Source organism: Catharus ustulatus, chromosome 28 (genome assembly GCF_009819885.2).
Source record: "Catharus ustulatus isolate bCatUst1 chromosome 28, bCatUst1.pri.v2, whole genome shotgun sequence".
Lineage (NCBI taxonomy): Eukaryota > Metazoa > Chordata > Aves > Passeriformes > Turdidae > Catharus > Catharus ustulatus.
In genome coordinates, this window is record NC_046248.1 from 3,591,385 (window position 1) to 3,696,832 (window position 105,448).

The following is a 105,448-nucleotide window of genomic DNA, read 5'->3' on the forward strand; positions in this document are numbered from 1 at the left end:
GATCCCTGTGTACAAACACATATAAAAATATTTTTAATTACATCTAAGAATATAATACTCAATACGAACACAAACATAACGCATAAAATAAAGGAGGAAACGCACACATATTTAACGCTGCTGAAGCGTGCGAGCAGTACAACACAAAACAAAGTGTGGGTGTGGCTCTAGCGGGGCACAAAACGCTCCCGTGGGGTTTCCTGCAGGCACGGGGGGCTCTCCCACCGCCCCCTCCCCAATTTTGGCAGCTGCCGAAGGATTCGCCTCCGTGGCCGGCCCGTGGCTGTGCGGGGCAGAGCCCGAGCGCCGCAGAAGTCGCGCTCATTAAAGCCCGCCCGTCGCCGTTTCTATTCTTTTACAGCTTTTTCCTCATCTATTTACCATTTACCAGCTCATCCATATGGAAGGCATGGCTTGCACTTCCCTGAGAACTGTACTTTTAGGACTAATTGATTCGGGTAATTAATTTGTTCTACCTGCTGGATCAGATGGAAACGCTGTCCGTGTGCCCAAGGATTAGCACTTGTCTTTCTAACATCTTTCTTAATTATCTAATAGCATGGGTTGTGCGAATTCTGCCTCTATTAGAACACTTTTACTATTAACGGTAGTGATTGGAATTGTGATGACAACTCGATTTCAACAAATTAGAGCTTAAAATCAGGAGATGAAGGAGAAGCGCCTTCTTTTAATTTCCCTGAGTTTAACATCAATAATTAGAGCAATTTTCCGAGATGCGAACCGAAATTATCTCGGCTATGATGTGGTGTATCACCCTCATTTGAGCAAATTGACTCCGGGGAAATGAATGGTGCAGATTAGAGGGGTGAGGAAAGGGGAAAAAAAAAAAAAAAGACAAACAGAGGAAAGACCCAAAAAAAAAAGTGTTGGCGCAACAGAGAGCGGGGAAGGGATGGGAACAAAACCGCGGTGGGATGAGAGGTGAGAGGGAAGGGAGAAGCAGCGTGCGCGGGGAGCGGAGCGTGGGAAAGCACCGCTGCTTTATTTCTTTATTTCCCCCTAAGTTTTGCGTGTTTTATTATTTTTTAATATTATTATTTAAGGGAAAAAATAATTTAAAAAGGAGATTCGCCCAGTGTTTGGGAGGACGCCCCGGCGCGGGGCTGAGCGGGGCTGAGCGCGGTGTGCGGAGCTGAGCGCGGTGTGCGCAGCGCAGCGCGGGGGAGGCTCCTGAGCGGCTCCCGAGGGCTCCTCGCCCCCTCCTCGCCCCTGGGGTGCTTTGGGTGGCCCGGCAGGCCCGTCCCCCCCCCGCTCGCCATTGGCTCAGCGCGCATCCCCCTTCCCAGCGCGCCTCAAAGGCGCGCAGCGCCCCGCGCATCCCCGACCCGCCCGCCTCGCCTCCCCCGGCTCCGCCAGCTTCTACCTGGCTGGGGGATTAATTTTTATTTTTTTTAAATTATTATTGCTATTTATTTTAATCACGGATTTATTTTTTTTTAAATATATCTAATAAATAATTTATTTATTTCCGTCATTATTTTCGTTTCTCGCCTGCCGGCCCGGGGGGTGCAGGCGGCCGCCCCCTCTCTCTGCTCCCGCTGCCCGAGGGGGACAGAGCCATGAACCTCAACTTCACGGCTCCCGTGCACCCCGTCTCGACGGGCAGGCCCACCTCCTTCTTCATCGAGGACATCCTGCTGCACAAGCCCAAACCCCTGCGGGAGGTGCCCCCCGAGCACTTCCCGGGCTCCTTGGCCTCCCGCGTGCCCCTCTTGGACTATGGGTACCCCCTGATGCCCACCCCGACCCTGCTGGCGCCTCACCCGCACCCCGCCCTGCACAAGCCGGAGCATCACCACCACCACCCCTATTTCCTCAGCACCTCGGGTAAGTGCGGCGGCACCGCCGGGTTTGGGGGTGCAGGTGGGGGCTGGGGTGGGGGTCAGAGCCAAAGAGCCGCTCTGGGGCGCTCAGGAATCTTTTTGCATCACTCGGGGCAGGAGCCGCTCGCCCCGGGGCAGCCACTTCGTCAGCGGATGAGGGTTTCCCTCTCTTTTCCTTTATTATAACTATTTTTTATTTTGAGATCGATAACCTCGCTTTTCCCTCGCGTTGTCCAAGCGGGTTTGGCTTTTCCAGTGGCAGCGCTGGGGCTTTGCCGCTCCTCTCCCGCACCCTGCGGCTCTGCCGGGCCCGTTCCTTGCTCGGCGAGGACAAAACCTCCAAAGTTTCCCGAGCCGTGTGTCAGTGCGGGATCGCTTCCCCGTTCCCAGCCTTTTCTAGGGCTGCCCCGTTTCTCTCTGTGCGCATTTCGTTGTGATTTTCCAGGGCTGCCCCGTTTTTCCCCGTGCGCGTTTCGTTGTGGTTCTGTCGCCGGGAGGGTTCGGGTGTCCGCTCCATCCTCGAGTCCCCTCCGCTGCCTCGGCTCCCTTCACCTTCCCGCGTTCAGCGCAACAAAAACCCTAAACCCAAACCGATCAATCGACCACAAAAACGAAATAAACGAAAAAATAACAAAAAATTTAAAGAAACGGAGGGAGAGCGGAGTTCCCGGGGGTTTGCCCCGGTGCCGGCTTCCTGCCCGACCGCAGCGCGGGTCTCGGCCGTGTGTCCCCCCAGGAATGCCGGTGCCAGCGCTTTTCCAGCACCACGCTCACGCCGAGCTGCCCGGGAAGCATTGCCGCCGCCGCAAAGCCCGCACCGTGTTCTCCGACTCGCAGCTCTCCGGCCTGGAGAAGAGGTTTGAGATCCAGCGGTACCTGTCCACTCCCGAGCGGGTGGAGCTGGCCACGGCCCTCAGCCTCTCCGAGACGCAGGTACGGGGAGAGGGGACTGAGTCTGGCACCTGTGCCCACCCCACATCCCGTCCAGCATCTCCATATACCGGGGAGCATCCCCACATCCCATCCTTTCAGCATCCCGCGGATCCCTTCCAGCATCTCTGCATCCCTCCAGCATCCTCTGTATCACATCCCCTCTGAATCCCCACATCCCGAGGAGCTCCCCGACATCCCATCCTTCCGGCATCCCCTGGATCACTTCCAGCATCCTCACATCCCAGGAAGTATCCCCACATCCCATCCTTCCAGCATCCCGTGGATCACTTAGAGCATCCCCGCATCTCCTCCAGCATCTCTGCATCCCCCCAGCATCCTCTATATCACATCCCCCCTGCATTCCCACATCCCGAGGAGCTCCCCGATATCCCATCCTTTCAGCATCTCTGCATCCCTCCAGCATCCTCTGTATCACATCCTCTCTGAATCCCCACATCCCATCCACTCAGCATCCTCCGCATCACTTCCAGCATCCCCAGATCCCCTCCAGCATCTCTGCATCCCTCCAGCATCCTCTGTATCACATCCCCCCTGAATCCCCACATCCCATCCACTCAGCATCCCCCGGATCACTTCCAGCATCCCCACATCCATCACATCCACAATCCTTCTCCCTTCAATTTTTATCAATTTTTCCCCCCTCATTTTTTTTTTCAATCTTTCTCCCACTTTCCCTCCTCTCCCCAGGTGAAAACCTGGTTCCAGAACCGCCGCATGAAGCACAAAAAGCAGCTGCGGAAGACGCAGGACGACCCGAAGGCGGCGGGCGGGGAGGAGAGCCGCGAGCAGAGCTCCCCCGAGCCCGAGCTGCCCGAACCGGCGGGCACCGAGCCCCGCAAGGGCCCCCCCGGCCCCTTCCTCCTGCAGGAACCCGAGGACGAGGTGGACATCCTGGAGGAGGGGGACATCTGTCCCCACCGCCTGTAGGAGAGCCGGGGCTCTGCTGCCTCTCCTTGGCTCTGTCCGGCTCCCCTCGCCTCCCCAGCTCGGGAACACGGCTCGGGAAGGGGGTGTGGGTGCTGGGGGAGCCCCCTCCCCTCCTGGGGTGAAGGTGGTGATGTCCCCAAGGGGTCGGGACCCCGCGGTGCCCCCCAGCATCACCCCAAAGCTGGGCTGTGCTCGGGGGGGAGTAAAACCAGCCGGGTTTGCTTTAGGTTCCCCCTCCCCTCCGAAGCGTCGGACTTCTCCTCGTTCCCCGAACTTTCCTCGGGTGTAAAATAAATGTCTACTCGTGGCAGCATGTTGTGGTTCCTGGCAGCGGCAGGCAGGGCGAATTTCACCCTTTATTCCCCGAATCCCTAAATCCTCGCCGCTTTTTCCGCGCTCGCCGTCTCCATCCCCAGTGCGGGAGGTCGGGCAGAGCTTCCGAGACACGCAAAAATTAAAAAGAATTGTAAGAAAAGCCCTCCGAAGAAACAGGTAAGGCAAAAAATTCCGGTTTATCTCATTCCGCTCTGGGGAAGCGAAGGGGGAGCATCACCAATAACTCGATGCCACCACGGAGCAAACGGCGCTCCCAGCCAGAAAAAAAGAGATTTTCTACAGCTTGGAGAAGTGTCGGCAGCCCGATTCCTGCCCGCTGTGGATCCCGGATAATTCCCTTTTCCTCGGAAATAACCCCGGAGCTCTCCTGTCCCCCCGCCCGCATCTCCCCTGTCCCTGCGCTCAGCTGGAGCAGCCCCGGCTCCCCTCCCCGCCAGGGAAATGGGGCTCATTTCCAGGTAAATCCTAATTTTTATAATTTATTTCTTTTGGTGGGCTGAGCTGCTGGCTGGGAAATGCGGCGGAGTCTCAGCATCTCCCGGGAGGAGATGTCGGGATTGGGAATTTCCTCGGGAAAAGCCCGGAGCAGCAGCAACACGGCGGCGTGGCGATGTTTCCTTATGTTATTTAATTTATTTCCTGGTTTTTTTTTGTTTTTAATCGAGAATTTCAATTGGTTTTCTGGCGTTCTTAGCACTTTCAGGGCATTTTGGATGATGGGACATGTCGTTTTGTGAGGGGAAAACGTTCGATTTTCCTGTTTAATATATAAAATAGAGATGATTGAAATGTGTATGTTTGCTTCCTTTTCTGTGAGTCCGCCTTTCTTTTTTTTTACATATAAAATAAAGATCACACACTGTGTAGAGGAAAATCCCCAATCCACCTATCCAGGAAAAGCTGCTTGTCTTTAATAAATCCTTTCGGGACAATCATTTCCACCACCAAAATTCCTCTCATCTCCCTAAAAATTAGGATTCACTTTGCTCCTGAAATCTCGGCGCGATTTGAAGCAGAGCTGGATGGAAATCTCCCAGCTCCGGGGCTCTCCCATCCTGAAAAACTAAAAAAACCTGGAGATTTCTCACTTTTTCTGTGTCCCCTCACCGAATATTTTGCTCTGGGATTATTGTCAGCCTCCCCCAAGCACGCGTTTCATTGGGAATTATTAAAATTAATATCAGAGAAAAGCTCCACATGGCATTCTTGGGATAATATTTTTCTTTTTCGCTTCTGCCGCTGCTGTTCCCGGGGTCGGGGCTGGCCTGGGGTGCCAGATCTGCGAGAAAAGGTCAAAATAAGACTCAAAGAATCCTCAAATCTCTGCTGTTTTCTCCCCTGCCACTCCAGGAACTCCCCAGAAATATTTCTGCTGATCCATAAACCAAACCCCACCACCGCCCTCACCTCTGGGCAGTTTTAGTCACCTTGGCTGACAAATAAATCTCTAAATCAGATTAAAAACGGATCCCTCAGTGACAAACAGGGGCAGAGTGTGAATATTCCAGTCCAGGGATGTCCCCATCCCAGCTGGAGCCTTGCAGGGAACAGGAAATTTTATCCTACAAAGTTTGGTGGAAAAACCCCTAAAACTGAGACAGCTGAAGGAAACAATGACACAGAGAAATGCCGGGTGCCACCAACCCAGCTGGAGATGGAAAAATGAAATTTCCACTCTGGGCAAGGTTTTGGGAACAGATTATTGGAGAATGGAGATGGTCCTGGGGAAAAGGAAGGGCTGGGTAGGCGTTTTTATATTTTGTTGTTGTTTCTATCAGAGTTTTTCTCACTTGGAATAAATGAAATGAGATTTATTCGTGGATGCTGATTCCGACTTTTCCCTGCTCTTCCCAAGACGCTTGAGGAGTAGAGGAGATTTAGAGCTGTTCTCTCTTTAAAAAAAAAAATAAATAAAATTAATGTGTTCATTTGGGGAATGCTGGAGTGGAAGTGACTTGCAGGAAATAATTGCTGGGAACAGGAAATGTCGGTGGATTTCCTATTTTCCAAGAAGATTGATTTTCTCCAAGTCAAAATTCTTCAGTGAGTTTTTCTGCAATGAAATTGTGTTCTGGTAATTAATTTAAGACCCAAGTGGCTAATGTTATTTTTTTTTTGTTCGATTTCATTATAGAAAATCAAAAACCAATCTATAAAATCCTGCCATGAACCTTCGCTTTCTATTTTGAGTTTGAGCATTTTCCTGCGTGCTGCCTTAAACATTTTGAACTTTTATGGGTTTGGAAAGCAGTCCCAACCCCAATTCTTTCATTCTGCGCCCTGAGCTCCATAAAAGCAGATCAGATACAGGTTGTAAGGGCGGTTATAGAGCAAATAATTTTAATTTCTTGTTGTTTCACACACATGGAGGGTCAGCACTGTGGGGAAGGAGTAAATGACCCATGGCAAATAATGTAAAATTCTATCTGTGATTTAACGACTTTCAAAAGTTCTTTATATTTTCTTTATTTATCAAGTTTCTAGATTTCTTGGGGTTTGGATTTATTTATTTTCTAGATTTCTTGGATTTATCTAGCTTCAAGATTTCTTGTTGATTTGATTTATCTTGTTTCTAGATTTCTAATTTCTCGCATTTATCTAGTTTCAAGATTTCTTAGATTTATCAAGTTTCTAGATTTCTTGTTGATTTGATTTATCTTGTTTCTGGATTTCTTGTTTCTTGCATTTATCTAGTTTCAAGATTTATTTGATTTATCAAGTTTCTAGACTTTTTGTTTCTTGGGTTTATCTATTCTCTGGATTTCTTGGACTTACCTTGTTTCTAGAGCTGAGCCACTGGTGGCTGCACTGCAGGGGTGGGGAAGCTGCTCCCAGCGTTAACCCTGGGAAGGCAGGAGAGTGGAAATGGGTGATCCCAATTCCGATCCTGATTCTGATTCTGATCCTGATCCTGATCCAAATCCTGATCCTGATCCTGATCCCGATTCTGATCCTGATCCCCATCCTGGTCCAGATCCGGATCCCAATCCTGATCCCGGTCCTGATTCTGGTTCTGATTCTGATCCGGATCCCCATCGTGGTCCTGATCCCAGTCCTGATCCTGATCCCAATCCCTATCTCCATCCCAATTCTGATCTTGATCCCAATCCCTATCTCAATCCCGATTCTGATCCTGATCCCAATCCTGACCCTGATCCTGATCCTGATTATGATTCTGATCCCAATCCTGACCCCATCCTGATCCTGATCCGAATCCTGATTCTGATTCTGATTCTGATCCTGATCCCAATTCTGATCCCAATCCCAATCCCAATCCCGATCCTGACCTTGATCCTGATCCCAATCCTGATCCAGATTCTGATTCTGATCCTGATCCCGATCCTGATCCTGATCCCCATGATCCCGATCCTGATCCTGACCCTGATCTTAATCCTGATCCCAATCCTGACCCCAATTATGATCCCCATCCAGATCCTGATCCTGAACCCAATCCTGATTCTAATCCTGATCCCCATCCCCATCCTGATCTCCATCCCAATCCTGATCTTGATCCTGATCCTCATCCTGATGCTGATCCTAAACCTGATTCTGATCCTGATCTCTATCCTGATCCCCATCCCCATCCCGATCCCACAGGTGCCTTCTCTCCCTGCCAGGGAGCATTTTCTCACGGCAGAAGTTTTCTTGAGCCCGGTTTGTGTCAGCAGGAGGGAAGATGAGCTGCTCACGTTCCAGCTGTTCCTGAATCCCCTGCGGATGTCCCAGTCTGGCATTCTCTGCTCTTGGCTTTGCTGGGGTTGCAGGACAGCCCCAGGACACAGCCCCAGCTCTGAGCACCTCCTGCACTCCCCACTCTGCCCCTGGGACTGCCCAGAGCTCAGGATGCTCCTTTAGCTCCAGGATTTGGGTCAGCACCACTCCTGACCCTCCAGGATGTTCTGCTGCAGCTCCCTGCCCTCACCACCTCTGGGCTCTGTCTCACACCAGAGCTGCTCCTTTCTCCACATTCCTGCTTTTCCTCACGTGGAAAACACTCACAAGGAAAAGATTGGAGCCCAGGGGATAACAGTGAGCAGGTTTGTGACAGCAGAGCTCCTTCGTGGCTCTTTGAAGCATTCAGGGACTGCAGGAGTTGGGCAAAACCTCATCGAGGTTCAGTTCTCATCTTTTTCTTTAGAGCTGGAGTGATGGCTGTGAGGTTTTGCCTTATTTTTAATGTGTTTAACTGATAAAATTAATATTTTTGAGGGTGTCAGCAGCCTGGTTGTGCCTTCTGTGAGGTGCAGAGAAACCAGCTTTGGCTATTTTTGGAAGAAAAGCAATGGGGATGTTAAAACAACATTTTTTTTTAGGTAGAACTAACATCAAGTCTTTGTCCTAAAGGTGATCTCAGCTGCAACAGCTCCAGAACCTCAAATATTGAGAAGTGCTGGCACTGGGAAGGTGTTGCCAAGAAAATGTTGGGAATTTCCATGGGGTGGTGCACACAGCCATCTCTCTTTGCTCAGTGACACCCTGGGACCATGGCAGGTTCTCAACACTTAATTCAACATTCAAGGCTGATTTTTATTTAAATATTTTGCCTTCCTAATCTGAAATCCATTAAATTTTGGCCTTTGCCTTTAAGCTCATTGGTATCTGTGAAGTGCAGGGGAAATCTGAATTTGTATTGAGGTAGGTTGAAAGATTTTTCTTTCCATGTAAAAATGTCATTTGATGGGATTTAAAACACCCAAACCAGAAGGACAAACAGAATTTCTAAATGGTTTGTGAGATGATCATGGTCAATGTTTATACAAAAAAAAATTAAAAGTATGGTTATTAAAATGATAATAAAAAATGTGCTCCTCCAGATCCATCATAGCCAAGTTTCACCCAAGTTTAGTATTTAAGTATTTCCTAAAAATTCATAGTTTTATTAAAAAAAAAACAAAACATAAACAAATGAACACATTTCTCCCCTAATTTCTGGGAGGAGGATGCCAGTGAGGGAGGAAGGTGATCAATTAAGACATTAAGCATTTTGCACCACATGGACACATCTGCATGGCAGCCAAATAAAGCAGCCATCAGCTCATTTTCAGGGGGCTGTTGCCTACTTCAACTCAGCCCTCAGATCAAAGGGAAAATGTCTGCTTGCATTTTCTCATCAGAAAAGGGATGCTAATTTAGGTTCCTTAATGTGTGGTGATAAGAGACTTCTTCAATTAACTGAATTCTATAGGCCAGAAAAGCAAAAAAAAAGGGGGATACAAAGGGAGTCAGGCTGGAAAGGCAGAAGTTCTCATTAAATCAAAGGTCCAATATTCATTACCTCCAGCATCTGGGGCTAAACACTGAACATGGAGCTCATCAAAGGGGGTTTAATGGGTTAAATTGAGAATATAATCTAATTAAAATATTAGATACGAGTAAATAGCTCTTTGATATTCATCTGAAGGTTTCATTAAAACAGGCACTTGAGGTTTGGATTAAGGGGGGATTATCACTTTTAAGCAGGAACAACAAGTTGAGGTGCCCTGAGCAGAAATGCTTCAAAGTGGTGCAGTTGGGTTTAAAAATAAAAGTGGGAAAGCAGAGCAGGGAATCATTTCCCAGCCTGGCAGTGCCCAAAGGAGAGGGGAAAGAGGCTGAGGAAGAGGAAGAGGAAGGTTCTGTTCCAGAAGCTGGAATTGGATGCTGGAAGTGACAAAAATGAAACATTCCCCTGCAGCCTGAGCCATTTCCCTTGTTGGATAATGCTTCTTCCACCAAGGCTTCCCAAAAGATTCTCAGTATTTCTCAATATTCCCCAAATGTCCTGAAGTTCCAGCTGTGATTCCTGATTCAGCAGTGGGGGAGAGGTTGCTGCCCCTCAGGAGGGATCAAAGCAAGGCCAGCTCCCTTCTCCATGAGGAAGGGAAGAATGGGGATCACTTCTCCCAAAATTAAATTGGGAACATCCCATAAAAAGTGATTAATAAATGGAATAAAACAATTCCACATCAACATAAGGTGGTTGGGTGGAAGGGCAGAATTGGGATCACTTCTCCCAACATTAAATTGGGAGCCCCCCATAAAAAAGAGATCAAATCAATGGGATAAAGCAATTCCACATGATCACAGGGTGGGTTTTTGTTTGGGTTTTTTCCCCTTTTATCCAGCCTGCTTTCCAGGAGATTTGAGCCCAAATTCCCTTGCTGTGTGCTCTAATCACATTTCATATGGTGACTTAATTCATAATTTAGCAAGTTGAAGAAATGGAAGCATCCTAAGAAACCCATCTGTTTGTTGTTATTTTTACAGCCTTAATCTGTTAAAAGCTGTTTCCTCTCATCCATGCAGCTCTCAATTATCCTCAGTTACCCAATATATTTTCCAACTGCTCCTGGCTAATCCCAGATTGTCTGCATGCTCAGCCAGGACTTGTTTGGAATTTTCTTGTCCCAAATAAAGCTTCAAAATTTGGATTTTTTTTGTGGAAACTCTTCATGAAGGGATAACAGAGTACCAATTCAATAATTAGCATTGTGTCTTCACCAACTGCTGTGTTTGGAGCATATTTTTGTTCTCTTTTTCAGTAGCAATGGATTGTTTTTGCTTTTATTTCTGGCCAAAAAGTCTCTTCTGCACTTCAGGAAGAGAAATATTGCTGGTGTTAAATCATCAGAAGAATCAGAAGTCTATTTTTAATGTTTTGTAGATATGTCTGTCTGTTTATATGTTCAAAAATGATCCAGCTGTGACAAGCCAAGAGCTGATTGGTCTGAAAGATGCAATTTTCACATCACTCATTTCAAAGAAAAAGAACAGAGGACTCTATTTAAAGTGGCAGAAATGCAAACAGTCAATTTATTAACCAAAATAGGTACAAGCAGAACCAATTCTAACATTTCAAAACAGTTGAACTGAAACCAGTTTAAATTACAGTGGACTGGGAAATCAAGATGTGATGGTCACAGAAAAGAAAACAATTCAGGCATTTTAGCCTGGATCCCTGAAATCTCCCAAATATTTAGAAGATATGGAGGGATTTGAAAGCAGCCACAATTTCCTTCTCCCTCTCGTGCCTGCTCCACAGAGACTCCAGGGATGGGATTTGGGGTAAACTGGTTCCAGTCTGAGCCTGGGGCAGAACCTCTTTCACCTCCTGCTCTGAGGGCCTGGTGATGAAAGTCTTTGGTCTTGGAATCTTCTTGGCATATTCCAGAGCCTGAAAACAGAGAGAGAGCTCAGAGAGCTGAGTAACAGCAAACCTGGCCAATATTCCCAAGAATATTTAGGTGGGAATGTCTCTGAATTCCTGATCTTCATCCCAAATTCCTCAGTGGTGACAGCAACATAACCCAGCCCAAGATTTACATCCTGACACCACTGGAAGCCACCTTAGACACTGCAGAAATATTTTTATGTTTAAAAAAAGAAAGAGCAATATGAGTCTATTAATTTATAAATATTTTTTCCCCAGTTTCATTAAGCTTTTTCTCTCAGGCATGGAGTTTTGCAGGTTAACAGGACAAGCTCAGCTTCTCCTGCATGATGCATGAAAAAGCAAAATGATGCCTGGAACATGGGAGGATGTCTTGGAGAGGGAATGGGAAGAATATCTCAGAAATGCTGGAGCTGGCAGAGCCTGCCCTAAGCTGGGATGGGCTTTGGTGCCTGTTTGCTGCACAGATTTGGAAACTCCTCATGGTCCAGTGCAATTTGCATTATCTCATGCTGCTGGTGAAGTCTAAAAGAATGCAAACCCCTTTTGGACATCCAAACAATAAAGTTTTGTTTCTATTTGGGAATAAATGCAAGGAACTGAGGAATTCTGAGCTGCCCAGCTGTGTGCTGGAGCTGCAGTCTCACTTTTCCCCTGCACAAACCCCCTGGGGAGGGACCCAGCTCTTACCTTCTGCCTGGACACTGAAGACACCTGGGGCCTTGCAGGCAGCCTCTGAACCACAGTGATATTCTTCATGTTATATTCATTAATTTGCCTGGCATATTCCTTCTGCAGCTTTAGCTTTTCTTTCTGAGAGAAGCAGAAAAGGGGCTGGAATTGAATGGCTCAGGGGATCCATCAATGAAAAACCCTTTTCCCACCAATATTCCATTTCCACCTCTGCTGCTGCTCAACCTGGCCTGGCCATTGATCCCTGCTCAGCACACAACAGGGACCCCTGATAAATGGCACAGCTTTTTATTGTTGCTTTTCCCTTCTAAGAGCTTTTCTCTGGACTGAATAGAGGATGGAGCTCAGCAGAAATGTGCCAGGTCCATATTTATCCTGAATGTCCTGGACAATCTGTCTCCATTTCACCAGAGTGCAGCCAGGTATTTTCTTGTGTTTACACAACTTTTACTTCCCCTTTGAACATTTGGTGGATCTTTACACTGGGAATGACAACTCAGCCACTTGAGTGTGTCATTTCCTGATGTGCAATTAGCCCTCATTAATTCCTATTTCTGGATTAAAAAAAAAAAATACAGGGTTAAAATTATCCCCAGAACAGCTGTCTTTGCTTTTATTTGAATTTTCCTGTAGGATCTCCAGCTAGCCAAGATATAAAGTCCCAGATAATCACAAATTGTGATTTCTCTGCCACTCTCCCCTGCCTAAATTCACTTTTGGTTTATTCACCTTCTCTTTGATTGTTTCATAGTCAGGTCCAAGGCCTCCAAGCTTCATATTCACATTGATGTAGAATTTGGAGCCACACACCTGAAAACCAAACAACAAACAGATTTTCCTTGATATGATCACATAGGGAGAATAATTCCAGAAAGTCTTGTAGTGGAAACCTCAGGATTTAATTTGCAACCTCAGTCCTACCCCTGGCATGTCTCATTTTAAATAAGTGACCAACAGGACTGACTTAATGGCAAAAGCCAAATTACAGAATTTCCTTTGGATCCAGGTGGGAAATTGCAAATTATCCCAATCACAAAGTGATATTTTCTCAATCAAAAATGACCTTTATTTTGAAACAGCTTAAAGCCACTCATTTGGCTGTGGTTAGAATGAGACTCCACAGAATTTTTTGTAAATGAAGCAGAGAAAATTTACCTGACTATGGTGGTAAAAATGAGGCAAATGATGCTGGTGAGAATCACATTTCCTGCTTCTCAAAGCTGCACTGGAAAACTGTCCACAGGCAGCAGAAAAATTCATGGTTTGCTTTACAAAAAATGGCTTTACAAGCTCACAGTGAAGGTGGGCAATGCCATTCCAATTCTGCAGGACACCACACAAAGACTCCAATGCCTCCATAATATTTTTATTCTCTTTCAAGGCCACTAGATTATTTTTAGAAGGGAATTATGTTTGAAAAACTTGTCAGTGAAGCTCTATGGTAATTTCAACCACCAATTTCTATGTGCAAATAAAATGGGCATTTCTTCAAAACACAGGTTCAAGTTAACTGCAGAGAGATTAATTCTAAATTTCCCATTTGAGGTTTCTTTGTGTCAGCTATCCCTGTTCTTACATGCTGTAACTCACTGATTTTAAATCTGAGGTACAGTGAGGAGTTAATTTCCCACAAAATCAGGGTTTTCTCACTTCTAGCAATGAGCTTGAGTGCATTTGTTTATTAGGAAAAGCTGGATTTTCCTGGGAGACACTACCAGTCTGATCCTCTGTGCATTCCTCACATGTGAAGCGTGAGAAAGCTGCTGCAAGCACAGCACAAGGAACAATGGCTTGAACAGAGAGGGAAGAAATCATAATCCTAATTCTTCTTAGGGGCACTCAGGCAGCAACACCCAAACTGGATGAAATAATTATTCCAGCTTAGTTTGTCTGCCCTAAAATTGGAGCAAACTCCTCCAACACTGAATTGGTCATGGGCAGCTTTGTGCTGTCCTGCAGCTGTGCTGAGTGGTGGCACCAAGAAAAGTGTGCACACACAAAGAGATCCAAGTTTTAATAAGGTCCATCAGGAGGTTTGGGATGATGTTTATGCTGTCAGATTTATAAATCCTCCAAGTTTGGGGTTGGAATCCTTTGGAAAGCAGGAGATTTGAGCTGGACAATAAATGAGCAGGATAATGGACGGCTCAGATGTGAGGCTGCTCCACACCAACAGCCTGAGCCCAAATCATTTTATCTGGGGATAAATGACAGGACAAACACTGCTCTGTGTGTCCCAGAGCTCAACCAGGCTGATCCATTTTGTTCTTCAGTGGCTGTTTCTACATTTGTTCATGATTTTTAATGCTCTGTTGTGCTTTTACAACAATGAAATAGTTCTCACTCCTTATTTTTATATATATTTAAAAAAACCCTTTGGATTATTAAGATAAAATGTTAGAGAGGGAATAGAAATGTAAAACCACCCAACCCACATCTATTTTCCCACCTTCTTGCTGGCTTTGGGCTGCTTTTGCTTTTCCATTTGCAGGAGAGATCCTTCAGAGCTGCTTCTTTTCATTTTCCTTGGGTTTCCTTCAGCTCTTTCTGCATCTCCCTGGGAACCCCTGCGTGGGGCAGGAGGCAGGAAACCCCAGAACCACATGTCAGCAAAATCCTCTCCAAAATCAGAAAGTCTTGGCTGATGCTCCTTCTTTTCTTTAATATGGGAGGTTCTACAAGAAGCTGTTGGTGAACTGTGAAGAAAACATGGAAAAGGCCTTAAAAAGTGAGGGGGAAAGAGTAAAAATCTGAATTTACACAGAGCAGGGAGCTCAGTAAACAACCTGAACATGGGAGATGGGAAGATGAGGATCTCACTATAAATGACTTTGCTTGCACCCAAGTGTATGGAAAATAAATTAAAAAAAAAAAAAAAAGGGAAAGTTCAGCCTGATACAAAGGAGCTGAAGCCAATGAAAAGCTTTGGATCAGGCCTACTGAGTAGGATAGAATTGTTTGTTTATGTGAAATAAAACTTTCTTTTTTTATTAATTATTATTATTATTATTATTATCAAGACAGGTGAAGTTCTACATAATTGAGGATTTTCCTGCTCTCCCCTTTAAGGACAGGACTGACCCTGGATATCCACCCTGCAAAGCCAATTTTGCTCCAAACTCTTAATTTGTACACAGTGCCTTTTCCTATATTTTTTACATATTATAAAATAAATATCCTATATATATTATATAAAAAATATTTCTATATTTTAAAATTTCCATCCCAGCCTCCTAGAAGGAAGTTTTCAATTGTGGAAAATTCAATACCTGGAGGACAGAATTTTCCTTTTCCAATGCCATGTTTAAAAATCAATAGCTACAATGAATCTTCAATTAGTAATAAATTACAATGGCAATTTATAATTTGGACTTTATAGCATTTTTTAATCCATTTGTTTCTTTTTTGGCCATCACAGGGTTATGATAATATTATTTAACACTCAAATCCTTACCACAAGCTGTTCTGATACCTGTTATCCTCATGAATATGATTTCTGAAATCTTGAAGTGGTGCTTGATCCTTCACCCTTTCTTGAAAAATTGCATTAAAATCAGATGAAAAGTTCCCCAATTCTGGAAGTGCCTGGCCACTGCTGCTGTTATTGCTGGAAAAATTCTGCCCAGGGATGGAATTGGCTGAGTGTTGATGTGAAATTCCAGTTGGAGACTCATGCTGGTATTTTGTGTTCTCATTACTGGGATCCTCTAGATTTAAAACCTCTGCTGGAAACAAATTTGGGAATACTGGGAGGTATTGATAGGTTGGTGTGGTAAGGGCTGAATTTGGGAAATTATTGAAGCCACTTTGGGATTTTTCTGGGTCAGGGCCATTAGAAGAGCTTGGGTTCAGATATTCCTGAAATCCTGGGGTTTGCTGGGGACTCCTGTGCCAAGGCTTTGCTTCTGCTGCTCTTGCTGGGGGTTCCTGGCCAGCATTCCTTGGGAAAACTCTTCTACTGAAAGTCTGCTTGGATTCTGTTTTCTGTCTCTGGAAGAACTTGTGCTGCTCCTGAAATAAGTGACCAACAGCTGGGTGAATTCCATGCTGCAGATTTTCAATATTCATTTAGAAGTTTCATCACTCACATCAAAATCCCTCTGTGCTCATGGCTGGATTTAACCCAAAATTCAGATCTGGAGGAACCCCCAGTCCTGTTATTCAGGTGCTGAACAATGAATAATTCTGCACCAAAACTTTGCTTCATGGCCTGAGACAAATTCTGCAGCATTGGACAATAAAATCAGTTTCTTGCAGATGCAAAGCAGATGTAAATGTGGATTGAGGGAGTTTTATCTGCATGAGGTGCACAGATCTAACCCAGTCAACCACCTAGAAAGAAATGCTCCAAAAATCAAATAATTTCTTGTTTTTTATGTGCCAAATTTCAGGAGAAAATGGCTTTGTGCACACAATTAGACTGGCCCATGGTAGAACAGCCTGATGCCAATTATAGAAATAATCTTATTTCTAAACCAAGCACTTTTCCCTGCAAAACAGAATCCAGAATTGGAGAGTTCAAGCACTCCAGGACTGCTGCTCAGAGCCAAGCTGGCACACTCCAAACCCAAAATTCATTAAAATCCATCCCTTCCCAATTACAGCATCAGGTGTTGCCCTCTTGGAGGACAGGCTCGGATTTCCTTCCAGGGAATCCACAAATCCATTCTCAGCCCACTAAATCTCTGAAATCCTCCACCCCACCCTCCTGCCTCTCTGGGCTTCTTTTGTGAGCAACCCCTGCAGTCAGCACGTGGCAAATGCACTCAAAAATCTGATTAATGGAGGTGTGAAAAACACAATTCCAGGAGGTTTTGGGAAAAGCTTTAACCCTGGGAATCCTGACTGCTGGAGTTTCATCCTGGCACACTCTGGAATTATCTATTTTGGCCTGCTCCCAGTTTGCTGCTGCCAGAATTATTCTCTATTTTGGAGATGATTTGGTTGATAATTTAAAATTCTAAACTGGTACATGGTGGTGTTTGATGGTTTGGGAGGATTCTGGGTCAGAACTTCACCATTTCTGTCCCCTAAAATTAAGGTGGTGTTAATTAATTGCCATAAACAAGGAAATGTAACCAATTAATCTCCTAAATAAATTCTGGTTCAGAATCCTCCCAAACCCCTGGCACATTGTGGAATTATCTATTTTGGCCTGCTCCCAGTTTGGCTGCTGCCAGAATTATTCTGTATTTAGGAGATGATTGGGTTGATAATTTAAAATTCTAAACTGGTACATGGTGGTGTTTGATGGTTTGGGAGGATTCTGGGCCAGAACTTCACCATTTCTGTCCCCTAAAATTAAGAGAGCATTAATTAATTGCTATAAACAAGAAAATACAACCAAATATCTCAAATCAACTCCTAAATACAGAGTAATTCTGGCAGCAGCCAAATTGGGAGCAGGAAAATGTTTTCCTGTTGAAATAAATACATTGATACTGCATTCTGAAATTCCATGTGGAAAGCAAATCTCTCCCAATGAAAATCCTGTTTGTATTTTACAGCAGTGCAGCTCCCAACCTTTAAATTCCAGAATTTAAAGTTCCTGGAGCACTTCAAATATTTCTAGCACACAGAGACTGAGTTTGCCAATAATAATTCTTATTTTTTAATCAGTGATGATAATCTGGATCTATTATTGCTCCAAAAATTGAACATTGGTTTAAAGGCCAGCATAAATCAGATTTACAGATTTAGGAGTGGGGAGGAACTTATTTTGATTTATGGTGATTAATTAACTCCCCCTTAATTTTAGGGGACAAATCAGGCAGAAATGGTGAAGTTCTGGCTCAGAATTCTCCCAAACCATCAAACATCACCATGCATTAATTTGTGATTTTGGATTATCAACCCAATAATCTCCTGAATAGACAATACCAGATTGTGTGAGCTGAGAATTCCTTGGCATTTTGCTTTAAATTTATTTAGTACATAAAGCACACATACATTAAATGACAGTAGTTATCTATTGATTTGTATTTAAGGATTTCTTGTCAGTAATAATTAATTTAAAAGCAACGAGATGACAGCTTTAAACATTCCAATTCAGTGCTTTTATAGACATATTTTAACTATGAAATTCTATTGAATTTCAGTGATTAAATTCTCTCAACAAGGAACCTTGAGCTGTTGTCCTTTTGGGTTCCATTTGTCTTCAGGTTTCATTTTCCCAGTCTGGAATGCTGGGGCACTCTGGAGTGATTCTTCATCAACTGGTGTAGGATCTGTGACCTAAAAACCAGGAATGTTCATGGTCACAGCAAGCAGGTGAATGGATTTTTAAAATCTTGGGGGAATAATGAGAAATAATTTGTGGCCTATTAAAATTAAAATGAAAATGCTCGAGTTTGGCTTTATGGAATGGAGGCCAAGGAGAGAAATGGTTAAAGGAGAAAAAGGAAGCAAAACCCAATTAATGGGAAGGAAGATTCCTTCTACTTTTAAGAGGAATAAAAGAAAGGCAAAAATTGCAGGAAGTGTGCAGCACAGCAACTCTCAAATGGGGCTCCTCTATTTCCAGGAGAGCCACTGGATGCACCTAATAACAGAAAAACAGCCAGAAACCAGCCCTGGCCAGGCAATCACACACAGGAAAAGCTGGCAGAGCACAATAATGGGGGGTGAAAAGCACAGGAGGAGCTGCAGAAAGAAAGGGTGGAAAACACACAGCAAAACAAGCTCACAAACAAGGAGAGCTCCAACAAGCACAGCTGTGGGATAACCATGGCTGCAACAATAATTCAATTTTTTTCTTGAAATAAACTTTTTTTTTTAATCTGTAAAAGTGCAGGAAATACGTTTTTTAACATTTTTTAATTTCTATTTTTTGTCCTGCTGAGTATTTTAGTTGATGAAGTGTGTTGGGCACTGTCACTGTGACAGCAACCTCTGCTCCACAGGAGAACCAGCACTGGGAAGATATTTATGACCAATAAAATTATCAACTAAAAATCATCAGTGGGAAGAAAAGGTGAGAAGCTGAACCTCTCACTTTGGGGATAAGAGATTAGGGCAGCTAAGAAAAGGTTTATGGGTGATCTCATGGCTCTAAATTCAACATAAATCCCTGGAAAAAAAATTCACAAGAAAATGAAAAAAATACCAGAGAGTTTTCCCTGAGCTGTGGACAGGCACAGCTTTGCAGTGAATAAGATGTTTTTGGTGGAACCAAGTGACTGAGTGCATTGATGGAGTGCTGGGCAGGTAAAACATACTTCTACATTATCTCTTTGAAAGAGGAACAGGACACAACCTCTGCCAGCATTTTTTTTTTTTTTTTTTTGCGAACCATTCTATTAATACCAATCAAATTGAGAAAATGATCAAATGAAATTGCATTTTGAGAATCATAAGCTGTGTAATGCCTATTCTGTTAAATTGAGGCCCATAATTGCTTCTCCACTGAAAAGATACAACAAAGGCAGCAATCATGGCATGTCATTATCCCAGACTGGCAAACCAGCCTTTGCAGGGAGGACTTCAAAGCCTTGTGGTTCTCGAATTGCATTTGGCTGCTATTGTTGAAGCACAGGCAATCTTGATTAGGTGTTTACACCGAGGGAAGGCTCAGTGCACAGAGAGTCTGAGTGCCTTGCTCTAGAGCCATTAAAAAATTGTACATTATGTTCCTGGCTTTGAAGTGAGGGGCTTGGAGGTAGGAAAGCAACTCGGATTGAGCACAGCTGAGCTAGATTGGGCCACTGCTTCTCCTTCTGCCTCTCTCTCTCTCTCAAAGAAACTCATCATGGGCTTCTTTAAGAATCAGGCAACACTGCAAAGAACTTGATGTTGTATAAAATGCTATATGAATTAGTAAATATACACATCAGCACGGGTTTGTGGTGGGTTTTGGTACCTCCAGCAGAGAGAAAATCTGTAATCTGTACATCTAAATCTTGCAGAACGAGGCTGGAAAGATTTTAATTTGTGTTATAGCAGCAGTGCACAAACACTGTTTCATCAGATCAATAAAATCAGCTTCAGCCCCCTGCAAAGCTCACAATAATCAGTTTAGGGAAGCACAGTTTGGTGACATGGGGCTCATTTGTTTCTTCACACACTTGGTGGTTTTGCACTTTGCACAGAGTTTTTCCAGGTGAGGTGACCCAAGCTGGCTCCTGGACCACCACGATGCTCCCCCAGGAGTTTTTTCACCCCTTCCAACAAGACTGAGCCATGGATACCTTGATTAGGAGTCAGTAAATTAAGTGTAAATTAACAGGAATGAATCAGTAACTTCTGCCTGCCCTGCAGCAGACCCGGAGGTGGCTGACAGCACGGGTGATGCTGCTCATGGAATCACAGAATCATGGAATGTTTGGGTGGGAAGGGACATTAAAGTTCCTCTTTTCCACCGTCCCAGGTTGTTCCCAGGTTGTCCTGGAACACTTCCAGGGATGGGAAATCCACAACTCCCCTGGACAGCAATTGCAGCTGAATTAACTTGTCCAGGTTAGGAACACACTTCCCTGCACACCCTCTGCCTGCTGTGTCACCTCTCTGCTGTCCCCAGCAAGAGAATCTTATCTCATAACCCTGATTTTAACAGATTCCTTTGCCTATTCCATATTTTGGAACACTGTCTACACAGTGAAGCCCCAATCCCTGGCTCCAACACTTAGACAGGAAAGATTTCCAGAATTCCCTGAATAGCAAATATAATCATATCAACATAGCTCTAATCAGCATCCATCTACACTCATTATTTTTACCATCATCTAAATTAGAACTGAAAAAAACAAGTGCTCTTAATAGCTCTACTAGAAAAAAAAAATCCTGTCCATCATTCCTGCCACTGGAATGAAGTCAGCAAATTCCCTCTAATGTTGTGTCAACTCTTCATTAGCCTTGGCAGGGGTGTCACTTGAAGCACAATGTCCCAGGAGCTTTCCAAGGTAAGAATTTTCTGTGTGGAGTGATTCAGTGACTCCCCCCTTCCCATTATGCATAATAAGTAGCAAGGACAAGCAATAAACTCGTTTTAATGGTTCATTAGGAACTGTAATTACATTTCCACTCAAACCTTGCCACAAGTTGGCTGAGAGTGTGCAGTCAGGACTTCCAGACACGAATGCTGATGGCCAAAATCAGCTTTGGGCTGGGATCCTGACAGGCTTGGGACATCAGCCCATGGAAATCTGATGGAGTTCAAGGCCAAGAACAGCCCAGGGGAAACCACAGAGCTGCTCCTGGAGCCAGGCTGGAGAGCTGGGGAAGCTCACCTGGACAGGAGAAGCTCCAGGGACTAAAGGGGCTCCAGGAGAGCTGGACAGGGGACAAGGGAGGGAGGGACAGGACACAGGGAATGGCTTCACTGCCACAGGGTGGGGTTAGATGGGATTTTGGGCAGGAATTGTTCTCTGTGAGGTCCTGGCACAGCTGTGGCTGCCCCTGGATCCCTGGAAGTTCCAAGGCCAGGTTGGACAGGGCTTGGAGCACCCTGAACAGTGGAAATGTCCCTGCCATGGGCTTTAAGGTTCCTTCTAACCAGCTCTGCATTTGCTCCATTGAGAAAAATCTGGAATAAGGCATTAGCAGAGAGAATCATGATCAAACTCATGTTGGCCAAACAGAAAAAATGAGAGGCAGCATAAAAAGAGCCACTGATAAGGGGCAGTGCAGATGGCAGGAAAGAAAAGAGGATTTCCTTGGCAGTGTGAGATCTGAGACACTTTCCTGCAATGTGGCCACCACTGGGCTGGGACTAACTGGAGATTTGTCAAGGGTGGACAAGATTCTCCTTGGAAATCCAGAATTATCACTTGCATGATGGATTTCAAATCTGCTTCTCCCCTCTGCAAAGCTGAGAGTTTAACACCAGACAGATCTAATCTGTAGAAATTAGGGAATTTATAAATTTACCCACCTGCCCTTGAAGACCTTGCTTTCTATTGTGCAGCTCAAGATAGGAATTCATCTTCTGTAACCCTAAAGTCTGCTTATTTTTTTTCACAAAGTTTTTTTTTGCTCTCTGGGGGGGATCCTGTTGCTTCTGAGGAGGAAAAGCACGGCCAGGATTGTTTTTGGAATGAAATTCATCTGCAGGTTCCTTCCTTTTGGCTTGTGGTTCATTGCTGGCCACATTTGCTCCATTAAATTCTGGACCAAACTCTGGGAGTGAATCCTGGGTCTTTTCCTCTTGTTGATTATTTTCTGAGAAGTCATCAGAATGGAGATAAAATGAATCCACTGAAAGGTCCCCACTGCTTCCTCCAGAATTTCGGGATGATTTCTCTGCCTTGAAAAATGCTGCTCCCTTTTTGGTACTCTTCCAATCAGGATTGTACCTCAGGCTGGAATATTTGTCCACAGGCAGTATTTTCCTAATTAAAAAACAAACACCAAAATATTTCTGCATAAATTGTACAAACTCTGTATTATTTCAGTGTGCAAACATGTCCTGCTGTGGCCAAATTAATTATTTCAGTACATTGAGTATGGGGTCAGGATCAGAACAGTTCTAGCAAAGATTTTTTAGGAAAAAATTTAGGCAGGACTTCCTCTTTCCTTTTTAATTTTCATCATCAGTGAATGATAAATTGGTCCAACACTCAGATCACAGTGGGATACAATGATTATCCTAAATTTGGCACAGAAATTTTAAAATCCTAGTAGGGTTAAAAGGTGAAATGATAAATTGCAGTGTTCTGCTGTCTCCTTAAAAATTATATAGTCTACAAAAGGCAGTTTGTGTTGTTCCTTCTTCAAAGGCTCTGCTGAGTGAAATAAAAGTGAAATTGCTGCTAAAATCAGTTTTTCAAGTGTCCTTTTGAGACTGTCCAAGCAAGAGCAGCCTCCAGCTCTGTGTTCTTATTTTCTCTCCTCATTGCTGTGAAACATCATGATGCTTTGATTTAAAAACTCCTTCTAGAAAAGGTTTAAAATCACTTTTTATTAAAAGACCAGGCAGTGATTAGATAAGAGTAGAAAAACATAAATGGCAAGTCTGTGTGTTTGACAATTTTTTAACAAGTGGCCAAATGATTGCTCTGAGTTACATTAGTCAGAAAGCAAAGCCAGATGCTCTGCCTTAAAAAATCCACAAATTGATCCAATTTCTGATTTAAGATCTGATCCAATGGGAGGAAAACCAAGTGCAGGAGTCAAATCCATCCAAGCAGGCTTCCAGGAGATGTGCAGGAGGAAGGAATGGAGCAGAAACAAAAGCTTTTAACACCATTTCTATATCCCTGGCCCTGCCAGAGGGACATTTACAGGCACTGAAACCTGGTGGATTCTTCAGCTCCTGCTAAAGAAATCTGCTGGATTCCCCAAGCTGTGGCCTTGTTAATGATATTAACATCTCCACAAATCATTTCTTCATCCTTTCTCATGCCTCTGCCTGCATTTCAAGAACAAAATAATGTGTTTGTCTTTGCTTTCCAGGTGAGCAGGGGTGCTACCATTTCCCAGTTGGCAGGGGCTGCAGGTAAACAGCACGAGGTGAGGCTGTTTTGAAGTGAGTACAGAACTATGTGAGCTAATTGCAATGATTGAAATGGCAGAGGATAATGCTAAAGAGTCCCTTTGTGCTGAAATGTGTGCACAGAACCCAATTGTGGGACTCAGCCCAGGTCAGTGCACGGGGACAAAATGAGTGTGAAGAGCTCCTTCATCCCTAATCATCCCCCAGACAAAAAGGGCACCTTTTATTCCTGCCCCCAGCTCCATGGGGAGCTGGGATGGACTCTGTGCTCCTCAACAAAAGTGTGGTGAGCACACAACAGCTGCAGCATTTCCTCTTCAAATTCCGAGGTTGGTAATGGATGTAGAGAGGGGGTTTCATATGTATGTGCTGTGATATTTGCTTTGCTTAATGGACTGCACTGGAGTACTTACTGGGCTAAGTTCAAACAAAATAAAATCAAATTTCCATTTAATGAAGAGCCTCACATTCAGCACAGTATTCAGTCCAAAAAAATTACTAAAAATTAGAGCATGTTTCTAGTACAATTAACATCATTTGCACTCACAATAAAATATTCAATAACTGGCCATTTTGCTTGTTGAGGAGGTGAATAAAAGCATGCTATTAATCATTTAGCCTTCATTTGTTTGTCATTTTATTTTAAGTAGACTATTAAATTGAAACTGCACATTGTTATTACTTCGGGTTTAATGTAATCCCTTTAAACTCGAGAATTATTCCCAATTTATCCAGAGTTAAACCTTCCATGCATATGACAGGATATTCAATTTTATTTTATGCTTTCTGAACGATGTTTAAATGTGGTTTTGAGGAACATCAGGTTAAAAGTGTCACAATTATTCTACTCCACTGAAGTTTTTGCCTTACCTTCCACTGCCATAAACCTTTGGTTTTCCTTTGTTATTTGTGTCACACTCAGCTCCTTTCTCTTCAGAACTCATCTCCTCCAAGCTGTCCTCTTCCAAGCTGTCATCCTCCAGGGTGTCCCCAAGATCCTGCCCTACCATCTTTTGATTTTCCAGGATCCTCTGCTGCTGCTGCCTCTCCTTTTCCAGGCTCTCAGGGTCGGATTCCTGGGAATCCTCCAGGCTGGAGGCAGAGCTCCTCTTCCTTTCCCAGCTGGCAGGTTGGAAAACGGGAGGCACGAGGATTTTGGGAGGGACATGGATGTTATTCATGATGTAAGTGTGTGGGGAAGGGACTGAAAGGTAATTCATGTTTGGAGAATTCATCCCGTGTTTTGCACTGATGGTTCACACCAGCCCTGTATTTGGAGAACACAGAAAACATTGTCATAATATTTAAAAGCTGCATTTTGGATGCCACTATTTGCTTCAGCTCAGAATTTCACTTTCTGTTGTTCAAACAATTCTCTATTCTCCACTGATTTTCCTTTAAGCAACAATGTCAAAGTCTCTAAATATCAAACACAGGATTTACTGCTCTGAAACCTCTACTATTGGTGGCAATAAATAATGCAAAAACAGCTTGTGACAAAGGAAATGAAGCTGAGACAAAGCAACACGATGTTATCTGTTAACTTCTGAGAGTTAAAATGGATTTTGGTTGTTCTCAGGCAACTTTATGCCCTCTGGACATGTAAAATCAGGGAACACAGTGAGAACAGGAGCTCTTTCTAAATTAGCATGAGAGTTTCTTTACTCTGGGTTAAGTGTCCAGAAGTCCTTGCACTGCCAGATATTCCCAAGTTGAGGTGTTAGGGGGGCAAAGGAGTGTCCTGTGCTGAAATGTGTGTTGGTCACAGCACAGCCCCACAGCAGCACGGCTACAGGGGAACAGGCAGTGGCACTTGGGTACCTGGGGATAAATCATTTTGGGTATTTTAGCCCTGATGTCCCCTGTGTCCCCTGCAGTGTCCCCTTTAGCCCTGGGAGCAGGGGAGCCATGGCAGGGAGGGTGGGATCTCCTGGCCTGGAGCAGGACCATGACAGCCACTGTGTCCCCCGAGGCCACCCCTGTCCCCTCTCACCCCTATGTCCCTTCTTCCATGTCCCCTGTCCCCAGTGTCCTCACCAATCCCACATTCCCTGTCCCCTCTCCCTGTCCTTGATCTCCTGTCCTGGTCCCCCATCCCCTGGTGCCCTGTCCCGTGTCCTTGTCCCCTCTCCAGTGTCCCTGTTCTGTGTCCTTGTCCCTCTCACCCTGTCCCGTGTCCCATTCTCGTGTCCCATGTCCCATGTCCCCTGTCCCGTGTCCCGTGTCCCATTCCCATGTCCCTGTCCCATTCCCGTGTCCCTCTCACCCTATCCCTGTACCGTTCCCGTGTCCCATTCCCGTGTCTCTCTCACCCTGTCCCTGTCCCAGCCCGTTCCCCTGTCCCGTGTCCCGTGTCCCTGTCCCGTGTCCCGTGTCGCTCTCACCCTGTCCCTGTCCCTGTCCCATTCCCATTCCCATTCCCATTCCCGTGTCCCGTGTCGCTCTCACCCTGTCCCTGTCCCTGTCCCTGTCCCATTCCCATTCCCATTCCCGTGTCCCGTGTCCCGTGTCGCTCTCACCCTGTCCCTGTCCCTGTCCCTGTCCCTGTCCCTGTCCCATTCCCATTCCCATTCCCATTCCCATTCCCATTCCCGTGTCCCGTGTCTCTCTCACCCTGTCCCTGTCCCAGCCCGTTCCCCTGTCCCGTGTCCCTGTCCCTGTCCCGTGTCCCGTGTTGCTCTCACCCTGTCCCTGTCCCTGTCCCGTGTCCCGTGTCGCTCTCACCCTGTCCCTGTCCCGGCCCGTTCCCGTGTCCCGTGTCCCGTGTCCCGTGTCTCTCTCACCCTGTCCCTGTCCCTGTCCCTGTCCCATTCCCATTCCCGTGTCCCGTGTCGCTCTCACCCTGTCCCTGTCCCGGCCCGTTCCGGGCCCATTCCCGTTCCAGGCCCCGCTCCCGTTGCCACGGCAACCGCGGAGGACGCCGGCCGCACCCACCATGCGCGGGGCCGGGGGGGAGCGCGGATCCCCCCCTGCCGCGGGCACTGTGGTAGCGCCCGGGCGCAGCCGCTGTCCGCTGATAAATGGAATTATTCCCATTGAAATATGGAATTATTCCCATTGAAATATGGAATTGTTCCCATTGAAATATGGAATTATTCCCATTGAAATATGGAATTACTCCCATTGAAATATGGAATCGTTCCCATTGCAAAACGAAATACGCAGGGGCTTTTATCTCATTCGGTATTCAAACCCCGGGTTCTACCGTTTCTTCCTGCTTCTAGTGAGAAATAAGTCTCGAATGAGTTTGATTTACATTTATTCATGAGATTTACAGTGTCCAGTTCTGGCTTCTCGGTGCAGGAAAGACAGGGAGGGACTGGAGGGGAAGGATTTCAGGCTGGTTTGGGTTGTCCCTGTGTCCTTGCTCCAGGTGACCCTGCCCTTCCCACCCCAACCATCCCGTGAGTGCAAATGACAAAAATCCTTGTAATTCACATTTAATTTATTGTAGGGGTTCGTTTTTACCCTTCTGGAACAGCAAGGTTCCTGTACAGTCCTGGGGAACTCCCAGAATTTGGGCAGTCCCGTGTGCAACATCCCTTTCACATCTGGAGACTTCACACAATCATCAAATCACAGAATAATTTATATTTTTTTTTCCTTTAACCTTTTGGACATCAGGCTGCTTCCCAGCTTGGTTCATCCCAGCTCAAAGCCAGCTTTGGGGTCACAGGGAGAAAATAAAACCCACAGTTGGTTTTTGTAGCACCTGGGATTCCCTGCTGAGCCCCGTGGTCACAGAGGAGGTGACAAAAGCAATGACAAATCTCTTCATTTGTGCCCAGATTTGTGCTGCTGGGGGTTCAGTCCAGGGTTCCAGTCCCATCCCCCTGCCCTGCTGGGTGACAAAATCACCCCCAGGTGACTTTGGGACAACTTTGTCCCTTCTGCTCCTTGAAATCAAGATCCCAGAAAACTTTAATACAAACATCAGCAAGCTGCAGATTCCTGCACATTTATACATCTGTCTCCCTTCCACACTGAAATATTTTCTCACTTATTGCCATGATTTTGGCACCTGGATTCTTCTCTGGGGTTTCTGGATTCTTCTCTGGGGTTTCTGGATTCTTCTCTGGTGGTTCCACATGTTCTTCTGTTATATATTGCATGTTGGATTTGGGATTTACAGCTAAAACACAACACATATTTGTTATTTATTATTAATGGATGCCACCTCCTCTGGCCACCATCAGCAGCAATTAAATAAAACAAGAATTATTTCTGTTAATTAAAGCTTTTTACCTTGTCCATTCCTCTCGTGGCCTGGACTGTCTTCGTTAGATCTGGATTTATAACTCTCCAGTGTCTGCTCTGAAACATCATTTTCTATGGAAAAAAACCAAATTGAACAACCAGAATGAGACTTTTCCCCAATGATTCTTTCTCACCCTCTGCCTTGAGCATAAAAATCGTGAGAGAAGAGTTAGAAAATAGGGATTTCACCAGCCTGAGCAGCTCAGAGATGGGCTTGAGCCACAATTCCAAACCTCACCTCTCTTCCACACTCCGTGGGCTTTCTTCAGCTTCACCAAGAACAGCAGGACAATGATGAGCAGCACAAAAATCAGAGCAGCCACCAGCATGGGCAGCAGGAGATTCTTCTCCTTCTTCACAATGCCCTTGGATTCAGGATCTTGCTCTGGAACAGAGATTGGGGTTAAATTGAGTCTGGTAATGAACACAAGAATGATTTCATGGATGAGTGTGGTGGGAGGGCAGAATTCACACAATGAGTTGGGAAGAATTCACCTTGATGTGAATTATTCACTGAATCTGAATAATGTGAAGAATTCACTGAATCTGAATAATGTGAACAATATGAATAATGGGAAGAATTCACTGAATGTGAATAATGTGAATAATGTGAATAATATGAATAATGTGAAGAATTCACCTGCATGTGAATAATGAATTCATTTTGTGAATATTGGATTCACATTCATGAAGTTTTGCACTTAACTTCAGGATGTGAGCTCAAGTTTTTTATGGCATGAATAAGAACTGATTGAACTTGTGCTTTGGCAGAGCAAACAGTAAAATTCAGGATTTTAATTTGTTAAAATTTTTAATAAAAATGGTTGTGTTTCTGTGGCAGCCCCCAGGGTTAGAGGATTAACCTGCCAGATTTGAAGGGGATTTGTGCTCAGGGAGAACCAGAAAGCTCCTGGCAGGTTTGGGAACTCATGGAAGGGCTCATACCCAGGGTGAGGGGGGAAATCCCTGTGATGTTTTCATGTGGGGGTGGCACCTCTGTCCTGGGAGCTTCCTCCTCGGTGCCATTCCCACTGGGTGTCGTTTCTGTCCCTGCAGGAAGGCAAAGCAGAACAAAATGTCTCTGAAGGGATGTTCCAGGGATGCTCCTTGTCCCAGCAGCTCCAGGGCAGCAGGTACTGCTGCACTCACCTCCCTAACTCTGCAATTCATTTTATTATTTGCATTTGTATTTTATTATTTCAAATACTTGGTGTCTTATTTTATTTATTATTTAATTTTATTCTATTTATTAACACATTGTTAGAGAAACAGTTTACAGCCAAATTACAACCAAGCTGAGCTCGGTTATTTTGGAACTTTCCCTGCCCATAAATTTGCTCCTCTTGCCTGAAAAAACAGCAATGAGCAGAAATCATTTTGCTTAGAGCAAATATTTTGGTATTCATGACCTTGACTCCTCCTTCCCTGACAAGCTCTGTCCTTTGCCACCACCCCCAGTGTCTGGTGAGGAATTTCTTACCATTGAACCCCCCAGAACTCGAAGAACCTTCCAATTCTTCTGCTGTTGTTGTTTCTTGAGTCCCTGTGCAGACAGAGAGGTGAGCTCTGATTTCTTATGGACACAGACAATTAATCCCTAGGTATAATTATATATAAAATATATAAATATATATAACCATTAACTTTGCTGCAATACTGAAATGATGGTGTGTGCTGTGTGCACCAAAACTTTGCATTAATAATTTCCTTTTCCTTTTCACACTCAGTACAAGCCACAGAATTCCAGAGTGGTTTGGAAGGGACCTGAAAGCCTCTCTGGTTCCATCCCCTCTTAAAAGACTCAGGCTCCCTTTCCATGGATGCTGTGCTGACACGTGTCAGGATTTATCAGGGTGCATTTATCAGGATTTTGTGCTGTTTGCAATCACTGATAAATCAATAATTTGATTTATCAGTATTTTAAACCAATAGAAACCAACAGCTTGGGCGTTTCTAAAGCAGGTGTGAGGTTTTTGGTGATTTATTTGGGGCTGGGGAGCTTTGGATGGTGCTGAAAAACCAAGTGCAGAGTTTGTGAAGCAGAGGCTGGATGAAGAATTGTTGCACAGTGCCATCTAGTGCAGCCCACCCGGAGCATCCCAGCCTGGCTGTGTCCCTCTTCCTCCAAGGACTGAGATTTGGGCTGGGGACAGAGGGAAAGGAGCAGGAAATGCTGTGCTCTGTGTCCCACTCTCCTCTGTGCCGTGGCATTGTGCCCAGCATTTCTGTAGTTATAATTTGTATAAATTCAGGTGTGTTTGATAAATTCAGGTGGCTGAACTCACCACTGGATGTGACATCTGTGAGGTTTGGCTGGGCTGGTGTCGGTGCTGAGCTGGGAACTTGTGGATTCTCTGGGGATGAAGAAGGGATGGAAAATTCTGGATCATTTGGAGATGCAGAAGGGCTGGAAACTTCTGGATTCCCTGGGGATGCAGAAGGGCTGGAAACTTCTGGATCATTTGGAGATGCAGAGGGGCTGGGAACTTTTGCATCTTTTGGAGATGAAGAAGGGCTGGGAACTCCTGGATCTTTTGGGGATGCAGAAGGGATGGAAACTTCTGGATTCTTTGGGAATGAAAAGGTGCTTGAAACTTCTGGATCTTTTGGGGATGCAGAAGGGCTGGTACCTGCTGGATTCTCTGGGGATGCAGAAGGGATAGAAACTTCTGGATTCTCTGGGGATGAAGAAGGGCTGGAAACTCCTGGATTCCCTGGGGATGCAGAAGGGATGGTACCTGCTGGATTCTCTGAAGGGCTGGGACCTTCTGCACCCTCTGGAAGTCTGGCTGGTTGTTTGCAGCCTAAAGAAACCCCCCCAGAAATGACAAAAATCAGAAGAGGCTTTGGCACCAAAGAGATCCTTGAGAAACCACCCTGCCCTGCTCCATGCTCTGCATTGTTTGGGTTTTCTGTCTGATCAGGGGTTTCACTTTCACTCCCATCCTCCCACCCTCAGAATGTATTTGCTGCTCTGAAATGAGGAATAAAATGAAACACTTTGCTGTGAGGGGCTTGGGGCAGGCGCTGCTGCTCAGATTTACCACCAAGGAACAACCCCAAACCCTTTTTGCCCTCATTTAAAAGCAGATCCCACACACTCTGGGCTTCTGTGTGTGTCTGCATCATTTTCATCATTTTCACCAGCTCAGAGCAGTGGAACTGGAGGGGCAGAGCTGCAGTACCTGGGCTGGGGAGGTCCTGGAAGGGGAGAGATGCCACCAGCCTCTCTCCCCCGAGGGCAGGGTGCTGGAGGATGCAGCTGGCTGTCCCCTGGGGGGTGTAGCTGAGGATCCTCAGTGTGCTGCTTGTGCTCCATTTCTTGCCATCAGCTCCCAGCTGGTGCCTGGTGTCACCTGGCACCCATAGGGGAAATAAAAAAAGTTAAAAAAGAAAAAAAAGTGAGTGTTTCTAGTCCAGAGCAATAAATTAAAGCATTTCTACCACCCTGAAATCCTGTTCTCCATCGCTGCTACAGCACAGATTTGACTTTTCCCCTTTCCCAGCTGTTGGGAGTTAAACATGAGGATTCCTTGCCTTGCCACAAGGAGCTGGGGGGAGTCTGATGTGATTCCAGGTAAACTGGTGATCTGGAAAAATAAAATAATTGGTGTGGCCAGGGATGTGTTTGAACAGGGAGGTGTTGCAGATGTTTAACTGAAATATTTCTGTTTATAGTGCAGAGGTTCTGATGCTCCCCCTTGCTCTCTTACCCTTAAATGAAAAAAAAAAAATCTTTACAGATCAGCATTTCCCAACTCTCTTTTCCATCCCCAGGAGCTCCAAAAGGATTTCAGAGTGGTTTTGGAAGGAAATCATCTTTGTCAGCAGCAGCTCGGTAATTACAGCTGGTTTGTCCCTGCTGAGCCCTGGTGCAACCGAGGTGTTGCCAGTAATTAAGATTTATTAGCTATTTTCTGATTAGTGTAAATATTTGCAGGAAGTGATTAAGGCTGGGAATGGGAAGGGGAGGAAGGAGAGTTACTCCAAGCCTTCAAAAAAATGGAGAAAAGCACATGCAGAAAAGTGAGAAATAGTGGGTTAGGGCAGTGATTTTTTTTAATCTTTCAAACAATTAAATTTGTGTCTCCCACCTCTTCATGGCTCTGAAAGCCAGGCCCAGATAAACCAGCCCAGCTCAGGTATTTCCTCTGCTCCAAAGGGAGGAGGAGATAAAGATAAGGATAAAGATAAGGATAGAGATAAGGATAAAGATAAGGATAAAGATAAAGATAAGGAGAGGTTTTTGTTAAAATGTTGGTGAAATGCATTGCCAGTTTGAACTGTGTGTTGTGGTGACACAAAATTCGCTTTATCAGGGTCGTGGGGAACCCTCTGGTTTTAGAAAAACACTGAGAAACAGATAAAAAAATCAGGGGGGAAATATTGAGGATTTTATGATTCCCCAGAGCCTCACACACAGCCCAGCTCTTCCCAAACACAGGCAGGATTTAAAAACCTGCTTTTCCAGCATTAACACTCATGTATCTGCCAGCCTGATTTATTTTTATTATTAACTCTAATTTCTATCTACATTCAGGCCAGAAAACACAATTCTCTGCTGTTTTCTAGGGCTCTTATTTAAAAATAAACCATCTTGGGGCAGGGGAGGTTACAGCTTAGCTTTAAGTAAGTTTTTTGATGATGCAAAACACAAGTAAGAGCTTGTTGATGTGTGAAAGAAAAGACATTTGCATCTGTGAGTGTTGTTCTCACATTTTGATACAGATGTGCACTGGAGCTGCTCAGGCAGTGATTTTCAGAATAATTCTATTTATGGCACTGTTAGAATGGCAGTTATTTGTGTTAAAGGAGGTTAAAGGAGGAGAAAGGCTGGGGGGGCTTTGCTAATTGGGGCTCCAGGATTTTGGGGTTGTTTTATCTCAGTGGAATTTGGTGCTGAGGTTCCAGGATTATTTGGTTTATTTTATTCCATTGGAATTTGGTGCTGAAGTTCCAGAGGTTTGGGTTCATTTTATCCCAGTGGAATTTAGAGCTGAGATTCCAGGATTTGGGGTTCATTTTATCCCAGAGGAATTCAGTGCTAAGGTTCCAGGATTTGGGGTTTTTTTATTCCACTGAAATTCAGAGCTGAGGTTCCAGGGCTTTAGATTCATTTTTTTCCAGTGGAATTCAGTGCTGAAGTTCCAGAGGTTTGGGTTTATTTAATTCCACTGAAATTTAGGTTCCAGGGGTTTTGATTCATTTTATCCCAGTGGAATTTTGTCCTGAGGTTCCAGGATTTTGGGTTTATTTTATTCTACTGAAATTTAGAGCTGAGGTTGCAGGATTTTGGCTCTGTTTTATCCCACTGGAATTTTGTGCTGACAGTTCCCAGACCTGCAGCAAGCTGCAGACCCAGCTGGAATTTTACCCTCCAGTATCTTTAAACCACCCCAAACTGACAAACCCAAATTTCAGTGCTCCATCTTTGATCTCTTACCTGAGAGCTCTATCCCATTGTCCAACAGCCAGGAGATCTGGGGCTGGGGTTTGCTGCCCTGGGTGTAGCAGGAGAGTTTGATGCCTCTTCCTGCATCCTGGGACACTTCCAGCACTGGATGGGAAGGAGCAGCTGCAGCAGGAAGATTTGGGATCAGTTTAGGGACATTTTCTACTCATTTTAATGAGCATTGTTGGAGAGGAATAAGCTAAAAGCAAAATGATGTGTTGAGCACTATGGAAAAATGCAGGTCTGGATTTGAGGCTCTGTTCTGCTGCTCTGGAATAAAAACCAAACAAACTTATTGTCTTGGGTTACAATACAGGCTGTGATCAAAGGTGTCTGTTCTATCACCATCTGTTGAGGGTGGGGCAGTGATCCTGATCTCTGTGGGAGATATTCTGCTAATGGGCATCCATTGAAACCAGCTGGGGCAGTGTTCTTTATCTCATGGGATATCTCCTGTTCATGGCCATGGTTTATAAACCAGCTGGGGCAGTGTTCTTTATCTCGTGGGATATCTCCTGTTCATGGCCATGGTTTATAAACCAGGCAGGGCATTGTTCTTTATCTTTTCACAACCCATCCTTCCTCCAGCCAGTCATTTTCTGCTCATGGCCATTGAGTCCCACTGTGGGACTGATAAAATTACTGCATCCCATTGGGAGTTGCTCCAGCCAGGGGGAAGAGCCCAACATTTCTTACCAAGATAAAAACAGAGGATTTGGGACACTAAGGGAGCCCCTTTCTCCACTGGACTCCAGAGGAAAACCGGATTTCTCCACATCCCCACTGGAGCTCCGGAGGGAAACTGCACCTTGTACAGGAGCACTGCTCCAACTGAGCCACATCTGTCACTGCAGGAGGATGCAGCCACCATGGGATGGGACTGCTGCCAACACCCTGCCTGACGGGTGTCAGGTTGTACTCTGACTGTGTCAGGGTTTGGGGTTTGTTCTTTGTAGTGCTGTATTTCTATTTTAATTTCCCTAGTAAAGAACTGTTATTCCTAATTCCCATATCTTTGCCTGAGAGCTCCTTGATTTCAAAATGATAATAATTTGTTGGGAGGGGGTTTACATTCTCCATTTCAAAGAGAAGCTCCTACCTTTCTCAGCACACACCTGTCCTCCAAACTAGGACACTTACCCAAAATCTGAACGTTGTGCCTCTTGCTTTGGAAGTGGCTGCTGTAGTGGAAGCAGCTGTAAATTCCTCCATCCTGCACTGTCACGTTGGACAGTTGGATGGATAATTCACCCTTGGAGTAATGGAGGAGTTTGTACCTCTGGTCTCTTAAAACTGCAAGGAAAAGAAATCACGGGGTTGGTACAGAGAGGAAGTCAAAGCATGAGGAGAGTTTATTAAATGGCATTTTAAAAATTCATGTTTTTAATGAAAGCATCTCCTAGGGCACCTCTACTCTGCTTTCTCTCTCTTGACTTTCTTTAATTCTTCCCTCCTGCTGCATAATTTACAGGAATCCTCAGGGTCAGTCCATGAACTTTTCCCACAATTGCAGCACAGAAAATGCAACTTTCTGCCCTAAAATTGAACTGAAACTGGGGGTTTGTACAATCAGCAGGGGAAAAGAGACCTCAAAAACTCTCTTTTAATTTAATTTTTTTTTTAGCTGAGGTTTTGTCAAAATACTGAGCTGGAAGGAAATAAATCCCATCAAGTTATGGATTAAATAGTAAAGGATTTTGAGACCTTCATGGTGTAAGACTCGTGACTGGCCTGGCTTGTTTGTAGATAAAACTGGAGGGAACTGATTCCCAAAGTGGCTCATTGGAGAAGCAACGTGACAGAGCTCCCAGTGGTGACTCAGATGAAGAATGAAAACCTCTGTGTGCGCTGCCAGGTTTGGTTTCTCCCTAAACAAGGAGGAGAAACCTTCCTTTTGTATTGCAAAAGGAAAATATTCAGTGTGCCTGAAATTCTCCAGGATCCAAATGTTTGGGAACTCCAGTCCTTGCTCTAATGGACACCCAGATCCTTCCCTACCCTTAGAAAATACTGAGAACAAACAATCCTAAGAACAAGAAATCCGAAGAACATAAATACATGTCAAAATGGAGATAGTAACTGATGGAGAGTGATTTCCTGCAAGGTCTTGTTGGTAAATAATCAGATTATTTGACTGCAGCAGGAGAGAGGAACTCCTACCTCAGCCTGCTGGGGATTTTGGGAGCCTGGACGATCAAGCAGCACAGGCAGGGCTGCAACAACCACATTCCCATGGATCAACCCCATTGATCCCATTGATCAGCCCCGTTGATCCCCATGGATCAGCCCGATTGATCCCCCATGGATCAGTCACATTGATCCCCATGGATCAGCCCCATTCCCATGGATCAGCCCCATTGATCCCCCATTGATCAGCCCCATTGATCCCCCATCGATCACCCCGTTGATCCCCATGGATCAGCCCCATTGATCCCCATGGATCAACCCCATTGATCCCCCATGGATCAGTCACATTGATCCTCATGGATCAGCCCCATTCCCATGGATCAGCCCCATTCCCAAGGATCAGCCCCATTGATCCCCCATGGATCAGCCCCATTGATCCCCCATTGATCAGCCCCATTCCCATGGATCAGCCCCATTCCCATTGATCAGCCCCGTTGATCCCCCCCTGGATCAGCCCCATTCCTACACTGATCAGCCCCATTGATCCCCCATGGATCAGCCCCATTGATCCCCATTGATCAGCCCCATTGATCCTCCATTGATCAGCCCATTGATCCCACATGGATCAGCTCCACTGATCCCCCATGGATCAGCCCCATTGATCCCATTGATCAGCCCATTGATCCCACAAGGATCAGCCCCATTGATCCCCCATGGATCAGCCCCATTTCCCTGGCAATCAAGGACACCTCACTGCCTCAGCCCTGAGAGATGGAAACAAAAGTGATTGGGGGAGCAAACTTGGGGTCAGTGACTTCATTAGCTGGAGCTGGAATTGGAAGATGAACCCCCAATGTGCAAATGGCCCAAACTTATCAAAGTGTGCAAACCTGTGACCCATTGTCCATTTTGGGGGATTTGTCTGTCCTGAATGTACCTGAATAATTCAATAAACAGAACTGCTTTTATTCTCTGAATGTTGCCTGCCCTCTGTTTTTAGGTGAGCCCAACCCCATCAGTTTTTGGTGCCTATGAAGGGACAGGAGGATTCTCTGGACTGAGCCAGACCCAGCTGCAGCCCCCAGGGTCACCTGGCCAGGGTGGCAGCAGGGCCAGCTCAGTGTCCCCAGCCCTGGTGGGAAATGTCCCCACGCTGGGTTTCACACTTACCCTGCAGAGCGTTGAGGAAAATGGTGAAACCAGCGGGGTTTAACCACTGCAGGGTAGCATTGCTGCTGCTGAAGGTGCAGTGAAGTTTGAGGTTTTCTCCTTCCTTCAGAGTCACAGTGTCACCAGCAGCCCCTGGAAACCCCCCTGCCACACAAATGGGAATTGTGACACAAAGCAAAGAAGTGACGTTTTGCACAAAGTAATGTGTTAATTTTCCTTTTTTTAAAAATTATTTTTTTTTAATTATTTTTTTCAGTATTATTTTTTTCAGTATTTCTACCTCGCTGGTGTGGTTGTAGGGACATAAATAAATTATTGTCATTGGCACTGTGTGACAAAGGTTTGGGATCTTCACCTGCCAGCACAGCCAGATTTAATTATTAAACCAGTTTTAGTTATTAGCCAAGAAAGTATTTCATTATTAACCAACAAAGCACTGAAGCAGACCCATTTCATGCCTTCTCCTGCTGTATTTAAACACAAACATTCAATTTTCACTCATTCCATTACTGTAACTAAATAATATTTGAGGTCTCTTCCAACCCAAACCATTCTCTGATTTTCTGTCCCATTCTGGAGCTGTTGAGCCTGATTTGCTCAGTGTGTGACTGCTAAAAACGAGGCTTTTTTATTCAGAAATGAAACTTCTTGTGAAAAAAAACAAAAAAAAGCCCCTAAACTTGGCTTGGCAGAGGTTACTAAGATGAAATTTCACTCTCTCTTCTCCCAGCTCATTTCACAGGCGGGCAGTAAAATGTGATTTTTCTCTCCAGACATTCTAAGGCAGATAAAACACTTTGTGAAAATATTTGATGACCTGGAATAAATTGCCTTCTCCAGACAAAAACCCTGCCCTGGAGAATCCTCAGATTGGTGCCTGGGTTGGAGTTAAGCAAATAGGCAGCAGCAGAGTTTTGTTTTCATTCCTGTTTTGTGTGTTTTGATCTGATTTTCCAGGTAGCTGTTGGCCGCCAGTTCCCACTGCATTTTGGGGAAATGAATCTTTCTGGGCTTTGGGGAAGATTTGAACCTTCTTAACATTTTTAAATCGCTCAGAAATGAATTTTTTTTTTGTCTGGCATTTTGCTGGAGCTGATTTTTGCACCTCTAGAATCAGCCTGGTCTCCCTGTGAGACTCAGCTTCCCATGGGGACTGTGGCTGTGCCTGTCCTTGAGAGGAGCTGTGGCAGGAGGTGAGAGTTGTTTAGAGGCAGCTGGGGCTTGTCTGTGGTTTTCCACAGCCCCCTCGGGTATTTCTGTCCCCGTGATGGTTTCCTGTCCCCAGAGCAGCGTGGGGTCTGGCACATCACACCTTTGGGGGTGAGCAACAAGAGGTGCAGAAATGAAATTTCCATGGGAGACCACAACTGCATTTCCCCCCATTCAGGGTTCTGATGCTGACTCTGAAAACTCCGTTTGGAGCTGCACTGTGGTCAGTGAGAGTGTCCAGTTTCCATCCTGGTGTTGGGCTGTGAGCTCAGCATGAGGAGTTCCCTCTGTTTTTTAAATCTGGGTTCTGTAACAGCACGAGAGTGTGTCTTCCCTGTCTGCTTTAAGTTCCTGAGTGGTGGAAAGAGCACATCACACTTTTGGGGGTGAGCAACAAAAGGTGCAGAAATGTAATTTCCATGGGAGACCACTGGAAAATGGGTTTTATTCAGAGCATGACTCACAGGAAAACTCTCCCCTGCACAGGGGCTCTGCTCTGCAGCCACTGTGGTCACTGAATGTCCCCATGGCAGCTCCAGGGGTGGTGGCTTTTGTCCCTCCTGGAAAAGCCACTCTGCCACCAAGTGATGGATCTGCAGCAGCAATTTTGTGCTGGAAATTGCAGGAGGTGCTGAGCAGAGTGGTTCTACCCTGGCTGCTATTCTGGGAGCCCCCAGGAAGTGATGAGAGCTCCTTGCACTGAGACCTGCACTGAGAGCATCAGTGCAGAGTTTTCTGTGAGCTGTAACCCACAGAAACCCTGTTTAATAAATTAGTGTTGGCTCAGAGTTATCTGTGAGTATGTAACCCCAAAATCATCCCATTTAATGGGTTAGTGTTGGTGCAGTTATCTGTGAGTTTGTAACCCACAAACACCCTGTTTAATGGGTTAGTGTTGGTGCAGAGTTTTCTGTGAGTCTGTAACCCCAAAATCACCCCATTTAATGGGCTAGTTTTGGTTCAGAGATATCTATGACCCCATAACCCCCAAATCACTCCATTTAAAGGGTTAGTGTTGGTTCAGAGTTATCTGTGACCCTGTAACCCACAGACACCCAGTTTAATGGGCTAGTTTCAGAGTTATCTGTGAGTCTGTAACCCTAAAATCACCCCATTTAATGGGTTAGTGTTGGTGCAGTTATCTGTGAGTTTGTAACCCACAGTACCCCATTTAATGAATTAGTTTTAGTTCAGAGTTATCTGTGACCCTGTAACCCAAAAATCACCCCGTTTAATGGGTTAGTTTTGGTGCAGAGTTTTATTTGTGAGCTGTAACCCACAGCCACCCTGTTTAATGGGTTAGTTTTGGTGCAGTTATCCGTGAGTTTGTAACCCACACCCACCCCATTTCATGAGTTAGTGTTGGTGCAGTTATCTGTGAGCTGTAACCCAAAATCACCCCATTTAACAGGTTAGTTTTTGTTCTGAGTTATCTGTGAGCTGTAACCCACAGACACCCCATTTAATGAGTTAGTTTTGGTGCAGTTATCTATGACCCTGTAACCCACAGTACCCCATTTCATGATTTAGTTTTTGTTCTGGCTGCTGACCAGTGAATGGAGCTGAATTAATTCTGGAACCCAAAGCAGCAAAAGCTCCAAATTCACCCTGCAGGAGCCTGTGGCAAAATGGGGGAGAGGGGCTGTACTGAGAATTAGTGAATTGTCAGCAGCAGCCCTGCAGTGGGACAGGGAACGCTGCTCCAGCCCCTGGATCATGCACCCATTTCTCCTGCAAGGGTCAGCAGTGAAGCCTGCAGGGATGCTGGGTGTGGATTGCTGTTACATCCTTCTGTTAGATCCTCCTTAGATCCTCTGTTTGACACAGCCAAATATGAGCCTGGCACTCTCCTGTGTCTGAATACAGCAGATCTGAGAAGCTGCCTCCTCCAGCAGGGGTGAGGAGATTGAGCATCCAAAGTGCTTCTCTTTTTCAAAAACAACTTTGCAAGTTCTCCCTAAATTGCTCTGACTTCCACCAGCCTCTTTTCACACAGTGCACGAACAAAGGCACCCCTGGATTTCTGACCCCAGCAAAGCAAGCAGAGATCCTCTGTCCAGATTTAAGGCAGAATCTCCTGATACCCCCACGCTTTGTTGCCAGATTTGTTCTGATTGATCCCGGCTTTAGGAGCTTTGGGAATGGGGTGACAAATATTATTTTGTCACCAACAGCCCATCCTTGTGCTGCTGTGCTGGACCTCTGGGAGCAGAGTTCTCCCAGAGCTGGAACTAGCTAAGCCTGGCTTACCTTGCAGCAGGAGCAGGATGAGCAGCACCCCAGGCACGGTCATGCTGTGTGAGCTGGGTTTGGCTTCCTCCCTCTGCAGGGCTGAGCTGCCACAGCTCCTTTTGAGCACAGTGACCGTGACTTCATCCCCCGGGGTCTCTGCCCCCACCTCGTGTTTCCTCCGTGTCTGCTGAGAAATCTGTGACCTCACGGGTCCCTCTGAGGGAACTGGTGGGTGACAGCACTGGGGGATCTGGAGTTTCACCAGCCCAGCCCTGCCTGGCTCAGCTCAGGGGGGAAGCACGCAGGGGAGAATGTGAAAGAATAGAGAAATAGGGTTTGGGGTCACCCTGCTGCTGGGATGGTGAGAGAATAGAGAAATATGGGTTAGGGATCACCCTGCTGCTGGGATGGTGAGAGATTAGAGAGAAAGATGGGTTTGGGGTTGCCCTGATGTTGTGATGATAAAAGATTAGAGAAATATGGGTTTGGGGTCAGCCTGCTGCTGGGATGGTGAAAGATTAGAGAGAAATATGGGTTTGGGATCACTCTGCTGCTGGGATGGTGAGAGATTAGAGAGAAAGGTGAGTTTGGGGTCACCTTGCTGCTGGGATGGTAAGGAATTAGGGAAATAAGGGTGTGGGGTCACCCTGCTCTAAGGTGGTAAGGGATTAGGGAAATATGGGTTTGGGATCACTCTGCTGCTGGGATGGTGAGAGATTAGAGAGGAAGATGGGTTTGGGGTCGCCCTGATGTTGTGATGATAAAAGATTAGAGAAATATGGGTTTGGGGTCAGCCTGCTGCTGGGATGGTGAGAGATTAGAGAAATATGTGTTTGGGATTACCCTGCTCTGTGATGGTAAAAAATTAGAGAGAAAGATGCGTTTAGGGTCATCCTGCTGCTGGAATGGTAAGGGATTAGGGAAATATGGGTTTGGGGTCACCCTGCTCTGAGATGGTGAAAGAATAGAGAGAAAGATGGGTTTGGGATTACCCTGTTGCTGTGATGGTAAGAGATTAGAGAAATATGAGTTTGGGGTCACCCTGCTCTATGACGGTAAAAGAACAGAGAAATATGGATTTGGGGTCACCCTGCTGTGATAGTAAAAGAATAGAGAAATATGGGTTTGGGATCACCCTATTGTGATAGTAAAAGATTAGAGAGAAATATGGATTTGGGGTCACCCTGCTGCTGTGATGGTAAGGGATTACAGAAATATGGGTTTGGGATCACCCTGCTCTGAGATGGTAAAATATTACAGAAATATGGGTTTGGGGTCACCTTGCTGCTGTGATGCCACAGGATTTCACTCCCCAAGGTCAGGAGGTGCCCAGAAAAAGCAGCATTGTTTGGTGGATGTGGCAGAGCTGCTGGAAAACCCATTTTAAATCTCTCCATTAAGAAACTGTCACTCTTGTGCCACCGTGCTGTGCCCCAGGAGGTTCCTGGCTGGCTCTGCCTCTGGAGAAGGAGCAGTGGAAAAGGGAATTGCTGCCTGTGGTTTGGGGCTCTGCAGGGAGGAGGGATGGGGACACAATTCAGATTTCCCCTGTCCCCTTGCAGGTCTGATTATTCCAGCTTTGTGTCCTCCCAGGTGTGTGATAACCACTGATGTCACATTTGTCCAAGTCCATCTTATGGTTTGTGATTTCCAAAAAAGAATTTCTGATCCTGGCCCTCCTTTGCAACTGCTCAGAATTTGGTGTGGACAGCTATTGCTGCCAAAATAAACTGAATTTGATGAGATAATTATGGTTTAAAACCTGTGTGTCATTGAGTGGACAAAATAGTTAATTATACACTTTGTGTGTTTTATTCCTGATTTATTAGGACCTGTTTCCATGAAACTTTCAGGTGCAGGGAAATGCATCCCTCAGTGGATATTTGGTTGATAAAAGCTGTGGCTTTTGTGTTCATCATCATGAATCAATTTGACTGGAAAACAGAGCTGCAGGTCATGAATTTAAAGCAGCTGGGTTGAAAGATAAAACTCTCACTGGACTAAAAAAAATCCAGATTAAGAAAGGGGTGTTGGAAAAGTAAATTTGATTTGAAAGTTGTGCCTTCAGTTCCACACATCCAAATCTGAGAGTGAAATAACTCCAGGGAAAATCTGAATCCAAAGGGAAAACCTGAGCATGGAAAACCAGAGGTGAGAGAATTTTGTGCCATCTGCTGTCAAGTGAATGAATTTCAGCCTCAGGAAAAGAAAAAATGCAGCTCAAAATTCCAGCAGACTGCAGAGGAAATCTGAAATAGGAAGGGTGCTTGGCATCTTTATTCAATCACCTACGAGATATTTTTGTCTGACTTCTGAGAATTCCATTTAATGTGAGAAGCAAATTAAAATGCAGTGGTTGTTTTAACAGTTGTTAGCACTCGAAACTGAGATTAAAAACAACCACCCAACCCCCTGCCTGCCCCACCCCCAAAATAAAAAAATACAGATGTCACAGGTAATTACAGCTATTTTTGGCAATACAATTATTGGGTTTTTTTAAACAGCAAACATTTTTTTTTTCCTCAAATAAATACAATCTGCTGACACTAAATAAAAAACAAAAACCATAGTAAACAGAATGATGCAACAGGTTGAAAATGAAACAAAAAAAAAAAAAGAAAAAAAGGAGCTGTTGATAACATCGAGTCTGAAGAGATGGCATGGAGAGAAAGTTGAGAAAATCCATTTTAATGGGAAAGGAAAAAGGAATTGGAGTATTTTCTGTTGTGGGTATGAAGATTCCCTGGGGGATGAATTTGAGGAAGTGGGGAGCAGCAAGAAGTGATTTTGCAGCCACTATTAATTGCATTTATTTTGTTCATTGATCCCCATCCCAAGCATGTCTGCTCCCCCCTCCCTCCCATTTGTGATTTCAAAATCATTTCCTCTGGGCCTCTTTTCAAAGAAATAAACCCAAACCACGAACCAGAGCCATTATTTGGGGATAAAATCATCACTCTCATTAAATTCACTCGAATTTAATCCCAGCAGGAGGCTCCTGGCCTCAGCCAACTTCTGTCTGAAACTGCTCAGTGGCAGTGAAAAGGGAAATACCAATTTTTTACTGAAATTATCACGGTCTGGATCCTCATTTTGCATAAACAAGCAAAGCTCTGTTGATTTGAGTGTAATGTCAATTTAATTCTTGTGTTTTTCCAAGCCATACTTTGCAAATTCTGAAAATTCACCATTTATTCCTGGCAGGTTTGCAGCTTTTTTTTTCCCTTAATTGTGGAAAGAAGGAAAAATCTGGGAAGTGCTGTTGGAATAAAACTTGGGATGTGATGCAGCTCACAGTGAAGGAAAAGATTTTAGAAAGATCAAGTTGAATGTTCTGGGACAAAACACTGGAGTGACATTAAATCCACATTAATGAGCAGCAATGGGGGAAAAGTGAAGCAGCAATTCTTTTGCCTTCTTAACCTCTCAATTATAAATTTCAAAGGAACATTTTTTTCCTCTTTTTTTTCTCCCCAAAAAGCCTTTTCAACATGAGCCTAACACAAAACCCCCCAAGAAAACAAAATGCTGAAGAAAATAAAATTTTTCTCCCTGTGATTCTTGACACCTAATTCGAGACAAGACTACAATTGCCAAAATATTTCCCAAACATCCAAAAATATATATATATATTTAAAGAAGAGTATTTTAACATCTACCACCTCAACCAGAACACTTTTTTCTCTATTATTATATCAAAGAGCAGCTAACACCACTCCAATTGTGCATTCAGCTTTTGCTCCCTCTCTGTTTAAAAAAAACTCCTTTTAATGTCAACTCCAGCAGGATCTGAGCAGTCTCCACTCTTCTTACAGGCAATAGATTTATTTTTTATTTTAAAACATTAAAATAAATGTTATTTTAATGTTTTAAAATATAACAATATTTCTTGCCCCAATTTACACCTTGCTGGCATGAAACAAAAAAATCTGGAGAATTCACACGCCTCAGCAAACAAAATTTTTTTTTGGTGTGATTGTCAAATATTTAAACTTTTTTGCATGGAGGAAAACAAGCCAGAAATGCTCTTCAGAATGTCTGTACACAGCCAAAAATAGTTTTAATGACAATTAAAAATTAACCTGACAGCAATAAAACCACACAGGGGACAGGTTGTTTTTTTTTTTTCCTGCCCTGTCCTAAATTTTCTCCCTGACTTTTCAGTTCCATCCCTGCTATAATAAAGCACTTATGAGTGGCCTAAGGTGTGCTACACAGCCCTAAAGGTAAAAATAAAGGGAATATTCCTGTGGATTGTGGGGATCTCTGGGATATTGGCCAGGATGGGCTGGACATGGACAGGATGTGCTGGGCTGGACATGGAGAGCTCCAAACTGAGCTCAGCCCCTCGGGGTTTGCTCCATCTTGTGTTGGGTTCCAATACAGGCTGTGATCAAAGGTTTCTGCTCTGTCACCATCTGTTGAGGGTGGGGCAGTGATCCTGATCTCTGTGGGAGATATTCTGCTAATGGGCATCCATTGAAACCAGGCAGGGCATTGTTCTTTATCTCCATGGGATATCTCCTGTTCATGGCCATGGTTTATAAACCAGCTGGGGCAGTGTTCTTTATCTTTTCACAGCCCATCCTTCCTCCAGCCAGTCATTTTCTGCTCATGGCCATTGAGTCCCACTGTGGCACTGATAAAATTACTGCATCCCATTGGGAGTTGCTCCAGCCAGGGGGAAGAGCCCAACATTTCTTACCAAGATAAAAACAGAGGTTTTGGGACACTAAGGGAGCCCCTTTCTCCACTGGACTCCAGAGGAAAACCGGATTTCTCCACATCCCCACTGGAGCTCCGGAGGGAAACTGCACCTTGTACAGGAGCACTGCTCCAACTGAGCCACATCTGTCACTGCAGGAGGATGCAGCCACCATGGGATGGGACTGCTGCCAACACCCTGCCTGACGGGTGTCAGGTTGTACTCTGACTGTGTCAGGGTTTGGGGTTTGTTCTTTGTAGTGCTGTATTTCTATTTTAATTTCCCTAGTAAAGAACTGTTATTCCTAATTCCCATATCTTTGCCTGAGAGCCCCTTGATTTCAAAATGATAATAATTTGGAGGGAGGGGGTTTACATTCTCCATTTCAAAGAGAGGCTCCTGCCTTTCTCAGCACACACCTGTCCTCCAAACTAAGACACATCCCAAAGGTTTCTCCTGTTCTGGGAAGAGGGAATTGCAGTTTGGAACTCCTTGGTTGTTGTGGCAGCTTGGGGGAGGTGACACCAGCTCTGCCCAAGGGGAAAATCCCCTCAGAACAGCACCCAAAAGTTGATCTTTTCTATGATTAATAAACATCAAATGTGGCCAATGTTGTTGTCTGTGCCCTGGGCAAGGATGGCACAAAGTCTCTGCTGCAGCACCTCAGCCTGCCCTGGCTGCTGCTTTTTGATTTTTGTGGTTCTCATTTGCTGCCCAGAGCAGCTGCCCCATCCCTGCAAGTGTCCAAGGCCAAGCTGGTCTGTCCCTGCTCCTGGAACTGGATGAGCATTAGGGGCTTTTCCAACCCAAACCATTCTGGAGTGACTCTGATTCTGGGAATGCTCAGACCTGTGGCCCAAACCAAGAAAGGAGTGTGCCTAAATCCCTTTCACCCCACTTAATACCTGCTGACAGCACTGCTGAAGTGCCTGCAGCAACTTTTGACCCAAGGCTGATAATTTTAGGCAATTCTGATCCCAAAACCCCTGCTCTGATGCCACTTTTTGCTATAAATACCCACTGGGGTGTATTTTGGGATGCAGCTGCTTTTGGCATCCTGCAGGCTCTGGCACCAGGAGGATCCCCCTGTGATCCCAAAGATCTTGGTTAGAGATGGAAATCTTCCCCTTCCACTTTCCCCCAAATTCCAACCCTTCCCTCCCTGGATAAATAACATCAAATGTTGTTCCTAAACTGAAGTGTGCTGGGGTTTTTCAGCTGCTTTGTCTTTACGAGAGATGGCACTTGGGAATGGAGGGGAAGCAAACAAAGCACTCAGAATTCCAGCAGAATTCCAGCAGTTTTTTCATCCCATCATTCCTGGAGGAACCTGCTGGCTGCACAATCTCACCAGCACTGCCAGAGAGCCACAAAAATCCCAGCACAAAAGGGAAAACCCCATTTCCAAACCTTCTGAAGGGAATTTAAACAGCACAAACCTTTTAGGCTGTGTCTGGGCACACAGGTGGATTTCAACAACCAAAGTAAAGGACTAAGAACCCAAATCTGAACTTCCTAAACCCCTCAGGTTTGGCTGGAAAAGGTTTCTTTCATCTCCACTTCAAAGAAATTCCCTCCAGCTTTTGTTGTGGTGACTTTGGATGCTCAACCCTCACCTGTAAGTGATGTGAAATTTGGAATTTTCCTCAACATCAACCCATCTCTGCACAAAATCCAACACATTTTGAGCACTCCCATCCCTGTCTGCTCAGGCAGAGAAGAGGAATAACTGGTGCAGCCTGCAGAAGCAATTCTGGACTCATTTCCAGCCTGGGGGACACACTTTGGATTTTTATGGGAGGTGCTGAAGGTTTGGGGGCTGGGAGTGGAGCAAGCACGAGGTGCTGAACAAGCCTGCAGATGCTTTGCAAAAAAACAGCAGTGAGAAAACAGCACCAGCACCAAGAAACCAACCCCAGCATCAGAAAATGAGCCCAGCAACAGAAAATGAGCCCAGCATCAGAAACCAACCCCAGCATCAGAAACCAAGCCCAGCATCCTGCCTGCCAGGCTCACTGCTCCTCCCAGGCTGCAGGTGGCAGTGAAAGTGTCACCAGAGCTCCCTCAAGGTGAGGAAACCAACCCCGAGCTGACCCCGTGCTGTGCAAGAGCCTCAAGCTGTATTTTTATTTTTTCCCCCCTTCAAACAGCCCCTTTTGCTGTAAATTAGATTTTTTTTTTTTTTGAGACTTTTGGTGTGAGATATGCTTTGAGTGACCCGCTGCACAGATGATGAGGGTTTTTCCTGCTGTCAATAAAACATGAGGAAGAAAAGACATTCTCCAACGCTGGGAAAGGCCATGGCTGTCCTTGCTGGGCTTTGCCCTATTCCTGCAGGAGGGTTTCTCTCCAGTTAAAGCCTCCAGTTGGTCCATGAGTGAGAGGGAGGATGGGAGGGTCTGTGAGCTGCCAAACTCCAGTGTCCCCCAGTTCTTCACAGGAGCAAAACCCCAGGTAGGGAATCTGTCAGGAGAGAAATGGGAATTAAGGCAAAAAGCAAGGGCTGGGCAATCCCAAGGGATGAAGCCCTGCTGTGCTGCCCCAGGATTTCCCCCTTTTTTCTCTTTTTCCCCTTCCCAAAATCCATTTTCAGATGGTGACTGACAGACTGTGCACCACTGCCTGTGCAAAACACTGGGGGAAAGCAGATTATACCCTTGGAATGTGGGTTTCAAAATGTAATTTTAAATGGAATTGTAGCTTTAAATAGGGACCAGCTCAAACCCAAAACCAGCACAGCTTTGGGGGAAATAAGGATGTTCCTGCAGCTCAGGGGTCCCCAGATAAGCCCTGAATACCCCAGGGAACCTCTGCAAGGCTGGCAGAGGGCAGGAAAGAAGAGGAAATAAAAATTCATTTTAATTTCCAGCCTTTTGATGGTTAACATCTCTTTGGATGGGAAGGGGAAGTGCTGTAGGGCTGAAGTGCCAGCTCGCTGTGCTGGGGGAATTTGGGGCTCCCTGCACAGCCCCTGGCACCCACAAAGCACCAAAAAATCCCTGAAAACCTATTTCAGGGGGATCTCTGACCCCACAAAGCACCAAAAAATCCCTGCAAACCCATCTCAGGGGGTACCTGACCCCACAAAGAACAAAAGGATCCCTGCACACCCATCTCAGGGGGTACCTGACCTCACACCCTGTCCCAGCCTCTCAAACCCTTCTCCTTCACCCCCCTGACTCCTGAACTGAGTGGAACCCAGAGCACAGCCTGGCTCAAATTGGTTTTATCTCTGCAGAGCCTGGCCCAGCAGGCTCAGGTCGGGTTTATCTCAGCAGAGCCTGGCCCAGTGGGCTCAGGTTGGGTTTATCTCAGCAAAGCCTGGCCTAGCAGGCTCAGGTTGGTTCTGGCTCTATAGAGCCTGGCCCAACAGGCTCAGGTTGATTTTATCTCAGCAGAGCCTGGCCCAGCAGACCCAGGTTGGGTTTATTTCTATAAAGCCTGGCCCAGCAGGCCCAGGTCGGGTTTATCTCTATAAAGCCCAGCCCAGCAGGCTCAGGTCAGGTTTATCTCTATAAAGCCTGGCCCAGCAGGCTCAGGTTGGGTTTATCTCAGCAGAGCCTGGCCCAGTGGGCTCAGGTCAGGTTTATCTCTATAAAGCCTGGCCCAGCAGGCTCAGGTTGGTTCTGGCTTTGCAGAACCTGGCCCAGCAAGCTCAGGTCGGGTTTATCTCGGCAGAGCCTGGCCCAGCAGGCCCAGGTCAGGTTTATCTCTATAAAGCCTGGCCCAGCAGACTCAGGTCAGGTTTATCTCTATAAAACCTGGCCCAGCAGGCTCAGATCAGGTTTATCTCAGCAGAGCCTGGCCCAGCAAGCCCAGGTCGGGTTTATCTCAGCAGAGCCTGGCTCTGCTCCTCACTGCCATTCACCTTCCGGACCATCTGCACGAAATCCTTGGAGTTCTGGGGGGACAGCCCCTGGAGCTGGCAGGTGCAGGCCTCCAGGGAGGAGGCATGAGCCACGATCAGGATGTTATTTCCTGCAATAAAACCAGAAACAGGGGCTCAGGAGGGAGGCAAAGCCACATTTAGGGGCTGGTGCCTGAGATCAAGCAGCCATTTCAAGCACTTTATCAAACAACACCACATCAGACGGGGAATTGAGGGGAAAATGTGATTTGTGAGCACATTCAGAGCATTTCTCAATTGCAGGGTAATGGTTAACTCACTCCTACTTTGTTTAAAAATGCAGAAAACAAGAATTCCAGCGAGATTTCAGCTGTGTTGGAAGCAGATGCTTTTTGCCTACGCAAAAATTAATTCCTATTACAACAAACACTTTAATTTCACTTGCTGGCTTTCCACAGTGGCAGCTTTACATTTCCATTTCCAGATCCTTTCCAAGCAAAGCCTCACTTTTGAATTTTGTGTGCAAACCATTAAAATCAAAGCTTAGAATGCAGAGACAGGTCAGTGAGGTGAATCAGTGAAAACAGCAGAATTTAGGAATTCTCAGAATGTTGTGGATGAACACTAACAACTAGGGATTCTTTAAAAATTTCAACATTGTCTTTGGAGAAATGTTCTAAGATCTTTATGGGAATATAATCTGGGGAAGGAGCTCAGAGAGGGGAAGGAAAATGCCCCATTTAGTGCTGGGAATACTCAGCAGAAGGCAAATAATGAATTTATTCCTTTGGGAAACAGCTGCCATTGGGTTGAGATGCCTAAAATAATTCTGCTATTTAACTTTATGTATCTGAAATTTTGGTTCTGGTGCAGGACTTTCCAATGCTTCAGGTGTGGGAATTCATTCCCTAAGGTCAGGAATACTGGAATTCACATCCCAGCCTGCCTGGCCTGGTTCTCACCCCCTCTGCACTCACCTTTGCCTTTACATTCACTGATGATTTCCTTTGTTACTTGGTAGCTTCTGCTTATGTAGGAATCATAAGACTCAGAAACCACCAACTTGCTGACAGGAATATGAGGTCTGTGAGGAGGAAAACACATCCAGTAAATGGCAAAAATAAAGAATTCCAAGTGCAAGGTCTGTGAGCAGAAAAACCCATCCAGTAAATGGTAAAAGAAAAAATATTCTAAGTGCAAATTTTGATTCATCTGGAAGTGTCTGGTCTTAAACTCAGTCCCAGAACTGGGGGTCACTGTGGTGATCTTTAAACTTCCAGAGTGATTTATTTATCATTCCTGCATGGAGAAATTTGGGAAAATGAGAACAGCTTCCTCTGCTGGGGACCAGCCCGTGCAGCAGCCCCTGACACGCTGTGTGCTCGTGTTCCTTCTGCACTGGGGATGCTCCTCTGTGCTGAGCTGGGCTGGTTTGGGCAAAAATTCCCTCCTGTGGGGTGGGCAGGGCTGGCACAGGGTGCCCAGATTTGCTGTGGCTGCCCCTGGATCCCTTGAGCCTTGAGCCTGCTCCGAGTTTAATTTTATTATATATAAATATAAATATAAATATAAATATAAATATAAATATAAATATAAATATAAATATAAATATAAATATAAATATAAATATAAATATATAGATGTAGATACAGATATAGATAGATTTTTTTTTATATATATAATTTTCACATCCTGCTCAGCACAGCAGCCTCAAGCCTGCTCTGAGTTAATTTTGGGAGCCTCAGCAGCTCTTCCAATCAGTGCCTAAACTTCAAAACTAAGCAGAGTTGGGTGCTAAATGTTGAAATAATCAAGACAGGCCCTGCCAGCCCCCTTGGGTGCTACCTGTAGGTTGTATCAACGCTTAGAGTAGCTGCAGCTAAATCCACAGGGGGGATCCAGGCTGGCAGGGAGCTCCCAGACACCCACTTGGTCCACTCAAACAAGCCTGGCTCTATCCGGATCTTCAGGTTGTTCTCCTGCTGCATACCTGGAAAAGAGCGATGGGAAGGTAGAGAACAGCTGTAATAGCTCAGTTTGATTGGGAATGTCTTTATTTTATATGGAAATTCAGGGTTTAATGTACAGTAATTTCACAACTATAAGGTGCACCTCCGGGTGTCGGCAAATTCCTGAACTTTGTCCATATATAAGGTGCACTGGACTATAAGGCGCACTTTTATTTTTTTCAACGAGGATCCGTGTGCGACAAACTAACAAATTAGTAATGGAATCGTGCGATCGCTGGGTTTGCTGTCAAGTGCTCAATTTGCAAACATTTTTCACAGATTGGTGCAGCCTTTAAACGCAGCCCTAGGTGCCCTCTCTGTGCTGCGGGCCCTGGCACTCCCACACCCCTGGCGCCGGCTGGCGTGGCTCTCATGGCTCTCGCGGCTTTCGTTGCTGGTTTGACTCTCGTAGCTCTCACGACTCTCATGATTGGTCTGACTCTCATGGCTCTTGCGACTCTCGTGGCTGGTGTGACTCATGGCTCTCGTGGCTCTCGTGGCTCTCGTGGCTGGTGTGACTCTCATGGCTCTCGTGACTCTCGTGGCTCTTGTGGCTCTCGCGACTCTTGTGGCTGACGCGGCTCTCACGACGCGCGGCTGGCACAGCTGGCACAGCTGGCACAGCTCTCATGGTGCGCAGCTCTCATGGCGCATGGTTCTCGTGGCTGGCGCGACTCTCGCGGCTCTCACAGCTGGCGCAGCTCTTGTGGCTCTTGTGGCTCTCGCGACTCTTGTGGCTGTCACGACTCTCATGGCTGGCGTGACTCTCGTGGCTCTTGCGGTTCTCATGGCTGGCACGGCTCTCATGGCGCGCAGCCGGCGCAGCTGGCACAGCTCTCATGGCACACGGCTCTCGTGGCTGGCATGGCTCTCACGGCTCGGCTCACAACTGGCACAGTTCTCGTGGCTCTCACGGATCTTGCAGCTCGCCTCACAGCTCAGCTCGCACTTCTGCAAATTTCCCAACTTTGCCCATATATAAGGCACACCGGATTATAAGGCGCACATCCGGGTTCCGATCAAAATTTTAGTCAAAAGGGTGTGCCTTAGAGTCGTGAAATTACTGTAATTATTTAATGTATGCCAGGGGATGTCAAGCTCTGGTTGGCAGAGAAGGGTTCCTTATGGATTGTGCTAATATAAAATATATTCCTATGGAAATAATAATTACCATCCACTTAGGTCCATGCTTTTTACCTGCTGGTCAGTGTTTTATGGGGAAATTGAGGAGAATTCAGCCTGTGCCCTGGGGGTTCTTACCTTTGAGGATGTTGTGAGCTGTCTGGACACACCGCAGGGATGGGGAGCTGTAGATGTAGTCTACAATGGTGTTTGTTTCTAGCAGGGCTTCACCTGCAAGAAAAGTTTTGTTCTTTGTGAATAAATCCAGGTAAATGGCATTGCAAGGAGCTGCTGCTCGTGGGCCTGGCCAAAAAAGCAGCCAGAAAAATTGTCAAGGTCTTGGAGTTAATTTCATTTCATTTGTAAGCTGTAAATCAAATGATTCAACAGAACTGAAACCCAGCTTAATTCAATTGGCTGGATTCTCTGCTAGCATAAATCACCATTTCATTACACAGGTGGGAGATCACTGCAAATGAGATCAAAATCAACTCCAGGTCAGGGTTTTTAATATTCCTGCATCAGGGTTTTTAATATTCCTGCATCAGGGTTTTAATATTCCTGCAGTGCCTGAGGGAACCGAAGGAGAGCAGGGATCTGCTCAGGCTTGCAGGGAGCAGCAGCCACATTTTTGTTCTGTTGGAAGAGCAGGACACAGGAGTGGCAGCAAGGAGGGGACATTCACCTGACAGTGGCTGTCACCATGGCAGGCTGACCTAGAAATGTCATGGGAGAAATGGGGTCACTTAGGAGAGGGACATTTGCCAGCCCTTTGTCACAGGGAGCTGCTCACGGGCTTTGGTCATCACAGGAATGATGTGAAGGTCACACAGGGCCACCACAGCTAAGTGTGTCCTTGGACCTCTGAATGCCACAGCAAAAAGTGTCCTCAGACCCCTCAAATGCCACCAGCAAAGTGTCCTTGGAACCTTTTAATGCCACCAGAAAAGTGTTCTCAGACCTTTCTAATGCCACAGCAAAACGTGTCCTCAGACTCCTCAAATGCCACCAGCAAAGTGTCCTTGGATCCATTCATTGCCACCAGGAAAGTGTGTCCTCAAACCCCTTCAATTCCCCACAAAGTGCTTGGAGTTCTTTACTGCCACCAGCAAAGTGTCCTCAGATCCCCCAAATGCCACCAGCAAAATCTGTCTTTGGAACCTTTAAATATCACCATCAAAGTGTGTCCTCAGACCTCTTTAATGCCACATGCAAAGTGTCCTTGGAACCTTCTAATGTCACCAGCAAAGTGTCCTTGAACCCCTTTAATGCCACAAACTGTGTGTCCTTGGAACCTTTTACTGCCATTAGCAAAGTGTGTCCTTGTCCCCTGAATGCCACAACAAAGTGTCCTTGGACCCCCTCAATGCCACCCAAAGTGTGTCCTTGTCCCCTGAATGCCACAGCAAAGTGTGCTGTGCCACTCCCAGCCTCCCTTCTGTCCTGTGCAGATTGCAAACCCTGCTGCCATGTGGCCTGGTGTCTGAGCATCCTGCTGCTGCTGCTGCTGCACAGTGATTTATTTGTGTTCACAAGAGCCAGGATAATTTTAGCTGCCCTAGTTTGGATGTGACCAGCAAGGAGTGCTTGGAAGGATCTGAGTTGCAGGAAATGCTCAGGGCTGGAGCTCGTGTGTGTGAGGGGCTGCTCACAGCTCCCAGGATGGGCTCTGCCACTGGCAAAGGATTTTTTAGAAAGTCCTCAGAAGTCAGGGATGAGGATGGGGAAGGTGGGAGAACACTGGGAGTGATTTGGGCTGTGTTTGTGGCAATAGAAAGCCAGGCAGGCTGATAGAAGGACATTGGTGTGGCAAACTGCACAAAAAAAGCATCTTCTGCATGAGGGGACAGCCCCACTGCTGCTTTTCTCCCCAGTGTGGATAAAAACAAACTCTTCCCAGTGCACCCAGCCCTTGAAGCTCTGCTTTCACCCCATGCTCTACATTCCTGCTTTGCCTTTTCCTCAGCTGCAGCAGCTGAAGATGAGGTTTCCTTTGGAAGAGGGAAATTGCTGGGGAAGGTGAAGGGACTTTGCAAAGTTCCTTGAAAGATTTAAATCCCATTAGCTCAGGGCATCCAATCCCTTTTTTCCTTTCTCTGATGGGGGGTGTGCAGGAAGATAGTGAAGCTTCCTGGGCAAGCTTTCATGGAATGGTTTGGGCTGGAAAAAACCAAAATCCCCACGAGCAGCGACACCTTCCACCACCCCAGGCTGCTCCCAACCAAACCCAACCTGCGCTGGGATGGACAACCCCACACTCCCAATTCCCTCCCCAAATCCCACCCAGCCCCCTGAGCAGCACTCACCCACGAGCCTGGCCTGGGTGCAGCCCAGCACGGTGATGGGAGCATCCTTTTCATAATCCCTGAAGCCCCCACTCCTCTGGGGCAGGCTGGGAGGCATGTTCAGGTTGCTGCGCACGTACCTGCCTGCAGGGAGAGGTGCAAGCTGCAATCATTGCCCCTCACAGAGGCAGCAACAGCTCACCTGATTTTCTCCCCTCTCCCACCACCTTCAGCAGTTTTTTTCCCATGAAAACCCATCAGAAACCACGTAAAATTAAATTAAACATGTCTTACCAGCTCAAAATCAGCACAGAATATTGCTAAGGTTCTAAATTTATTTTTTTAGGACTGATTTTCCCAAGGGAAAGCCATTTCTCTCCCAAAACAAACATTACACTTTTCCAGGAGGCAGAAAGTCAGAGCTCTTCAGCCCTAGTTTAGAAAGAATGGATCAGGTGAAATCATCCTTTCACTACAAGTGTAGTGAACTACTATTGGTATTTTTGAATTTCAGGACAGATTTCTGATCAGCTCTAAGGCCAACAGAGCCTAAAGTCAGAATTTGTACACTATAATCTGAAACCTGAGCACAATATTGGGTTGAAAACTCCAATTTATGCCCCAAAACCCCCACTCTGAGCAGTGCTATTTTCATTTGGTGATGTACCTGCAGGGTATATTCACTCTTGCAGTATTTTCCCAAATATTGGCAAGTGGAGTATTTCCTCCATGGATGACTGCCTGCTGCTGACTGTACAAAAAGCAGCATTTTATTATTTATTTTATTATTATTTATCGTTTTTTGTTCAAACTAAAGCTTCCACCAGGCAGTGGCCACTTCTCCTTCCTCCATCAAATCCTGGGGTACCCCATACAAGAATAAAAGTGAAAACAATGGGCATAACACTTTGAAGTTCCAGCAGCAAAGGCTCCACTTTAATTGTATTGCACATTTTTTATCCAGTTTTCCAAGTGATTGTGTTTTATTCTAATTGGTTTTTAATTTCCTTGCCACTCAATTCATTGGTTAGAAGATGTTTGTGTGTGTGCATGCTAAAATTATCTCTTTACACAGCTGTTTACATTTTTCCCTTTGTGGATTCTCAGGGGAGAGATTTCTTATTTTCCACAAAATTTCTCATTTTTCTTGCCTTTTGGACAAGAATAGATTGTCATGTAAACTGATTCTCATAATGATTTTTTTTCATGGGAACATGTTAACTGAGCTGAAACAGCAAGGTTAATTTTATAAATTATTTATTTGATAAGGTTTAGTGATATGGACTCACCTTTGGCATCGAAGCACTGGGACAGCCAGTACTTGCCAAAAACCACATCCATCCTCTCTCCATGCCTGCACACAAACAGGCAGCGCTTCTGAGGGCCCTGGCTGCTCGTCCTCAGGGGCTGCAAGGGAAAGAAATTATTCTTTAATTTGGAATTTTTCCATTTTCTGTACTATTGAGCACGTAGGGTTAAAAATGTTTCTAAAATCATGGGAGTTGTGCACAATAGATTCAGAAAGGTCAGCCTGGGGAAAGGGAACCAGGTCAGGGAATGAATGTTGAGCTTTGTGTTTATTAGATCATGTCAAACTGCACCTGTGGAATCATCATGTGATAAATAATGTGATTGTCAAATGTAATAATTGTTTGGTAAATTGAATATATTATTGTTTAATCGTAATAAGAACCATGAGAAAGGATGTTTGGGAAGCTGATGGAAATCACAAGAATCCCTGCTTGGATAAGATCAATGTGTACAATATGAGTTTAATAATTATTCTATAGTTACATAATAAAAAGGGTATAAAAACATCTTGAATCCATGCTGGAGTCAGATTTGGGTTTGTACCCTGACTCCCAGAGCTCTGCAATAAATCACCTGCATACACTCATCCTGTGGTGATGTTTCCATGCTGACACTGCATTAGGATATAACTCTGAACTCACACAAAGTGTTCCAGGTTCTCCTCCCAGCTCAGGCACACAGAACAATCCTTTTCCAGCCCCAGAACCAGGACACTGCTGCAGCTCCAGCCCCAAAAGTGCAAACAGGGAATTGAGGAGAGAATCTGGGAGGGTGGGACTGCAGAGCCTGGAGCTGGAATTGGACAATGAACCCAAAATGGGAATGGAACAGAACTGATAAAAGTGTGAAACTCCTGACTCAGGGTCCATCCTGGGCAGAACCACGGCCCAAGGTGAATTTGAAAGGCTTTTAATAAATCCCTGCTTTATTCCTTTACCTCTGCCCAGCCTCTGCTCCAGGCAGCCTCTCCAGGCATCAAACCCACAGGAGGCAGCACCAGGCTCCTCCTGCCCTCCCCTGGTGCAAACATCACAGCAAAGCTGCAGGATTTATTGCTTTTATGGCTTTGTGGAGCTCTTTGGGATTTCATAATCCTGGTGGGTTGATGGTGCTGAAGGGGGCAGAGGATGGGGCAGAGGTTGTGTCACTCAAAAACTTTGTGAATTGTGCTGCAGAGAGTGAAAAGATAAAATTTTAGGGGAAAATGCATTCACTGGAAGCTTGTCCCTGATGATTCCAGGGTCCCTACCTGCACGTTCTGGCAGATGATGGTGAGTGGCCCAGCGTCCCCTGGCCCTTGGTCCTCCTGCTGCCTCCTCTCCAGAGCTCCATCAGCAAAGGCTTGATAGGATGGGGAAGATGTGGTGTTCAGAATGGAGTAAGACCTGCCAAAAATAGAAAAATATTGTCTTTGGGAATGCTTTTTGTGCTCAGGCTGCTCTCAGGATGTTTCTGTAGCCTTCAGGAGCTGGTGGTAATTACTGGTGTGATGTTACTGCATTATTATTTGGGTTTTAGTGCTGCCCAGAGGTGCCTTGCCAGGTGATGCACACATGTGAGGAGACAAATTCCATCTCTGTTAGAAACAATTTACAGAACAGTTCCCAAACTTTGGTCTGGGAGGCTCTCTCCATCCTGGAATATTCTCATGGAAAATGCCAGGACCTTCCTGAGTCCCACAGGATGCTCACTAACATCACCTGGGGACCAGTCCATGCCACTGACCCTGGGCTTGTGCTCCCAAATTTGGGAATTCATGGCTACAGGGAGTTTTCACTCACCTTTCCAGCACAAGCTGTGGCTCCATCACAAAGCTGGGGCTTCTCCCTGAGCAGTTTCCAGGGTTCCTGTGCCCAAACCAGCTTCTACCCCTGGCAGGGACCTGGCACACTCAGCCCTGTTGTTCCTGCATTTTTCTGTGCTGCCTGCTCCCCTTTACCTGCTTGGGAATTGATTCCCCCAGAGATTCCTGCTAAGTGCAGCCAAAGGGATTTAACAGACCCCACTCTCCCTTGAGAGCCTTGACTGATGATGGCCCTCTGAATAAAGCTCTCATTCCCAGATATTCAAGGACTTTCACCAAACCCCTGGGGACTAAACTGTGACAGGCAATTGCAGAGCTGCCTCGACCCTCTGCTGACTCAGTTACCTCTGCTTAGTCATTAAAAAAAAAAAGAACATTATCAGGTAATGGATGTGGTCATTTACTTTGACAGGAAGAGTTGCCAGAGCTGGCACTTTTCAGTGCCTTAAATACATCAGGAGCTGCTCCCTGAGAGCAGCCAGTTAGGATAAAATCTCAGAGGGGTTTCACAGCTGTTAAAATAGTCCCAAGTGACTCTGCCAGTGGGACAAAAATAGATCACCTGCGTGATTTGTGGGATTTAAAGCAGGAAAAAACCCACTGATGTTGGTCCTGATCTATTATGTGCTGGAATTAGGGTGTAAGGACACTGAGCTACTGGATTATTCCTGAATTCCCAACAAGGGCTGGCCCTGCCCAGAGGAATTGTTCCCCTCTTTGCCCAAATGCAGGTGGAGCACTGGAGCCAGCACTGATCCATCCTCAGTGACCCCAGAACTTGAATATCTCAATGTGAACACAATCTCAATGTGAACAGGATCTCAATGTGAACAGGATCTCAATGTGAACACAATCTCAATGTGAACAGGATCTCAGTTCCCACTTAGGACCCATCTCTATTTCTGTACAAAGTGAATTTCTTCCAGCTGTCAGCCCTTCCTCCCATTTAATCCCTTTCCTGCCTTGCCCATATGACCTTTGTTAAGGACACTGGTCTGAAGAATACCAAGGATTTTCTGGTTACCCCACTTCCCTTTGCCCCCAGGAGTTGCCACACAATTCCTGAGCCTTTCTTTCTCTCTGAGCCTTTTAATAAAGGCCACAAACACTTCAATATCTATTTATAGATGGCAGGATTTGCTGGGAATGGTGATGAGGCAGAGGCAAACTCTCAGTGTGCCTGGAGAAGAGCCACCAGCCTGTCTCCAGTGCTGCTGAAAACACAAACTGCTGAGCCTGTCCCAGCTTAGTCATCTCCTAAGGACAGGTCACGCTTTGGAAGCTTTTCCCCAAAACTCCTGGCTCCATCTCCTGGATGCTGCCTTGTCCCCCCTGCTCTGGCAGGGATAAATGAGTGATTTCAGGACCAGCATTCTGTTTAATGAATTGCCACCAAAATCAAGAGGCATAACCTTATTCAAAAGGTGAGGGCTGCATTCTCACTGAAGCCAATGGCAGGCTCCTAAAAATCTTGCTAAATACCCTAAGGAATGTTGCTGATCCAAAGTCCTTTCCAGTAGAGAATTATGCATGGGTGATGTCTCTCCCCAAATTAATGCTCAAATTTACACCTTGCTGATCCCAGCCCACCCAGAGCTGCCCAGCAGTGCCTCCAGCAGCCATCTGCTCCAGCTCCACTGAGCAGCAGCAATCCTGTGAGTCAGGAGCTGCTGCAACATCTCAGCCACAAAAATCACCTTGTCCTCTAATCCCACGCTCAGGGAGAGCAGCTGCTGCTCCTTGGCTGATGGGATGAGCTCTGTGTGCCAGCTCCTTCCCCTCAGTGCCCTTCTCAGATCCCTCCTCACCTTCCCAGGTGAAATCCAGCTGCTGCTGATGCCTTAAGTTTGAGTTTTTACATTTTCCATTTTCTCTACTGCATTAGGATATAACTCTGAACTTCACACAAAGTGTTCCAGGTTCTCCTCCCAGCTCAGGCACACAGAACAATCCTTTTCCAGCCCCAGAACCAGGACACTGCTGCAGCTCCAGCCCCAAAAAATGCAAAGGAGAGAATCTGGGAGGGTGGGACTGCAGAGCCTGGAGCAGGGATTGGACAATGAACCCCAAGATGGGAATGGAACAAAACTGATAATAGTGGGAAAAATAAAAGTTTGAAAACTTGTGACTCAGGGTCCATCCTGGGTGTAGCCCTGGCCAGGTTCTTGCACTGCCCAAGGTGAATCCTGTGAAGCCTTTTAATAAATCCCTGCTTTATTCCTTTAGCTCTGCCCAGCCTCTGCTCCAGGCAGCCTCTCCAGGCATCACTGCGCCCCTTTTTCCATCCATGGAAGGGGAGGGAGCAGCTTGACCTACCCATGGAACACCCAGGTGCCACATTCATCAGCCTTGGTGATGTAGTTTTCAGGCAGCAGCCCCGAGCAGCCTGTGGCAAGGGAGATGCCATAAATCCAGCCCTCACTCGTGCTGGTTTGCTCCACTGGGGACATGAAAATGAAATCCCCGGGCACCAGCTCCAGCTCATCATCGTTCTGGGGAGTGTAGGGGTAGATCACCTGCAGAGTCTGGGGGAGAAAGAGCACAGAAAGGGGTGTTAGAGAAGGGGATGTGAGCAGAGGGGTGATTTGGGGGTGGCACAGGAGCTCACCTCGTGGTTGACGAAGCGGATGTCGCGCGAGAAGATCGCGGCCACCCAGTCACAGCCCAGCTTGACATCGATGCTCTGGGCCAGCTTCTCCAGTGTGGGCAGGTGGCTGCTCTGGAAGTGATAGGCCAGGGTGACGTGGAGCTGCTTCTTGTGGGGCTCCACATGGACATCTGCAAGGGGGAGGGAAGGGTTAAACACCCCGCTCTGTCAATTAGGGGCTGTCTGTCCTAACGGAGCTGGGCTTGCAGAGATGCCCGAGGGGAGCAAATTGGGGCCCAGCTGGAAATGCTGAGTGTGAGGTGTCCAATATTGAACCCCAAATGAGCAGAGATTTGGGGTCTGATTGACAGCAGGGTGCAGACAAGGCATCCCTGCAAACTGCCAAACTGTGACAATCATGACTCCAACTCTGGACACACATCCTGCCAAAAAAAAAAAAAAAAAAAAAAAAGAAAGGACTGTGGATGATCCAATTCCTCCAAAGCCATCTTCCCCCGGCCCCTGGAACTTACTATAATATATAAGGTCTCCTAGATACCAAGGCTTAAGAATTTGGTGACTCTCTAACACCTTGGAAGATAATTGGTTAGAAATTAGTTTGTGTAATTGGTCAGTTCACCTTTAGAACTTCTCACTTAGATTGGATGCTGTTCTTTGTATAAACTTTTATTGGCTGTAGTTTGAATCCCCCTTGAACTTATGAATATGGCTGTCTGCCCTTTGTTTCTGAGAGAATCCTGCCTGACTCCCTTCAGATGAAATAAAGATTCCTGTGGAACACAAGAAAGGCTCGGGTCTTTCTCTGCTGGCTGATGTGAGCTCCTGAGAGATGGCTGATCCATATCAGCACTCTCAGGTCCTGGTAAAACAACTATCAGGGACAAAAAGAAAGCTTACAAAAGATATTTTTCCAGGTAGGAAAATCCAGGAGGCTTTTCACACCTCCTTTCCAAAATAAGCAGGTAAAAAAGCATAATGTTAACTCTCCCTCCATTGTTGTCTCTGCTGCACTAAATTACAAATCCATGGAATTTGTGCAAGTTGATTAAATCTTTTCCCTGGACATTAGCTGGATTATCAGTTTAGCCACTGAGGGTGAGGTATTCCCAAATTGTGGAAACATAATAATGATTCAAAATGATCCTACAAAAAAAAAAGAATCTGCAGCAGGAGATGATTCCAGGTGAAAATATGTGAAATATTGGGGTCTTACAGTAGATGTGGAAATCACTGGATGCATTGTTTGTAATTTATTCTTGCTTATTCAACCAAAAATTGCAATTAAATTTGACTGATTATTCAGCCACAATTGCAGTTTTTCAGACTTGGCTCCAAGTGCTAGCCAGGGGTAGCTTTGCAAGCTCATCCATCTTTTATTTTTGTTGTTGTTGTTTTCCATCAGCAATAAAAATATGTTCAAGATCTCTGAAAAAACCCAGAGGCTTTAACAGGATAACCTGACCAAGCTGTGGCTGCAATGCAGCAATTACCTTCCCCTAAAAAATCCCAATTTGGCTGAACTGGAACAGTCTCAGGGGTAGAAGATTGTTGGAAGCCACCAATGCTTCTTTATTCTGGGTCAGTGGGGGATTTTTGGGATAAAAATCACATTTTTGGCTGCACCCACTCAATGTCTGCCTTCCAAAACTTTCTTTTTAAAATAAAATTCCCTCCATTCCAGAGCTTCTGGACACTTGTGGCTCCCTCCTCTGGAGCAGGGAACACTCCCAGCATTCCTGCATGGCTGTGGGGTGCCTGCCCAGCATGGAAACACCCCAGGAATGCAGAATTTGCTGCATTTTGATGCATTTTAGCTCCAGGAGAAGCTTCCAGGGCCATGGAGGTTCTGGTTATTCCAGGAGAGGATCATGAACACAGCCCTGGCAGCACTGAGGTTGGGAAGGACACTTGGGGTCTTCTCCCAGAGGCATCCTCACCCCTCAGAAATGCAGTGAGAAAACAAAACAGAAATGCAGTGAGAAAACAAAACAGAAATGCAATGAGAAAACAAAACAGAAATGCAGTGAGAAAACAGCCTTGAGATGGCTGGGGAGGGGTGAGTGGGGCAGCAAACACTGAGCCTCACTCAGAGCAGCTCTGGGAAATGTTAAGGAAACACCAAAAGTCAGTTCCCTTTCAGAAACAACATTCAAAACTGGCTGAGAGATCTCCCAGCTCAAAGTCAAAGCACCCAGGGCAGTTCTCCCCTGAGTTTTCACTTAAAAATCAGAGATTTGCTTTTGAGCTTTGCTTCTTGGTGGCATCAGAGCTTTGGGGATCTGGAAATGCCCAAAGTGTGAGCTGTGGCAGCTGCTTTGCTTCTTCATGACACCAAAATTTTGCTTTTCTATCAATGCCCAAGCTGGGCTTTTGTGGCATCAAAGGTTTGATTTTCTATCAATGCCCAAACTGGGGTCTCATGACACCAAAGTTTTGGTTTTTCTGACAATGCCCAGGCTGAGCTCCTTCACGGTATCAAAGTCTTGTTTTTTTCTGACAGTGCCCAAGCTGGGCTTTTGTGGCATCCAAGCTTTGATTTTCTGACAATGCCCAGGCTGAGCTCATTCATGGCATCAAAATTTTGCTTTTCTATCAATGTCCAAGCTGGGCTTTGGTGGCATCAAAGTTTTTGTTCTTCTGACAGTGCCCAAACTGGGCTCCTTCATGACATCCAAGCTTTGCTTTTTCTATCAATGCCCAAGCTGGGCTCCTTCATGGCATCAAAGTTCTGGTTTTTCTGACAGTGTTTAGGTTGATCTCTTCTGTGGCATCAAAGTTTTGGTTTTCTATCAATGCCCAAGCTGGGCTTTCAGACCACCAATGTTTTTGTTTTTCTGACAATGCCTGAGCTGGGCTCTTTCATGACACAAAAGTTTTGGTTTTCTATCAACGACCAGGCTGAGCTCCTTCATGGCATCAAAGTCTTGTTTTTTTCTGACACTGCCCAAGCTGGGCTTTTGTGGCATCCAAGCTTTGATTTTCTGACAATGCCCAAGCTGGGTTCCTTCATGGCATCAAAGCTTTTGTTTTCCTGACAGTGCCCAAGCTGGGCTCCTCCATGGCATCCAAACTGGTTTTTTTTTAAGTGCCAAGCTGGAATCACTCACCTGCTTTGGAAGCTGCCTCTGCAGCAAAGTCTGCAGCAAATTTCTTGAGCACCTCAGCACTGTCCTCCTTGACGAAGAGCCCGATGAAGTTGGAGGATGTGTAGAGCTCCAGGGGCAGCGGGGCGGGGAATTTGCATTTCCAGCGCATCACCGTGGCCTGCAGGGCTTCTGTGAGAGCATCCACCTTGCTGTCCTCACACTGCCAAGGAAGCAGGACAGGCTCAGCAAAGCAAAGCAAAGGGTGTAGGTGGGTGGCAGTGGTCTGCCCTTCCCCTCATGCAGTGAGAAAAAGCACAGGGGCATGGGAAAAAAAAATAAATCTATGTTTAGAAATGCTCAGCCCCTCCCCTGTCCTCAAAGCAGGATCAGCTATCCCCAAGTAACCTCCCCCCACCCATTCTCACGCTAAGATCACTGGGGAGGATGAGAATTCAGTCTTCTGTTGCTGCTCTTCCCTGGAAACAACAGCTTAAAAACCCAATTACTCCTCCAGAAACTCAGGCATCAGCAAAATCCCCCCAGCTCCCCCCCTGAGCCAGGAGCTGAGCCTGGCAAGGAAGGGCAGAGAGGAGCTGTGCTTTACCATGAAGAACTGGCAGAGGGTGATGTGTGGGAAGATGTTGTGAGCTTTGTTCTTGCCACAGATCTGCTTCGACTGCTGCCAGAACTCGGAGAGTTTCTGCGCCAGGGGCCCGGTGGGGCGCAGGTACAGCACGTACTCCCGGGGCAGGGGGTCATCCAGGAACGGGTCACCCACGTGGGAGAAGAGCCTGGCAGGCAGACAGAGCTGTTAAATTCGATAGTGACACATTTCTTCCCCCAGCAGGAGCAGCTTCCCCTGTGCTGACACCCATTGATGGGAACTGCCATCGTGCAGCCCACCAGCACTGCTCAGAAATACAGAAAATTGGGTTTGGCTTTCAGGCAGATGCTCTGAAGAGCTAACCCAGGTCACTGCTTCTGCCTTTGCTGCCTTTCAGAGTGCAAAGCACAGGGCAGAGCACCAGGAATGGCTCTGGAAGGCAGCTCTCAGCTTTTTCAGTGGGGGCTCCTTCTCTCACCTGCTCCTGCTGCACATCACAAACCCTCCCAGAGCAGGCTCATCTCTGAACTGCTTATTTCCACTAATTCCCTGTTTAAACATTGCACATTCTGATGGCTGAAACCCTAACTTCACCACTTCTTTTACTTTTTAGCATTTATTACTTCATACCAACCAGTCGCATGCTGCTTGGACACTCCTTCCACCTGTTGATGCCAGCGCTTTTTGTCTGCAGAGACAGCAAAATAAAAACAGAATTTCAGTGTGTTTGGACATTCATGGGACACCCTGTCCAATTTTTCACCCCCTGAGGCATTTTTTTTTATGCTATTTTTTTTATGTGCCACCCATCAATTCCCCATAAACTGTTTGAATAGCAAAGTCATGCAGCCAGCACAAAATATCAAATATGGACCTCTGGGTTTCCCCCACTTTTTCTGGACAGAGAAACACCAGCATTTAAGTCTCTTTGCTGGAAATTTCAGCATGAAACCCCAAAGATTTGGGTCTGAGAGTGCAGGAGTTGCACTGAGGAGAAGAAAAATTCAACTGCCACGAGAGGGCACAAACCAGAGATTTTCCAGTTTAGAAAAGTTCCCTTTAGTCCTTGCTGTACTCAAAGAGCAATTTTGCTTTTTTCCCCTCCAGGATGCCTCTAAATCCCTGTTCACTCCAGCTGGGAACACCCAGAGCTCCTGTTCAGCAAGTTTTCCAGAGCAGACCAGCACAAGTTACAGCTTTAAAAGTGGAATTATTTTCCAAATGCTCGACACCAGCAGGGGAAAGCAGCTGTGGATCAGCTCAGCTCTGTGGCACCAGGGACAAACAAAGGGAGGGATTCACCCAGAACCCAAAAGGACAAGAATTCTGAGTGGAGAAAGCACAAAATGACAGAAATTTTAGGGTTATGGGGCAGAGACAGGAGCTCAGCAGAATTCCCCATGAAGAGATGATTTCAGAGCTTCCTGAAAGGGGCAGATGCAGGGTCCAGCCTGGATCAGGGCTTGTGGCTGTGCTTGTGTCACCCCTTGTGTCTGCAGTGGTGACTTTCAAAGTGCTCTGACACACAGAGGATATTCCTGAACCCCCCAGGCTCAGCCATGTGCTGTTGACTCAGCTGTGCCTTCCCCACCCCTTGAATACACATTTTTTGTTCGTTTGGAGGGTAAGAGGAAGGCAGGAAGATAACACTGCAAAAAAAATTTAAAAAAAAAAAAAAAAAAAAAAAAAAGGGGCTGTGTTGCAAACGTGTGATGATGAAAATCCTTCCTCCCCAAGTGGTTCTGCTGCCTTTGCCAGCATTCCCTGGGGATCAGCAGAGCTGGGCCCAGCACCTGCCCTCTGGGAGGATGGATCTGGGGTGCTGAACACCTGAACACCCCAAATTGGTGTTTCTGCCTTGCTGAGCTTGCTCTGCTCTGGAAAATGTTCTATGCAAAGCAGCCACTGCTTTGCTTTGGAAAGCAGCTCAGGCAAAAGAGCTAAAAGATAAAGGGGAGCTCTGAAAGATAAAGGGGAGCTCTGAAAGATAAGGGGGAGCTCTGAAAGATAAGGGGGAGCTCTGAAAGATAAAGGGGGATCTCTGGGAGATAAGGGAGCTCTAGAAGATAAGGGGGAGCTCTGGAAAATAAGGGGGAACTCTCTGAAAGATGAGGGGGAGCTCTGAAAGATAAGGGGAAGCTCTCTGGAAAATAAGGGGGATGTCTGGAGGACAAGGGGGAGCTCTCTGGAAAATAAGGGAGAGCTTATTTATTGGGGTGCAATGCCCAAATCTGGGTTTTTTCCTGCCCTGCTCCATCATTTGTTGTGCTGCCCTTGCTCAGTTCACCTCCTCTCCAGCCTGGATTTTTCCTGCTCTTTCAAACCCAGCCAGATGTGACTCTGCACAAGCCTGCTCTGAAATGTGTGAGTGAAAACTGCCCTGCCAGAAAAGCCCTGGCTCAGAAATGAGTATTTTCTCCAGGATTTCCTCTGCCCAGACACAGCACAGAGCTCTGGAGGAGCCCAGGCTCCATCACCACCCTCGGGGACTCTTCCTTGGTGATCCCTTGGGATAAATCACAGAGATAAATGACACAGAGATAAATCACACAGAGATAAATCACACTCTGCTGGGATGAACTGCAGCACAGACCACAAGGCTGGACCCACACATTTGTTCAGGTGTGATTTCCAGAGCTGCCTCCATCATCCACAGGGACAACCAACTCCCTTTTCAATTTAATTTTCAGTGTGAGGAGGAGATGCTGCATAAAGCAAACAAAGCCAAAGGGTATTTTTATCCCAGGACCTGCAACTGAGAGATTTTTTTTTCTTATTTTTTAATTTAGTGCAATAAATTTCTGCTTCCCTCCCAAAATCCCACCCTGGCCAAAACCCAGAGAGGACCCATCCTCCAGCTCCCAAGGAAAATCAGCTTTTTAGAAGTTGAGTACTCAAAATTGGTCACAGCCATGCAAAAGTGGCCTGATTTTCACAACTGCTGAGTGCAGTGGGAGCTGGAGAACACATCCTGCTCCTGAGAAAATCAGGTCACTTAATTAGGTGACAAATTATGGCTTAGGTGCTCAGATTTCCTCACACTAGGTAGCAAGTGTTGGCTGGAGCATTGTAGAAAAAAAAATTGTGACTCAGATGAACCAGAAAAGGGGAAAAAGTAAGAAAATAACTTATTTTCCAGAATTTACTAGATGAAATCATTGAGTAATCGTTTCTGGTGATGCAAAATGGGTTCAGGCAGGGCATGAGAAGCTTTGTGCAGCACTGCTGGTCCCCTGAGCACACAACCCCCGAGATGAAGTGCAGGGAAATCATTTTCAACACAGAATAATCATTCTGAACAGACAGCAAGGCACAGCTTCTGTGCAACAGCAGGTCTGGGGAATTCAGGGAAGGGGAAAGAAAATCCTAATAGTGTTCCAAAGGCGCAGCAGGTATTTTATCCACCAGGAAGAATTAAATGTGTTTGACTCTTCAATGTCAAAGTCCTCTTTGTGACACTCTTCAATGTCAAGACCCAAGGAAAACCTGGTTAAACAGGATGAAATATTGCCAGGAACCACCCCAGCTAAAGAGATGTCCAAAATATTCCAGCAGAATTGGTGCTGCTGCCCTGGCCCACACATTTATGTGTAAATGGTGCCCATTTTAACCCCAGCCCATTAATGGCAGAGCACAGAGCTCTGAGTGCTGCAAACCTCCCTGCTGAAGGAGTTGGGAGGAAAAAAAGGGGAATGTCAATTGAGCTGGGAAATATATATCAATAAACATAAAATATAATGGCCAGGTCCCATTTTCTTCAGAGGAAATGACAGTAATGGGGAGTGAGGCATTAACCAGAACCAGAACCTTCGGCCTCAGAACACCACAGAAAATCCTCCCTGTGCTGAGTGCTCAGCCCTCTGCTCCTAGTCCAGTCTAACAAGTGTTGGGTTTTATTCAAGCCCAACTTAGAAAAAATCCTCTTTGTTCTGAGTGCTCAGCATTCTGCTCCTAGTCCAGTTTAACAAGTGTTTGGTTTTATTCAAGCCCAGCTTAGAAAAAGTCCTCCCTGTGCTGAGTGTTCAGCCTTCTGCTCCTAGTCCAGTTTAAAAAGTGTTTGACTTTATTCAAGCCCAGTTTAGGAAAAGACTCAGTGAACAGACAGTGAGGAAACCACTGCACAGCAAGAGCAAGGCATGGGGGGAACAATTCTGAGATAAAGATCACTAAAAAAGTGTGCAAACTTCAGGGGTTTGGTGCCCCAGCAGGGATTCCCATTGGTTCCTCTTTAATTTCATTAATTGTGCCATCAGCTGAGCTCTGCCTGCCAGAGGGACCTGGCTTTATCTGGAATTTGGAATTCCAAATTATTTATTTATTTATCTGGAATGATTTTGGAATTCTGGAATTTGGAGGCTGCAGGAATCCAGCAACAGCCTCAGCTCCACAGGCACTGAGGGATTTGGGAATGAGCCCTGGAGGGGTGGAAGAAACAGAGGGAAGAACCAACCCTGCCCTTTCATCCCATCCCTCAAACCCACACAAAAAAGAACAAAACCAAATAAATATTTTTTTTTTTTTTAAATATGATGGAAGTACTTTGCTCTCCTCATCAGGTCCCACTCACAAGCCTGCCTGACAGGGTAAAATAGGAATTACAGCCCATAATTTATGCCAAATGAGTTTGAAAGAAGGATGCTGTCAAACATTTTTCCTCAGCAATACAAAATAAGCACCTTCATTTTGGCTTGTTTGTGCCTATAAAACATATTTATATAAACATATATTCAACCAGCTCTGTGTATCTATTTAAAGCTTGGCTTTTTCCATCTCTGTTGGTTTCTGGTAAAAGAATAGAAAGCAAAATGCTGGCTGGTTCCAAGGAATGGGGAAAAAAATAGGAATTTTCTGGCTGCAGCTGCTGTTTGGAGCAGATCTGTCAGTGCAGGTACAGGTCAGGAGCCCAATATTTAAATTTATTCTTCCTTTACATGTCAAAGTCATGGGGTGGGAGGTCCTGAATTCAAACTGTGCTCTATAACAGTAAAGGAGTTAAAAAATCTCCACAAACAGTAAAATTCCCTTTTTTTTTGGTGTTTTTTTTTCCCAAATTGTCCATTGAGTGACCTCTATAGATTACTGAATTTTTGCAGCTTTCATCAATTGTTTATTAACAGTCCAACAAGGAAAATGTGTCTGGTTTTGGCTTTCATTAAACAACTGCATGTTTGCAAGGAAAATTTCTGTGCATTTAATAACTGGTTTTTGTGATTTGGGGAAAAAACACCCAAATTCCTGGGTGCCATCAATTCCTAAATTATTCTGCACACAAAACCAGCCCCAGTGAGGTGTTCTTCCTAAATGTGCTGTGCCCCTCTGAATTCTCACCATGCAGAATTCACTCACCCCCCCAAAAAATCATGTGATGACGTTTGTGTTCTGATTTGGGTGACCTCCCTGCTATAAATAGGGACAGGACAGGAAGATATCACCAGGGATCCAGTTCCTGTTTAGGGCAGGGGGTTGGGGATGTTCCTTTTCTGCATCTGGGGAGGGAAAACCAACAAAACCCTGCTGTGTTTTAGGGAGGAGAGCGATTCTGATGTGAGATAATGAATTTCTCTCCCTTTGCTGAGTTTTGCCATCACTGACTTGAACTGCAGCCACATTAGAGCTGGTTTTACACCCCAAAATTCCCTTTTGGGAACGTGCTGTTCCCAGCCCCTGAGGTCAGCAGATCCCAAAAGCAGCCAGGTCCTGCCTGGAACAGAGGAACCTCCAGAGGGGAAGTTCCTGGGAACACAGGGACAGCGAGATCTCTGACTCTGCATCCTGCAGCTCACGTCAGTGTTTATGGAAGGTGCCTGGTGGGGCTGGAAATTCCCTTCCTCCCTCCTCCCCAGGGCTGGCTGCTCATTCCCAGCTCTGGGATAGCAAGCAGGGAGCACAGGGAAAGGGGAAATGTGATCACAACTAAATTTGGGAATCATGCTGCTGTGTCTTTGTAGACTCCACAGTTTCAAATCTTCCTTTTTTTTTTTTTTTTTTTTTTTTTTTTAGAGGACAAGGAAACTGCAGCCTGACCACAGGAGGAGTAGGAGGAGGATGAAATGATGATTTTGATGAGCAAAATATGAGGGCCTGGGCATGTGTCTCTTGCTTTTTGGAGTTATGTAAGATTTTGAAGGCGGATTTCTCTCCCCACATGTGCACCAAGTCATTCCCTAATCCCCTGCTCAGCCAGCTCGAGGAGAGGGAAGTAAAAAGTGGCTGGGATAAAGGCAGGAATGCAGCAGCCATTCACCATTTTCAAAGAGATGCAGGGTGAAGAGGAAGCAGGATATTCCCTTGCTGAGAACAACAACAGTGCAGCTTTTTAGGAGGCTGGGCTTGGCTGTCCAGCCCCTGCCAGCCACCCCATGTCCCTGCAGGATGCAGCAGGAACAAAGCCCAGGTTCTGGGGCTGATTTGAATCTGTCACACCCCATTAAAATTCCTCTGGCCTTTCATTCTCCCCTTCAGCTGCAAAGCCCTGTCGTTAGTTTTGCTTATAATCCTGATATTGGTTTTCTATTTAATTTCTGGTTTGGATGACATTTGCTGTCTGGCTTCCTGGTTCACTTCCTTTCGCTTCTCTCCCCATGTGCTAATCTAAAAGTGCTGCTCAAACAAGCTCTGAAAATAGCAGGAGGCCTGAAGCTGGGAATTTAAGAAAATGATGTCTCACAATTCCCCAATAAACCCACAAAAATTGGCAGCACCTCAGCTGCTTCAGATCCCAAACTGTGACTGCAGGGCGGTGGGGACTCGCTTAAGGAAGGTGAGAAATAACTGCTGCTGTGAAAGGTTCTGCAGAATTGTGACCATTAGTGAAACAGCCAGATGGAGTTAACACAAATAAATTCACACAGAGCTGGAGCACGTTCAGCAGGGGCTCATCCCCTTCTAACACCTGATTTCAGCAGTGGCCAGAACACTGCAGTGACCACGAGCTCCTCATCACGGGGAGCAGCTTTCATCTCAGAGCTATTAATCCATTTTTAGCCAGCCAGGAAGACAATGTCCTTGCAAGGAGCCAAGCTGGAGGTTGAAGGATGCTCCAATGCACCATCTGGAGGCTCAGAGATAGCCAGGAAAGGAAGCAGTTGTCACGCTGATTGGAAAGAAATGAAGTCCCTGCTTGAGGCAAACACGGCATTTTCTCCTCCCTCATTGCTCTTCTCCCTCTCCAGGAGATTTGCCACAGCTCTGCTTTTTTTATAATTTATTTCAAGGTGTTCCTGATTGCCACAGCTCCTTTCTCCCACCAGCAGTGGGGTTTGGGTGATGGAGCTGCCATGGATTGGGAAGCAGGGCCAGGTGGCTGCTCCTGGCACCCCACGAGGCACCAAGGTCCTGCTGCCACCTTGGCACTGCTGCCCCTCCATCTGCCACAGCCCTGTCCCCAAATCCAGGGGTGGCACAGCTCCCTTTGTGCCCCCAGCCCTCCAGGCAGCCCCACTTCACTCCTCGGCACGTCGGATTTTTTAGTAGATCTTTAGGAAAGAGAAGGAAAAAAAAATTAAAAAAAAAGAAAAGCCACAAGTAGCACTTTAAAGTGCCAGTGTTAACATTTTCCAGCTTCTTGGGGTTTCAAAACAGGAAGTTTGGGGGCGGTGCAGTTGCACAATTTGCCAGAAGCTGCTGTTCTGTGAAGTTGGTGACACGGGGCTGTACCAGGAACTGGAGCCCCCATGGCCACCAGGGCTGGGACTGATTCCCAGCAGGTCTGGATGTGCTGCTCCTGTCTGGAGCCCTGTCCCAGCTCCTCTTGGCTCTGCAGAGCTGCTGTGTCCTCCAGATGTGAGCTGTGCTCAGGGCAGCTTTTCATAGGCTGGGAGAGGAGGGGGGCAGAGATAACACAGCCCAAAGCCTGAGCACTGAGCACTGAGCTGGAGGAAAGTGCTTTTCCTTGTGAGGAAAGCTGGGATGTAAAATTCCCCCAGGGCTTTGTGTCCTGCACCCCTCAGAGCTGCTCTGAACCTGCTCTGCTTGACAGCCACGAGATTTGGATTGAGGTGCAAACAGCAGGTGTTGGTCAAAACTTTGTCAGGGTCCTGCACAAGCAAATCACAGAATGCTGGGATGGGTTGGGATGGTTGGGTTGGGATGGGTTGGGATGGGATGGGTTGGGTTGGGTTGGGATGGGATGGGATGGGATGGGATGGGATGGGATGGGATGGGATGGGATGGGATGGGATGAGATGGGTTGGGATGGGATGGGATGAGATGGGTTGGGATGGGATGGGATGGGTTGGGATGGGTTGGGATGGGTTGGGTTGGGGTGGGTTGGGTTGAGTTATGTTGGGTTGGGTTGGGATGGGTTAGGATAGGTTGGGATGGATTGGGTTGGGATGGGTTGGGTTGGGATGGGTTGGGTTGGGTTGAGTTATGTTGGGTTGGGTTGGGATGGGTTAGGATAGGTTGGGATGGGTTGGGATGGGTTGGGTTATGTTGGGTTGGGTTATGTTGGGTTGGGATGGATTGGCTTGGGATGGGTTGGGTTGGGTCGGATGGCATTGGAGATCATCTGGCTCCAGCAGGGACACTTCCACTGTCCCAGGCTGCTCCAAGCCCCATCCTTGGCACTCCCAGGGATGGGGCAGCCACAGCTGCTCTAGGGAAACTCTTCCAGAGCCTCACCACCCTGAGGGGGAAGAATTTCTTCCACAAATCCATTCACTGTTTCAGCCCCTTTCTATCCAGTGAAGAAGGGAATACCCTGTGCTTGCCAAAAACGGGTGAGTTCAGCCACTCCCATCCCAAATTCTCACTCAGCTTCATTTGATGCTCTTAACCCTGATCAGTGTTTGCATTATGTCCTGCAATCTTCATTCTGAGCCCTCATTTTCCCCTCCAGTGCTGATTTTCCCTGCTTTAGGGGCAGTGTCCCCACCCTGGGGACTCTCAGAGGTTCTGTGAACCCTCAGGGCTCCCAGCTCTGCTGAAAAGGCAAACCCTAGAGAGGGAAAATGGGAAGTGGATGCCTGGCAAGAAGCTAAGCCTGCTCTCACCCCTAAAATAGACTCAGCAAAGCAGCAAGAAGGAAGTCTAAGAAATTAAGGAAGGTGGAAGGAAGAAGAAGGGTGGGGTGCTGAAATAGTTGGGTCAAAGGCAAGAAGAGAGACTCAAAATAACCTCCTGCTCTAGACAGCTCTGTTCAGGAAATTTTTGAAACATTGTTTCCAGTACTACACAAAATCCACAATATTCCAAATTAGTGTTTCTCACTTTTTTTTTTGTCATCTAGAGAAGACCAATATTTATTATACCAATATTAATTTTATCAATATTCACATGGGAGATTTGGCCAAGAAGCCCAAAATGCTGCAGGAAAAAGGGGACAAGAGGGTTAATGCAGCAGCAGAAGGTGAGGGACATTTGCCACTGACTAAAACACCCCCCAAAAACAGAATTGGGGCTGGGAGTCCCCTGGTGCTGCAGGCTCCATTTGGGGGTGAGAAAACACACACAGGGCTCAGCCTCTTGCCTCAGAGATCTTGAACTGTGTGGTTACAGCAGTGAGCTACAGCTGAAGTCAAAGTTTCCACCAGGGGAAAGAGAAAACAAGTGAGGCAGCGAGCTCTGCTCTGAATTTCAGTTTGGGGAGCTGCATTTGGTCTCCTTCAGGTCACTTTGGAGTCCTCAGGTGATACAAAAGCTGTAAAAATGTGCAATTATTTTGCTGTTTTACCCATGATAAGTCATAACTCGTGTCCAGAATTTAAACTCTAATTTCAGAATAAATATTAAAAATTACCCTGCAGTGTCTGGTTCAGTAATCTGAATTTTTTTCTATATGAGGGTAGGCCAAGAGACTCCAAAAAGTTTCAATCCTCACAAAGAAAGGGTTAAAAAAACCCCACATTAAAATAAATATTTTTGAAGCCTAAAAGGGAACAGGAAATGAAGAATTGTGATAAACTGAGAAACAATGAGATAAAGAAGGATCTAAGAATCTAATGAGAAAACTTCACCACAGACTGGGAAGATTTCCCTGTGTCCATTCCTGATTTTGTCCTGGCAGCTCTAAGTGCAGAGCCCTTTTATTCCTGTATCTGATCCTGCAGAATGTGTCAGTGAATTACAAAAAAAGCAATAGAAGACTTCAGTGAGACCTGGATTTAGTAATTACCCCTACACCAAAGAGTACTTATGCATCTCTTTAACTCCCAGCCTGTACTTACAGACTCCAGCAAAGCAGGTTATTTTATAGATTTGCAAGGTTATTGCAAATCAAGGTTTTGGGTCCTTGCTTCCTTCCAGCACCATTTCCAAGGATTTTAAATCAAATGTTTGCCCTGATAAAAGGAATTTTGCTCAGCTCCCTGCAGACCTGGGGATTTGATGCTGGGTGTGTTTTTGTTGGAGTGTTTGCTCACAAAAATCCCCTCAAGTAGCGAAGGTTTGGCAAAACCCTGAGCCCAGCACATCCCTGCATGGTCCCACTGCATCCCCTCAGCATCCTCCCTGCCCCACTTAACGACCTTTAATTAAAAACTGCCCAATCCAGCAGGCATCACACAGCACTGCTCATTTTTGTGGGGGAAAAACTTCACCTCCCCACGCCCCCAAATGTCTGTTTAACACCAAAATGGTTCAGCCATGGGATGGAGCACAAAACACCAGCTCAGCAGCTCTGTCCCTCCAGCATTTCACTCTCTGCTGAGCCACCTGGGTAAACACAAGCATTGTTAAGCTTTAAAAAGTGCCCAGCACAAGGATTCATCCCACCCCAGGGGATGGGAATTCCCAGGGCTCCAGCCCTGCTGAAATCCTGCTGCTTTTACAGCACTCACCAAAAGGTGTTCAGCTCCAACTCTGTGGGTTTGTATCCAGAATAAACTTCATGTGGGTGCTACAATCTAATGAAACTTCCTTTTTCCCCTCCTTTCACCATTATAATTTTAATTTTTGACACTTAAGAGGCAGCAGCAATGGGATGGGAACAGACAAGGAAAGAATCCTCATTCCTTTCTGTGATGTGGATACTATATTGAAACTTCTTTTTTCCCCTTCTCTCACCATTATAATTTTAATTTTTGACACTTAAGAGGCAGCAGCAATGGGTGGGAACAGACAAGGACAAAATCCTCATTCCTTTCTGTGATGTGGATACTACAGTCTAATGAAACTTCCTTTTTTCCCTCCTCTCACCATTATAATTTTAATTTTTGGCACTTAAGAGGTAGCAGCAATGGAGTGGGAATGGATACTACAATCTAATGAAACTTCCTTTACCCCCTCCTCTTACTTTTGTAATTTTAATTTTTGACACTTAAGAGGCAGCAGCAATGGGTGGGAATAGATAAGGTCAGAATCCTCATTCCTTTTTCCTGAGAAACCCTCGTTGTGTGTGAGCATCAGAGACACAGCCAGGCCTGTCCTCTGCCTCCTTTACCCAGATCCTGGGCCAAAATTGCCATGGGTGTTGTGTGATTGCTTGGCCACCTAAATAATGGGAGATTTGGGGCTTTGGGTGTTGTGTGATTGCTTGACCACCTAAATAATGGGAAATTTGGGGCTTCCCTTCAGTTCAGAGCTTTCCCCAGGATGATTCCCAGCTGAGCTGTGCTGCCTGAGCATGAAGTGGATTTTTTTTTTTTTTTCCTGTGGATTTTCCCTCCTTTCCCAGCCACCAAACCCAGCCCACACCTCGTGCTAGCACCTCAGCAGCACTGGGCACACATTCCCTGCCCTTGCCAGGGCTGAGTGGGATGGGTGCTCTCCTTGGAGCCCTGTGAGCTCTGCAGACAGACAGACAGACAGACAGACACCCCCCAGGAGCAGCACCTCACTTCCAGAGCTCAGCTCTCCCCCGCACCTCGCTGAGCGCTGCTCTGGGGGTGTGCTGCTAAAATTATTCATGGGGGGAAAAAAAAAACCTTTTACAACTGAGAGCTGAGCCCCATCTTCTCTGGGTTTGTGTGTGTGGCTGGTATCTAGAAAGCAGCCTGAGAAGTGCAAACACAGAAGGAGCCTCTTTCTCCATCTGTTGCAGCCTCTTTCCATCCTGCTGAGGATTCCAGCCTGTCCTGGGATGGAATCACTGATCCAGAGACAATTCCAGGCAGGCACTGGCACTAACAGCAGCTTTGGGAAGGAGGAGAACACTTTGCAGTGTTGCTACTTCAAAATATATCTGTGCTTCCAGCAGTACCCCTCCCTGCCCCTCTCAGAGTGAGCTCCTGGGAGCTGGAACAAGAAAAAGAAAGAAATAAAATGAATGCCAGGTGCCCAGGTTGTGAAGTCCTTTTTTTTTTAAAGGTAAGTTTGCTCTGCACGATCCTGTGGTCATGGTGAAGGACCCAGGTTTGTGTGAGCTTCCCTTTTGGTAAATATTTAAGAAAAAATAGGCAAGAAAGGAGAATCCATCAGCTGAGAGGAATTCTTTGCAGTAAATGTCAGGGGCTGACACAGTAAGGTGTGCCTGGTAAGTCACAGAATCACAGAATGGTTTGGGTTGGGAGGGACCTTAAAAATCATTTCATTCATCCCCAGGCAGGCAGGGACACCTCCAAACTCCATCCAGCCTGGCCTGGGACAGCTCTGAACCTTTTCTGTGCCTCTCTGAGGTCAGGTTCTCACAGCAGCTGAGCTCACAGGGCTGTGCTGCAGCCCTGAGTGTGTCCCTGGGTCCCTCCAGCTTCTAAAACTCCTGAGCTTAGCAGGAATTTAAACCCAGTGTGGTTGAGCTGTCAAGGGTATTTCACATCTTGCAGCTTCTGTATGATGGGAAATAAATAAAAATATGTTCTTGGGTAGCATTTCATGCTGCAGCTGAAGCCAGAGCCTTTTTCTCAGTGCAATCCTCTTTGTTCTGCAGTTCAACATCCCATGTTGGCAAACAAGGTGCAAACAAATCCCGTGGAGCGAGGCTGAAGTGAATTATCAGGGTGAATTCTGTATTTAGCACGCAGAGCTCAGCACCATTTGGGTTTTTGGGATTGTTGTGGATGCTGAGCCCAGCTCTGCCTGGATTCCTGGGTGGGAATGACTCCATCCTGCCAGGCAGGAGAACCTGCTGAGCTGCACAGAGACCACAAAGCTTTCACCAGAGCTCAGCATCAGCCTCATTCTGCTCCCAGTTGCATTGAATGAGGCAGAACTAGGCTGGAGCCAAGCTGCTGAAAGCTCTATCCTATCTTCCTCTAGCTGGAGTTGCCTAAAAATAAGGAGTCCAATTAAATCTACAGCAGTAGAAAGTATGAGGGAATGTATAATTAATTAAAAAAATCAAAGGCTGTCTTACAGGGCTGATCAGCATTTAGCAATGCTGCCACCAGCTCTTAGTCTCGTCATTCTTCCTTTTTAATCAGTGATTATTGTTGGATCTCCTGACAGTGTGATCACATATTCTGCTGCTGTTTCAACAACTGCATTCCCTGGGAGCTGTAAACATACCCACAGGAGGAGAATGAGAGAGGGAAAAATTTATTACCCAGCCCAGCCCTGGTCCTGACATTTAACTGGAGCCCTGATGGTGGTGAAGGATAAAAATTTGCTTGCTGTCATAGTCAAGGCTTTCATTTCCAGCATGGCCCTGATGAGAAACTAAAAGCTGAGAGAAGAAATTGCATGTTCAAGGTTATCACTGTCCTTATTGCTGGTTTTCTGTACCCAAAACTCCCAAAAACAAAAAGGAATTTTTTTTTTTTTTGGTCTACCAAGAGAGGCTGTGAATGGAAGGAGGGGATTTACATTCTCCATTTCAAAGAGAGAGAGGTTCCTGCCTTTCTCAGCAGACACCTGTCCTCCAAACTAGGACACAGGGCTCCTTCACAAAAATCACAATGCAAGGCTCTCTAATTAGCACAGGCAGGCAGAAAAGAAATAATTGTGAGAGGTGAACTAAGCCCAGCATGGTCCCTGCACTCCCCAGAGGGAGGATCTCTCACCTCAAGCCAGGAACAGCTTTTACATCTCACTCACCATGTCTTTACCCTCAACTAAATATCTTTGGAAAAAAAAAAACTGATAAAAAATTATTAGGGAAAGATCAGGCATCCCTAAGTGCAGTGAAGTTCAGGAGGGCTCTCCCTGCTGTAGGTTGGTGTTGAGCAGCTCAAGGAGGACAAAAAGGGATCTCAGAGTTCTCAAGGGACTTTTATTTGTACAAACATCAGCCCTGGGCTGTGTCAGAGTTCTTCTGTCTGTTAAACAGAAAAAAATAAACTTTTCTTTTCAGTTTGAAACATGATTTCCTGCATTATTTAATACTCTGTTCAGTGCATTTCTGAAGGATCATCTCTCCCAACAGATTGAGGGTTCCAGGATCCAGCTCTGCTGCTGTCACTTTTAAAAATAAAGATCTCCACAAGAGTTTTTTTTTATGTAAGGAAGAGTAATTTTTACTTCTCTGCTGCCTTTGCTGACTGGGCACTGGTTTCCAGCTATAGGCTGCTGCTCTGAACTACGCATTTGAAGTTATTTTTGCAATGTGTTATTACCCTGAAGTTGCATCTCTCCCTTTTTGATGCATAATTTAGATTTTAGCCTCTCATAAATTACATGCCTAAAGGAACTGCTGATGCTTCTGGGAAAGAAAAAAAAAAAAAACCAACTCCAAGAACAACAATAAGACTGTACAAAGTATTCTTTGTGGAGACTGTTCTGGATATGAACACATTTATGCTTCTCTGAGTTTCCCCTGTTTTTGTCTCTGGGATGTTTACACAAATACAGAACGTCTATTGTTGGGTGATTCACCAGGATCAGGGAGATCTGCTGAATTCTCCATCATCTGCAGCATGAAATCACAGCTCTTCGTGGCAATGGATGGGAGTAGAAAAGAAATGGAAGTCAATTTGCTTTTTCTAATGGAGGAGGTTCTTCCTTGCAGGCAGAAAATCTCCAGGAAAAATCAGGATTATTAAAGGAGTGAGGGGGTTTGAGTGCCTCAGTCTCGTGCTGGATTTGGTTCTATTCTGCTCCTTGATGTTGACAAATTATTTATTTTTGGGTGCATTTTATCCTCTGCTCAAAATAGAGGTGGGGAGGTCTTTGCCTGTTGCTGCTTCTCTTTAGGTTACAGAAAATTTCTTCCAGAAGCTGCTGAAAAAATTCCCAGTGGCTTCCAGATGGCTCTGCCCTTGACATTTCTAACTAAAGGTGTGAGCATTTTGGACAAGTGCATGAAAGTGCCACAGCTCCCTACTGAACCTGGCTTCAAATCAGTAATGCCAGGTCAGTAATTAAAATCAGGGAAAAGAAACTTTGTGTTGCAAAACAAACTGAAGATTTCTGAAGGCTCTGCATTGTTCACCTGCTGCTCCTGAGGTTGAAAAGAAGAAATTATTGTCTGAAATTATCCAGCCAAGGAAAACTGAGACACTAAAGGGGGATGGGAAAAAAAAAAAAAAAGTAAAAAATGGGATGTTTTTCTAAGTATTGGAGGCAACAGCAGCAGGTTTTTAAGTGTGTAATTTATAAGGGAAGTGATTCAAATGAAATTAGGCACTTTAAAAAATCAGCAAAGTGTTGAGGACATAATAACCTTTGAAGAATTTTAAAAGCCTTTTCACATTCATAGTATTCAAGTTCCTCACTCCTGTAATTTTACCTTTTTTAAATTTTGTTGTTGCTGTTTTAATGGCACAGCTCCTAATATCAAGTGATTATCTGAGAATCAACGAGTTCCATTAGAAAAGGCAAAGTCAATCCATGTCCTTCCTGCCTGGCAAGAAAAGCTTAAGAAAACAACTTCAGTGTGTCCTAAATCCTTATGGGAAAAAGAATTAATTCAAGTTTTAATGTTCTAGTGATTCAATCTCATTGTCTTTAAGCCAGGCCCAGGAGTTTCTGTCCTGAGCCAAACCCTGAGTTTTGCAGATTTCTGTTGGAGTAGGTACACGATGGAAAGGAAAAAAATTCAGAAACTCCAGCCCTAAAACTTTGTGGCAATTCCCCCAAATGATGAAAAATCGATGGCAGATTTTTGTGGCTGAAATTCTGTGTCCCTCTGCCATCCACAGGGAGAGCTCCAAGAGCATTTTTGGGGGAATCCACCCCCATGTAAAAACCTCCTCATTAAAGTTCCAGCACTTTCCTCCTCTCAAATCAACGTGAATTGAATTATTTCAGACATTTCCCACACAGAAAAGTCTTCCTTGAGGTTTTTAAAAGCCTTTGGCCTCCTGCAGCAGCTAAAACCAGGAATACAAAATCCTGGCTAAAAACCAAACCAGTGACACCTCACACCTTGGCCAAACCCATGAGGACTAAACACTTTGTCTAGCCTGAAAAATCAACTTTTTTTCCTATATGACAGCTCCACATTTCAAAACCCAACACACAATTTTTGTCAGCGTGGAGAAGAGGTGAAATTTCCCAACTGGGATTTATTTTTAGGGGTTTGATGACAACAGAAAGTTCTGCTCAAGCCTTTGCTGAGCATTTCAGCCTCCCCTTGGTGATGGGGATGTGGAATCACCTGGGGCAGGTTGGGTTTGGGATCCCCCAGGGACAGGAGAGGTAACAGCACTGCCCCAAAGGGCTGGAACCTGCTTCAAAAGGGACTGGAACAATAAAAACCTCCCAGTGGATTCCATCACTTCCTAATCAACAAAAACCTGGTTCCCTCTGCCTTATCTGGGTGCCAAGTGCTGTGCCTGCACTACAATGGCTGCATTGTTCTTGCAGGCTGCAGGCTAAAATGTATTTTGGTAACTGCTGCTCTTTGGAACACAATTGTGTGCTGACAGTTATTCCAGCACAGCTTTAACTCCTTCCAGCCACAGCAACCTCTTCCAAAAACGTTTTTTTTTTTGGTGTTGGTTTTATTTCTTTTTTCTTTTTTTTTTTTCCCCACGAAGAACAGAAAGGAACCTAAACCTGCGACTCTCAGTGTTAGATAACATGTAAATGATGGTGAGTCATAGTGGAAAATCGTAGATAAAAATTGCACAAAGGCTTATTTAAGCTCCATCTCATGATTCCTTCCCTGTGCCTGAGCGTGTGAGATGTACTCACACACACACACTCCAGAATAATGCTACTATTTGTCCATCCCTCTGCCCTGCAGCTGCCTTGGAAGAGATGAGCTCCAGAATAAAGATGTGTATTTGTATCCATATTCATATTTTCATCTCCATCTCACATTCCCCACCGAGGCACGAACTGAGCCTGGACCAGCTTTAATAATTTGTGACAAACACCCCAATTCCCACACTTCTCTCATGGGAAAGCTTGCTGCCTTTTTGCTGGGTTATCAATGGGATATTCCCAATTTACAATCTGGAAAACAGGCACTGCTGGGTGATCCTAAGAACCAAAAACTGATGGATTCCCAGGGATGATTCCCCAGATTTCACTCCAAGAACTGCTGGGAAGGAAGGTCTGACTTGTGGCAGGAAACACTGAGAACAAGGTGCTGGGTTTTTTTTTTTTTTTTCCCTCTGTGCATGTGGTATTTCTGTAATTCAAGCTCCAGCAGCAGCCAAGCTCTGAAAACAAACCCAAAAGAAGAGCCAAATATGTCAGTAGGATTTGGAGAGCAATTCCAGCAGTGCCTGAGAGTTTAAGGATGGGAGATATTCCTTCCTCCTGAACCAGAAACCTGCAGAAGCCCTGTGCTAAGAAAACACCCAGAGAGGAGACACAAAACAGCTTGGCCAAAACAAAAGAAGATTTTTATTCCTGAAGGACACAGGCTCACAAATAAGAGCTGGATGGATTTCTGGAGAAAGGCTGAAAAAGTGCATTATACTGTAGAGATGGAGTTTCCATCTTACTCATCCTGCCTGGCTCCCCACAGCCCAGAGCTGCTCCCAGCAGGATCCTTTATTTCTTTATTTCCCCCAGCTCAGCTCTGGGAGGCTGGAGGAGCAGGGCCAACTGACCTCACAACGAGAAATGTTCTTCCTAATGCTCGCCAGTAATTTGTCTGCTTATTTTCATGCATTAGCCTTTATGAGCTTCACGAGGCCACCTTAATTGCATTCCCTTCTGGCTGCTCAGGGAAGGGCTTTTTTCTCTCTCTTTTTTTTTTTTTTTTTTTGCTTGGATTAAAAGCAGGGTTTGGAGCCAGAGTGCTGGGACCATCATCATCATCACCATCGTAATTATCATCATCATTATGATCATTATTTTCATCATTATCATCATCATTACCCCCATTATCACCATTATCATCATTACTATCGTCATCATCATCATTATCATCATCATTGCCATCATTATTATCATTATTTTCATCATTATCATCATCATTATCATCATTATCATTATCATTATCAGGGGGGAGCAGCTCTGGGTGCCAGCCCCACGTCCCTGGCATCACAGCCCTGTCACTCACACAATGCCCATTTTATTCCTGCCATTCCCTTTGATTTCCCTGCTCCCTCAGCTCCCCCCTGCAGGTGTCTCAGCCATTCTTGGCCATTCTTTTCTCTCCAAGCCCCTGAGCTGGGATTTTCACCCTCAGCTGGGATTTTCACCCTGATTTTCAGCCTCCCAAATCCCCAGCACCTTGCTTTGCCAAGGTCTGCCCTGCTCAGCTTCTTCAGCCTCCCCTGAAAATTCCATCCCTGGAAGAGTTCTGATGTTGGGAAGGATTAGGGTTTGACAGGAAGGTCTCACAGATATTTATGTATAACAGAAAGATTTTTGAATGTAGGTTCTAAAGAAGGAATAGAAATGATAGTTTTGATATAGAGGAAAAGAATTGCTGAGCCACTCTTAGTGGGTAAATAGAAAGCAAAGAGCAGTGAGTTGGAAGGGGATTTATGACTCTGAGCAAAGGATAAATCCACCTCAAACAAAAGATGTTTTTAAAAAGCAAAAGGATTTTCACAGACAAACAAAAATGCCATGTTGCAAGTAAAGATCTCAGAATTTCCCACTGCAAGAAAACTAAAAAACAACTTCCAGCTTAAACTGTAACACACTGACTTATTGTGATTGGGAAATAGCAACAGGAATATGGGAGTGTTGGTGGCTGTGATGGGCTGTAGGTGATAGTGGAGGTATTGATTGGGTGTCAGGTATTAAAATAATCTACAATGAAAAGCAAATCATGCATTGGAACCTGAACTAGAGCAAGATTTCAGACAAACCCACAGCTGAGGCTGTCACCTGTGGGCTGGGCTCTGTCACCCAGGACCCCTGAAATGCTGCATCATTTAAATACATTAAACAGCATTTTAAATCATAAATAAACTCCTGTACCATTTGGATCCAACAAACAGCATTTTAAATAATAAATAAATAAATTCCTGTATTATTTGGATCCAATAAACAGCATTTTAAATAATAAATAAATAAATTCCTGTATCATTTGGATCCAATAAACAGCATTTTAAATAAGAAATAAATAAATTCCTGTATTATTTGGATACAACAAACAGCATTTTAAATAAGAAATAAATAAATTCCTGTATTATTTCGATCCAACAAACAGCATTTTAAATAAGAAATAAATCCCTGCATCACTCGGACACACAATAAACAGAATTTTAAATAATAAATAAATTTCTGTATCATTTGGACACAATAAACAGCATTTTAAAGAGCCCCTCTGGAGTTCTGCATCCCTCATTTAGGCTCTCACATTCCTGAGCCCAAGCTCATTTACAACATCCATTCTGCCAAGAATTCTTCCTAACCAATTTAACTCCCAACCTTTTTTAGGAGAGGAAATAGAAGGCAAAGAAATGTGGCAAAATGGAAAAATCAGAATTGAGGTTTGTCATTTGCAGCACTACAGTGTGTGATGGATGGGGAGAGAAGCAGGCACTGAAATTTGGGGTCATTAAGGAACATTCTGTAATTCAGGCTCAGGAAGGATTTTTGAGTTTTGGCTGCAAACAGATGAAGTTTCACAGGGAAAAAACCACGAAGATGCCACGGAAATGATCTGTTTAATGCTGAAATGGGAAGTGGAGGAGCCAAGGGTCTGCCTGAGGGTTCCCATCAGCATCTCCCCAGTGGGACAGGGCCAGGCTGCTCTGGTTTATGTGCAGGGTGCCCAAATTGATCAGGACCTGCTTCATTGTCTGCACAGGGAGAGGAGCTGAAAAACACCAAAAAGTGCCTGTACACAAACAGAGGAGCTGAAGAAACCCAAAAGTGCCTGTACACAGACAGAGCTGAAAAATCCCTAAAAGTGCCTGTGCACAGGTAGAGGAGTTGAAAAACCCCAAAAGTGCTTGTGCACAGACAGAGGAGATTAAAAAAAAAAAACAAACCAAACCAAAAGTGCCTGTGCACAGACAGAGACGAAAACAAAACCCTAAAAAGTGCCTGTGCAAAGACAGAGATGAACAAAAAACAACCCAAAAGGGCCTGTACACAGACAGAGCTGAAAAAATCCCTAAAAGTGCCTGTGCAGAGAGATTAAAAAAAATCTCAAAAGTGCCTGTGCACAGACAGAGATAAAAAAACCCAAAACAACCCAAAAGTTCTTGTACACAGACCGAGGTGAAAAATCCCTAAAAGTGCCTGTACACAGGTAGAGGAGATTAAAAAAAACCCCAAAAGTGCCTATGCACAAGTAGAGGAGATTAAAAAAAAAAAACCTCAAAGTGCTTGTGCACAGACAGGGCTGGAAAAAACCCCTAAAAGTGCCTGTGCACAGGTAGAGGAGATTAAAAAAAAACCCAAAAGTGCCTGTGCACAGACAGAGCTGAACAATCCCTCCAAGTGCCTGTGGCCAGAGCTGAAATAAAACCCCAAAGGTGCCTGAGCAGAGCAGGGGTGTCAGGGCTAAAGCTGCTCCAACCACCAAGCCTCAGCTTCACCCCCACTGCCTCCCACACCCCCAGAAATAACTTGCAATAATTTATTGAGGAGTGCCTGTGTTGTAATTACGTTTTTAATGACTTTAGGGATGGTTTTTCATTGGGAATCAAGGTGGATTTTTTCATATTTGAGGGGAAGTATTGCTCCTACACCCAATTTCCTGAGGTTTTTCTGAATGCTCTGCAGAGCTGGGTTGGACTCCAGGCTGCTGTCTCAGGTAGTCATTACCCTCATTAACAGAGAGAAAAGCACAAATGGGCTCAGCAGCTAAACTTAGCACACAGTAATTCAGGGAGAGAACAAGGAACGAGGTAATCCTCCCATCCTGCTTGCTGAATATGAGATGGAAAAAAAAATAAAAAGTCTCATCTTCCTTCTGCTGCTGTTTGTTGCTTCAGGCATTGTCTTTAGTGGATAATGATGCATTGAGGGCAAAGAGTTAAGCAGAAATGTTTATGGCAGAATGCTGGGGACATCCTTTAGGAAGGAGGGGTGGGAGGAAGCACCTCCAGGAAAATTTCATTATTTCATACAGGAATTATCAGTCAGGATGGAAGCACCTGACTGAGCCACATTCTGAATGCTGTGAACATGGAAAAGGGTTCAAAGCCCTGGAATTGTCTCTCCTTTTCCCTAAAGATGTTTGCTGTGACAACAGCCACAGTCTGGTCCAGCTGCTTCCAGGAAATTCTGATTTTCATTCTGATTTTCATGTTTTAGCATATCAGTACCCTTGCAACGTTAATTTGGGTTTTATCAGGAATATCCTTGGATGTGTTTTGTTTTTATTTTAATGGGCTCCTTTTGACCTTGCAAATGGGCAGGAGAGCTGATAAAACCAAGTTTTTGCATCATGACTGAACTGTAAGAGAGAAATGAGCTGAAAGACCCAACAAACTCCTCTGGTGGTTTCTGTGCTCGCTGCTTGGTACGGACAGGACACCCCAAAAAAAGGAGAGGATTTCAGCCCAGACTTTTGGCAGCATTTCCCCATCCCCCTGAATCATCCAGGCTGGAAAAGAGCTGTGAGATCACTGAGTCCAATCCTCCCCAGGCACCACTGACCGTGTCCCCAAGTGCCACATCCACAGTGACTTTTATAATTCCACCTGCTCCCTTCTTCTGCCTCAAAACCACCATTTAGTGCTGGAATCCATCCAGGTGTTGGAACAAACGATCTTTAATGCCCCTCCCAACCCAAACCATTCCATGATTCTGGAGCAGGCAGAATTTGGGATGCTCTGGGGCTGTCCCCATGTGATGATTTCCCCCAGGCTGATGTTCTGCACCCAAGATGTGACATTTGGGCAGTCCTGCCCTGGCAGGGTTTCCTCCTTGCAGCTGAGTAGGAAACACTCAAAGAACCACTTCCTGTGCTGCTGCTGGGCCAGGAGGAGAGCTGCTGTGAGTTTTGCATTTTCTGAGCCCCCAGAGCCTCAGCAGAGAGCAAACAGCACGTGGCACCAGCACTGTGCTACCAGAGGGAATCTCCTGCTCTTCAGAGCACCATTTCCCCCTGGGTTTGCTTTCAGCTCTGTCCACAGGCACTTTTGGGATTTTTTTTTAATCTCCTCTACCTGTGCACAGGCACTTTTGTTTTTTTTTTTCCAGCCCCTCTGCCTGTGCACAGGCACTTTTGGGTTTTTTTTTAAGGTCTGTCTGTGCACAGACACTTTTTGGGGTTTTTGTTCCAGTCCCTCTACCTGTGCACAGGCACTTTTGGTTTTTTGTTTTAATCTCCTCTGCCCGTACACAGGCACTTTTGGGGTTTTTTTCAGCTCCTCTGTCTGTGCACAGGCACTTTTTGGGTTTTTATTTCAGCTCTGTCTGTGCACAGGCACTTTTGGGGTTTTTGTTCCAGCCCTTCTATCTGTGCACAGTCACTTCTGGGGTTTTTTTTTTAGTCTCTTCTACCTGTGCACAGGCACTTTTTGGGGTTTTTGTTCCAGCCCCTCTACCTGTGCACAGGCACTTTTAGGTTTTTTTTTTTCAGCTCTGTCTGTGCACAGGCACTTTTGGTTTTTTGTTTTAATCTCCTCTGTCTGTGCACAGGCACTTTTGGGTTTTTATTTCAGCTCTGTCTGTGCACAGGCACTTTTGGTTTTTTTTGGTTTTTTTTTAATCTCCTCTGTCTGTGCACAAGCACTTTTTGGGGTTTTTTCACCATTTCCCCCTGTTCACAGAGCTACAACCCCCAGGCTGACAATTCCCAACACCACAACCCCCCAAAACAATTCTCATTTCTGGGAAGCGCCAGGAATGCTCTTTTCAAGGCACAACACCTGAGCTGGCAGCTCCCATTCCAGCCTGGAACAAAGCAGGGAGGCAGTGCAGCCCTGGCAGCTCTGAGCTCATCCTGCTGCCATTCCCCTTGCCTGGTGGCAGATGGCAGCTTGGCAGGGGTGTTAAATCTGCTCACAGCTAACGGGGTGTTGCTTCTGTGGATGCTCCATCCTTTTCCACAGGAACAAACCTTCACTAAAACACAGCACAACAGTCAAGAGACTAAAATGTGACTGGGGGTAGAAAAAAAAAATAAATAAAAAATTTAAAATTACACCACCTACATTCCCCCAGCCCCCTCTCAAATAAACAGGGCTGTTTACTATGTTTTCTCATGTCTTTTGGCAGTTCAGGAGCTGAACCCCCTGTGCTGTTCACAGCCCAGCAATGCTGAAAGATGCAGGGTGGGAGTGCCCTGATTTTCTTCAGGCTGTTTGTTCAGAGGATGAGGCACAGTCCCTGCCCTGAAGTGCTCACAGCTGAAACAGAGGAGGGAATAAACATAAAAATAAAAATGTTCTGTTCCATCCTGGGATGGAATGAACCATCTCTGAGACCTCTTAGCTCCTAAACAAAGTGGGTCAGACAAATTGTGCAGGTCTCAGGTGCTGTTTTATCAAGTTTTCCCCTCCAAAGCAGTGTGGGTTCTGCAGCAGCAACATCATTTTGTGTTTTCCCCTTTGCCAAAAGCTTGGCTGTGTCTGGGAGGGCCCAGCTGGCTGACAAGGCACCAAGGAGGTAAATCCAGAATGGCTCCAGCTGCTGGGTGGAACTGAAAGCCAAGCTGGGAGCAGGAGCTTGCAGCACACAGGGGGATGGGGATTTGGAGAGCAGCTTTCACCCAGCCTGCACCCCAGGGTGTGTGAAACACCGAGGGTTTTGCATAAAACACTCTTTTTTTCCAGTGGAATTGTTAGAGACAAGCAGAGGGGCTTTCTGTGGCAAGCACTGAGGGTTGGTTACACACACTCCAAGCCAGGATGTGACTGGGGGCAGTTATAAAATGGCCTGATATTTGGTCACTCACATGACTCTCAGCTTTGCTCCAGAACTGAAAATTGAGACCTGGGTGTGTGACTCTTTTTCCATCCCGTCAGCAGCTGAACCTTGTGTGAGCTCCGAGCGCTGCACCTGCTCAGAAAACAACCCCAGAGCAGCCTCCAACCCTGCTGGGCTTCCAGTGACCCCTGCTCAGAGGAGATTCTGCCCTCCCAGGCCTGCAGGGAGAAGTTTTGGGTTTAATCCCAGCACCTGGCGTGCATTTGGTTGCAGATAAAGGTTCACTCATCCCAAACGTGCAGCTCCTCACCTCAAAGTGCTTCTGTCCCAACCCATCAGGGTGCAGCCTCATCTCCCCAGTCCTGCTCTTGTCCCTGCACTTTTTGGCCTCTCATGATTCTCCTACAAGCTGTGGCCAGGGAAAATCCTCTTGCAGTGGATCTGCTCTGAAGGCAGCTGGCCACGAGCTGTGCTCACCTGGCTGAGCTCTTGGGAGCAGCTCTGTGGTTGTGTCAGGATGAATGAGCAGGCAGGAGAGGCACAGCTGGATGGAAGGAGCTTCCCCACCCCCACAGCAGCACCTTGTTCTGGCACCAAGTGACATCCCAGCTGTTTGCTGCTCTCAGCCACCTCTGCAGGCTGTGACCTCCCCTTGAGGTTGGAGGAAATGGGGAGGCAGGGATCCCAGCAAGGTCACATTAACTTGGCTCATTTACTGCAGGGTTCACTGAGAGCCCTTCCAGCTCCTGCTGCTGCTGTCTCAGCTCACATGGGGCTCCTTTCTCCTGGAGAATGGGGCAGAATTTCCTCCCAATATTCCTGTATTGCTTCCCCTCCACTTCCAACTCACTGTTGTCACCTGTCCAAGAACAAGCTCAGCTAAGGATCCAAGGAATGAGGAGCTGGGTTTTGCTGCTATCACACTGCACCATGACTCTGTAAACTGGTTTCTAACTCTGCTCATGCCAGGCTGGCTCAGAGCAGAGCCTCATGACTGCTCTGCCTGATAATGGCTCAGTCCTGCTCTTGCTGGATCATTTCTGGGCTGTTCCAGCAAGGCTGAGCTCTGAGTATTTAACAGTGAAGTGGCAGCCAGGAGAACAGGGGAATACCAGGGAGATAAGACTCTCACACCGAAATGTTTAGATAATATTTTATCTACAAGGGAGGAGGGGATTTCCCACTTCTGCTAAATGCCTTTTGGCTTGCCATCAAGAGGGAATTAAGCTCAATAATACCCACCAACGTCTTGCTTGCAGTAACTTGTGTCCTCAGATCTCTCCTGCTCCTTCAAACATCAATGAGATTGAACTCTAGATTTTAAACTGTACTTGCTACGATTTAATCACAATCTCTGCTCCCATTGATTTCATGTGTCCTTGCAATATTATCTTTGAAATCTGCATTACACCCCTGCCCTCAGCCTGGTACCTGCTGGGCTCACAGCAAGGAAATGCCCAGCCCAGATGAACCATGGCTCTGCTAATCCCTCCTGAAAGTCAGAGTTTAAATCTATGACCCAGCTGTCCAAACTTGCACCAAGATGAATAACTAAACTCTTCCAAATGCATTTAAAAGAGTTAAGGCCATGCCTTCTCCAAGGTCTCTCAATAAAAATATAAGAGCAGCACCCACATGAGTGTTTGAGGAAAGCAGAAGTCTGACTTTTTTTACCAATAAAACTCAGTCTCTGCTGAGCCAGAACTCAGGTTTGGATGTTTCTAGATGTGACTTAGCCACCTAAAATAAAAGCTCAGGAGCCTTGGGCATCATCTGGAGATGATGCTGATCTTTATTTAGACAACCTGAGATCTGAGCCTGAGAATTTTTGTGCTTAAAAACAGAAGCAACCACTCTGGAGTGCTGTGAAGGTGAAGCTCTGAGTGGTGGGACTTACTGGCACACATGGTGTTAAATTTCAGGTGCATCAGGAGAGGGAAATTAGAAATAGGACTGGCTAACAGAAACGTTAATGAATGTGCAAAGGTGAGATTTTATTGAGTGTGGTCAGGTTTGTGTTTGTGTTTGCACACAATTTCCTGGGGGCTGAACCATTTCACCCCACACACCCTCCATGATAATTCACTGAGGTGATTTTTCAGTTTTATTCCGTGATGTTTGCCATCAGTCTCGTGTTCTTTCCCAAACCAACGAGCTCTCATGGTTTCTACTTCTTATTCTGATGGTTTGCACTGTAGAGAGGGGGGGAAAAAATAAAGAAGAAAGCAAACCACACATTGGCCACAAATGGCAGCTGAACTTCAAATATCTGTTGTAGGAACATTGTGTCTGTGTGGATAAATGCCTGGATATATAAATATATAGAAAATAGGTATTTTCTGTGTATTTGTACAGCTCCCAGCCCTAAGGAACCTCAGGGATTCTCAGCATTACACATTTGTCATGTTTGGATAGATTTTCATCTGCCTCAGGATGTTTTGGGGGAGTTACAGAAGTGCTGCAGGGATGGAAGAAGCATTTCCTTATTTCCTTTCCCTCCCCACAGTCAGAGGAGACAAACTGCCCCTGTGCTGGGTCCTGGCAGCTTCCCTGGGACTGGGGGGAGGCAGAGCAGGGACAAAACCCAAATGCCAGGCTGGAAGAAGGGGCCTCCACTATCTTCTACCACTCTCCTATGGCTTGTAAAGATTATGGAGATATTTAAAAGTCAGAAGTGATCCAAAAAAACAGAAGAACATGACTGACAAAAGGTCAGAGCAGTTCTAAAACTTGCACACTTCAGGAGAAGGAGAATCACTGTTCCTCTCCTTTGGGTGCGTCATAAAGAGAGGGGAAGACACAAAAATCCTGCATTTCAACATTTCCCTTCACCTCAGGTGGGCCAGCAGCCAAATCACCTGTCAGCAGAGCAGTGCTGCAAGCAGAGCTGACCCCAGAAATAACCACTGCTGGCAGATTTCCAGCTCCACATTTCTGACCTTTGTTTCCTGCCCCGAGCAGGGACAGTTTCCTGCTGTGCTCCGTCCAGGGAAGGGATGGAGAGCAAGCCAGGGATGTGTTCAGTGCTCTGAGCCTCCACACCATGGAATATGAGAGTCTGCAAAAGCAGAGAGTCCAAAAAGGGAAAATACCTGCACAAAACCCCGAGGAGCACTGATGTGATGGGAGGAAAGGTGGCCACGTGTCCCCAGTGATGCTGAACAGCCTGGTGGGGAGGGCTGTGCAGCTGGGGGAGCTCACAGTGGCCATGGCCACCTCCACATCTTCTTCTTGCTTCCCCAAACCCCTGCAGAGCTGTCCCCTGCCACAGGGAGCCTGTGGGGTGACAGGGGCACAGAGCTGGGTGCTACAGGGATTCAGGAGCCTCCTCAAAGTCAATCCCAAAGTTGATTCAGAGCTCCCTGCAAAGCACAGCACACTCTGAGGATTGGGTTTGGTGGGTGTTTGCTGTGTGGAACCATTCTGAACAAATGCAGAGTGGGGAAATGACTGTTCCTAACCAGGCTGTGCTCAGCTTGCTCAGGGAAGCAGAAATAAAATATTCCTTCACTCCAGTCCCTGCCATTCACTGAGATCAATGGTATGTCAATATATGTTTAGGGCTTTCTTAAATCAGAATCTAAAAGTTTTTCTCTGCCTCCCCAACAGATCCCAGCACAGGAGATTCATTGTCACCAATTACTGCAAACATTTCCACGTTCCCTCCCCAGCCTGGCCTTCTGAGCTGCTGAAGCCCTGCCAATCTCCTGGCCAGCTTATCACATTTCCAGAGCTCACTGGGATAGCAGCAGCACACAAGCCAGGCAGGAAAATCAATGCTTCCAAAGGCTGCTGGATCCAAGGGATGATTCCTCTGCTCTGAATGAGGCTGGACAAAGGGAAGCTCTGACAGCGATTGATTTTTCAGGGAGAGGAGCTGCGTCTTTGGCTGGGCTTGAAAATGAGTTGTTTAAAGGTAAAGACAAAAAAAAATCCATGCTGGCTGGGGGAAGGTGCTTGTGGCTGTGCAGAGGTGCAGGGGTGAGGCTCCAGCTCTAATGAGGAGAATTGAGAGGGGCTGTGCTGCAGACACACAAGTGCTCTGCGTGAGAAACGAGCCGGGGAGAGCAGATAACAAGAATGAAGAACTTCCTCTGATTATTGCCTCTCATTTCCTACACTGCAATCTGCATCTTGAAAGAAAGCTCTTGTGTTCCATGACAGATCCCCCAACCTCCTCCACGTGGTCAGATCTTAAGCAGCAGCATTGAAAGAGAAAGATTAACCTGAAGGAGGTAGAATGCAAACCTTTTTCTTTTTTTTTTTTCTGAATTATGAGATGCAATGTAACGCCACAAGTACAAGAGGAGCCAGTTCAGATAAGCAGGATAGGCAGGAAAGTGAAGAACTTGGGAGCAGCCAAGACAGTGCTGAGAGAATCAACAGGAGGGGATAGAATTGTCTGGATGCCTGAACACCTTTTAAAATCCAGCCCCAAAACAGCTACTGAATTCCTAGATGATGCCAGCCATCCATCCCAGGCTGTGTGCTCAGACTGGACTGGTGATTTGGCTTTGGGCAAAGGACAGGCTCAGCTTGCCACGAGCAGGTGCAGATTTTGTGGAAGGGTTTGAGGAGGGTGGGATGCACCTGGCAGTGCTCACAATGCTTTGCCATGCTGAAACCCAAAAAATTGAGAGTTTGGGGAATAGAAGCTTAATCCTTCTGTCCTTGCACTCCCCTCACTGCAGAGGGGGGATGAGACAACACTTATCACCCTGATGGCAGCAAAGCTGCTGGGAATTCCTCTGAGCCAGAGCAGCCACAGCTCCTCCAGGGCAATGCCTGTGCTCAGAACCCTGCTCCTCCTCAGGCCCATGGGCTCAGCAGAGAGCAGAGCCAGAGCAGGGAATTGCACATCTCACACCAAACAGGATGCGCCAACACATCAGAGAAAAACCCACCCTGCCCAACACCCAGGAGGAAACGAAATGAGATAATCCAGATAACCCAGCGGCTCCAGGGTGGGAGGGCAGTGAGCTCACGCTAACACCAGCACCAAAGGGCTCCAGCAAAGCTCCACCCTGCTCTGCACTGAAAACCAAAACTGTCCCAAACCAACAGAGCTGCTCATGTGTTTGAACTTGAGCTGCTCCTTTGAATCCTTTGCCAGGTTGGCACTGAAATCCATCCTGGGTTTCTCCCCCGAGGTGGGAACTGCATGTGGGGACCTGTGTGCTCAACTTTGCCCTAAACCTCAAAAATCACAGGAATGTTCATCCCTTCAACATCCCTCAGCAGCTCCCAAAGCTGGCTGGGATGCTGCTGATATTCTCTGCTTGTTTTACCACCACCACCAAAGCCACAGTTTTCAGGAATTCTCACTGCAACCCAAAACTTGTCTCTGCTTTGACTCATACCTTGAAGCAAAGGGACAATTATCTAATCACAACACTCAATCCCGTTTTTGTAAGCTCATTTAAATTGTTCAACTGCTTCACATTACTTCAGTGATTAGAGAGATATTCCACAAATAAACTGCCTGAGTGCTCCTGACACTCAGAACTAATGTGCTGCAAGCAAGGGGAAGATAAAGCAGCATGGAAAAAGGATTCCTTCCTCAGCATCACTCACACCCAGCCTGAGAAACCACAAAATTTCATGTCTATTACTGAAATGAAAGTCACATCAAAGGTCCAGGAAGGTTTGGGGATGTGCTGCAGCAAAACTGAAATAATATCCAGTGGGTGGAAGGCTGAGGTGGATGCCTGGAACAGCAGCTAATTTCTACCTAAGAGCACATTTTGGGGTTATTTATGGCCTGATGGCAAATCCAAATCAGCCAGCTCCAAACCCAGTGCTGCCAGAGCCTCTCTTTGTGTCCTCAGGCAAAAACCTTAAAGTGCTTTCATGCTCAGGGAGGTGCTTCATTTGCAGAGACACTGAGATCCCTCAGCCAAGATCTCCCAGAGTGGCTGCTGACTCCAGCTCATCCCTTCTGGACTTCCACAAAGCCTTGGCTTCCAGACACAGCAAGGCCTCAGGTTTCACAATTAGTTCCTTTTAGGGAATAAATCCAAACCTCAGCAACACAACTTCCCCCTGAGTGCTGCTAAGTGAGATTTTTAGGGGATTTTTTTGTTTGTTTTTTGGTGATCCAAGGGGGAATCCTGCCAGACACAACTCCTGTGCCCCATCATTGTCTCAGGTCATATCTGTGATGGATTTATGCCCCAGAACACCTGTGAGACAGGGAGTCACTGCACTCCTGAAGCCAAAAAAAGGCAGCACCCTGCACTTGGAGCTGGCTCTGGCTCCAGGCACTGAGGAAGATCCTTCTTCCTGGCTGGTGGCTCAGTTGAGTCATTCATTTCAAATTTCAGTGAGATCTCAGAAGGTTTTCAAATGACTTTTTGCTGTCAGAAGGGATAAAGCAGCCCCAGTGAGTGTCCCCAAGAGGGTTTTGGGTGCTGGGTTTGGGTTGGGTGCTCTGCCATCCTCCTCCCCCAAAACAAGCTGCTGCCAGCAAATGTGTCAAATTCCTGAGCTGTCCTCCAGGGAAATCCCATGACACCTCAGCAAGCTCCTGCTCCTCTGCTTGGAGAGCAGCAGTGGCAGCTACAGGAGAATTTTATTTCAATTTTTCACAGAGATTGGTGGGGGGTGAGCAGAGGGAGGAAATGTTAAGACATGTTTTGTGATCCCAGAATTTACTTCCAAACCTTGCCCTGCCAACCTGGCCTCAGGCTCTTCGGGGATGACACATTGCTGTGAAAGATTCTTCATTTTCTCTTGGCTGTGCCCTTTGAAAGCTCCCCTTGCAGCAGATGGGTCTCTCTGAACACCCAGAGCCAGCACAGGAACCAGCACAGGAGAGGATGGGGAGGATCTCAGCAGGTCCTGTGCCCTTGGTCAGGCTGAGTCACAGCACAAACCTGGCAGGACAGGGTGATGCACAAATTCCTCCACTTCCAGAGCAGGGACAGGCTGTGCCAATAAAAGCTGGCAAATTTTAACAGGAATGTGTGAGTCCAGCTGAATCCCAGGCACACTCTGCACTTCCAGCACATCATCCTCCCCCTGCTATTTTTCCAGGCTTTTGATCCCAGAGAGGATGAGCAGCTTTGGGCAGGGAGTGGAGAAGATGGGAAAGATGCACTGATCCTTAAAGTCTGGGGGTTTGTAGGGAGTTAAATCCTCTCTGATAGCATCTGATGGGTTTCTTTGGGTGATGAAATTAAGGATGACCTTCCCATCCAGCAGAAAATTTCACCTCAGGGAGAAAACAGCAAATACCAGGGGGGAACAGGTCATTTCTCCCCTGCAAATCTCACTCTTTTTACCAAATCTAAGCAAGGCTTTAAAATCCAGCTGGTGTCAGGTTGGTGTGAGGGCTTCTGATTGTGCAGCTCACCCCACACAGAGCTCATGACAGAGATTAACTGGTGGCTAAGCAGGACAGAGGGTGGATTCCCCTGTGCTTGCTGTGGGGCTGGAAGGGAGCAGCAGCTGTGCTGTGACAGCTCTGGGGCTCTCTGGGCCCTTCCTCATCCTCTGCTGTGCTTGGCTGATGTGACACCCAAATAATCTGGGTTGCCATGGATCCAGCTGCATGGAAAAGCAGGATGGTATGCCTGGAAAAGCAGGATGATGTGCCCTGAAAAGCAGGATGGTATGCCTTGAAAAGCAGGATGATGTGCTTGGAAAAGCAGGATGATGTGCCCTGAAAAGCAGGATGATGTGCCCTGAAAAGCAGGATGATGTGCCTTGAAAAGCAGGATGATGTGCTTGGAAAAGCAGGATGATGTGCCCTGAAAAGCAGGATGATGTGCCCTGAAAAGCAGGGTGATGTGCCCTGAAAAGCAGGATGATGTGCCTGGAAAAGCAGGATGATGTACCCCAGCTCCAGGCAGGGAGCTGGAGTCACTATTTATAAAATATTCCATTGCCCCAACACATAAATGTGCTGTGAAACACCTGAGGTTTGTATTTTCCTTCCCAGAGGCTTTGGTGCTGACTCTTATTTCTGCCCAGGCTTTTTTTGCATTGCCTGGCTGGTATAAAATACCCATTTCTCTAAAGGAAACTTTGCTAGCAATGAAAGTTGGGTTACTTCTGGGGAAGATGCTCAGCTGCTGTGTGTTATTATTGCTCCAACAGAGGAAATGGTGCTGGGCTGATTTACACTGCTGGAAGGCTTTGCCCCTCAGAACATAAATGCATTTATGATGCAGCTATGAAGAGACTTTAAAAGGAGCAGAAATGTGATTTGTAAGGTGCAGCTGTAAACTCCATTCACTCCCAGGCTTGCTCCTGTTGCCTGTGTGAGAATTTGAGCCAGCCCCAAATCTGGGTTAGCTGGAGATTTCTTTGAATGGAGCCTGGAGAACTGGCTTCTCCCTGGCTAATATATTGTGACCTGACACTTGCTGGGGCTTGGCAGCTCCTCTCAGAAGGAAATATCGATTGTGAGGCAAAAATCCAATATAATTGTAGAGCAAGGAGCAGGACATCATTGACACCACTCAGAGGTGGAGTTCTGGAGAGCCCTTTGTCTGCAGTGCATGGCAAATGTTAATTGAGGTGCCCCCTCTGCCATCAGGAGCCTCCATGGATTGTCTCAAGCTGCATTTTTCTGTCTGTAAAATGGAAATGGGGTTTATCTGGGAGTAGCTGTTCCTCATGCAGCTCTGGATTTACCCACCAGTCTAACTCACTGCAATCCCAAAAAAGGGATTTTGGAGGCAATGCTGGGATCAGGGCCTGGCTCTTTCCTTCCTCCTCCTCATCCTCCCCTCTGGAGGATTTTTCTGGCTCCTATTTAGTGTCAGCTCCTGGAGCAGGGAGGATGTTTACCTTTCCTCCTTGCACAACTGGGCTGTGGTAAAAAATAAAATTCAGGTTTGTGCTCAGAGGGGGAAAATATTCACAGGGGTTTCATCTCAGCACCGACTCAGGGCTTGAAATTTGCATCATGAAACTGCAAATGGCTCTCAGTAAAATGGGGAAGGGCTCAGAGGAGAGACAGCACCACCTCAGCTACTTCAGGTCTTCCCAGTGCCATTGAATGCCTGCTGGGGTGGAAATGTTTGGGACATCCTGGTCCCAGCCACGTGCTGAGGGGCTGGGCTGAGTTACCCCACCCATGGGATGAGCTGGGCAAGAACTTGCTGGATTTCATTGAGCACAGGGGAAAGAAGATAGTCATTTTTACACATCAGGAGATGAGAAATCTCCCCTAAACACCCCCAGCTGTACACTGGCAAATGATGTCACAGTCAGCAGCCCCAGATGATTAATTCTGCACAGCCATGGGGTCTGAGCATCACTAACACTCCATGAAAGGGGCACCAGTGGCACTGGCTCTGAGAATGGCTGGGAGTGGAACAGTTCAAACCTCCTCCTGTGCCAGGCTCTGGGTGTCTAACAGAGCTCCCAGTCTTTGGGTTTAGCACAGATATCCCCAGGTTTGCTCAGCCTCATCCTTCCAGCAGCAGTGCCAAGGTGTTCTGCACACAGGGACAGCCTGCAGGGTGCTGGCAGTGCCAGAATCAACCCCCAGGGCACAGATTTGGTGTCTGGGGACAGCAGAGACATCAAACACACCTCCCCTCCCTCTTTCCAGGCTCCATTTAGAACTGCTGCTTTTCTGTTTCCATTTTATTCAGGTCCTGACCATACCTGAAGGATTTTGTCATGCCTGCACATGCAGCTGGGGATCTTTGTGAGCAATGGGAATCCTGAGGAATGGGAGCCCTCAGGTGTGTGATGCTGCTCTCTCATCTCTGCACCATGAGCTGTGCGTGCTCAGGAGCACCTCAGACCCCACCTTTGGCTGCTGGGACTTGCTAAACTTTAGGAGAAGTTTTAAGAGTGGGTTTGAAGGGACAGCACCTTATGAATACAGACAAATGGTTTCAAACTCTTTATGCAGCTTTGTAAGGCAATTCCAGCAATTCTCTCCATTTCTCAGGTTTGTTTTTTTTTTTCTCCTCCACTCTGCTGCTGTCCAGCCTCACCCTTTGTGCACAAGCAGGCAGCAGAGAAGGTGGTGGGGACAGAAAAAAGCCCAGGACTCCTCTTGGGGTGTTTTTGGAGGGCTGAGGAGCCCCAGCGTGGCATTTGTGCCCATTGAGGAGCACAAAGGCTGCAGAGCCTGGGTGCTGGAATCCCAAAGGCTGTCAGCTGCTGGAGCACAGCTCCTTTGATGACTCTGCTTGTTGAGGATAATTAGACTGGTGCAGCACAGACACACACACGGATGTCTCTATTCTTTCTGCAATTGCACAGCGCATGCTGTGAATGCTCGATGAGCTCTCAGTCACAACCCAGAGCAGCATTTTCAAATCTGGGAGTCCAAATTCACTTTCAAAAGTGGCTTAAAAATACAAAAGTGTCCTCAGGAGCCAGCAGGGTTAGCACTTGTTATTTAAAAGCACCAAATTTATAGGGTTTTTTAAATTTTATTTTTTATTTTATTAAGGTCTTTCAAAGAATGGAATTCCCCCCTGACTTGTGCCAGTCTCGAGGGCTTGCAGCATGCTCTGTGCACAGGCTGTTCCACAGGAAAGCAGCAGCAATAATCCAAGGATGAACTCCCAGAGGGCTTTACAAGAGGCAGAATTCTGCAGGAAACTGCCCAAGGGGGAAGGAGAATCAGCATTTAATGCCAACAAGGCTCCATTCAAACAGGCTGGATATCTGAAATCCTGACCTCCTCCTGCCACTCTTTGTCTTGAGAATCTGATCAGTACATTGGAACTGGCTCCTGACAGTGCTATCAGGTCTGGAGATAGGAGAAGAGACAGAAAAAGAGACAGAAAAGATAACACTGGTATCTGCACCCCTGATAGGAAGCTTGAAAGGGAATTGCATCCTAAGGATCAGGTTTTTAACTGCCTGGGGCTGTGACAAAGAAGGCACAGAGCAATGTTCCAGGCTCCCTCAGTGACATGTGAGGTCTGGGTTGCACTTTCTGAGCTCCTCTCCTTCCCAGAGCAGAGGGCAGGATCAAGTTCAGGGCCTTGGCTCTGAGACAAGGAAATCATCAGAGGAACGGAAGCCCAAGGAAATGTTTTCTTGTCACCATGTAATTTTAATACCAAAACAAACCAAGTACTCAGGGACCAGGAAACTCTCTGACATCTCTGTCAGAGTTTGCCAAAGTCAGATAGCCTTGAAACCACATCTCAGCAATCCAGGGAATGCTGGCTGCTGCCTGACCCAGGACCTCCCTGCACAGGGACACGCTGCTCAAACACCCAAACAGATCCCAGGGAAGGGCACTAGGAAGGAATTCACTTTTTGTTTTCCTCCCTGAACACACACGAGCTCCTTCTCTGGGCCAGCAAGTCCTGCAGGGACTCCCTGACCTTGGCAGAGCAATCTTTGTGCAGGGCTGCTCTGTCCTCAAACTCCTTGCTCCATGTTTTCTCTGTGGACATCAGCCCCAGATATCTGATTGCTCCACGGCTGCCAGCCATCAGATTTGATTAATGGCACTTCTGTGTCCATTTGATTAATGGCAGTTCTGTGCCCAGCATCCTGAATCACTGAGGTAACACCAAGCCCTGCTGCTGCCATTATCATTTTACAGTGTGATCTTATCCTCTGCCTCTGATAAGAGATCTCCCTCCCTCTGAAAATGTTGTACCATGTCATGGAAATAGTTGTTCTACTTAGACCAGACCTGAGTCTTGTCATGAATGGACTGAAACTACAAATTCAGGTGCAAGTATCAGCCTAACTACAGATTTGATATTTAAACTTCCCTGTGCCTTGGTTTTCAGAATATACCGTGGAAATAAAGAGCCCTCTGTGGTTTATCACTTCAGATCTTTAAAGTAAGGAGATACTCCAAACACACTGGAGCCACTGGCACAGAACAACCTGAATCCTGCAGGAATCATCTCAGTCCCACAGCAGAAATTTGCTGTAGAGCAAATGGAAAAAAAAAAAAAAATTAAAATCCCTGTGCAGAGCAGCCACAGGACTGAGTCACAAATGGATGATTCTGAAACCTTTCTGCTGCCTTATCTCCCTGCCCCTGCCCTGCAGAGCTGCTGGATCCCCCCAGCACAGATGGACAGAACTGTTGTGAGGCCTCAGGAATTGCAATGCACAAAGCAGGGCAGTTCAGTGCTCACACTGCTCCAGCCTCACCCCCAAAGCTGGGCACAGAGATGAGAGCAGGAACAGGGGCTTGTGCAGTCACCTCCAGGTCACAAACCCTTCCCAGGAACCTCCTGCTCACAAATGTCCACGACCAGGACTGGAAATGAAAATATTTTGCTCAGATGGTTTCTCTGCCCCAATCCCCAGCTCATTCCAAGCCCCAGACTCCCTGTGCTGAGTGATCAGCACAGAAACCTTCCCCTAAGCCCTTGTGGCTACAACACCTGGATTTTCCATTCAAGAGTTCAAGATTTCCTCCAAGATTTCCTCCCTCTCAGTGGAGCCTCCCAAGCTGCTGCTTCCAGCAACATTTCTGTCCATCAGCTTCTCCCCTTGGGATGGGGTTTCCCTCCATGGTCTGGGCCAGCACAAATCACTGGGATCAGGAAAATCCTTCAACTGCCTGGGCTCAAGTGGCACTTGGGGCTGGTTTGGGCTGGGTCCTTGCAGCAGGATGAGTTTCAGCCAGGAGTATTTGCAGAAAACAAACACCACAAAGGAAGGGAAACCACTTCAGAATTGAAAACTGTGAGCAGCACTTCTCTTCCACACACTGTGATTTCCCAAACTCAGCTCCAAGCCCAGAGCAAGGAGCGACTCCCAGCCTTGCTCTGCTGAAATCCTGAGATGTTGCTAAGTCTGTTACTAAGGAAAACGTGTCTTAGCAGGCTAAAATCCCTTTCAAAACACCAGAGAAGCTTTTACTGTTTGTAAACTGGATCTGAGCTTCGTTTCTTCGACAATAATGAAAGCTTTAATACTTGTAAATTCTCTGAGAAGGCAAATCCAAGTTGGACTGGTTTTATCCAGGTCCAGGGGAATTAACTCCTCCATGAGCACAGTTAAACCCTTTTCCAGGCCCAGATGAGAGGAAGGAACATCCATTTAGTCTTGGAAAGCTTTGCCACCTGTGTCATCTCTTCTGCTTATCAGAGACAGCACAGTGACAGAAAAAGCACAGGATCTCTAATTTAACTGTTCTGGTTATGGGCAATGGTTTTCCCAGCCTGAGTAATGGCAGGGACCAGGGAATTATCTTCATTTTCTTAGGCCTGGATCTCCTCTGAAGCAGCATCTTGAGTTCAGAGTTTTGTGCAGCAGCTAAAATATCTTAAATTTTATACATTTATATACCCATGCACATATGTGAACCCAGCATGAAAGAAAGCAGGATTAACTCATTTTCCTCATGCTAGAATTTTAACTTTCTGGTTTTGGGCGTGTTTTGGAGGAGTTTAAAGGCTGACATGAAACTTTTAAAAGTGCAGATTCTGGAGCCACATTGATTTCTGCACCATGCAGGATAAATAAGTTTCAATAATTCAAGTTTGGTCAAAGGTCTTCTTCCATCCTGCACACACTGCAGTCCATCACTAATTTTTTTTCAATTTTAGCCTTTTACAGACACATTATGGATTTTTTTTTAATTGCTTCTACATGCATAGGAGTTGTAAGTGATCCCCTGTGGGTTTGATGGCCTGTAAATTATTTTGTGCTTTTTTTCTCTCTACTCTCAGGGATACACAGGGATTCTAAACGACAGTGAGAGGTGCTGGCAGGCAGACTGGATGAGAGTGAGGTGGAGATTCATAACAAGATGATAAATAATATTTTGAGACAACTGGGAAATAATATTTGTATGACTCTTCCTGGAGGAATCCTCTTGTTTGTGTTTAGGGCATTGAAGTACTGGGGGTTTGATAAAACCTTTGTATGAACAAGGATAAAATATTTTCCTCAGTGCCCAAATTGCAAAATGGGAATTAGAACATCACCTTTGCCTTCCTTGCTTGCTTCAATCACAAAGTGTTGGGGATAGGGACAGCCTGTGGGACCAGACAGCACGTAAGCTAATGGGCTAATTGCAAAATAAAATAATTACAATGATGGCTGTGTGCTGGCAAGAGGCAGCAGGGCAGAACAGCAGCTCAGGGGGATGCTTCAAAGGGATGACACACTGCAGAGCTCTGAGCAGGGGCCATGCTCAGGTAAAAGCTTCCAGAAGTGCTTTGAACATCACCCTGTGGTTTAGAGGAACTCAAGCTGGTGCTGGAAGGAGGAAAACAGAAGGACCTGTGCTAAAATTCTTCAGAGGGTGGAAGAGGGAAAATCTGCAAGGTCTCAGTGTGAGCTGTGGGACACTGCCATCAGTGTGATCCATTAATTCCAGCAGAATCTCAGCTCAGAAAGGAAGGACACATCCCTTGATGGGCCCTTCATCCCCTGTCCCCCATAAACCTCCTGCAGGAGGGACACACAAAGGCTTTTTAAGAACCCCTGATGTGAACCCAAGATCCATGGCAGTTTTGCACCTCCTCCTGACACCCTCCCTTGGTTCCTGCCTCAGCCCAATTTCTCCCCTTAACACCTGCAGATCCCATTCATCCTTTCCCCTTTGATTATTCCAACACACACAGGCTAGAGCTGAAATCAGGCAGAGTGAGATTTCCCCATCATCCCACTCCTCAACACCTCCCTGGAAATTCCCATTGCAGCTCAGCCCTGTGTGTGTGACCCTGCCTGTGTCCCCTGCCCCAGCCAGCCCCCCCAGCTGTACCAAGAGCCAGGAGCTGCTGCTGCCAGCAGCCAGGGTATTTTGTGACATGCCTGACAGACTTGTCTGACAACTTGGAGGTTTGTTTTGCATAAGCCACCCAAACAGATGGTCACCACTTTTAAGCACCAGCCTGGCTCGTGTTTGTGTGCACAGAGCTGAAATCCCATCTCTGAGTTCCCTGGCTCCTGCTGGAACTGCAGAGAAGGAAACAGAGGTGGGAGAGTTCTGGGGGAAAACTCTGAAGGGCTTTAAGATTTCTCCATTCCATCTCTGACAGGGAGATGATTTTACCTCGCTGGCATTGTGGTAATTCTCATTCCCACTTACAGAGAAATGCTGAGAGTTCCAAAGGATCCTCTGGACCTTTAGGGAATCTCCTTTTGCCTTGCACTCCAAAGCTCTCAAACCTTTGTTCCATCCACATCCTCCCCTTCGTGGCACAGCTTGGATTTTATTGGGTTTATTCCTCTTTTGCTTCTTGTCTGAATGTTAATGATGAATTATTTGTAGCATTTCCAGCAGGGTGGAACAGGGGCACTCACTGCTCCTTCAGGTGGGGTGAGTGGTGCCTGTCCCAGCAGAGAGCTGAGCTGTCACACAGGATTATCCTGAACTCAGTATCAACACAGCTTTACCCATCTGCCTGGCTGCATTTCCAATCAACACTTTTTACATTTAGGGATATTTTACTTCTCTTTCTGGCTTGCTCCCTGTGTTTAACCTTCTCTGCTCTGCTGAGTTGTCACACAGGGTTATCCTGAACTCAGTATCAACACAGCTTTACCTATTTCCAATCAACACTTTTTGCATTTAGGGATATTTTGCCTATTTTTTTGGCTTGCTCCCTGTGTTTAACCCTCTCTGCTTTGTGTGATGAAGCTCTGAGTGCATCTGAAGAAAGGTCAGTGCTTTTGGGGCAGGAATGTGACCCACAGACACAAATCCTGAGTCAGGTATAGCAGTGCTGCCTGGCAGCCTTGATGGCACTGTTGTGCAGGTAAAAACCACTTTCATTCATAGGATCAAGCTGTTTTTTTTAATTCCAGCTCCACTGAAAGATTCACATCTTTTCTTCCAACTGAGCTAAGCATGAAGTCACCAGAGCTCTGCCCTGCTCCCATTTGCATTCCCTGTGTCTAAAGCTGTGCTGATCTCAGTAGATAACTGACAGCCAGGAGGAGTGCAAAGCAGCACCGTGGAACACAAAAATAAGATTTCCTGCATGTGCTGGTGGATCCATGCAATCCCATGAATCCACAAGGAACATATGTCCTTAAACTGCATGTGCCTGTCTATATTTATAAAAAAAACCCCTGTGACAAGACAGGCTGCAAAACCCAGAGTTCTGATCGGTATCAAGAACAAACAGAACACTTAGGGACATCAAGGAACCATCCCAATCCCCACCGGTTTCATTTGCATCACAAAACGAGCAGTCCCTTTTCAGGAGTCACTGTTAAGTTATCATTAGTTTGCTGCCTGATTAATTTAAAGCATAAACCCACGCAGGGGGATTACACCAGGGCATGAATTGGACAAGAAAAACCGAACTTTTGCTACGTACGGAAATCTACTTCTGATACTCTGTTGCTTTTTGGGTGACTTGTACACGGCTTAAAGAAAATCCCTCGGGTGTCCGAGCTGAAACAATTCCAGTTTGGGTGGGAAAAGCTCCCTCCCTGAAGAGCCCCAGCTTTGGGATGACACGGGGAGGGTGCGGGGACGGGAGCTGGGGGATGGGAGAGGAGCATCCCGCGGGTCCTCCAGCATCCCTGGGCCACTCTGGGAGAGCATCCCCTCCTCCGGGAGAGCATCCCCTGCTCCAGGAGAGCATCCCCTGCTCTGGGAGAGCATCCCTTCTGCCAGGAGAGCATCCCCCTGCTCTGGGAGAGCATCCCCTCCTCCGGGAGAGCATCCCCTGCCCCGGGAGAGCATCCCCTGCCCCAGGAGAGCATCCCCTGCCCCGGGAGAGCATCCTTTCTGTCAGGAGAGCATCTCCTGCTCCAGGAGAGCATCCCCTGCTCCGGGAGAGCATTCCCTGCTCCAGGAGAGCATCCCCTGCTCCAGGAGAGCATCCCTTGCTCTGGGAGAGCATCCCCTGCCCCGGGAGAGCATCCCCTGCTCCGGGAGAGCATTCCCTTCTGCCAGGAGAGCATCCCCTGCTCCAGGAGAGCATCCCCAGCAGTCCGGGCCGTTCTGAGAGGGCACCCTCGGCCGTATCCCCGTCATCCCGGGAGAGCACCGCGCCGCTGCCCCGACAGCGCATCCCCCCGGCTCTGGGAGCGCATCTCCCGCTGCCAGGAGCTTCCCTGGCTGCTCCGAGAAGGCATCTCCGGGCTGCTCCGGGAGCGTATCCCCTCGCAGCCAAAGAAACATCGCCTCGGAGCCGGGAGAGCAGTGCCCGCTGCCGGGACAGCATCCTCCGCTGTCCGAGCCGCTCCGGGAGAGCATCCCCCTGCTCCGGGAGAGCATCCCCCTGCTCCGGGAGAGCATTTCCCTCTCCAGGAGGGCATCACCCTCTCCAGGAGTGCATTCTCCCCTCTCCGGAGCTCATCCCCCTCTCCGGCAGAGCATCCCCCTACTCCGGGAGCGCATTTCCCTCTCTGGCAGAGCATCCCCCCTCTCCGGGAGCTCATCCCCTCTCTCCAGGAGTGCATCCCCCTGTCCGGAGCTCATCCCCTCTGTTCGGGAGCTCATCCCCCTCTCCGGGAGTGCATTCTCCCCTTTCCAGGAGTGCATTCTCCCCTTTCCGAAGCTCATTCTCCCCTCTCCGGAGCTCATTCCCCCTCTCCGGAGCTCATTCTCCCCTCTCCAGGAGTGCATTCTCCCCTCTCCAGAGCTCATTCCCTCTCCGGAGCCCATCCCCGCTCTCCCCAGGCTGATCCCATCTCCCGGCTCTCCCTCCCCGCTCCGCTCCGGCTCAGCGCAGCCGAGCAGCGCCCTCCGCTTCCCTCTCCCCTCCGCAAAGCGAAAGAAAGCAGCGATAAAAACCCCTCAGCAGCTCCAGACTCACGCCCGTGCTTTGGGGAAGCCCATGGAGAGCAGGATCTCCAGCGACGAGCCGTGCTTGATGGTGCCGGCGCGGTGCTGGCGGTTCCGCCGGGGGATGACTTTGCTGTAGAGCTCCTCTCTGGCAGCCATGGCGAGCGCGAAGGGCTGGGCCATCAGCGCGCTGCCATCGCCGCCCGAGCTGGGCCATGCACGCCGAGGGCTCGGGGACAGCGCCCGGCCACAGCCACGCACGGCCCGGGAGCCGCGGGCAGCGCCGGGCGCGGAGCGGAGCGAGCGGGGAGCGCAGGGATGCGGGAGAGCCCCGGGGATGCAGCGCCCCGCCCCGCCCTGGGTGAGAGGGTGGGAGGGGAGGGGGGGTGTGTGAGAGGGAGGGGGCAGGAGGAGTGAAGGTTTCCTTTAAAAAAAAATTTTTTTTTAAATTTTATATATATATATATATATATATATAAAAAACCAAAAAACCACGTGCACGCGCGCTCATTTTGGCTTTTTTTAATTTCTTTTTTTTCCCTTTTTTATTGTTGTTTTGGTGTTTTGTTGTTGTTGTTTGTTCAGCCTTTATTATGATTGTTACATTTATTTGTTTATTGGGTTTGTTCTTTTTT

The 105,448-nt window shown here is 46.3% G+C and overlaps 4 protein-coding genes across 4 annotated transcripts; 1 reads left to right on the plus strand and 3 right to left on the minus strand.

Moving 5' to 3' along the window:
- Positions 1-902: 902 nt before the first annotated feature.
- On the plus strand, positions 903-4,035 carry BSX (brain specific homeobox). Its single transcript, XM_033081732.1, has 4 exons — positions 903-942; positions 1,534-1,848; positions 2,581-2,777; positions 3,486-4,035. The coding sequence occupies exons 1-4, from the start codon at positions 936-938 to the stop codon at positions 3,723-3,725; spliced, it is 759 nt and encodes a 252-aa protein (XP_032937623.1). The 5' UTR covers positions 903-935; the 3' UTR covers positions 3,726-4,035.
- A 6,804-nt stretch (positions 4,036-10,839) lies between these two features.
- On the minus strand, positions 10,840-26,251 carry JHY (junctional cadherin complex regulator). The gene is made up of 9 exons (XM_033081897.1): positions 26,174-26,251; positions 24,203-24,599; positions 21,773-22,229; positions 18,028-18,138; positions 15,377-15,915; positions 14,354-14,600; positions 12,634-12,714; positions 11,902-12,024; positions 10,840-11,214 (listed from the first exon to the last, which is right to left on the minus strand). Exons 2-9 carry the CDS (start codon positions 24,565-24,567, stop codon positions 11,017-11,019), a joined length of 2,121 nt encoding a protein of 706 aa, XP_032937788.1. The 5' UTR covers positions 24,568-24,599; positions 26,174-26,251; the 3' UTR covers positions 10,840-11,016.
- Positions 26,252-27,291: 1,040 nt separating this feature from the next.
- On the minus strand, positions 27,292-39,840 carry CRTAM (cytotoxic and regulatory T cell molecule). Its single transcript, XM_033081872.1, has 11 exons — positions 39,798-39,840; positions 36,339-36,482; positions 34,182-34,334; positions 33,033-33,164; positions 30,775-30,945; positions 30,178-30,393; positions 29,875-30,075; positions 28,535-28,639; positions 27,828-27,974; positions 27,578-27,661; positions 27,292-27,464 (listed from the first exon to the last, which is right to left on the minus strand). Exons 1-11 carry the CDS (start codon positions 39,838-39,840, stop codon positions 27,292-27,294), a joined length of 1,569 nt encoding a protein of 522 aa, XP_032937763.1.
- A 5,870-nt stretch (positions 39,841-45,710) lies between these two features.
- UBASH3B (ubiquitin associated and SH3 domain containing B) lies at positions 45,711-105,088 on the minus strand. Its single transcript, XM_033081751.1, has 14 exons — positions 104,845-105,088; positions 63,795-63,848; positions 63,161-63,347; positions 62,578-62,776; positions 59,471-59,640; positions 59,179-59,387; positions 56,308-56,443; positions 55,037-55,154; positions 53,769-53,891; positions 51,601-51,693; positions 50,177-50,321; positions 49,309-49,415; positions 48,353-48,462; positions 45,711-46,947 (listed from the first exon to the last, which is right to left on the minus strand). Exons 1-14 carry the CDS (start codon positions 104,994-104,996, stop codon positions 46,810-46,812), a joined length of 1,941 nt encoding a protein of 646 aa, XP_032937642.1. The 5' UTR covers positions 104,997-105,088; the 3' UTR covers positions 45,711-46,809.
- Between the last annotated feature and the right edge of the window lie 360 nt (positions 105,089-105,448).

Bases quoted from the DNA above. Each gene is read 5' to 3' on its own strand.
- CRTAM (XM_033081872.1), bottom strand. From the start codon at position 39,840: ATGACCGTGCCTGGGGTGCTGCTCATCCTGCTCCTGCTGCAAG. The intron at 36,483-39,797 runs GTAAGCCAGGCT...TTTGTGTGGCAG, and splicing joins CATCCTGCTCCTGCTGCAAG to GGGGGTTTCCAGGGGCTGCT. The intron at 30,946-33,032 runs GTAAGAGATCAA...TATGGGTGCCAG, and splicing joins CAATGGGATAGAGCTCTCAG to GTGACACCAGGCACCAGCTG.
- UBASH3B (XM_033081751.1), bottom strand. From the start codon at position 104,996: ATGGCCCAGCCCTTCGCGCTCGCCATGGCTGCCAGAGAGGAGCTCTAC. The intron at 59,641-62,577 runs GTGAGTGATTCC...TCCCCCTTGCAG, and splicing joins AGAGGCAGCTTCCAAAGCAG to ATGTCCATGTGGAGCCCCAC. The intron at 49,416-50,176 runs GTAGCACCCAAG...TCCTCCTCACAG, and splicing joins AGCGTTGATACAACCTACAG to ACCTCATATTCCTGTCAGCA.
- JHY (XM_033081897.1), bottom strand. From the start codon at position 24,567: ATGAATTCTCCAAACATGAATTACCTTTCAGTCCCTTCCCCACACACT. The intron at 18,139-21,772 runs GTGGGTAAATTT...CCTGGTTTTTAG, and splicing joins AGCAAGGTCTTCAAGGGCAG to GTCACAGATCCTACACCAGT. The intron at 15,916-18,027 runs GTTCCTTGTTGA...CACTTATTTCAG, and splicing joins CAAAAGGACAACAGCTCAAG to GAGCAGCACAAGTTCTTCCA.
- BSX (XM_033081732.1), top strand. The intron at 1,849-2,580 runs GTAAGTGCGGCG...GTGTCCCCCCAG, and splicing joins CTATTTCCTCAGCACCTCGG to GAATGCCGGTGCCAGCGCTT. The intron at 2,778-3,485 runs GTACGGGGAGAG...TCCTCTCCCCAG, and splicing joins TCAGCCTCTCCGAGACGCAG to GTGAAAACCTGGTTCCAGAA.